The sequence below is a fragment of the Anabrus simplex genome, chromosome 5, assembly GCF_040414725.1.
Source record: "Anabrus simplex isolate iqAnaSimp1 chromosome 5, ASM4041472v1, whole genome shotgun sequence".
In the NCBI taxonomy this organism is placed as follows: Eukaryota; Metazoa; Arthropoda; class Insecta; order Orthoptera; family Tettigoniidae; genus Anabrus; species Anabrus simplex.
The window spans coordinates 23,473,389-23,598,621 of record NC_090269.1 but is presented as its reverse complement, the minus strand read 5'-3'; the positions used below and the strand labels follow the sequence as shown (position 1 = coordinate 23,598,621).

General features: G+C 39.4%; 1 protein-coding gene across 1 annotated transcript; it reads right to left on the bottom strand.

Moving 5' to 3' along the window:
• Positions 1–3,599: 3,599 nt before the first annotated feature.
• Positions 3,600–86,555, bottom strand: ArfGAP1 (ADP-ribosylation factor GTPase-activating protein 1). Its single transcript, XM_067146797.2, has 10 exons — positions 86,308–86,555; positions 86,020–86,187; positions 76,233–76,346; positions 69,126–69,403; positions 65,517–65,631; positions 55,963–56,085; positions 29,878–29,937; positions 29,644–29,780; positions 18,475–18,591; positions 3,600–4,289 (listed from the first exon to the last, which is right to left on the bottom strand). Exons 1-10 carry the CDS (start codon positions 86,365–86,367, stop codon positions 4,082–4,084), a joined length of 1,380 nt encoding a protein of 459 aa, XP_067002898.2. The 5' UTR covers positions 86,368–86,555; the 3' UTR covers positions 3,600–4,081.
• Between the last annotated feature and the right edge of the window lie 38,678 nt (positions 86,556–125,233).

The window sequence follows — 125,233 nt, the reverse complement described above, 5'->3', positions numbered from 1 at the left end:
AAACCTGGACTGGGACACAATGTTGGAGGAGGAGTGGTGGAAAGACCGAAGAAAGTGGAGAGGAACCATATTTGCCCCTACCCGGCTACAGCTGGATAAAGGGAAATGATGATGATGATGATGATGATGTATTTCGAATTAAATGATTTAAATAACATGCAAAACCGTACCTCATGCTTCTGGGAACGAGAGCTGCTTTGAATTAGGTGAGATTTTCAATGAACCAATTTCGAATTATCGAGGTTCTACTCTAATATCAATGAAGAGGAATCATCACAGAACACCTCTGGCCTGGTTTGCATCACAAGAAGTTACCCTTTTGACAACAATACTGAGGTATCCAGGTAGGTGTACATCCTGTCTACAGTTATTAACAAATTATACGGGTTATTCAGCTAAGAAGTTCACCTGAAAGAAATAACTTGTGAACAGTTTAAGATACTGACATTCTGTTATTTTTGTTAATAGTTCAACATGCAGTGCTTTCCTAGGCTTTTGACAAAATTTACCGTCACACGTTTCCATATGAGAACTACTGATAACTATCAAGCTTACACTCAGAATTACTGGAACGTCGAACAGCTCGCAGCACAGGAGAATCAGTCTCGAAAGCATTGCCCTTCACCCCAGTTGAAAGAATTGGAGGAAACTCGGGCATTTTAGATTACATGTTCCACTCGTGTAATGGTGGTTGCACATGTAGCAAAGCACATCTTTCCCCACCTCAAGTTTGAAAAATGCATGCCTCTAGTATCCAGGCAGGTGTACATCCTATCTACAGTTATTCACAAATTATGCAGGGTTATTCAGCTAAGATGTCCACCCCAAATAAGTCGTGAACAGTTTGAGATACTAACATTCTGGGCTGCATTCACAAAATACGACTCAGTAGAGTAAAATATCGTGGAGTAACTAGCAAGGTTAACTCTGAGTAACGGTATTTCATGAATGCTTGGAGTGAATAAAGAGTAACAGAACATGGCTAATTAATTAAGGAAGGTTATTTGCTTTACCATAATCTCATTTGCGAGGAATTTAATTACTAATTTTCAGGTGAGTTCCTTCATAGCAGTGTGCTGTATGAGTTGTTAGTACTCTCCTCACTGAGTTGTGCCTTAAAACAGTATCCGTTATTCTTTATCTTGTAGGAACAATCTGACCTACCAATATATCTGCTCTCCACTGGTGCATGATAAGCCATTTAGAATAACTGGATGTGTAGACTGTTGTGAACAACTACGACGAAATTTAATTTAACACGTTGGGTGCCACGTGCCGCCATATGGCGTCACGGTGGTCTACAAATTTGAGATGGCGTGACGCCATATGGCGGCACACCGTTCTTGAAATCAGAGTTGGCGTGACGCCATACGGCGGCACAGTTGAGTTTCAGGCGATGCGCCGTAGATAATCAGCTGTGACATCTATGCGCGTAAAATTGGTACTACGTGAAGGGCGAACTTCAGGGTCTATTCCAGCTATGTATTTTTACTGTATGCCACCATGTGGCGCCACAGTATTCTTCCGAAGCCACTGACTGGCCAGTGGTCTTTGTCACAGGTGAAAACGCGCCAGGCTTTGTTTATTCCTCGTTTACGTACGTATTATCACTCAGTTTATATAGTTGTGCAAAAATATAAAAATTTGGAAGATATTGGTAATAATCTTACGAGGGAACACATACATGTGTTAAACTCGGATTCGGTTGAAATTTGGTAGGAATATTCGTGGGAGGCAGTAGAATGCCAAGGTGAAAACTGCATGTACCCAGCGCAAGTTTAAACGCCAAAATTGAGCAAATAAATAGTCATAAAATTAGAAGTACCACGGGAGTATCGGGGTGTGGCGGAGAGGTAGGGAGGAGCGAAGCATCGGACGTGAACCAACCGGGCTGCGTCGAGCTGCGCCAGCAGCCAGGTAGCGTACAGTTAGCGCGTTTCCCTTAACTTCCCGATCAGATGTGCAAAACGTAAATATGAAAACAGCACATGAAACAAGTGTACAAAGGACGATGTTTGAACAACGATGCCAATAAGGTTTGAAAAATTACAACGAGTAACAAGAACTCGGACATGCCGCGACGCATATTTTCATTGTTTAGAGTTATCAGAAAACTGTTCACAACAATATGTAATGCAATATAAGTACTTGTTTTGCATTTTACTAGGTTTTCATAAATATTGCGTTAATTTGAATTAGGAAATAAATATCCCGTATTGGAAATTCGTATTGAACATTCCATGTCAAAAAATTCAGTGACACCATATGGCGTCACGCTAAATTTTATCTTTCCTAAAAATTGATGTGACACCATATGGCGTCACGCATGACCATGGTATGGTGAGATAAAATTTACTTAGTACATCATATAAATACATCAAAAGATTATATAAACAGTCTACAACGCGTACAATTGCTTTGGCACCAGCGGAATGCAATTCAAAAACATGCCTGGCACCAGTGGAATAGTGTGCTACAATCGGCTCGGCACTCAACGTGTTAATCAACATTTCCGACCGCCTAGATCAGGACTATCAGGCCCTAAACTTTCTAAATACAAATTCGGGGAACGAAGATAAATGCACTGCGTGGTATTTCTGATAATATAATTATCTTATTCAGAAGGCCGTCTAAAATAAAGTTACATATTATACATTTACCAAATAAATCTTAGGAATTTGAGGTTAATAAATCAGTCGCAATAAATTAGATGATCATTCATAACATGGGTATTCTTATAAAAAATCTATCATGTTATTTCTGTCGATTATCAAATTGGTACCTACTTTTCCTGTTTTGGACAGAAATATCTCCTTCATTCAATACATAACGTCCTTCTTTGTCGACAACTAGAAAATAGTTTGAATTCATTGCCATGTCAATATACCTGTACTTGTATTTTAATATTTTTCACCGCCACCAATGAATGCATTACTGCGCATGTCGAGTTAAATCTAAATCTACCTACCTATTTACGCGGAGTAAAGAGAGTATACTCTGAGTTAACTCTAATGAATTTTCTGAACACCTTGTAGAGTTAACTCTTTGCTTTTGTGAACGGATAGAATGAACTCTGAGCTGGAGAGTAGTATTTTGTGAACGCAACCCTGTTTTCACTTTCGTTAATGGTATTAAGGGGTTCATAGTTGAACATGCAGTACTTCTCAAGGCTTTTGACAAAATTTATTGGCTGTCACGTTTCCACATGAGAACGTTATTTTTACGTAATAACAGCACAGGAGAATCGTTCTTGAGATTCTCGCGAGAGCGTTGCCCATCACTACTGTAGAGATGATTGTGTACTTATGATCTAGAGCTACTTTTCATTGTGGCTATTGGCAAATATTATTACCCACGAGAATGTTTTCTTCACAGTACATAAAGTGAGCTCAGAGATATGATGTAACTTACTAATCAAAAACATTATCGAGGTTCATATTTATATGCATTGCATATTATGAGAAAAGTGAATAAAACTATAAAAATGGTAAAACTGGCAGCCCTGTATGTACATATCAGGAAGGATAAAAAATATTTAGTTCCCACCATAAAATATTTAATCTCGTATAGATGGACTAATAATTCTCAACTGAACAATATCAACATAAAAGATAAAATTATTATTAAAAATACAAAATAATAAAAAGAAAGATCATTTTTACAAATAACGGAATGTCAAAATGTTCCATTTTCTATCAAAATTGTAAAAGCATATCAGAGGGGAACACTTCATAAAAAACAAGTACAAATGAAGGAAAGCACATTTGTATTGTCACTTTTTTCACAGTTTGGTATGTAGCTCAGATAAATTCACAATATGAGAAACCTAGTCATAAAGTAAATACTAACAAAATATAACAAGGGAAAGCATTTTGTTGCGCTATAATATGAGTTATCTTTTTAACTTGTGCCCAACTTTGACAGAAAGTAATATACAGAAGACTGGAACAGTGGCTATCAGTATATATCTTTTGTATCAATGTGGTATTGTCTGCTTCAAGTACTAAGTGCAATGGAGGGAAGGTTTGCAACTTGAAACAAGGGCTGGTTTTACTCAGAATATGTGCTCAATTAATTCAAATTAATCTTTTTTATTTAACATTTCCCAAGCTTCATCATCCCACTTGGAATTCCAGTCTCCACTTTGGTCTTCATTAAGATCAACTAGTAAGCCCTCCTTTGCAAGTGCTTTCTTTTTGCTCTTACGAGTAGAGGAAGAGGAGTCTGAACTTCGGCTTGCATTCCAACTGTCCCATTCTCCAGTAGGCGACTTGGAACCACTACTGCTCCTAGAAAGAAAAAGTTTAAAAATAAATAATTAGGATCCTGTAATTTTGGACTGAATATATAAAAATGACAAATGAAAATTTAATGTCAGACATACTTAAATATCTGAGAAATGTTTTCTCAAATATTAATACAGTGAAACTCTGTTAAAAAGTTTTTCAAGGGACCACAAAAAAATAACTTCTTAAGCAGGAATCTTCTTAAAAGCGGTAATGCCCGAAAACTTATTCTGTACTTTGAAATACATGTGAAACACCCAGCCAACAGATTTCCTTGTTTGTGAACAATACCAAAATAGGCTGATATATAAGAGCTGCTAAAAGAAGAGATAAAGTAAAATAATTGAACATAGAAACCCTAATAAACTAATAAAACTGTAATTCAGGATCAGGGATCAAGCATAAATTTACGCTTTGGTTAATTTCTACTCAATGTGAATACATTTGTATCAACTATCAACCTAATAATTCGTCCATTCAGTTGGAGAAGATTTTACGCTTTGGACAATTTCTAGTCATTGTATCATAATTTTAATTGCTTCCCTGTCACAAATTCTGGGTTTTAATTAATGTACACATTGTAAATCTATGTAAATATCACCTAAAGCACAACTTTTTATAAAAGTTTTTTAAACAAAAGATCATAGTATTTAGTTTTAAGTTCTAATGTTTAATTGGTTTAAAGACTTGACCTTAAGATTGTTAGGCTGAAGATGCCCAAAACTAGGGTAAAACATGTTCCTAATTAGTATATGTAATTCATGTAGGATTTAATTACTACAGAATGTAATTGTATTGAATAGGTGGACACAGTAAATTTGATTCTTGAAAGAATTTTACTTATTGTTATCTTCAATACGGAACATATGAGATTAGTTACTTGTAAGCAGAATTTCGTTTCGCGTGTACAAGAAAAACAAACCGCATAAATACGGGATCAAATTTTACATGGTTGCTGATGCCAAATCCGGTTATGTAATAAACATAAAAATGTACTTGGGAAGGGCCGGAAACAAGGACAATTCCATCACAACATTGGTTTGTGAACTTTGCAGCAATCTATTAGGGCAAGGTCATGTCATCTATATGGACAGATTTTACACAAGCCCGGCATTATTTTATGAGCTATGGAAGGAAAAAACCCTTGCGGTGGGTACCGCAATGAAAAATAGAAGGGGACTTCCAAAAGATCTCATGAATTTCCCACTGAAGAAAGGAGAATTTTCATTTCGTAGAAGTGATCACTTGTTTTGTTTGAAGTGGAGGGATATGCGTGATGTGTACACGTTATCAACAGCACATAGTGTTTCGGCCTCGACAGTCAAGGTAAAATCTAGATTTGGTACAACGGAAAAAGTGAAGCCAGATGTTGGCTTTGATTACAATGAAAACAAACCTGGTGTGGACCACAATGACCAGCTACTAGCTTACTATCCATCTGGTAGAAAAATTATGAAGTGGTGGAAGAAAGTATTTTTTCATTTCTCCACTGTGGCAGTGGTCAATTCCTTCATTCTGTACAAGAAATCGAGAGATAACAATAAGATTTGTCATCTGACATGAAGGCTCTTTCAGCTGCATTTGCAGAGAAAGGAGGAGAGGAATTTCAGAAAGATCTGCCGTTGCCACCATCTTCTATCAACCGTCTGGCAGTTCGCCATTTTCCAACAAAAATACCATCAACAAACATAATGCAAGACCTACAAGAGTGTGTAAAGTGTGCTCAGAAACATCACCAAAAGAGACTGGAAAACGATCTAGGAAAGAGACGTGATGGTATTGTGAAAGCTGCAATATGCCTCTCTGTTTACTTAAATGTTTTGAACATTATCACACAAAGTCAAAATGTTGTTAATTGGGACAGTAAGAAAAGATTATATTGACAAATAACATCCTTTTTTCTCTCATATAAGCATAGTAATAATGTAAAAGTGTTAAATGTAAATATGAAAACATTATTACAAACATGAATTGAAATTTAAAAAGAAAAAAGTTTAAAAGACGTCAAATATTTTGGCCCCCTTTCATAGGTGCAAAAAATTAAAAATGAAATGAGTTCAGTGCTGAGACAGATAATTATAGTTTCAAATACTACAAGAATAATTCATTCATCTCAACAAGTGTTGAAATTATAAAGTCTCGAAGTATGGCTAAAATGCTCAGTATACAGCAGATAAAGGTTACAAATATGCCAGTGTTCAATATGTTAAGTACCAGGAGGTCATTAGAACATACCAGCTAGCAAGAAATATTGCATACTTCTGGGACAATAACAAAGTAATTATTTATGCTTGGTTTTCTGAGTTAAGGTGTATTTGAATTTCAGACTTGTACTTTACTTGCCAACATCAAAAGAATGAACACCGAGTCCATGAAGATAACGAACCCCTCAGGCAAGCACACACTATGAAAGTGATCAAAATATGGAATAAGGCCTTTTCCTCTGAAGCTAAAAAAGCTTATAAATCTTACTGATGAAAGAAGTTGACACAGAAATGCAACAAGTGTGGAAAAATATCAAGAGGGTTTGAACAGAATATAGTGTGTGCACAGCCAACATACCTGAGAAGGATAAAGCATCATTCTTCATATGTGACTGTATCAGCGAGGTTCAACCCATCAAATACATTGTGGAAAACCCGTGAAATGAGAGCTGATCATTATACGTTTATGTTGCAGAGATGGATCAGCAGCTTGGACATCAGTTTCTAGTCCACTTTATTTAGTGACATATAGGAGAGGCCTTCCCTAGTGTTAGTCCACACTACAAACATTTACTTCCGTGACATCTAGGGGAAAAGCGCAAACTCTGTGCTACCCCCATTAATCCTGATGATAGGCAACCCTTCGTACACTGACCTGAGAACCCCCTAGGAACCAATGCTTGAACATCTTTGGAGTCTGTAGACCTCATTTTCATAAGTAGTCACTAACCGTGCCCAATCAGCAGATCTTACAGGTTTCTCGTGGTAGAGTACAGACCTCTCTAGGGGATCGTGAATTATGTTTCCTAAATCTCCTTCCCCTTTGTGTTTCTGGCCTTTTCTAAATTTAAATTTCCGTTTTGATCTTGGATCTGATTTATTATGGCCTGTTTGTAGTATGATGATGATGCTTCTTGTTTTAAGAGGCCTAACACCGAAGGTCATCGGCCCATTTGTAGTATGAGCTCTGCTCTAGTTTATTTTCTGGGAATTTCTTTCCTATTTGGATGCCGAGTTGAATTTCCCTTTTGAAAGTATAATGACCAGGGAATGGATTTATATGTACTAATAATTATTGAAGTATGTACATATATATTTAGTTATTTTTACTGAAAAATGGAATTATATATGGACTTAAAATTACACATATAACATTAATTTCTATTTAATATCGAAGTTCAAAGAACTAAACAAAGTAGATCTACATGCAACATAATGTTGCACTTCTCATTTTAATATATTTGAAGAACAGACGATCTTTTATTCTCTGTTACCAAAACAATGGATTACAAAATGTTCTTTTAAGTGCTGGAAAGTGAATCTTCTATTATCTCTAAGGACAGATTTATACTGACTGAAAATGCGTTCAACATTGGAAGAGGTATTGGGGGCATCATTCAACTTCACAATATCTGCTGGGGTTCAATCCAATGTTAATTTTACACTTAAATCTCCACACAGAATTGCAGCAACCTTTATCATTTTTTCATATCCAGGGTTGTTTGAAAGGTACAGTGGCCATCTTTATGTCTGCTACATCTGCAACTTTACCTGTACCATGATTTAGTTGTTCCAGAGTTTTATTCACAATTTCACAACTTTCAGAAAGTGAGAGATGCGAGTTTTGGAGCCTTTTCAGTGTTTTTGTGATGCATGAAGAAGTATGCTGAATGTAACATAAGTCATTTCTCACACTTGTATCATAGACAACTGTTTTCGCGGCTTTAATTGAGGCTGCATCTTCAGAGTCCATGGCATGCAGAACGTTCTTAATACAGTCTATATATTCAATATAATATTCAACCGCTTGCAGCCACGAACCCCACCTAGTTAGAATCGGCTTAGGCGGCAATGAAATCTCTGGGTACATTTCTTTCAAAAGATGAACTCTTCTGTGGGCTTTGAGAAAAACTTTTTTCACTGAGGATATCAATAAATCTACTTTGGGGTAACTGCTTCTTACCACTTCTGCCACATGATGAAAGGCATGTGCTAAACATGTTAAATGGGTCATCTTAGGATATACAACACACAATGCTTCTCTGGCTTTTATCATATAATCGCTAATACAAAGTAACACTTTATTATACTTAACGCCCTGTGGCCAGAGGATACCCATAGCCTCATTGAACAGTTTTGCTATAGTTTTGTTATCGCACTTTTCTAGAACATCACAGTGTAAGAGAATCCGTTTACAATAATCTTCGCTTAACAAACCAATGATTACATTGCCAATTAGCTTGCCTTCTTTGTCTGTTGTCTCATCAATGGAAACCCAAATTGGACCGTCTGTAATCTCCTGCCTTATCTTCCGAACAGTTTCATCGTATATGGCTCATTGACTCATCCGGGGTGGATCGTTTAGTATATTTCTCGAGGAATTTCCCTGAAGCACTGATTATTCAGTTTGAAGAGAGGTATGTCAGCAGAGATGAGAGCACGCCAGAGATCAGTGTTGAACTCTGACGTTACACTGGAAGTTGCTGGTTGTGTCAGAAACAACTGTCTCTGCTTGGAATCTCGTTGTTTGTTAGCCTGGTGTTTACTGGTTGAAACGTGCTGTTGCACAAGGAACCTTTGAGTAGATGTCACTGTACAATGACACAAATTACAAAATAATATCTTACTGTTGATAAACCATCTTCTTTAAATTCTGATACGTAACTTTTCAATTTTAAACTGGTTGACTGAGCTACTTTAGGCACATTGTAACAATGTTAATGTCTTCAATGAATATCAATATACAACTGCACACACTGAACATACAAGAACACTATGATCCGTCTCACTGCTAATTCAAAGTGTGAAACACTGGTAGTGATCTAGATGGAGTTATGAAGCAATGAAAGGGAATGCCCAAATTACGAATTAATCCGGAAACCACTAGCACATCGTTGATGAATGAGATTTTCCTACTTACAAAATTATGGCACAGACACAGTCGATGTTATGTAATGCAGCTTATCAGTGCTGTAAGTGTAATTTAGATAGTCACGGTACTGACCGGCTGATCTCCACCACTTCCGGGCTCAATCTCTCTCTTTCTTCGCACTGCTTATCAGCTTATTTTATCAGCCCAGACGTGGACAGGCGTGATAATGACCTGCATACCAGTTAAAATATTAATATTTCGAATGTAGATTTTAAATGTATTTCTCCATTACTGAGAGGACTGCTAATTTAATATAATTTAATACTTCTTTGCTGAAATATGGACTATATTGATTTTAATGAAGAATATGGAACATATGTGCTAACTCCAAAATATGGAAAATGAATATACATTTTTCAACTCCATAAATTCATAAAGATAATGCAAAATATAATTAATTTTAGCTTCCTACAGAGATATGTATTTACATATAATCCGTTCCCTGGTAATGACCATAGACACCAATATTCCATTATTACCTTATCATATTAAGGCCTACTTGGTCTATTACAAAGCTGTTATTTCCTAGTACTGAGAGCACCACGTTGTTGAATTGCAGTGTATATACCGTATATATATATATTCAGTTTGTTCGAATTGTTATTAAACAAGGAAAAGAGAAAAGAAGGAAAAAAAGACACACACACACACCAAAAAAAAAGTTGTTCAATTTCTTATTCTTATCTAGGTTAGAGTGAATTTATTTATTGATTCTCTGTCCAGCCCTAAAGGCCCACTTGTTTCTTATACCCTACACCCTGACTACCACAACAATTTAAATATTTGATTTTCAAACTAAGCAAGTTCCTTTGCACTTCTTTCATACAAGTAATAAATACCACCAGCTAGCCAATCACCAAATTGTGTCAGTGATGAAACCTCCGAGTCTTTGAAGAAACTGAACTTCTCTACCATGCGAGTCTATACAAAATCAGTAATATTCAAAACAAACCTTCAACTTTTTCTCAGCTTCATCTCTCACATGGACTTTCTTCCCAAGAACACTAATTATTTTTTTGTGCCCACCAAATTTGAAGGATATCCTTATGCATTACACATCCTACCAATTCCCTAGTTCTTGCAGTGAATGTAACTTCTACAAGATATGCGATCTACATATATCCAGTACAGTAACATTCACCAATAACATCAAGTTTTACCTGAGAATTTTATGACTGCAGTTAAACCGATATTTATGAACTTCAGTACACACACAGCCAAGCCTTCTGCATTGGCCTGGAACAGTAACACTAATCAAAATGACTCTGCGGCCACTGCAGTACGAGTAAACCAGTGAAATTTTGATCTCCATTCCCATCCAGCAAAGAATGTTTATTTATAGTTTTACTGTCAAATTCCTGACATGTTTATCTGAGGAACTCTTGAGGATGGATATTAGCATACGTTGGAAGTTAATCAACTAGATAACCATTCCTATTCGCCTTTGTCTCTTCTCTTTTCCACCAAATCCAAAATTTTGAACTAATGTGGTACATTTTTATGTGCGTCATCTACAGTGCAACCTCAATTATTCGTTCCCGGAAATACATTTTCTTGGATTATTAATTCAAATTACGTGGTCCCACAAGCATCCTAATTAAATTATGTTTGAAAAATCCAGGGTTATCTATTTCTCCAAGAAACTATTTCCTGTATGAATCATCCAGAAATTTCAGTCCATTCATGCTAAATCCTTGATCAAGCATTTTTCAGGAAACAGTATCTCGCAAAAGGATGCCTATGACACAACATGGATCTTGGCATTAATGTCCCATCGTTGCGGTAATTAGAGCAAGTATTGTACTGAGAAAGCGATTGGTGGTGAAGTTGCATAAACGATCTTCGCGTCGCATTCTGCTGGTATTATTTAGGGAAACCTCGGAAATCATAAAGCGGAGTGGCCACAATTGGAAGCAGACAGAGCGCATTCCTACAGCTTTACTTGAAATGAGCTTTGTCAAATATTCGTACTTGTAAAAAATCTACATTATATACAGTGATAAAAGATTTATTTTTGGCATTTTTTAAACTTTATTTTTTTTACAATTGTATCGTTGAGCAGGTTTTTGGCATTTCCTTCAGGGCACTGTTTAGTCACTGGGGTTTCAGACTTGAATAAAATTTGCTCCTTTCTAACACAAGTCTAGTATTTAATATGATCAGATACCTAACTCGAGTCTTGAGAGTCTGCAATATGCTTGGGCGTTCTCTCATGCGTACTGCTGGAGTTGGCCGTGGCTCACATCCCAAGCAGAACTAAGTCTTTACAAAATGTGCCTTCTCAGAACTTTAAATTTTTTTTTTGGCATGTTATCTAATATGAACCCTTCACAGCTGCTGCAGCTTCCAATGATGCACTCAGATCTTCTAGACGAGGGCCATACTGAATGTCATGAGCAACATTTTGTTTCAAAAAATTTTGAAACGAAGGATAAATCATTTCAAAACTCTACACTCCTGTTTATTTTTAACACAATCTCCATTCCTTTGGACACATTTTTCCCACTGTTGTGAAGTTTGAAAATCCCTTGACAGTATGAGTCCATTCCACCATGCCGAAGACACTTACATACTGCTCTTTTCATGTCCTCCTGCATCTCATAGCGCTCCTACAAGTTGAGCTTCAGTGGAATAACCTTTCCTAAACCCAAACTGCCTTCTCTCGAACCTCTGCTCCTCCACAAAAACAAAAAGATGGTAGTTGGAGGGTGCTTAGTAAGGACTGCAGGGAGGATGCAGCATAAATTCCCATTCAAAATTTTTATTTTCGCTGGTGAAACGAGCACTGTGGGGGCAGGCATTATCGTTTTGCAGGATAATGTTCTTTCCAGGGCATTTATCACGCAATGCACGGCGAAGCTTGTGAAGCATCAACATAACTGGCAGCATTTATGGTTTGCTCAGGCTCAAGAAATACAGCCAAAATGACACCCTCTGCATCCCAGAATACTTTGCCCATAACTTTGCCAGTATTCACTGTCTTTGCTCTTTTCTCTGTTGACGAATTAAAATGGTACTATTCCATGCTTTGTGGTTTTGTTTCTGGTTCATAATGGTGGAACAAGCTTTCATCCCCCTTAACAATACACATCAAGATATCGTCATTTTCATTTCCATATCTCTGAAGAAGGTTCTGAGTGATGGTTTGCATCTGAATTTTGTGATCTGTGGTGAGTAAACATGGGACCCAGCAGGAACAAACTTTCTGATAGCCTAACACACACACATTTCCTGCATTACCCACCTTATCTTGCATGTTGCTCTTTTACATCTATTCTATTTCTTTGACTGTTACAGCTTTACTTTTAGCTTTTATATGGATACAGTACTTTGCATCCATCTCTTGGCACAGGCCAGAGTAAAGTGTAGCTTCCACCGAAGTCCCAGTCAACATCCATGGCTGTGACAATATGGAAGTTGCTGGGGTATGGATAGTGCTGAGTAATGACATTCAGAGCATGACTAGTGCATCTGAGTGTTATGAAAGGTGTTGCTCATAAGGGTCAGTGGTGCTGCAGTAGTACTTTCTGACCCAGTGAGGAAAGCAATGGCAAACTACCTCACTCCTCATCTTGCCTAGTACGCCTCATTTTGGTGCTAACATTGGTTTTTGGGGTTTCCTTATAACCGCATAACCTTTGGTGGTGCTATTTGAGGATCCAACCAGCCTCTGGGCTGATGACCTAACAGACAGACTTGTATTATACTACAAAGGCAGTCCCAGGAAGCAAGGTATCAAAAATATTAGTGGACAACAAATTATATCACTAATCACGGATACACTTACTTAAATCTACTCTTAACTTGCGGTTGAAATGAAAATCTGAACAATGAAGTCAAACATTTGTGGTTGCATATTTTATGGTGTATTTATTTATTTATTTATTTATATATTTATTAATTAATGCCTTTCTTACAGTGGCTAAGTTATGGCTCGAGGCCCTCTCTTCCACTTAACCACATACTTATGAAAATCTTAAATAAAATACTGAGATACTTAAAATAGTTAAAACCACAGAAAATAATAGATCTGAAAATGAATTTAAATAAATCACTAAGTTAATACTAAAACTGATTAATATTAAAAACTCATAATGACAAATCCTCAGACACGCACACATTCATACTTCAAACATCAGTCAGCTGTCCTCAGCAGGTAGTCTCGGCAGGTGACCTTAAATCTTTGTAAAAAGCTAGTTTCTCTGACCTGAGCTGGCAGGGAATTCCATAATCTGGCGCCGGTCACTACAAACTATTTTTATTTGTGCGGTGCACTGAAATAGAAAGAAAGGATCTGGAACGTGTATTTAAGTTGTGAAATGATGATAAAAAGGTAAATTTAGAAGAAATATGCAGTGGCTGACTTTCAGCTAACACTCTAAACACCATCGTTAAAATGTGTAGCTGCCGACGTTTATCAGGCTTCAGCAATGAGAGAGCCTGATAGTATGGGTGATATGAACATCATACCCGATACTGTAAATAAATCGCAGGCAGGAATTCAGTGCTCGTTGAAGTTTAAGTGTTTCTTCTCTCATCATATCAACTAAAACAACATCACAATAATCAAGAATAGGGAGAACCAGTGTCTATATTAGTTTGGCCTTTAGCTCAAATGGAAATACATCCCTCTGCCGTTTAAGAGGATGAAGTACTCCAAAAATCTTTTCACAGATTTTTTTAATGTGACCAGACCAATCAAGTGTTTCATTCATAATTACGTCCAGATTTTTAACTGTTTTACTGTAGGGAATTATGTTACCATTCAGTAGGATAATGGGATTGCAACCTTGTTTGAGCAGTTCAGTAATTTTTGTGATCCAATTATGATTGCCTGAGATTTTGTGGAGTTTAGTTTAAGAGAATTTCGTTGTGCATACATACTGAGTCGTTGAAGATCACTGTCAAGTCTGAAGTCTTGCAGTGTCAATAAATTTGAAGATCATCAGCATAGAGGTGGTGTGTGTTATTTCCTGTCACAGATGGTATGTCATTGATATAAATACAGAAAAGTAAGGGGGCCCTAGAATACTGCCCTGTGGGGCACCACTAAGTTTCAGTTTCCATTTAGAGGCCTTGTCATTTACTGTTACACGCTGTTGACGGTTACTCAAATAAGAACTAAAAATCTTAAGCACAGCCAGGTCGAAATTTAGCAGTTCCATTTTCTTTATCATAGTCTGAATTTCTATAGTGTCAAAGGCGCTACTGAAGTCAAGAAGGATAAATATAGTGAGCAGTCGTTTGTCCATAGCGTTTCTAATGTCTTCAATAACCTTCAAAAGTGCAGTCGCGGTACTGTGACCCTGCTTAAATCCAGATTGCAAAGGGTCCAAAAGAGCATTTTTATTTACGTACTCCAGAACTTGCTCGTATACTAAACGTTCAAAGGCTTTAGGAAGCGCGGGGAGTATGGACACAGGACAATAGTCAGAGGGTGATTGTGGGTCTAAGCTCTTAGGTACTGGTATAATATTGGCTGTTTTCCAGACAGTTGGGAAGGTTCCATTTAGTAAACAGTAGTTCAGTATGTGTGTCAGTGTAGGCAGGACAGCACCCATAATGTTATATATAAAAGTAATAGCAATATCGTCTACACCTGTGATTTTCTGTGACACTGTGAAATATGAATGGTGGATTGACTGGAGGGGAGGGCGGTGAGTCGGTGCAATTAATTGGGGTAGGTTGAATATTTATTCTACTAAAGTAATCATTCAGTTCGTCAAGTGGAATGTCAGGAGTTGTCTGTCCCGGCTGATGTTTTCCTATTCCCAGAGCTCTAAGTTCGTCTAAGAACTTATATTGTTAGCTATATTCCGGAAATATGTACATTTGTTATTTCTGATTAACTGCTTTGTGCGATTTCTTAAGATGTGGTAAGATTTGAAGTCTGCATCATCTAGGGTTTGTTTATAATGTTGAAATAATGAGTCACAGTGGGCCATCATTCTCTTGGTTTCATCATCTAGCTATGGACAAGAAGGGCAAGAAACCTTTATTTGACATTTAGGGGCATGTCTGTCACACAAGTTCTTTACCATCATATTAAACAAGCTAACTTTAGCGTCGGTATCATTCAGACTCCGTATATCGTACCACGGTAGTTGATAAGCGTCATAATTCAAGTAAGCCAAGTTTATGTCCTTTATATTTCTGACAGTTATGCACTTGGGTTTGTATTTAGGCACTTAGAGGGAGTAGGATAAATGGAAATGGATAGTACAGGGATTTTCCCATGGGTTATTACTTTATCTGGGTTGTTCGTTATAATGAGATCAATGAGTGTGTGTGATGAACGGTTTGTTACATACACGTGGTTCGTGGGTTGTACTGGGAGAATAGTCATGTTACAAGTAGTAAACAAATCTACTAAGCGATTACCGTCATGAGTCGATTAAGTAGGTTAAAGTTAAAGTCACCCATTACAATTGTGTGTTTATAAAGGCCTGGAAATCTAGTAAATACGTTTCAAATTTGGTCATAACTTATCTGTTACACCAGGCGGTCTGAATATGACAGAAAACATCACCTTTTGTCTGTTAATATTTACTTCAACGAACATGAATTCCGGCCGTGTTCATACACCCTGGGAAGATGTACATATCACTCGGCTCTTTCTACAGTAAATCGCTGTCCCACCTCCACACCATCCGACCGATCAAAACGTATTAGATTATATTGATCAACATAAACCATGGAGGACGGAATGCTAGGAGTCAGCCAGGTTTCAGAGATGCAAAGTATATGTAAATTATTTTCCGTTAGTATTGCTCAAAATTTGTTGTAAAGCACCAGAAGAGAAAGAACATTTACATGGCAACACTGCAGGCTGTGAGAAGAGGATGACAATGCTTGTTTCAACAGAGTACCTGCTGAGAAGGGAGAGCCCGGAAGGAAGGGATTATCGATACTGTCACTGCCGAGGTCAGGACCAGGAGCACAATAACTGTCCCAGATGAATACTAAGAATTCCAACAAGTAGATTATAAGATAACAATACATGCTATTTAAAAGAAGGAAACTCACCTCAACTTCCTGGAGAATGAAACAGCTATCACTTGCTGGCACTTGCACACACATTCACATATTCTTAAGAACACTATAATAATAACAACAATAATAACTACAAGAAACATAGTTGTTATCGTTTATCCCACTAAAACTTTAAAGATTTCAAATCTGCATTTGTGGTAATAATCTTCTTAGTGCCACCTGGAAGCAGAACTAAGATACGACCATCTAGTGTCCACACATTTCTCATGCCAAATCCGTCCTGTGCAGAATTTAAAACTGCCTTATGTGTCCTTGTCAGTGATTCACTGATCAAGATTTTTATGCCTTTGAGCTTGCGCTTAGCACCCCACACACATTCACGTTCCCAGTAGCGAGCGAACTTGACGATGATCGGCCGTTTACCCGCTGTTAGTACCTCAGCTGTAGTCCTCTGAGGCTTTCCAATTCGGCGGATTCTGTTGATCCCTTCCATGGGCACTTCCCAACTCTAGATGTTAGGAGAACATGTCCTTCACTTTTCTATAAACGTCTTTATTTGGCTCCTAGGCGATACCATGTATCAGCAAGCAGTTTCTTCTACTGTACTGCTCTGTCTCATCCAGTAGCTCGTCATGTTCCTCCAGTTTACATTCAAGACTGTTTAGTTCATCTCTAAGCAACCTAAGTTCACTGGTTAACGCGGAACTAAATTCCATGAATTCCTGCCTCAAGGAAGCTAGGGAGTTACCAGCAACGTTGGTTGTGCTGGAGGCTTGGGAGCCATCAACGAGTTCTAGGCATGCCTCGAACCTGTTTATAGTCGCTTCAAATTTATCCACTCTTTCGTGTACACCTTTGACTGAAGGCATCTTCCGATGTACACTAGTTACTACTTAACACCATTTTTCACACAGCGTACGGACTACATGTGCTGTTATAAATGCAATTAGCGTGGGATAAACACTGAGCTTACCCAAAGCGTCACCTCTAAGTCTGCCATTTTATGATGTATTAACAATATATTTGGAATAACCCTCCATCTTTGTCTACTCAGGCGTATAGATAATAACTTTAGAAAGACTATGTTACATGTGCATGCCATAAATACTGTTTCATATTATAATAACACGCAACATGCAGGACGTTTACGGGAAATTTGGCTACAGCAGTCTTCAAAGCTCCTTTTGAGCCTGTCGATGTTAGGAAGTCTCCTTCTGCAAACCTTTCTCTCAAGCACTGACCACTATTTATAATTTGAAGGATTGTGAAAACTTTTTCATCACTACTGCTTCAGTAGGGCCTGGCCTATGACCGGCCTCTTGTTCTTCAATTGTCTCCTTAGGAAGTGCCCAGTGTGCAACAATGTGCTTTCAGACCAAGACCACTTCTTAGTACTCTGGACATAGTTCACCTCAAAAAGTTAATCTCTCTCGCTATTAACCTTTGTTTTTGCATGCAAATTCTTTGTTTCAGGGGACCGATGAACTATGGGGTATTAGCAGATCTAGGGTGGTCAGACTTCCTCCGAGTCTCGCTGAAGCATTTCATTGTCTGCTAGATGAACGTTCTGCAGATGCCAAGCTTTTTAAAATATGAAAGATGGCTGTCTTCCTACCTTCGCCAGCGCTATTACAACAATTTTCACTCCATTCCATGTATAGGGCATTGGATGAATCAATCACTTTGAAGGTTAATGAGGATTGTTTACAGAAGAGGTTCTGCTACATGCCACTAAATAGTGCCACCGGAAAATGGTGGGGAGCTTGTGACAGTATTTATGGCCAGACTAGGTATATTGTCTACTGCACTTTCCTGCACACCTATGAAAATCTGACAACCTCCAAGCCATATGGATTCAATTCAAGACAGGGGAACCCTATAAAGTTTAGGTAAAAAAAGAATAATAATAACAATAACAACAACAACAATAATAATAATAATAATAATAATAATAATAATAATAATAATAATAATAATAATAATAATAATAATAATAATATATATTACTCAAAATTAAGTAACTTAAGATAGGTCATCTTGCAAGTTGTAATTAACTTACTTGGATATTGGCGTTTTATCATTACTCCACCCCCAGTCATCTCCTTCACCATGTTCAGGTGAACTACTTTGTTTCTCAGTTAATAATAGAGAACCAATCTGGTCCCGCATCTGATTTCTGAAATAAGAGAGGAATGAATTCATGTTTTATTACCAGTGATCCCTGACAGACATAACATACTAAAAGAAATAATTATCTATACTGGGATACACTGAAGGAGCCTCAGAGTCAGAGGCCAAAGAGTAATGGAATGAATCTGGTTCTAGAAAGACCACACAATCAGTTTTAAAGTATTGTATTAGAAAAAAACCAAACCACACCATCAAATATTTACTAATGAGTTGAAGTCCTATACTGTATCATCTGTATATAAGTCATCCAGTGACAACTTCATGTTTAGCAAACCCATTAATTTTAACAATCATAAGATCAAAGTTGTAACTGGAGACTGTTATAGCACCGAACAGGACTCTACTCGGTGTCAGCTGGAAAAGGGGAAATTATGATGGTATGATGGTACCAAACAGATGATAATGATAAAGAACTTAAAACTGGGCTGAACAAATTAGACTGAAGCTACCATCCTCATTTAATATTGGAAGGTGGAATTGTGGTTACAATCCAGATACTATATTTGTCAGGGATGTGATCTTTCAACAAGTCGTCAAGCATGTCGAAGATTGCTATTCCTAACATGCAACACAGACCCATTACCACTATACTCAGAATCAACTTAAGACCTAAGCGGTCCCTCCGATGTTAGACTTCTGGTCAGTGAAGAGGCTTCCGCAGCGGTGAATAGTTCCTAGGTTATTTGCTTGTTTCTGAAGTCTCTCAGTTTGGTCAGATATTCTGGTGAACTCAGTTGACCAATTAAACATTTTTACCCTGTTAAAGTATGGAAAATATTTCGCAAATTGTATGTTATTCGGGTTCGTTACCAACTCTTATCTTTCATATGCAGATGACTGAATAGTTTTTTTTTCTCGGTGGTATGTGCAACAAAATATATAATTTTATTTAACATGAGCTTGATATATTATTGCATTCTGTATTTACTATGCTTTGTTCAAGTTCATTCCATTGCTGTTTATTTCCTATAGTTTTTACGACACGAAGATGGATCCAAGAACAATGTTGACAATACTGGCTGTCAGTGGCGGCGCGTGACTTTCGTCACTGGGGGTTCAACAGAAGAAAAAAATTGCACCCCCCCTCCACCTCTCCCGTCGTGGGCCGTAACCTCCCAAAATAAGATGATAGAAGTATTGAAAATGTGATCGAATACGAGAGAAGCTGACAATACATGCCGATATTTACCACATGCAAAATTAGAAATGTTTCACAATCGACTTACCCTATGTAGACAGCTTATACAAAAAGTCCATCCTGCGCTCCTTGAGGGATGCAAATTTATCTATAACTGCTTCGTTGAAGTCCACAGAGTCTCGAACCAAGTCCTTTTCAATTGACAGCATAGCAAGAGCATTAAGTCTATCCTCGGTCATTGTGCTGCGCAAGAAAGTCTTCATTCTTTTCAGGGTTGAGAAGCACCTTTCTGCTTCAGATGTCATCATGGGAATAGTAATAACTATATTTAAAAGTTTTATGCTTTCACCAAAGACACTCTGCAACTTATTTTCTAAAAGAAACTGCAACAAAGTCGTAGCCCCAGAAACAGTTCGAAAATCATTTCTCATGTATAATATTTCAAGTTCGGTTCTCAGTTTCGGTTTGTCGAGAAATGGGTAGGCCTCACACGCTTTGTATAGAAGTGAGTGGGGAAACTGCTTCTCAAAGCTGCCGAAATTTTCAGCTTGAAACAAGTTTGCTGCAAGAAGGTGGTTTGTGAATTGAAACCGTTCCTTTGCTTGAAGAATGACTGTGTCACAAACTTCTTTTGCCGCAACTCGTTTCGAGGTACGCAGCGGCCCTCGTGATACCTTCCCTGGCGGGGGCAGTATATCATGTTTGTCAGCGATGTGGTCAATTTTATTTTCCCGAACCATTTTTATAGCAGCCTCGAAACCTGAAAGTGCGCCTTTGACTTCCAACGGATCTGAATTTCGCTTTCGTAGCTGACTGTATAAAATGTCCACATGAGGCATTATCTGATGGAAAACAGCCAACCAGAAGTGAAATAACGGGTGCTCCAATTTTAAACGCAAACCTCTTGCTTGCGATAGGTGTTAGGCTGTCGAGAGGTAGTTTCCAGTTGATCCAGGCATTCGATGAGGGCATCTCTGTTCTCGTAAACTACTTCAACGGTCCTTGATTTAAAATTCCACCTTGTGTTTGAAGCATGAGGTACTCTTCTACCAACTACTTCGGTCAATACACCTGATCGCTGCGGGGAGTTATTAAAGAAGCTGGGGATTTCACTTAAATCTGCAAAAAATATACGGACATCCGTATTCTGGCTTGTCGCTTGTGCCATGACTAAGTTCAAAGAATGGGCATAACAGTGAACATAATGTGCATGCTTAAAATCTTCCCTGATGAGAGCTTGCACTCCTGAATGGCGACCACTCATTACATTCGCCCCATCGTAACTTTGTGAAATTAACTTATCTGGGCTATCAACAACATCGCTCAAAGAAGATTTTAAACACTCTGCTATTGTCTTAGCATCATGACTAGCGGGTGAGAGGAAACCCCAAAATCTTTCAACTGGCTTACCGTTGGGAAGAACGTAGCGCAGTACAATAACTAATTGTGCTGTAGTTGATATATCGGTGGTCTCGTCTGCGATTACTGAAATGAAGGGCGCAGTTGTGATTTCTTTCTTTATTTTCTCGCGACAGATTTCAAACATGCACGAAAGCAGGTCATTCTGAATGTCTTTCGAGGTGCCTTTGAAAACAGTAGCTTTGGACAGATGGTCCTTTAATGCAACGTCAATTTCAGAACTAAAATTAACGAGGCCTCGGAATATGCCAGGATTCGACGATTCACTTGTTTCGTCATGCCCGCGCAATGCCAACTCAAACGGCGCCACAGAACTTTACACAGTCGATAATTTTTGACAGCACATAACGATTTTTCCATACTTGATCGTTGTGTCTTTCGACAGACTGCCTGTAAGCACAATCAAGTTGCTGCCGGATATCGTGTTTTCCCAGAAGATCGAATTCTAACTGGGCAAGCATATGATATTTAGAACTTTCGTGTTTCTTTATTTTTTGGGGACAAATGTCCTAAATCTACCACTCCGACTTTGGTCCAAGTCCCTTCGCTTTCATCACTCACGAAGCATAAACACGGAAAACAAAACAACCTGTTAGTAACTTCGCACCCACAGATCCACTCGGTTCTTTTGTATATATCCATTCTGAATTTACGCACGATTTCTTTACTTTTACTTTTAGTCTGCCTCGTTATAACAAGATCAGGCATTGGGCGCCCGGCATTCTTAATCTCAAGTTTTCGCTCAAGAGAGAGACAAGAAAAGTTTGTCTTCTTAAGTATCTGGACACTGTTCAAACTCATTATGTAGCTCCTTACCTTTCCGGGGCACAAAGATTGTGGACGTAACTACAACGCACAAAAACACACACACACGCACACGGACAAAAGATTGTAACTTCTTTATATCCTAAAAATTAAGTTTCAGTACAAACGTTTACAAACACTAGTTTCACACTTGAAAAACACGAGGAAACTATAGGAATGAATGTTCGCACTTTTCACAATGTTGGTAACTTAATTTTAAGAACTAGTGTGAGCTGGTCAATTAGCGTTTTCATTGGTATTACCTTCCCGCTACTCTTTGGCTCAATTATTTTTAAGCTATGTTTCTCTCCAAAAAAGTAATTATTCCAAAGAAGGCAAATGAATAGATGTTTAGTAAGTATTGATATATTTGGGACAAGGTATCAATTGGAATTTGGCAATTTAATATGACTTTTGGTAGTAATGATGCTGTTCAACACTAGCGCTAATTATGTGCAATATTCTCTGCTGCCTGGTTAAATTCCTGTAAGGGCAACAGATAGCAGGCACATACTATTACAGTTTTCTTACCCCAACAACACGACTTGCGACAGACTTGAGAGAGTGGCATACTGCGCATGCCTACACCACGGATATTCTTTTCTGCGATATCCAGGTCTTGCCTTAATGCTGACAGACTTCCCCCCGCACCTCACTGGTCCCTTCGCCTAAGTACGGACGGAGATGCCGCCTTGTATGGGGGTTCATTCCAGACGAGTCTCCAGCCACAGACTATGCGCAGCTCACATGAATTAAAAGCCAGTACGAGTATATTACGGACAGATGGGCTTAGCACGAGCTTTGAGAATGACAAGGGAATCGTGAAAATTAAGTAGCTGAGTACAATTTGATATAAACTGGAGGTGCATTGCTCCATTGCGCTATACCAGAAACCGCCACCGCTGGCTGTAATAGTATGCTTAGGCCTATCTGTGTTGGTGCGACGTAAAGCCAATTGTAAAAAAAAAATAGCATGCTTAGTATTCATAATGACTGTCAGCTGTGAGCAACATGTGGATGGTGTTGTGACCCTTGAGTCACCAATGAAATACTTTAAAGCTAATAAAAGTGGGGAGAAATTAACTAAGAAGTCTAAACAAATTGTTCTGAACGTTTATAATAGCCTACGAGATGAGAATCCGCTGTGGACTGTGGGAGAAGTGGTAAAAAAAAAACCCGCACAGCTGGCAGGCATTCCTACGTACAGTGTTTACAGTGCTTGCGTAGAATTTAAAGGAATTCATATGATTTCTTGTGGTACTATATCGTATATATTGTTCTGTGCTTGCTTATATATGCCGCGAGTGTTTTTGATGACAAGTTTCCCTAAAGTCACTGAAAATTTAGTTTTAGTTTTAAGAAAGTGTCTGAATCAAGTCGATAAGGAAAGTGAAACAAAACCTAACTCAACTAAGCTGCAAGCCAGATTTATGTGACAGAAAACGTTTGTTCGTTTGGCTGTTACCGCCCTTCTACCACCTTGAAAAAAGATAAGAAAAACAACTCCTCTCTTTCTATCTTTACCTTCAACGAACAAATCTACCAAGTCACCAACATCTTTAAAAAGCACGATGTAAAAGTAGCTTTCAAAACTAAGAATAGGAATGCACAAATCTTACATAATGCCACATCCATAAACAAGTTCAATAGTTATTCAAAATCAGGAGTATACAGGATCACTTGCAACAGTTGTAATTCTTCTTACGTTGGACAGACCGGGAGAAATTTTAATATAAGGTACTCAGAACACGTCAATGCCCTGAAATACAATAAATTTTCAGCTGGAGGACAGCATATGCATGACTATAAGCACAAATTCACAGACATAAAACAAGATATGGAAATTCTCAAAATCATCAATAAAGGACCCCTCCTTAACATTACCGAAAGCTGCTTCATACATTTAGATCAATATTTCAACCCAAATCATAATCTTAATGAAATTTCAGAAAAACCTAATATCCTTTTTGACCTTCTAATTCCCATTTTCAGCAATGTCAAACCAACAGTCATAATTCAGTTTTTCATAATATTCACAGCACATTTCCTCAACAGCCATCCTTTTTTCCACATCCTTCAGCCCCACCTTAATCTCCCCCTCCCCAACCCCCTCTCCTTCTGACCTTCCCCTCCCCTCTCCTTCCTTTTCATTTGAATCTCACAACAGTTAGTCTGAAGCACACTCAACAATAGACCACACACCTCATGAGAGGTAAGTCTCATATAACCTATGCAATCTAACTAACACATTCTCTCATTCAATTCATTAATTTAATTTTATCTAATTTATCAGGTTAACTTCATGGGCACCGCAATGAATCGCAAAAATTTTATACCAGACACAATGTATTTGTGTTAACCACATCTTCATGTGCTGTCCTGACAATGTCCAACAACATTTTCAGCAAGATTTAACAAGCACCATGAGAGCATCTCATTTATTATTTTGATTGAGGATGAAACAACATCTAACAGTTCCCCGTCAGCTAGTGGTTATTTACAACAGTGTCCAATGGATTACATATAGCTAACACCACACAAATAGATTTGATGACAAATGAAATTTTCAGATTTATTCATAATTCCATCCCAGTTTGTAATGTCACTTTGTATACATTTGTTTTCATTTGTTTTATGTCAATTGTGTGTATGTACATTTGTTTAGTTATTAGGTGTTTTACATTAAGGCTGAATGGTAATCACTTAGGCATAATGATATTTTGAGGCACATCTAAAATGTATTAATTAAATACAGTGTGGGTGACTGCGCACAATACTGGAATGACACAAGATCTTCACGAATTAATGATACTATATATTTGAGAACCATGTCACAAAATGGAATGTGTGATCTTCATTTATATATGTGAGTAGATTAATTTTTCTTGCTAGCTGAATTTCTTCTTATAAACTATTGAGTTGCCGCTTAGAACTGATGTAGTTTTTACAAGTTGATTTCATGGAGGACACCAGAGCTGCAGAGTCATCGTAGTTTTGAAACCATTGTAGTTGATGATGATCATGTTTTCAAATGTCCATTATTTAGGTGCAGATGCCGATGGAGCTCAGAAGAAATCAATTTAATTTCCTATTTGTTCCGTGTTATTATTTGAAGAATTACGATGTTGTCTTATGTTATTCGATCATTTTCTTGACCTAAGCGATAACGATGAGCAGAGGTTACCGGTGCGTTCAAGTTGTTAAATAGATTTTTGACAAAATAAGCGATGATCTAAACATAATAACGGGATATTGAGACATTTATTTGAGTCGGTGAATAAGTGTGCTAAGCCAACAAGAATCAATGATTTTAAACCATCAGTTTGAAGATGAATGTGGTGAATGATGGACTTATTTTAAATTTTAAGCCTTCAGCATTGTGATATTGACTTTACTTTGATTTTTCTGATTAACTTGAAGTTGTCATTGACGTGAATGAAATATTGACAAGAGTCAGAAGTTAAGATTGTTAACGTAATGTTCAATCATTTACAACATCCATTTGTGTTGCCTTTTATTTTCCTTAGCATTGCAGCTGATATTTTAAGCATTTTTTTTTTGTCATTAAATGGAAAATCCTTCCATGAAAAATTATATTTTCGGTGTTATTTGATAGTGTAAGGTACGTCAAGATGATAGCCTAGATTAAGATATTAATTAGCAATAGTCTTCTCACGTCAGTCAAATCAACTTAAATCCAACCATTCGATTCTGTGACCCAACTCAATGAACCTTCATGTCCCTTGAGTGGAACCTTTTGTATCTCCGCGAGACACCGGCCGAGGCGTAACTTTAACATCAAGAACCCTGAACTTAGAGATGCGTGAAAGGTCACAATACTAATGCTAGTGATAATAGTAATTGTGTGGCTTTAATTACTGGGTGAAGGCATTATGACTCGTTGCTATCAAGACTGTCTACATGTCAATTTTGACGTTCCACTTTACCAGATGGCAAATGGATTTCCGTTGTGCCATCTGTTGCCAATTTATAACCAATATTGTCTGGTTACATGCCAAAGCCTAACAACATGAAATGTCAAGACACTTTTCTGCGCTTCAAAAATCGGACTACCTCTGAAATCTTGGGATCTCTTCCACTGACCCACAAAAGGAGCTAAAAGCCACTTGAAATTATGATTGGGTTAGATGTTTCTTACAGCGGGAAAATAACTCTTACAAATGATTTCCCGTAAATCCATGTCTATACACTTGTTACTAGAATATCAGCACAGCATTCGAAGGTATATCCAATTCGTGGTAAAAATAATATACTGTATTTATGCGAATAATCCCCACATATTTTTTAAAAAATGTTGAGGCACGAAATTGGGGTGCAGGTTTTATTTGCGTCAAGGTTGCCAACATACTCCTGGCTCAGCTAGTTTTTGATGCTGAGTGCACAGTTATGCTTTGTGCAACTGTAGATGAAAGAAAACTGTCCCCGTATGTCATATTTAAACGGAAAACAATTCAGACTTTTAATTCTAAACTGACTTTACATTTAAAAAAAATAGTACCGTATTTTACAGAGTAATTTAAATTCAAAATTTCTCCACATCACGACAGAACGCATCTTCCGGAACGTGCAGGTGTAGCTTTCTGCACTTTCACTCGCTTTTGTGTGTCTATAGTGATATAGATGTTGATTCCCATAGGGAATCTGAAATATTTGTCCTGAATGAGTAAATTTATAATACCAATATAAATGGTCCGTTATTGGACATTATAAATTTTCCAGCTCACTCATTCCTGGTTGCCAGCATTTCGCCCCAACCTAGCACATGGGGACGGCACGCTGGCAACCAGGAATGAGTTAGCTGGAAAATTTATAATGTCCAATAACGGACTATTTATATTGGTGTCTATAGTGTGTTTCATAGTTGAAAATAGAGTGAAATCGCAATTCTTTTGTATTCAGCATTTTAAGGAATGCCACAATATCACATAGCAGGCAGTATGCAGAAAAGCAGAATCCGTGAAAACTGGCGAGGGTTGGCATTTCTGAATTAAAAAATGGCTGTTAATTCGAAATCACGTAATTGGAAGATCAATTTCTGTATTACAAAGACTTCGAATTAACAAGGTTTTACTGTATTGCAAAACTACCATCAGATTTTGCTGGTGTGTGTATTTCAAGTGTTTACATTGCACAAAAAGAATTATCCACCACCGGTTGTGTTACTGTCCAGTAAAAAGAGACCACGTGTGAGAAGTGTTTTAGACGTGGAGTGTGACGAATTTGTAACTAACTTAGGAGAGGATTCTAGTGATGCAAGAGACAACAAATCTTCCCATCTACAGGGAATCGAGCCTATTGCAAGTTCAGATTAATGAAATACCTGTCACGTAACTAGGCCTACTTGCTCATTTTCATGGAAAATATATTTCATAGCAGTGATAATGTATTTTTATCATCTCAGGCAAAGCAGCTATATCTGTAAATTTACATGTTCATATTTGTGTAAAGACCACGTGGACCTTGCGGAGTGATACGAAATGTTTGTTTATGCCTGTGTTACTCTTTCGATGGAAGGAATTTTAGTTCATTTAATTTTTTGACGGCAGAGATTATTCGGGTAAATACGGTACTAGAAGGCATAATACAGAGATGATATTTACAGTAGTAATTATGTTCAGTTAATTTATTGTGGTTTCAATTTTGAGGTATGCTACTTTTGAATTTTAATTTTTGTCGGGTGAAGAACAATCAATCACTACAGATCTGCATTTAGGGGAGTCGCCTAGGTGGCAGATTCCCTATCTGTTATTTTCCTAGAATTTTCTTAAATTATTGCAAAGAAATTGGAGATTTATTGAAAATCTCTCTTGGTAGTTATTCCAATCCCTAACTCCCCTTCCTATAAACAAATATCTGCCCCAATTTGTCCTCTTGTATTCTAACTTTGTGATCTTTCCTACTTTTAAAGACACCACTCAAACTTATTCGTCTACTAATGTCATTCCACGCCCTCTCTCCACCGACAGCTTGGAACATAGGCCTACCACTTAGTCGAGCAGCTAGTCTCTTTTCTCCCTAAACTCCCCAGCCCAAACTTCGCAACATTTTTGTAACACTACTCTTTTGTTGGAAATCACACAGAACAAATTGAGCTATTTTTCTTTGGAATTTTTCCAGTTCTTGAATCTAGTAATCCTGATGAGGGTCCCATACACTGGAACCATACTCTAGTTGGGGTCTTACCAGAGACATATATGCCCTCTCCTTTACATCCTTACTACAACCCCTAAATACCCTCATAACCATGAGCAGAGCTCTGTATCCTTTATTTACAATCCCATTTATGTGATTACTCCAATGAAGATCTTTCCTTATATTAATACCTAGGAACTTACAATGATCCCCAAAAGGAAGTTTCACCCCATCAATGCAGTACTTAAAACTGAGAGAACTTTTCCTATTTGTGAAACTCACAACCTGACTTTTAATCCCATTTATCATCATACCACTGCCTACTGTCCATCTCACAACATTTTGCAGTTGCTCACAATCTTGTAACTTATTTATTACTCTATATAGAATTACATCATCCACAAAAAGCTTTATCTCTGATTTCACTTCTTTACTCATATCATTTATATATATAAGAAAACAAAGGTCCAATAATACTGCCTTGAGGAATTCCCCTCTTAATTATTACAGGGTCAGATAAAGCTTCACCTAATCTAATTTTCTGAGTTCTATTTTCTAGAAATATAGCCACCCATTCAGTCACTCTATTGTCTAGTCCAATAGCCTTCATTTTTGCCAGTAGTCTCCCACGATTTACCCTATCAAATACCTTAGGTAGGTCAATTGCTATAGAGTCCATTTGAACTCCTGAATCCAAGATATCTGCTATATCTTGTGACCGATGACCTTAGATGTTAGGCTCCTTCAAACAACAAACAAGCATGCCATATCTTGCTGGAATCCTAAAAGTTGAGCTTCAGTGGAATAACCTTTTCTAAACCCGAACTGCCTTCTATCAAACCAGTTATTAATTTTGCAAACTTGTATAATATAAACAGAGAGAATGCTTTCTTAAAGCTTACATGCAATGCATGTCATTAACTGACTGGCCTCTAATTTTCAGCTTTATGTCTATCATCCTTTCCTTTATACACAGGGGCTTCTTTATTCATTAGTCCTATGTACTTGTGACTGTATGAACTGTCTGATAAGAAGTCTGACATGGGAACTATGGGCTACAATTGAGGAGGTTGCCTTAGAGCTTAAAATGAGGTACTATCCAAATTGCTAAAGAACATGTGAAATGAAGTTTTGCATATAAATTAGTTTCAAAAAGTGTAATATGGATGGACATAGGTAGGTTATCCAAGAAACTAAGTGATTCTGCTGAAAACAATAAGAGACTGAGTTAGACCCAGGAGTTAATTAAGCTATACATTTCAGGATCTAAGTACGGAAGCATAAGAAGTTACACTGCCATTCGTGAATAAAGGTTCATGGAGCTGCTTAGTAAATATGTTTTAAATTTACAAAGTACTATATTTAACCTTCCTGTGTTTGCTCTTTTCCAAGGGAGCATAATATCTCGCATCTCACATTATTCGAGATTTCAAACACAATCTGCTTCACCAAAAACCGTATACTATTTAATCTGGGGTTTTATGAGCCAACAAGTTACAATACCTAACCAGTAAGATCATGTACCTTTGTGCATTATTTCCTTCAAGAAGTAACGATGACTTCTCATTAGAGGGTCCCTCAGTTCCTTCACTTCTTTCTTCCTTGTTGGGTACTGTTGATCCAGATATATCTCGCCACCCTCTCCTTCCCAGATCACCAACCTGCGAAAGGCTAATATTAATAACAGATATGATGTAATTAAACAGTATTAATACATTTTCCATTTACCACTTTTCTCTTAAATATTCTATCACATACCTTCGTAGTGATGTTGGACACCTGTGAGCTCAAATCTTCTAACAGCTTGCCATCTTTAACCTAACAAAACAAGGCCAAATAATGAAACATGCAAGGGAAAATGCAGGAATATATAAAGCATTCTAACTGAAGCTTACAAACTATCACAACTAAACCATGCAGCCAGAGACTAAGGTTGAAGTGAATTCTCATAACTCTGCATGTGTAAACAAGAAACTGACATAAGAAATTAACTTTTCTACAAATTCATAATACTTGAAGGTAAGAGCAGTTCTGGAATAAACCATTAACTTGCAAATTTTGAATTCCTTCACAAGTCAGTCAAAACATTCAGTAGGGCCAAGGCCTTGACAGTTGTCAGCTGTCGAGTTAGGGTCCGTCTGCAGTCACATGTTACTCTCATCTTCAGCGAAATTTGCGTAGACTCAGCAGCCTGGCTTTTCTAATTCTTCATATTTCTGCTCTGATATTTTCTCTACAGTTTCCTTGAGAGATATCCCTGCAGATTTAAATTTTTTACAAGTTCCCTAGTGGTAATACTCTGGCGGAAAAAAAGTATCCAAACACCAGGAAATAGAGAATTAAGACTAGGGAAATTTTGGTAATATATTTGTCAAAGTATTTTATTTAATTGATTAAAGGTAAAAAACTACACGAGGAAAGTCATCACAAATATGCCATGCTGGTCCATTAATAACCGGTGTAATTGCCTGACTGTTGAATGCAGGCCCGCAAACTTGCATGCATTGTGTCATACAAGTGCCAGATATCAGCTTGCGGGATGAAGTTCCGTGGCTGTTGCACCTGGTCGGTCAATAAAGGGATGGTTAATGCCGGTTGTGGGATGACGCTGGAGTTGCCATCCAATGTCTGATACGTGCTCGATTGGGGATAGATCGGGGGATCGAGCAGGCGAAGGTAACATGTTGACACTCTGTAGGGCACTTTGGGTTACAACAGTGGCATGGGGGCATGCATTATCCTGTTGGGAAACACCCCCGGGAATGCTGTTAAATGGCAGCACTACAGGTCGAGTCACCAGACGGACGGTCACATCTGCAGTCAGGGTGCGTGGGATAACCACGAAAGTGCTCCTACTGTCATAAGAAATTGCTCCCCAGACCAGAACTCCCGGTGTAAGTCCAGTGTGCCGACGCTGCAGACAGGTGAAATGCAAGCAGGATTAAACTAGCGGGCTGAAATATCTTCTGGGAGTTATTCTTGTTCGCCAAATGATCTTGCAAACAGATAGATTGAATAACCTAGATTTCATTATGGAGTTTTTTTTAGGAACTCTGACAAATGGAAGGAACCTAGCCATCCTAGATTCTGACAAAGGATTAGTGCTGTTGTTGTATGCAGCTGAGGCACTTGGACCTACTGTACTTCACAGGCAAAGGGTTATAAATCCCAATTTTAAATAAATTTTAAAGGCAACTTTAGCAATTGAAATATATATTTCATACAAAATGAAATTCGCCAATTATTTTACTATAGTCTGAAAATTAAACGAACTGACAATTTTAATTTTTTTAAAAATAATTACCTAGATATGTACAAAAATATTAACATTCTTTGCATAATATGTAATATTACAAATAACTTGTAAAAACATAAAATGAAACAAGTATAACCATATCAGAGCCACAACTTGCCAACATTTTTCACTTTCAGTTGTCTACAAGAAAAGGAATGGAATATGTAATTACATAAGAATCTGGGCCCTAGTAATTATATTTCTTCACAAAAATGTCCTCATTATTTCTTAACATCTCTAAGTTCCAGAATGATACTTATTTGGAGGGAAAAAAAAAGATTTCAGGAGAAAGTGTAAAGTAGAAAGTTGAATAGACACTAAATAAACGGTAAACAACATGACAAGGAACATGCATATTTATGCACTACAGTTGAGATGGTTTATACGTAACTCAGTTCTGTGTAATTCTGCTTTATGAGTAAATTCCCTGTTGAAAGAGGTGTTGAACAAGGTGATCCAATCCCTCCAACGCTGTTCTCAGCTATTTTGGAGATGGCAATGTCGAAGTTAAATTGGGAAGGAAAGGGTATACGGATCTGTTGTATGTCCGGCGCTCCCTTCTCGCTCCGCCAGCCAGCTGCACGCGCGCCTGTGTATTATTCTGCTAGCTTCGACGCGCAGCCCTCAGTGCGCGTGCCTGACCATCGAGTGTACTATAAATAGGAGCTCCCGGCCTGCTCACTTGCCCCGGTGTCCAGCTCCAGAATACACCCTACGTCGAGCACGGAGGCTACTCCTCTTGAAAATGTGCTTCGACCAGGTGGACTGAATTTCTGGCAGTACGAGGTTTCACCTCTGGTCACCGCTCCCTTACCTGTTTCCGCTGCCTATGTTCCGTAATTCTCTTACAAGCCATTTTCATTCCCTAATTTATGCAAGCTCCCTTAGTTTCGCTAGGTGGAATTTCTTCAATCAATTGAACTTGCTTTTTAGGAATTCAGGCACTTCGACAAACAAGGACTCTCATGAACATTTATGTTAGTGTGCCAGATAGTTCTCGACTATCAACGTGTCAATTCACAAAGACTATCTTTTCAAGATAGAAGTGTACATAAAGACTGCAAACCTGTACATATTGTATAAAGACAGACTTTTCTCAAGATTCAATATTCCTTTTTGCTTCAAAATAAATTTCAGTTATTTGTGTAAATATTATAAAGTGAAGCAAATAAAGTTGTGTTCTGTAAACTTCCACCTTGGTTACAACACAACTCTATGGCGACGAGGTAAAAAAGCGACCCTACAATTCATCGGCCCCAGTCGCCAACTCTATGGCGACGAGGTAAAACAGCGACCCTACACTTCATCGGCCCCAGTCGCCAACTCTATGGCGACGAGGTAAACAAGCAACAAACTACAATTCTTCGGTCCCAGTTGCCAACTCTATAGCGACGAGGTACACACGAAACCAACACTACAATTCAACGGGCCCAGTTGTCAACTCTACGGCGACGTGCTAAACAACAACGACACTCCAACCAGTTCTGACACACAGCTTACCTTACTCTTTCTTGCACGCATCTCGCAATGGCTACTGCGGAACAACTAGCTACGGTCTTCCAAGCCTTACAGCAGCAACAACAACAGTTTATGCAACAACAACAGGCAGCATTAATTCAGGCTATTCAAGCTATTTCTGTCTCTACACAGCCATCAGCTATTCCTCCGTTCTCTGCTTTTGATCCAGCTAAGGAAGAATGGTCAGTTTATTTAGCCCGCTTGCAACAGCATTTCATCTGCCATTCTGTCACAGATGATCAACGCCGCCGCGCACTATTTCTTAGTTCGGTTGGCAATGCTACGTGTGAATTACTACGTAAATTAAGTCCAGAAGAACACTTATCTGAGATACCCTTCACGCAGCTCTTAGCCCGTCTCACGGAACACTATGCCAAAGCTCCTCACATAGTGGCTGCTCGCTATAAATTTTTTCAGAGCAGAAAGCAACCCCATCAGACACATACTGAATGGATAACTGAATTGCGTGGTCTAGCTAAACCCTGCCAGTTCATCTGCTCCAAGGACGGTTGTGGTTCATCCTACACTGATTCTCTCATTCGGGACATGATAATTTTACATACTCCTGAAGACAAAATACGTTTTGACGCTGTCAAGCAGAGTAACCCTTCTTTAGAAGACGTCCAGCGTATTGCTACAGTTTATGAGCTTACTACCAAGACTGCCGCAGCCATAGCTTCTCCACACGAAGTTGCACAAGTCTCGCCTCAGGCCCGCAAGTCCTCTGCTACAGTGAACCGTACGGATAAGGCGCTCTCCACCAAGCATTCTCGCCAGGTTCCCTCTCGTCATGCTACACGGAAGCCCAATTCTAAAAACACCTCGAAACTCCTGCCTTCCTGCCGAGGTTGTTTCAAGCATCATGAACGTCGTGACTGTCGTTTTTTCAAAGCTACTTGTGAACGATGTAATAAACTTGGACACATTCAGACTGTCTGTCAAAGTTCGCTCCGCCCTGCTAAGACTACTGCAGCGCGCCGGAAGCATATACAGCCCCGCCAAGACATGGAAGTTGATCAGATCAACCTTATTCTTCCCACAAAGGATTCTCACAAAATCATCATTCCTCTCTCATTCTCTGATCGATCTGTCGATTTTCAATTAGACACTGGATCACCTGTCTCTATTATTAACCTGACTACCTACCACGACTTAGGTTCACCTTCATGCTCTCCAGCTGACATCCAGCTCGTGACATTTAACAAGAAGAAAATTGACATCAAAGGTCAAATTAAGCTTCAGGCTAGTTATAAAGGAATTCAGAAGGCCATTCCTCTTCTCGTAGTTAACAACTACACTGCATCAAACATTATGGGCATGGATCTATTTAACTTATTTGGTTTCCAGATACATGACAACATTAACGTCGTATCTACATTGCATCCTACTTCTGACGTTACCGCTCTCCTAGCGCAGTTTCCTGAAGTCTTCGACTCTCAGCTCGGAACAGCAAAAGACTATACAGCTCACATACAGCTGAAATCCGGAGCTAAGCCTCGCTTCCTCAAAGCACGTCCAGTACCCCTAGCACTTCAAGACCAGGTCACGAAAGAATTAGAAAGATGGATACAAACTGGAATTGTCGTCCCAGTTACTTCTAGTCAATGGGCTACTCCACTCGTGATAATCAAGAAACCTGATGGTAATGTTCGACTTTGTGGCGATTTTCGGTCTACAGTCAACGCACAACTCGAAACCGATATCTTTCCTATTCCACGTCCAGAAGACTTATTCCGTCGTCTCTCTGGTGGACAATTCTTCTCTCGAGTTGATCTTAAAGAAGCATATCTCCAGCTACTTTTAGACGAAGAATCTAAGAAATTTCTCACACTCAACACTCCTCTCGGACTGCTCCAGCTCCAGCGGCTCCCATTCGGTGTTTCATCCTCAGCGGCTATTTTTCAGCGCTATTTGGCTCAACTCACCGCCTCAATTCCCGGTTGTGCTAACTACCTGGATGATATTATTGTTACTGGAAAAGATCATCAGGAACATCTAACCAATCTCCGCCTTCTTCTCCAGAAATTGAAAGACAATGGCCTACGAGCGAATCTCGCTAAATGTACCTTCTTTCAGCCTCAAGTTCACTACCTCGGACATATACTTGATAAGAATGGAATTCGTCCTAGTATGCAGAATGTCTCCGCGATAGTAAACATGCCAGCACCTCAGAACCTCAAGCAGCTTCAGTCCTTCATAGGCAAAGCGAACTATTATAATAAGTTCATTCCACGCTTCGCTACAGTAGCAGCTCCATTAAACGCTCTACGTAAAAAAGGTGTTAAGTTTCAGTGGACTCCGCAATGCCAACAGGCATGGAAAACAATCACCAACGCCTTAATTCAAGCTATACAACTCACTCATTTTCAGCCCGACAAGATCATCACGCTAGCTACTGACGCTTCAGACTACGGTGTCGGTGCCGTTCTCTCCCAGAAGGATCGTCATGGACAAGAACGCCCCATCGCCTTCGCTTCGAAAACACTTAATGACCATCAACGTCGATACTCCCAGATAGAGAAAGAAGCTTTAGCCATCATCTTTGGTATTCGCCGTTTCAATGCATATCTCTATGGCAACCATTTCCTGATCATTACCGATCATAAGCCTCTCGTACACTTATTCCATCCTGGTAATAAGATCCCAGAGAATTCCCTCAGAAAGCTTCAAAGATGGTCCATGTTCCTTTCTGATTATTCCTATCAGATTGTATATCGAGCCACATCCCAGCATTGTAATGCTGATGCCCTCTCCCGCTTACCCGTTGGTCCTGATACTGCCTTCGATTCTCAAGAATCTGAATGTCTTCAGTTGGACATAGAACTTGAAGATACTGTATCCAGTTTTCCTATTGATGCTACCTGCATAGCTAAAGCTACGGATAAGGACAGTACACTTGCTACTGTACGTACTTACATCCGCAACGGTTGGCCTCTTCAGAGCACACTTCCTGCCCACCTGGCACCTTATCATCGTATGCAGCATCGTCTCACGACTCGTGCCGGAGTTGTACTACTAGAAGCAGGCACCATCTTCCGAGTGGTTATCCCACTTAGCCTACGGAAACAAGTTCTCGAATTCTTACACCAAAGCCATTGGGGTATCTCCAGAACAAAGCAACTCGCTCGTCAACACTGCTACTGGCCCGGTATTGATGCCGCCATCGAAAAGCTAATACGTCATTGTGAGCAATGTCAAACGAATCAGAACGCCCCGTCTTCTGATCTTGCTTCATGGCCTCCTGCTACTACTCCATGGGAACGAGTTCACATCGATTTCGCAGGTCCTTTCCTCAATTCCATGTGGTTAATCGTCATCGATTCACTGTCAAACTTTCCATATGTAGTGGATATGCATTCGACTACTACAACCGCAGCTACCATTCGTGCTCTCCAGAAAATCTTTACTACAGAAGGTTTACCGCAAGTACTCATTTCAGACAACGGACCTCAGTTTACAGCTACTGCTTTTCAGAACTTTTGTACACATAATGGCATTCGTCATATCCTAGCACCACCTTTTCACCCTCAATCTAATGGTGAAGCTGAACGCTTCGTACAAACATTTAAAAGAAGTATGAAGAAAGCTGTCTCTTCAGGCTTAACTAAAGACCAAGCCTTGCTCCAACTCTTAAACACCTACAGAACTCTACCCGGAGCTGATAATATCACTCCTGCACAGAAGCTCCATGGACGACCTCACAGAACTTTACTTTCTCTGTTACAGCCTCTTCCGGCCCAGCATAAGACCTCACCAACGAAGTTCTCCCTCAACGACAAGGTCTACACCAGGACATTCAAATCCAACCCACTCTGGATACCTGGAGTCATCTGCAGATCTTTGGGTCATCGTCTCTACGAGATACAGACTACGGAGAAACGTATCTGCCGCCATCAAGATCAGATACGTCTGCGTTACCGCCCCTGTCCAGCTATTGATGCTATTGCTAAACCTGATAAATCTATTGCTGAACGCGCTTTAGATCATTTAATAACAATGGGTTCCTTTCAGGACGAGACAGCGCCACTCTGCCCAGTTCCAGCTCCGGACAATACAACAGAGATATCAGCAGCTCCGCCCCAGCATCGCAGTCGCCGCCAGCGCCACCGCCGTTTCACGCCGTACCGGCGCATTTAGGAGGGGAGGGTGTTGTATGTCCGGCGCTCCCTTCTCGCTCCGCCAGCCAGCTGCACGCGCGCCTGTGTATTATTCTGCTAGCTTCGACGCGCAGCCCTCAGTGCGCGTGCCTGACCATCGAGTGTACTATAAATAGGAGCTCCCGGCCTGCTCACTTGCCCACTTGCCCCGGTGTCCAGCTCCAGAATACACCCTACGTCGAGCACGGAGGCTACTCCTCTTGAAAATGTGCTTCGACCAGGTGGACTGAATTTCTGGCAGTACGAGGTTTCACCTCTGGTCACCGCTCCCTTACCTGTTTCCGCTGCCTATGTTCCGTAATTCTCTTACAAGCCATTTTCATTCCCTAATTTATGCAAGCTCCCTTAGTTTCGCTAGGTGGAATTTCTTCAATCAATTGAACTTGCTTTTTAGGAATTCAGGCACTTCGACAAACAAGGACTCTCATGAACATTTATGTTAGTGTGCCAGATAGTTCTCGACTATCAACGTGTCAATTCACAAAGACTATCTTTTCAAGATAGAAGTGTACATAAAGACTGCAAACCTGTACATATTGTATAAAGACAGACTTTTCTCAAGATTCAATATTCCTTTTTGCTTCAAAATAAATTTCAGTTATTTGTGTAAATATTATAAAGTGAAGCAAATAAAGTTGTGTTCTGTAAACTTCCACCTTGGTTACAACAGGATCAATGGCAGAAGGCTCAACAGCTTGAGATTTGCTGATGACATTGCATTACTGGCAAACGACAATGACAAACTCCAGACATTAGTTGCTGATCTTGCCATGGAATGCGAGTCAGTTGGCTTGAAGATGAACCTTTCCAAAACAGACGTCATGTCTAACAAGTGGGTCACAGCAGGAAATGTGAACATCATCAATGAATATATCTACCTGAGCCAGGTGATGAATATGAAAGGTGATATAAGACTAGAAATTTTTCGATGCATTAAGCTAGGATGGCAGGCGTATGGAAGAAACTGTCTTCAGATCAAATAAGCCAGTAAATCTGAAGAAAATAGTTTATGATCAGTGTATTCTAACTGTGCTGACTTATGGCTGAGACCTGGATACTGAACAAATTTACAAAAGGGAAACTTAGGACAGAGCAGAGAGGCATGGAGAGGTCAATGCTGGGTTTTACAAGGAAAGATAAGAAGAGAGCAGATGACATCAGATAAGTCATTAAAGTTAATAATATTCTTGAGAGAAAAGCCACCTTAAAATAGCCATGGGCTGGACATATTGCTCAAATGGAAGATGACAGATGGACGAAGCTACTGTTAGAATGGACTCCAAGAGATCATCAGAGGCCTAGAGGAAGACTGCTGGACAGATGGGACAAAAACATCAAGATAGCAGAGAACTGCTCAAGAACGTTCCAATTGGAGAATTCTGCTAAAGACTTACTTGAGTTCACGACTTAAAGAGGCCACATCATGCAATGATAGAATTTGCTGATGACGAGCAAATTTCTGTAGTTACTGGCAAAATATAAATTAAAAACATGTACTGAACCTCATTTGTATGTAACCTATGTAACCCATGTACATGTAATTCGGTGTTATATTAATTTTCATTAAAATGAATTTCATTTGTATGTAACAAATTAAAACTACAGTACATCACTTACGTATGAATTTTCTCTGATCAAAACACAGGTGAGGTAGAAATGTAATACATTAAGAGTCGACACTGTTGGCAGCAGAACTTTATATCTGAGGGGTGCAATACAGCAGTGTAACAAAGGTCATTGTAAGTGACTGCAAGTCATTTAACCAAAAGAGGGATTATGGGACAGCTGATTTGCATGCAACAGAGTTAAGGTAATGTAAAATTCCGTTGTTACCGAAATACAGGTGAATTAGAAATGTGATGCATTAGAGTCGGCACTGTTGGCAGCAAGACTGCAGCTGCAGATGTTGGAGGGGTGCAGGTGCCTAAAGCTAAAGTAGATAGTTAACAAGTGTTCAGAACATAGGACACGATCTTGTTTTAATTGTAAGCAGGATATAAAAACGAGACGCAATAAAATGATGCCGAGAGCTGACATATGCCGTATTAACCCATAAAAACTATGGTTCTATCAGCAGTAATTTATTGTATGTTGCTGTTAGTCAGTCACTGAGAATGGAAAGAGAAAAGTTACATACTGGACGAGAGAGTAAAATTTATGAGAAATGGACAATAATCTTTATAAAACTAAAATTGAAATAGCTGGAGATTTAGAAATTGCTTATACCTCACTTCGCACAGTCGTTGGTAAAAGAAACTCTATTTTAAACAAATTTTTAAAAATAGAGTGGAAATTCAACAATGTTGACTAATAATGTTGCAAACGTGATATATTAAAAGAATCGTAAGTACAAATTATATTGTTAATTTATATCTCTGAAGTAACCTGTCTCTAAACTTATTCCTGAAAACAGAGAAAATTGTTTTAATAATTATGACAATATTTAAACCTGATTTGTAAGCAATTCTTAGTTATAAGTAAAATCTACTGTTACAACTTTATATAGGTATAACTCAACTAGATATCAATACATGACATTTAATGAACAGATGGTTATTACTGAAAGAAAGAACAAAGAAAACAAACAGCTAATTATTTAATGAATATGTCAGGCTCTTGCTGGCATAATTTCCAGAAAATTAAGCCATTTCTTGACAGAGAGAAATACCACATAGCAATGCAATGAAATAATTTTCAGATATACATAAATGTACAACAGTACCAAAATGTTTATTTCGGTTAGGATATTCTTTTTCCTCTTCTATAACACATTAGTTCCAGAACATAATGAATTTCCAGGAAAATAAATACAATAGTTACAATTTTAGTATATACTGTACGCACACAGGGAAAGCAGAATCTGGTATTTGATGCTGTGATACCTAGCCAACCTCCACATTATTCATACATTTCGTGGAGTTTTGAAATTTCAAAATATGTGCTGGGGAACAAGGAAAATTTCCACAATTATCCAAATACAAGAGCCTTATCCAAACCAGGATGTTTGTGACCTAGTCAATACCCCCAGTCCGGCTCCATGGCTAAATGGTTAGTGTGCTGGCCTTTGGTCACAGGGGTCTCGGGTTTGATTCCCGGCAGGGTCGGGAATTTTAACCTTAATTGGTTAATTTCGCTGGCACGGGGGCTGGGTGTATGTGTCGCCTTCATCATCATTTCATCCTCATCATGACGCGCAGGTCGCCTACGGGAGTCAAATCAAAAGACCTGCATCTGGCGAGCCGAACTTGTCCTCGGACACTCCCGACACTAAAAGCCATACGCCATTTCATTTTTTTTAAAACCCTCACCTAGGCCAATTTGTAAGTGAAGTGGAGTTTATTTGCAGTACGGGGGCTCCTCCTATAGCCAACAACACGTGGGTTACCTATCCAAGTGGTGACAACACCCAATGTTGCTTACCTCAAGGGATCCGGTGTTTTAACATAGCTACACCACTGGCCCATAATATCAGGCTTCCTCAAAATGGTCCTGAAAGTACTGCAATTGTATGATGCACAGTTAACATAACTGATTATTATTTACTTATCACATGGCTTTTAGTGTCGGGTATTTCTGAGGACATGTTCAGCTCTTCTGGTGCAGATATTTCTATTGACTCCCATGGGTGTCGTGCATCTGGATATGAGATTATGATAATGAGGTAAGGAGAGGGTGAAACCTGTGTCGGCACACAATTTACTCCTGCCTGAATAACACCAAGGGGTCTGCTCAAGATTTAACGTCCCCATCTGAAGGGCGAATCACCATCAACAGTGTTAAATGCCTGCACACCGTATGTACACTGTGGAGAGGTTTGGAACTGAATCCAGGCTTTTGGCATGCTACCTAGCAATTAGAAATTGTATGCCATCACCTCTCCTACTCTGGCAGCCAACATTCTGATTGTTAATTTTTTTTCCAACCAAAGCGACTTGAACTGGTTAGCCACGGTTTCAAACCATAAGTACTTTATAAACATGGCCACCAGGCAGGCAACATAACTGATGTATGGAATATATGAAACAAAGTAAAATACAACTGTGAGAACTACTACTGTATATTACCAACTGATTAATTCAGATAAAAGTGTAAATTCTTCGAATTCGGCAAAATACCTAATGAAAATAGGTGAAAGTTTTTAAATGCTGCAGAGAAATTTACCCCTTATTTCTATGTTAACCTCCCTATTCCTCTGAGTGGCAACATCATATTTCCCATTCGTTACATTAAAAACTATGAAGGCTATTAAAACAAGACAGTACATTGTTGGATGTGCTTGTGAACGGTTGGCTGTTGAGAGAGCTCTTGCATTATTGTAGTGAAAAAGTAGTTAAAACCTATTGAAATTATTTAAATTTTGTGTGTGCACGTTCCATTTAGTGCTATTTGTATATTGGTGTTTAGTGCTTGTTGGTAGAAATTGGGAGTAGTGTTATTTATTTGAATTTTATAACAAGTAATTCATTTGGTGTTCAGTAGATTACGTTTTCAAGGTTAAGTAGGCTAGCTAGGTGTACTTTGTTTCGAATTTAAGTTTAGGAAATACTTTAGGTAATAATATTAACTTTTAAAACAATATTTTTAAATATCTGTAGGTTCGTTGGTTACAAAGGCAGATTATCATAAGGAGTTGTAACTCATTGTAATATCCGCTGCTACTTTTCCGATATTTCGTACAGATATCCATTCAAACTATCAAGAAGGTAATAATTTATTACATTAAATAACACAATAAGCCTGTAAATATCGATTTAAAGAGAAGTTAAAGAGAATTCACGGTAATTTCACTGGATAATTACGGTACTTAACAGTATTTTGGATTGTTGACGATTGTTGCTACATGCACATGATAATAGTGTAAATAAATACAAAGTCAGCGGATTCATTATTCCGATAATTTGTAGTCTTAGTTCCCTGCATACTTTGTACTTTCCACCTTCGTTTATTCATCGAGTAAAAGTTAATAATCAAATTCCTATATCCCAATAATATTGCACTTCAAGCCCCCGGCGTGGTTTTGACAGAAATTATAGTAGACAACCCCTTATTCTCAGCATTTAAGGACACTTTTATTCTCCGTTCCACGTAGTAGGGAAAATAATACTAATCCACCAGCGGTAAAAGTTCATATAACCACACTTCAGCTGAAAATTGTAGTGCAGATACATTGTGGTGTAGATACAGTATATTTAGATAGTGCCATATCTTGCCTGCTATATTCGTGTGTTATCTTACATGTGTATCTATTAGAGCGTAGTACTAATAATTTGTCTAAGCATTTAGCTTTGTTGGTAATCTTTGAGTACAGTAGTTCTTGCAAATTTCATTTCTGTTTGTGCTTAGTAGTGACATACGGTACCGGTATCGTAATTAGGATACGTCTGAAAGTAGTTTAAAAATTACTGTAGTGTACTGTACAGTAGTATAAGAGTAATATCCTGTTAGAATTTAGTGTGCTTATTTTATTATTGTAAAATATTTGTGTAGTATTGGTGTAGCAGAGGTATCCGTAGAAACTCTTACTAAAATTCTGTTGTTGTAATTAGGATAGGCTTAATTGCAGTTTGGAATTGTGTAGTTCTTGTGTATTACTTTCGATATTCAGTAATTAACAGCAGTTTTTATCCTGTTAGCGGTTGTAGGATAAAAAATAGAGTACGACTAAGTAATATTGTAGTGTAGTCGTATATTAATTACCTTATTGTTGTGTGATCTTTGAGTATTATCCCAGTCAATATATCCCTCCATTTATTTTTTGCAAATAAGTTATTTTATTTTTATTTTCATTTTTTCCCTAAAGAATGGCTAAGGAACGCGAGTGTACGAACTGTAGGTGTGGCGAGGCATTGAGGGGTATGAGGGAGGAGTTGGAGAGTTTGAGGGAGATAATTAGGATTCTCACAGAAGATAGGAAGGAAGATAGGACTCCTTCAAACAATGTACAGGTTATAGCAGGTGTACAAGAGGGAGGGGAAGGAAAGGGGGAGCTGTAGAAGACAGGTGGTCTAATGTTCTAAGGGGAAGAAGATTGCAGGCTAAGGGCTCTATTCAGGATCAGAATTCAGGACAGGTGTCTGTGTGAAATCGGTACGAATCACTCCAGGTAGAACAACCGAGGGAAGATGAGAGACAGGGAACTGTTGCTGAGATGTGTGGAAGTAGGAGGAAGGGAAAAGGTAGGAACGGGAAATGTAGAGTAGAGGATACGAAAATACAGGTGGAACAGGGTCATGGGAAGGAGAAAAGGGAGGAGGAAGTAGCTTCTGCAGCTATCAGGAAAGATAGGGCTGACCAGGAGGGGAGGGGATCAAATGAGGTGGGTAGGGTTGAGGCTCTGGTCATGGGGGATTCCATCGTTAGACACGTGGGGAAAGTGTGTGGAGGAAAGGGAACCAGGGTAGAATGTTATCCAGGAATTAGGTAGAGGCAGATGTTGAGGAAAGTAGAAGAGAGGGAGGAAGGGAAGGAGAAGGTGGTAGTGTTTCACGTTGGTACCAACAACGTAAGGCAAGCTGATATAAGTACCAACATAGTTGGAGATGTGTGGGATCTGGTAAATGCAGCACGGGTGAAGTTTAAGAAAGCGGAGATTGTTATTAGTGGAATACTGTGTAGGAGGGATACTGACTGGAGGGTGATTGGGGATTTAAATGAGACTATGGAGTTGGTATGTGGGAAACTGGGAGTGAAATTTCTAGATCCTAATGGGTGGGTAGGAGATAGGGATCTGCGATCAGATGGCCTTCACTTAAACCGCAGTGGTACGTGTAAGTTAGGAAATTTGTTTGGAAGGGTAATAGGGAGGTACGTTCAGGGAAACGGGGTGGCCTAGGGAGCGGTGATAAGGGAACAGAGAACTGGAAATCAAGTAGGGATGACAAAATTGTTAGTGTTGAACTGTAGTAGTATTGTAAAGAAAGGAATAGAATTAAGTAATTTAATAGATATATATTTACCAGATATTGTAATAGGAGTTGAATTATGGCTGAGAAATGATATAATGGATGCAGAAATTTTCTCACGGCACTGGAGTGTGTGTCTCAAGTATTATTACAATATTATAAGTCCACCTGTTCAATACAATACAATATGATCCACTATTTCATATGGTCAAATATTTTTTTATACATAATACATAAAAGTCAAAGGAACATGTTTCACCCTCCTTACGGGCACCATCAGCCTATATCAATCTTAAAAATAATACATATACTTATAAATTATAGGTTAAATGTTGAAAAATGATTTTGTAAAACATTATACAATAACTAAAACAACGATAATGCACCAAAGTATGTTAAAAGAGAGTGAATTAACAGTTTTGAAGATTAAAACGTGATTAAACATGAAATTTTGAGAGTTTAAAACTAAAATGGATCCATATTTTTATAATATCATTAAGGCTGTGATGGCCTTGAGTGTAAACACAATCATCAAAGGGGGATGTTTCTTCAATTCTCAAGTTGAATCCAAGGTGGTAAAATCACTGTCTCCTTATTATAATAGAGAAATAAAGAGACTAAGAAGGAGGTGCAGACTGGAAAGAAATAGAGTTAGAAATGGCTGTGGAAGTAAGGAGAAATTGAAGGAACTTACTACAAAATTGAATCTAGCAAAGAAGGCAGCTAAGGATAACAATGATGGCAAGCATAATTGGCAGTCATACAAATTTTAGTGAAAAATGGAAGGGTATGTATAGGTATTTTAAAGCAGAAACAGGTTCCAAGAAGGACATTCCAGGAATAATTAATGAACAAGGGGAGTGTGTATGTGAGGATCTTCAAAAGGCAGAAGTATTCAGTCAGCAGTATGTAAAGATTGTTTGTTACAAGGATAATGTTGTGATAGAGGAGGAGACTAAGGCTAAAGAAGTATTAAAATTTACATATGATAACAATGAAATTTACAATAAGATACAAAAGTTGAAAACTAGAAAAGCAGCTGGAATTGATCAGATTTCTGGGGATATACTAAAGACAATGGGTTGCGCTATAGTACCATATCGGAAGTACTTATTTGATTATTGTTTGGTCGGAGGAGCTATACCAGATGAATGGAGAGTTGCCATAGTAAGCCCTGTGTATAAAGGAAAGGGTGATAGACAAAGCTGAAAATTACAGGCCAGTAAGTTTGATGTGCATTGTATGTAAGCTTTGGGAAGGCATTCTTTCTGATTATATTAGACATGTTTGTGAAATTAATAACTGGTTCGACAGAAGGCATTTCAGTTTTAGGAAAGGTTATTCCACTGAAGCTCAACTTGTAGGATTCCAGCAAGATATAGCAGATATCTTGGATTCTGGAGGTCAAATGGACTGTATTGCGATTGACCTGTCTAAAGCATTTGATAGGGTGGATCATGGGAGACTACTGGCAAAAATGAGTGCAATTGGACTAGACAAAAGAGTGACAGAATGGGTTGCTATATTTCTAGAAAATAGATCTCAGAGAATTAGAGTAGGTAAAGTTTTATCTGAGGGGTGCCTGGCCGAGGCGGTAAAGGCGTGCTCGGTTTGCCCAGAAGGACGTGGGTTCGAATCCCCGTCAGGAAGTCGTAAAATTTAAGAAACGAGATTTCCACTTCCGGAGGTGCATATGGCCCTGAGGTTCACTCAGCCTACACCAAAAATGAGTACCAGGTTAATTCCTGGGGGCAAAGGCGGCCGGGTGTAGAGCTAACCACTCTACCCCATCATGTGCCGCGGTTAACAATGGTGGAAGCCTTTACCTTCCACTCCTCCAAGAGCCTCCATGGCCTGTACGGAAGTGTCTTTGTCTTTGAAGCTTTAACTGACCCTGTAATAATTAAGAGGAGAATTCCTCAAGGCAGTATTATCGGACCTTTATGTTTTCGCTACAGTGAACAAATTCATTAATGAAAGTGGGCAAATTAAAACATCTCACAGACGTCTTAGATCAACATAAGATACTGATAACTGCTCTTCAAGAATTGCGTAATACGGATCAAGACCCCCTCGAGTCAGGGGGATATCGCCTATACAAGGGTCCCCCAGGTGAAAGAGTACTAAAGAGTGTTCCTCAGTTTGGAGTCGGCTTTTTGGTTCATACTAGTATCTTAGATTCAATTGAAGATTTTTCTTCCACCTCCCCCTGAACGGCATTGATGACAATCAAAGTAGAGAATAAAACATGCACATTGATAAACATCCATGCTCCAACGAATGAAAAAAACAGGACCAACAGGGAAGGCACAGACAAATTTTGGGAAGAACTAGACCAACTATTATCATCCATTTCCAATAACCATATTAAAATCATGCTTGGCGATTTCAATGCTAAAATAGGCCGTGAGAAAAAGTTTCATAATGTTGTAGGTAAGTGGCCAGCTCATCATCTAACTAACAGGAATGGTCAGAGATTGATCGATCTTTGTATTGATCATGGGCTACTTTTGGAAACCACAGGATTCAAACGATGACCACATAAACTGATGACTTGGAAGTGCCCTAATGTTAAATTAGGGGAGTTCCAAATTGATCATGTAGCTATGGATAAGAACTATCATAAGGAAATTTACAATGTGAGGGTCCTCCGTGGAGTGGACATAGATTCAGATCATTATTTGTCCAAAATTAAAATAAAATTAACTCCAAAAAAGAAACGCATTCTCTCCAAATGTAATAGGAAGAAAACATATGACCCTAGCTATCTCATTAATAATAAATTATATTATGAACAATCTAAAACCTATCTAAGTGATGATTTGGGAACGGTAATTAACAAGCTAAAAACCATTGCTGAGGAAAACGCTCCCATTAAAAAGAGGAAAAAACATGCTGGTGGAATGAGGAGTGCGATGCAGCGATTCAACACCGACACAAGGTATGGTTGATTGATCAACAATGGAAAACAGAACAGTCACGCAAAGAACTTGTTACTGCTAGATGACATACGGCTAAAATCATCCGAAGGGTTAAGAGAAATTATCACACGGAGATGTTACACTCTATTGACGAAGCATTTACTCAACATAAGACAAGAGATTACTATAAAACATTTCGGCAATACCAAACAAATTATACTCCCCCAACACTCCTAATGAGAGATACTAATGGAAAACAGGCACATACTAATCAAGATAATGCAAAAATTTTAGCTAGATACTTTGAGAACTTACTTAACAGTGAGGAACCTTCAGAATATCTGCAATATGACACACATCCAAAAAATGGGATACCTTTAGAAAAGGTTACACCGCCCGTTTATAATGAAGTACGAGCAGCAATTGATTCCCTTAAAAATTATAAAGCACCGGGAGAGAACCAAATCGTCGCAGAGGTATGGAAGAATGCTAATGACCAAACCGTTCAGAATCTACATAAACATCTTATAGATATTTGGAATACTGCTACAATGCCTGAAGAGTGGAATATGGCAATAATTCAACCATTGCATAAAAAGGGCGATAGATCTGATCCAAATAATTATCGGTGAGTATCATTATTGGATATTACATGTAAGATTTTATCTAAGATTATCTATAACAGAATACAGGGTCATCTTGACTGTGAACTAGGGGAATATCAAGGTGGATTTCGTCCAGGAAGAAGCTGCCCTGACCAAATCATCAGTTTAAAATGGATTATGAAACATCATAGATCTAGAAACAAAAATTTAGTTATTACGTTTGTTGATTTTCAAAAGGCGTATGATAGTATACATCGTGAATCACTGTTGAATGTCCTTCAGGAATTTGGTCTACATTCCAAACTTATTAGCCTGATTGGTATGACTCTTAAGAATACTCAATCTAAAGTTAGATTCAGAAGTGAGTTATCTAAACCATTTGCAATTACAACAGGCCTCCGCCAGGGAGATGGACTTTCGCCATTATTGTTCAATTGTGTATTGGAAAAGGTCATGCGAGAGTGGACTAAGGTATGTCCTCCAAAAGTCAAAATTGGAAAAAATATCAAACTAAATTGCTTGGCATTCGTGGATGATCTTGCGATACTGGCAAATGGTTTCGAAGAGGCTAAAGTTCAATTGGAAGAACTTGCAAATGTAGCGAAAAAAGTTGGATTGTCAGAACTTTAAATTCAGAGCTATTATTAAATAATAATAAACGAATTGAAATTGTAAGTACATTTAAATATTTGGGTGAAAATCTCACTTGGAATTGCAATGAAAAACCATCAATAGAGAGCAGAATATATAAACTGAAGCAGGCACAATGGATAACTTGGCCTACATACAAAAAGAAATGTCTTTCGATTAATGCTAAATTTAGGCATTATAACTCTGTTATTAAACCAGAAGCAACTTATGCTTGTGAAACATTATTTAAACTCAATACTAGATCAACAACAGAACGCTTACGAGTTGATCGAAGGCTACTCAGGACGATCATAAACAAGAAACATCAGGTGGATGGACAGTGGAGATTGTTGCCGAATGAGGTTATCTATCGGGAAAGTGAGTCCATCACAAACACGATGAGAAAAAGAATTGCCTTTTTTTGTCATATATTTCGACTAAGCGATAACAGAGTTTTAAAACAATTATTTAATTACTTTTGGAATAGTAAATCAAAAAACAATTGGTTTAAGGCCTTTCCTATCCCATCGTCGCCATAAGACCTATCTGTGTCGGCGCGACGTAAAGCCCCTAGCAAAAAAAAAAAAAAAAGTTCAAAGTGATTTGGAGGAGTTGAATATTACCATGCAAACCATAGAAAACAGAGGCGAGAAAAGTATTTTGAAGAATAAATGCATCAGGCTTCCTCTGACCACTGTACAAAGGAAACAATATGTTATAACAGATGCGGAGATGGCAACCAGGTCAACCAGACTCAAGACTTTTTGGGAGAAGAAAAGGAAGACAAATTTGTTGTAGTCTGATTTAAGTGCTCCAATGTGGAAGTAAACTCTGTAAATAAATAAATAAATAAATAAATAAATAAATAAATAAATTAAAAAAAAATAGATACGAGTAAAGGAGTGGAATCGGAGGTAAGGCTTTTTGCGGATGATGTTATTCTCTATAGAGTGATAAATAAGTTACAAGATTGTGAGCAACTGCAGCGTGACCTCGAAAATGTTATGAGATGGACAGCAGACAATGGTATGTTGATAAACGGGCTTAAAGGCAGGTTGTGAATTTCACAAATAGGAAAAGTCCTCTCAGTTTTAATTACTGCGTTGATGGGGTGAAAGTTCATTTTGGGGATCATTGTAAGTATCTAGGTGTTAATATAAGGAAAGATCTTCATTGGGGTAATCACATAAATGGGATTGTAAATAAAGGGTACAGATCTCTGCACATGGTTATGAGGGTGTTTAGGGGTTGTAGTAAGGATGTAAGGGAGAGGGCATATAAGTCTCTGGTAAGACCCCTACTAGAGTATGGTTCCAGTGTATGGGACCCTCACCAGGATTACCTGATTCAAGAACTGGAAAAAATCCAAAGAAAAGCAGCTCGATTTGTTCTGGGTGATTTCGGACAAAAGAGTAGCGTTACAAAAATGTTGCAAAGTTTGGGTTGGGAGGAAATGAGAGAAAGAAGACGAGCTGCTCGACTAAGTGGTATGTTCAGAGCTGTCAGCGGAGAGATGGCGTGGAATGACATTAGTAGACGAATAAGTTTGTTTGAGTGGCGTTTATGAAAGTAGGAAAGATCACAATATGAAGATAAAGTTGGAATTCAAGAGGACAAACTGGGGCAAATATTCATTTATAGGAAGGGGAGTTAGGGATTGGAATAACTTACCAAGGAAGACGTTCAATAAATTTCCAATTTCTTTGAAATCATTTAGGAAAAGGCTAGGAAAACAACAGATAGGGAATCTGCCACCTGGGTGACCGCTCTAAATGCAGATCAGTAATGATTGATTGATTGATACATAACAAAATTATTTTATCACTAAAAGTTTAGGTAGTTGCATACTTATTTTTCCACATAATCGCCAAAATGGTTTAGGCATTTGTCGCATTGCGACACCAGCTTTCCGATGCCCTCTACAAGTAAGTCTGCCACCAGCGAGTTAATGTGCATCTGGACAGCTTCCTGAAGTTCTGTCTGCCACAAATGGAGGTTTATGATCAGTGAACATTCTACAGCAAGCCCAGACATTTCAAGGTCTTTTCTGCACACAATTGTGACTCGACACTTAGGATACTGGAAACTTTGTTCACGTTGGATCCCAACAATTTTGACTGAAGATCACAAAACTTGGTGAATGACATCAGCCATAATGTTCCTCACGTTATAGTGACGGGGAAGAGTTTCTGAAGTGTATCATTACTGGCAATGAAACTTGAGACCTGTATGACCCTCCAGAAACCAAAGAACAGTCCAAGCAGTGGATGTATCCTTCTCCAAACAAGACAAAAAAGTTTAAACTGACACTGAGCAACAGGAAAACAATGGCTACTGTTTTTTGGGACCATAAAGGTGTCTTGTTGGACTTTATGGAGCAGGAGGCTGTCCAGACGAACATTACCTCACTAGCGGCAGACTTCTTTGCAGAGGGCATCAGAAAGCTGGTGTCATGATATGACAAAACCTTGAATTGTTTTGGCGATTATGTGGAAAAATGAGTATGAAACCATTAAACTTTTGTGACAGCAGACAATTTTTGTAGGGATTCTAATTTTTCTTTTTCTTTCATGAACTTAACAAAATTTAAAAGGATTAGTTACTTGGTTTCACAAGCTAAAACTCAAGATCTACATTCCAGTCTCTGATGTAACAAAAGTAATTTTAAAAACAATTGTAAATTATGGTTAGGAAAGACAGGAATTACAAGGAGACCTTAGCAACATGTCCTCACTAATGTGATCCATTCTCAATATAATTACAGGCTATGACAAGAACTTTCACTTACTCAAATTACACAAGGTGCAACTCCTAACCAATTCTAAGAAATGGATTTTGAGTATTTCAAAAGAGTGCTTCACAAGACTAGCATGTGACACATTCCAACAACGAACACGCAGTGCAACAAGCAAGCTCTCAGATTCAAAAGCTCATGATCCGCGGATCAAATCTCGCTCTCATAGTGTTACTGTTCTTCCATGTGATGAACAATTTTTTTTTTTACATCAGTATTTATGTAAATACTCAAATCAATAATTCAAAAGAGTCCACTCTTTTAAAATTCCAGATACTGTATTATCTTTAAAAGAAATATATTTTTCAACTAATTTATATTAAAAGTACATGTTTCATCCCTTACTGGAGACATCTTTAGCTTGAAGAAGACGCATATATCAAAATACAAAGCAGCTGCATTAGATTTCTAATTAGTAGCTCACAAACTTCTTTGTGATGAGTGAATGATGAAAGCATTCACAATGGCGATGTTCAGCTTATGGAAAAATAGTGTCTTAGCTCACTTCCATGTTTGGTGGGAAATACCATAACTACTGGCCATATGATCACTCTTGTCAGCATAGCCGTACGGATACTGTAGCTCTCATTGAGTGCTTTATGTTTTAGCGGGAAAGGAAATCTCCACATTCTTTCCCATGATGCATCGACGAATCTATCAGTAACAGAACGAGCAGATCCTTTTCATAAGCCAAAATTCACGGTGAACAACACTCATCATCATCAATGTCCAACTCCAGTTGCCCGGGTGTGGTTTGAACAACACACTGCTCATACTCGCAGATCACCTAACCTACTGGTTGATGTATCAACCAATAGTCCGATAAAGGTTAACAAAATATTCATATCGTCAATACGTAGCATCCAATTTCCAGTAGAGTAGCAGATGCATCTGCACATTACTCAAACAATATTGTTAAACACATATTATTGCGCATATCTTGAATGCTTGTAATGTAAATAGCAATAGTTAAAGCAACCCATAAAAACACCTGATCTGTGAATCACAAGATTGTGAAGCGGGCAGCTTTGTTGTTGCATTGTAGGTTCGTTGTGAAGCACCCTCAAAATATTAAAATCCCATTTTCTTGGAATAATGTGAGAGTTGTGTCTTGCAATTTGAACCTGTAAAAATTCTCACCCTGACCTGCAGGTGTACTGAAAATGTATTAAATCAGTGGGGACACGTTCAAAAGGTTTCCTCGTCAGTATGGTGTTTGAGTTGTGAATTACAAGAATTTCATTCATTCTATTTTTGTCTTTGGCATGACTGAGTTGATAAAGTCTGTGTATTGACAGAACCCTAAGGTTAGCTCCACAGGAAATCTGACAGCAGGGTATGAAGGTTATGGTATTTCAATTGTTTACTTATCTCTGTGCATTAAAAGAAATATCATTCCTTGATAGAAAATTCATACAATATTTATCATCTTTTCAGTAGGGATATGGTTTTTCAAAGTTATTCAATGAATGTTATGAGAATTTGTTTCAAAGATAAATGCAAAAGACTCACCTACATAGAGTTGTGGACTTGCCCCTGACTAAAAAGTCTGAAAATTTTACCTCATCAGTTACAGTTTGTGCGTTTGGGACCCACTTGAAAAATCATTAAATACCATATTTACGCGAATAATCCCCGCATATTTAAAAAAAAATTGAGGCATGAAATTTGATTGCGGGTTTTATTTGCGTCGATGTTTGCATTTACTTTTTTCAAAATGAGCCTTCCTAAAATTAGGATGCAGGGATTATTCGCGTAAATATGGTAATTTATCAACTACTTATCAACAATTATATCTGCGACTAAGCTGAGTCATAAGTATTTAGCATGCAAATACAAGGTCAGGAAAATAAACTTGGAGACCATAATCTTATCTTAAGCACTGCAGTCCACTTCTTTTCTTGTTTCTTTGTATTTCTTTAGCTACTCCGTAAAGAAGCAAGGATTCATCTTAAAGGCGGAGTGCGAATAGCCTAGTTCAATGTAAGAAGTTTAAGAAATCTTGCCACTTGCCTTATTGTATGGGAGTAATGGTTAAGAAAAAGTGCCCAGAATGAAAAGCTAAGGATACCATGTTGGGAAATTTACTGACTGACCAAAGAGAGTTAAGGAACAATGTATGAATATAGAAAGCAGAACTGGAGATAAAACAAAATAACATGGGATGTGCAGGCTCAAGGAGATAATTTAAAATTATAAAGAGCTATAGACAACTCCAGTATGTCTTTTTCTGCTCTCAAGCTGTAGCCATGTGGGCTCTATCACAGTGCTGTATATCTATGAGTGTGTTGTAGGTAGAGCAACATGGAAGATGCCAAAGGTGTAATGAACAATACCGGGTGGTTCACCAGCCCCTTGCAATTTAGTTTTATGCATCCCACTACAATTCTGAAATAAATTGGTCTTTCTCCCTAAACAGTGGATGTGTGGTTCTGGGCTAAAACCCAGCAGGAATTGCGACGCCACTATTAATTCATTGTGAGTACCCCAAATAAACCTGTAATACCACCACAACATGAAGAATCAATCACTACTGATCCGTATTTAGGGCAGTTGCCCAAGTGGCAGATTCTGTATCTGTTGTTTTCCTAGTCTTTTCTTAAATGATTTCAAAGAAATTGGAAATTTATTGAACATCTCCCTTGGTAAGTTATTCCAATCCCTAACTCCCCTTCCTATAAATGAATATTTGCCCCAGTTTGTCCTCTTGAATTCCAACTTTATCTTCATATTGTGATCTTTCTTACTTTTATAAACGCCACTCAAACTTATTCGTCTACTAATGTCATTCCACCCCATCTCTCCACTGACAGCTCGAAATATAGGCCTATCACTTAGTCGGGCAGCTCGTCTCCTTTCCCCAAAGTCTTCCCAGCCCAAACTTTGCAACATTTTTGTAACGCTACTCTTTTGTCAGAAATCACCCAGAACAAACTGAGCTACTTTTCTTTGGATTTTTGCCGGTTCTTGAATCAAGTAATCCTGGTGAGGGTCCCATACACTGGAACCATACTCTAGTAGGGGTCTTACCAGAGACTTATATGCCCTCTCCTTTACATTGTTACTAGAACCCCTAAACACCCTCATAACCATGTGTAGAGATCTGTACCCTTTATTTAGAATCCCATTTATGTGATTACCCCAATGAAGATCTTTCCTTATATAAACACCTAGGTACTTACAATGATTCCCATAAGGAATTTTCACCCCTTCAATGCAGTAATTAAAACAGTGAGGACTTTTTCTATTTATGAAACTCACAACCGGACTTTTAACCCCGTTTACCATCATACCATTGCATACTGTCCATCTCACAACATTGTCGAGGTCTTCTTGCAGTTGCTCATAATCTTGTAACTTATTTATTACTCTATACAGAATAACATCACAGAGCGCAGTGGGAGTTGTGATCCCCCATCATGTCTGGATGAAAAAATGAATGAACACGTTCTGCTAAAATTCTCACCACTGAAAACTGATCCCTACCAGACAAGAAGATGTAGAGTTTGTCTGATGAAAAAAAAAAAAGTATCTGATACAAGATGGTACTGCAGGAAGTGTGGCATACTTCTGCACCCTGGAGCATGTGACACCAGATAACACACCTTAAAATTATACTAGAATTCCTTCCCCAGGTATGTTCTATTTTTCACATTATTTCAAAGTGTAATATAGGAGTAGCAAATATTTTTGTTCCACAGTGCAGAAGGTAGGACTGACAGATAGGGAATCTTTAAAAATGGCTGGAATTGAGATTTATATGCCTTGGCAACTTCCTGGTAGTAAAAGTGTTAACACCTAGGTACTTACAGTGATCCCCGTAAGGAACTTTCACCCCATTAATGCAGTAATTAACACAGAGGACTTTTCCTATTAGCGAAACTCTCACCCTGACTTTTAATCCCATTTATCATCATACCATTGCTTGCTGTCCATCTCACAACATTGTCGAGGTCTTCTTGCAATTGCTCATAATCTTGTACCTCATTTATTACTCTACACAGTGTAACATCATCCGCAAAAAGCCTTATCTCTAATTCCAGTTCTTTACTCATATCATTTACTCAAACACTGTAACAAATCACTCTATTCCTGATGTAACCTACAACAGTTAAACCACTTTCCGTCCAAGTATCATAGAGGCATTTTGCCTTATAAAATGCATATGGTGGGAGGACTGTGCTGCCTGCAGCGAAGGCTACCGATCTGGACTTAGAATGATCCACTATCCTTTCAGAATATCTTGTACCTTGCTGCAGTGTAACTTTTCCAAAATCAACATACCATATTTACGCGAATAATACTCGCATATTTTTTTTTTAAATTGAGGCACGAAATTGGGGTGCGGGTTTTATTTGAGTCAATGTTGGCTTTTTCAAATTAAAACCAGCCTTCCTAAAGTTAGAAAACTTTCGAGCAGTAGTGTATGTCAGCCATTTAAAAAAGAGCTTCCTAATTAAGAATCATATTAAAGAGCAAAGCTGAAATTCAACATCGAGTGAATTTCACACCAAAACACATAGTCAGCAAGTAAAAGAATTGTCATATGATGACCTATTCAGTGCAAGTATCAGATTGGTTATAGAGTATAGTTTTACCTAGGCCTGAAGATATCCAATTGTTGAACAGAACATGTAATTTCTTTCAGTTTCCTTTTTTAAGTCCAAGGGACAAAAAGTTTTCTCTGAAATGGTTTCTTTTCAAATCACGTAAATCTAACACTCTTATACTGAAGCACCTCTAAATATCAATCAACTGTGCAACGATTTATTCTGCGGTCTAAAGCACAGCGACCAAGCACTAACAGAGGTACAAAATGAGCTAAAACTTATTTGCCTAACCTTGTAAGTAACTAGCAATGATCAAGAGCAACATGCCATGGGGTGGCAATATACTAAATTATACACTCAGGGGCAAATATATGTTTTAAAATACATGAAAATAAACTATTTGCAAATAAGGGATGTGCAACAAAACTGAGAAAATAAAGATAAATTTCTATTTCTACACCTAGTACTTACCTTATCTCCAACAGTTACACTAATTTCAGCTACCTTCTGAGATGCTATTCCTCCTATTTTGATTGCTCCCTCTGTTGCTTTGCTTGCTATCTTGGTGGCAGAAGAAGAAAAAACTGACCAACCCTACAAACAAAATAATTCAAAGGTAAGATATAATGTAAAATGACTGCAGAATAAGAACTACTTCACAACGCAGAGGCACAGTAGACATTAACCCTCGAAGTGCTATCATCTCGTTACGAGACAATTCGGATTCCGGCTCAAGTACTATAGTCTCTCGGTGAGACGATTCGTAAAATCGGTATAACAATCGATTTTACAAATATTCTCGCTGCGTATTGAAATTCTCTATCTGGTAGGCAGTGCAAGTTGGTCTTTGGTTGGGGAATGAAAGCAGTGCGCGGCGATCTTGTCAGCTGTGAACTGGTCCTTGTTTACGTCTGCTCAAACTGCGCTGTTGCTTTGCGCGTTTGAAGGTTATTGTTTGCTAGCTGATTTGTGATTGTGTGGCTGATTTACTCTATTTGAATTGGGTTATTTTAGTTTAGTGATTATTATAAACATGAGTGAACTAAGTGGTTCAAGTGCAATTAGAGAAGCATTGGAGGAGCTTGGGAGTGATGAAAGTGAAGACTACATTGGTAATGTAGAAGATTTTCCTGATGATCTATCATCAGACGACTTTTCTTCTGGAAGTGGGGAAGAATATGACCCTAATTTAGATACCCATGACTAAAGTGATGCGTCAAGTAGTGATGTAGACAATCCAAACGTGCTAACCCTACCAGGCACATCTAGACCTAATGGCCCACCACAACAGACACTCTCTGAGTCTGATGATGACTCTCAACCAGCTCCTAATCAACCCCGTAGGCCTAATAATGACAAAGGACATTGGGTGAGGGTTTATCCTCCTGAACCAGCATTTGATGGAACTAACAATTTCCAAGTAAGAAATGCTGGAGTAAGAAACTTGCCTGACAGAAACAGTTCACCAGTAGTGTACTTTTATCTCTTTTACAGATCTTGTGTGGTCCCTACTTGTTAGGGAAACAAATGCTTATGCCCATGAGCAAATAGATAAAAGAATAACAGCAGGTACCCTAAGTTCCTACAGTAGACTTCGAAGATGGGTTAATGTCACAAAAAAAAAAAAAGTTTATCGCAGTTATAATCAATATGGGCCTTTCTTACAAGAAAAACTATAAACATTATTGGACATCTGCTGAATCACAGAGAATCCTCTATTTGAAGAGAATATGTCCCTAAATACATTTCAAGCACTTCGGGCAAATTTCCACATCAGCCCACAAAAAAGAGAACCCAAAGACCAGCCTGGTTATGACCCCTGGTATAAAGTCAGACCCTTTTACAATATGATGAATGAAGCCTTCAAGAAATTTTTCGTACCCTTTCAAAACATACCCATAGATGAATCTATGACTGGTATGAAGAATCGGTGTGCATTCATAAAATATTTACCCAACAAGACACATGCTCGTTTCAGTATTAAAAAGTTCGAGCTGTGAGATAGCCAGTCGAGTTATGTTCTACACTCTGAGCTATACAGTGGCAAAGATTTTTTACGGGATGGGGTAGATGAAGCTTTTACTCAAAAGGTGGTTTTTCATTTACTAAATAAGTGTCAACTCCTGAATAAGTATTACCACATGTACACTGATAATTGGTACACTAAACTTCCCTTGGCAGAAAAACTACACAACAATCTAACATATATAACTGGCACAGTGAAAATAATTCGAAAGACCTGTCAGAGTTATTGGAAGTAAATTGGGATCAAAAGAAACAGTATATTTTTGGAAACAAAAAGTGTTACTTGTGGGATGTAAAGAAAACCGGTGTACCTCATTTCAACAGCTTTTCCTGCAGATGACCGAGTCATCCGTAGCCGCAAAAGTGATATTGAAGCAATAAAACCCGCCCTAATAAATGAATATAACTTACATATGGGGGCAGTGGATGTAAAAGATAAATCCGTGTACCATCTTACCTGCACCAGCGTAGGAAATATTGAAGAAAGATTTTTGAGAATTTCTTGGATATGGCACTATTGAATGCCTACATATTGTATAAATTAAATACAACAAATCCAGAAAGCAAATACAGCTTTACTGTGAGTGTTGTAGAAGCTCTAGCATATGGTGAGCAAGACGAAGACAACCTGCAACCTGAACCAACTCCAGGACCAGCTGGAGACATGAAGCACACACTAACGAAGCTACCTTGCACTTGAATGTTCTTCTCCACAAATGACCAAAAGAAGCCGCTATTGGTGCCCAGGGTGCAAGTTAGGAGTACATCCTACCTGCTACAACCAATTGAAACACTTTTGGAGGGCAATGAAAGGGGAGAAAAGGAAAGCAACCTGCGAAGAAGCCGATTCAGATATGGTACGCTAGTAATTCATATAGACTTTTTACCAGTGTCTTTTTATTATTAACTGGAATTTTTATTATTATATATCATTGTGCTTGTAATGAAATTTGGCACATTTTGTATATCTTGGAATTTAATTTCAGGTAATGTTGTGCTTGTGACCAACCTTGAAATTTGGAATATCATTTTTTTTAAAATATGACTAATTATCCACTATATTTTTAATGGATACTTGTAAGTAAAACGTCCTACTCTTATCTTATTCTCTAATTCTTCCTGAACAAACTGATGTATAAAATGCCATATGTAGTTACAAATTTGTATTTATCATAATATTTTAAAAATGTATCTGCAATGCTGCCTTAAGAATGCTTAGTACTTAAAGAGTGAAATGATCAGCACTTGGAGGGTTAAAATAATGAATCAGAATTCATTATTGTGAATGCATGTTTCTACCACTGCTCTTTAATAACCCGATTTTCACTGAAACCACTTGAATTCCAGTAGCAACAGTTTCCCAGTTGGCTTCATACAAGGCAAGCTTGCTAGTTTAATGGATATCTTTTACAATCTTGCAACCACTCTATATCTGTGAGATACACCTGCACTGCGTATGTTATTAATATTCACTACCCCTTTCATTTCCAACTTCCCTCATAGTTTTTTCTTTTGCTAGTAGCTTTACGTCGCACCGACACAGATAGGTCTTATGGCGATGATGGGACAGGGAAGGGCTAGGAGTGGGAAGGAAGCGGCCGTAGCCTACATTGAGGTACAGCCCCAGTATTTGCCTGGTGTGAAAATGGGATACCACGGAAAACCATCTTCAGGGCTGCCGACAGTGGGGTTCGAACTTACTATCTCCTGAATACTTAAGCGACTGCAGCTATCGAGCTCGGTCCCTCATAGTTTCAAGCAAAATGTGATAACTAAGAGCCATCCTGAACATTCAATGTCTAAAAAATGGTCCATTAATTCCTACTGTTTGAAAAAAAAAATGCATTTAATGAACCCACTGTTAAAATTACATCTAATCAATCCACACTTGTACGCAGACGGTTGAATTACCGTATTTTCTCGCATAATTAACGCACTTTTTTTTACTAAAAAGACAAGCGAAAACTTCAGGTGCATAAATTATTAGAGGAATTCAGATATTAAAAAAATTATTTACAATTAATTAACATTTAAAAGATACATCAAATATAATATTCTCACAATTGGTTCAACTCATTTTCGGTTATCATATTTTAGTGTAAAATTCCGGAGTGAGATTTTTTCTGAAAAGTCAAAAAGGGTACATCAGGTAAGTTGGACACGTGGGTTGGAAGTACAAACACTGGGAAATATTCTTCCCATTACGAGCAGGCAATATGACCTAAGTGAAATAAACATGAACTAATAAAAGTACAATTCATGTAAGTGCATAATGACATACTGGCAAGAAAGAAAACTGTCCAATATGAGAAGGGCCGAGCATCAGAGGAGGCACCCTGCTAAATTTCCCCAGACATTTTGCATCCAATCTTGTATGATGACGTGTCCATCCACCCTTTTTCTTGGATAAGAACGTGGATCCCTCGCAGAAATTTTACTTTAGGCATTGTTTTTCATTTTAGAACAACGTAAGGTGCAAGCTTTCTGCCATCACCTGTTACAGCAAGCATTGCAGTACATATACTCCGCACGGCTTTACTTCTAAATTGAAGTTTTGCAAAACAAATGAGCATCACCTTTCCTCTGTTGTCAGCGCTTTACGCCCACGAGAATAGCTGATGCCGAACGACCGTGGTAAACAGCCCTTTTAAAATGTAATAACCATACTCAGAGAAACTAATGAATATGGATTGAAAAAAAATTCTCAAAAACTACACTTACTAACAACATCTGGCACTAATAAGAGAATATATTATTGAGAATAAAAGAGAATGAGGAAAAAACATACTAATGGCTGGCACAGGAAGGAGGTTATGCCCTACAAAGGGAACACTCCATTGATCTCAGAGTCACTAAAACCCCCAACAATATGAAAAACACACTAATTACTGAAGGAAAATGCAAAAGATCGCGAACTGTACCGAATACCACACACGCTGCGGTAGATAGGTTAACCACGTGGTGAATGCAACTATTAGGGTGGCGTGCACCATCTTAGAGTAAATTACTCCGGAAGTAGCGTCTACTAAAGAAGTCCATACTACAGAAGTAAACTACTACGGTAGTTATTTACTCCGGAAGTAACGTCGGTGAGCTGAAGTACAATTTACTCTTTTAGTTACTACTACAGAAGTAGCGCTCGTTACTCGCGGAGTAGTGTTGTGTTCTTTAAAGAAATAAAAATGGATAAGGTTATGTGCGATAGGAAACGGGGGAAAAACGTAAGCGAAAAAGATAAATGCTTGCTAGTAGAGATAATGAGGATGTATGCGAAGGATGTAGAGTGTAAGAAACACGATGTAAAGATGCTGGATAAAAAAAGAAATGCATGGAAAGCCGTGACAGAAGAATTCAATGCTTCGAGTGACGGTAAACGCACTGAAGAACAAATTAAAATTCTGTGGAAGGACCTAAAAGCGAAGGCTAAGAAGCAGAAAGCCACGCACACTCGGGAAAAAATTAAAACTGGTGGTGGTCCACAAATAACGCACGTTGATGATATATCAAAAATAATTATTGAAATAATGCCACAGGTTTTCGGTGGTATTAATTCAGTTCATGATGATGATGATGATGATGCGATAGCAGGTAATCACATGGAAGACGACAACAACAATAATAATAATAATAATAACAAGCCTATACACGGAGCTGATGACACTTACGCTGATAATATGTATAATGATAAAGAAGTGGGCCCAAGTCTAGACATTCCGGTGGATCATGACGTTGAAATTTCTATCACTGATACTGCTGGAAGTCCGAAAGTTGGTAAGTGTAAAATTAACTCTTATTCGATAAGAAAATATTGTTGAAATTGTTCATAAACCTCTTAAGTGTACGTGCTGACATTTTTATGGCTATGCTGTGGTAAAGACAAATACCGTATTTTGTTGTATTACAGATCTTGGAAGTACTGAAAGAATTAGAAGACGCCCTAGCAGACAGGACAGTGAGATACATAAGCGGCACGAAGAGCTGCATAAGATGCGTCTGGACTTCCTTCGCATAGAACACGAAGAGAAGATGTCAATAATGCAGAGAGAGAGAGAAATGCAAGAAGAAGTACACAAAATGAAAATAGACGTTTTAGAAGTATTAAAGAACAAAATATGGTCAATGCCCGCAGAAAACTCAGTCAACTTTGTGACTTACTTAGATCACGCGAGTGAAGTGTGTGAAGTTGTATCTGAAACGGCGGATTGAAATTTCGAGCAATGTGTAAATATTTTCACCCTATATTGTTTACCAGTTTTGTCAGTAATTTCATATAAAGTATGTTTATTTACAGTTTAAATATTATTATATTATTTAGTTCACATTTTATTTAGTTTAATTTAGAGCAAAATGTTCTCATAATACTGTCTTTATTTACAAGGGAACATGGAAAAATGCACTAGGCCTAACTGGTTTTCACATTCATGAAAAGTAATCATTTATAATAGCTCGCCGAATGGCATTTCCTGCTATATTTTCTCCGTGATTCACAAATTGAATGTTTTCGTTGTTATTGAAGAAGTCTCTTTCTTCATACATATCGCCTACATCCAGAGCGAAATTGTGGAGGACTGCCGTAGCTACTATTGCGTTGCCGCATGCTGTAGGCGTGAAGCGCATTTCCTTTTCAAGGATTTGGAATCTTTTTTTCCACACTCCAAAAGTGCGTTCCACAACATTGCGGGTTTTTCCATGAGCAGTGTTGTACCGGTGTTCAGCGGGTGTATTTGGTTGTAGGAGTGGTGTCATGAGGAATTTCGTATAGGCATAACCCTTATCTCCCACTAACATTCCATTATATAAACCATTCTCAAAGTTCGCTGCAACAGCACTATTGTCCCATATTCGTGCATCGTGCGTAGAACCAGGCCATCGGCAAACAATATTCATGATCTTCATACTTGCATCACAAATAACTTGTGTGTTTATAGAAAAATACCCCTTCCGATTTCTGAAAAGTTCGCCGTTGTCACCGGGAGGGCACAAAATGGGAACATGCGTACAATCAATTGCACCCACGATGTGTGGGAAACCTGCCAACGTGAAGAATTTCCTTTTATTTTCAGAACATTCATCGTCATTTGCAGGCATATGTATGTACCTCCCTCTTAACCTCACTATTGCTCTAACCACGCGATGAAATATACGGCCAGCAGTCGTGCGGTGAACGTTTATTAGATCACCGGCAACTAACTGAAATGTTCCAGTACGAAACACTCGCAGGGCACACAACAACTGTAATTTGGGAGATACAGCTGAATTTCTGTCTGAATTTTGTTGTAAATTATCTACAAGTAGATTTAGAAGGAAGGTAAAGGATTCCTTCCTAAGGCCAAAACGTTCCTTAAACTCTCTCTCCGTGTACATATCATACGGATCTCGCCTTTCACGCACTGTACGCACTATTATATTCCCGTCGTTTTCTTCGTTGAGATCGTCAATATAATCCAAGTAATCCATAACCAAGTTTGAAACTTCTTCCTCTCGTATACGATACTTAGTCAACAAGTCTGATCCTAGCTTACTCCACGCACGACGTGAGAGTAAATTCTAACCTATATTCGTGCGTTATTTACTTCTTTAGTAATATACTACAAGATGGTGCTCTTCAACATTTTACTCTTGTAGTAATTTACTCCAGGAGTATCTGAAAGGACTAAAATACTTCGGAAGTAATTTACTCTCGTATGGAAGTCGCCGAATGCTGACTTCAGGAGTATTTTACTACAGAAGTAGAACTTACTCTTGGTTGGTGCACGCCACCCTTAGAGTTGGTAACTAGGTTTCAAGATCGTGCTGTGCCGATATAAATTGATATGAATAACAACTTGGGATTGGTTGGATGTCTATGCTTCAGCGCATAACCACCGGGCAGAGCCAAAATCTGCCGAAACGTCAATTTAGAAGTAGAGCCGTGTGGAGTATAGTTGTTTTTTGCTTCCGGCAGTACGTACGATAACACTCCATGTCCCTTTCTTATTGATTGTTTGACTTTGTGGCATATGGAAACTGACTGGTGTCTGACCTGAGGTTCCTATTCAGGAGAGCAAATATTCCTTCACTTTATGCTTTTAAATAACAAAGCGATGAAAATCAATTACTTTTTGGTTGAAATCATTCGGTAATGCTGTTCTTCATTGAAGAGAAAGTCCTCGGCTAACCTTCAAATCCGACGCATTGATTCCATGTGCAGCAGCTACTTCTCGTCCTTTAAATACAGCATTTTGTGAGACTGCATATCCAACATTGCAGAATGAAATAATATTTAAGCAGATCCTCATCTACTTTCAGAAATTTGCTGCTTTTTGGTCCACGAAATGCTTTGCAAGACTTGTCAGTTGCTTGAAATGCACTTCTCTGTTACCGCGGTAGTGCACATTGCATTCGGACACAATACTTGCAGCTCTCTGTCCTATGCCCAACGGCGTAACGGACCATCGCGAGTTTATGTGATGCAGTATTACTCTAATTCTTGCTCATTGTGGACTAACAAACAATTTTGAGATAACAGAAAACAAAAGTCTCGTACCCGAAACACTCATAAAAACTTTGTACCAGACTGGTTGTTGGGACGCAAAAATCGGACTTCGAATTACGTGATTTCGAATTAACTGCCAACACGTAATTCGGAAATGCCATCCCTTGCGGAGTAACAATATATTCTAAGACCCATTAATGCATGCAATCACCTTGATTCTCACTTTAAACTTTTCAATTGCCAAGGAAAACACTATTTCAGAAATGTATCCAACAAGGTGCATTTACATTATTCAAATAATACACTTGGATAAAACAATGGCAAACATAACTTCACACAATGAAAGGAAAAGAAAAAAAACAAGATTCAAAGATGAGGACAAATTATGCTGGCTCCCCTCTGCAAATGCTTTATCTCTTGCATTGCTGTACCGTTTGCATTTTCAGATGCCTTGTACTTGCACAGAAAGTGCCTGATGCCCTTAAAACATAGTGGCTTTTTGAACTTTCCTACGACAGGGGAAGGAAGTCTCTTGCTTCCGTGTGCACTGCATAGCAACACAGTACATTTTCCGGCTGGCAATTCTCTCCTTTAAAACCTTAAGTTCGTTTGGCCTCAGCATTTAAAAAAAATAAAACAAACAATGCAGTTTCATCGGCATTGACAATACTGTTTGGTGCGTAAGAATTTATTATATAAGCCACGCGTTTTTGCCAACTGTCGGCATCGCCAGTGTTCGCGGATTCTACCTCTCCGCATATTGCCTGCAACGTGATATTGTGGCGTTCCTTTTAAAATGCTGAATACAAAATAATTAACATTCCACTTGAACTTACCAGATATGAAGCACACTGTAGGCACGCCGAAGTGGGTGAAAGTGCGGAAAGTTAGCCCTGCATGTTTCGGAAGATTCATCCTTTCATGATGCGGACAAATTTTAAATTTAAATTACTCTGTAAAATACTAATTTTTCAAAAATGTAAAGGCAATTTCGAATTAAAAGTCTGAATTTCGGCAATGGGACCGACACTGTACTTCGAATTACGAATTATCCATATTTCGAATTGAACAATTTAAATAACATGCAAAACCGTACCTCATGTTTCCGGGAACGAGAGCTGCATCGAATTAGGCGAGATTTTGAATTAACCGATTTTGAATGATTGAGGTTCTACTGTATTTAGAATGCCCGGTTTTGCAATAGGAAGGCTGCTACCTGAGTAGCTGAAATTTCAAAATGCATCCGGAGCTGCGTGATGGATGATCGAAGGAGTAGGTGCGTCAAATACATGAACATTCCTTTTCCTCCATTTTGGGCCCAAAAGTATTGGAATGCATAAATTATGCAAGGACGTTAATTATGCGAGAAAATATGGCAGTATCCTCAATTTTTCCCACATGTTGTTTTATACATGGGTTATGAACGTTGTTTTATTTCTTCAATCATTCACTAACCAAAAAGAATGTATGTACTAATAATTTCAACCACTGTATATATAAAAATGTGGAAGTAATTTTAACTTACACTAGCTAAGGATGATACAGCAGTATCAAAGAATTCTTGTGAACTGCTACGCGGAGGAGCTTCCATTGTGTAACCAAAACCAGCATACCGTCCTCCTTGGTTAGGTGGAACATCACTGGTAGAAAAGAGAAAGCATTAAGTGGATTATAGATTGCAAAAACAATGGTAAAAATCACTCTTAGGCCAAACTGCCTGATATGTAAAAAAAAGTAATGGAATCATCCACCAACAGGATTTAACATTTCAACAACTGTTATAGATAGAGCGATATGGGAACTAGGATTTTGACCCTCAGATGTTCTTATACATGTTTATCAACACAAGGTTGTTATATTTAAACATTAAATGTCATTGACCAGAAATGGAATTAAATCTATATTGAGCACTGTTATAGCTTATACTCTCCTTTTAATCAATCATGTCAATCAAGTGAACCCCAATGTTCAAGATACCAGCCCTGAGCCACATTCTACCAATCCCTTTGTCAGGGAATACAAGACTATCATCGTAAAGCATCAGGTACTAATCCATGAGGACATTACTGGAAATGAAAGCAACAGGACATCCTCCACTGAAAACAGCTATCACGCTGGTAAAACATAACTTCAACCTTGATCAGGGCTAGTAAAAGAACTGTGTAATAGCACTTCACAACACCTCCATAGCTTTTTATATTTGGAAGTCTGTGATGAAAGTGATAATGAATGTGTTGAACACATTTCTCATGTAGATGGCCTATGCGCAATCAAGCCACTCTAGCCTCCACAGGATAAGAGGAATCCACGGCGCACGATTTGCTTTGACTGAGGCACAACATAGTGGCTAAAAAGAGAGGTAACAAGTGGCACACACAACATACAGAACTTCCTAGCAAAGAAAATTTCATTTTATTTTGAAATCGTTATTAAGACCAACTCTGTTAAGTAATGTGCATACAATTTATATTTTTTATAAGACAAGTTAAATTAATTAAATATCTGCATTACGTAAGAAGTAACAACTTAGTCATTTTCACCGAACACCACGATTTGCTACAGGTTCTAATTTGAGTTTAATGTTACTTGAGGTGCCCTTGGTCTAAATTACCTCAGATACCGTCTACACTGGAGTTAAGATACAGAAAGAAAAGACAATGACTTATGAGAAAAGCACTAACCCAGTGTTTACACAGAATTGGAATAAGGAAACCACAGAAAATCCTTTCAAGAAACAGTTTTGAGTACACTTAGTATGTGCACTGAGCTGTTCTGGTTACTTCTTTCAAAACTCTTAACCCATTCGGTGGGCGATGCGGCGAGATCAGCGGCTACAAGTCGCTTGCTCGGTGGGGAACGCGGATATATCCACCAATTCAAATTTTTTTTTTTTTCTCAGTTGACTGCCTGCAGAGCTTTATTTTCTTTTCAGCAGCGTATTCTGTATGATTCTGCCCTCTGATTTGAATTTTTTCAACTATGTTCTCCCAATACCAATGTGTCATCCACGAGTTGCAACATAAAGAACGCAGCTGAGTCCGGGCAAGAACGACCTAAGGCCTAATAGGTCCGCGCTGAAGCTTTAGCTCATCGCCTAATCGTCCCTGGGATGTAATAATATTGCTGTAGAAGGGATTTCTAGAGATTATGACACTGAACAGACCTCTCTGATGACATTTTAGAACTGTGACCTGATTTATTATCCCCAATCTTGAGTTCTTCCTTCACGACTGGAGTGTGTGTTTATCGCGGGTTACACAACATTTTTTTTATCGTACACATCCGTAATACAGTCATATTTCATGTTTTCCGTCCAAACTGCTGAGACTAGGGTTCTATTTGATCCTTTTTCTTACATTTTTTCCCGCTAAAATATCTATAACGAATTACCGGCCCCCACTGTTAGAGGAAGATGATTTACGGGTCATGATAAACGAAATGTTGGAATTTAGTGGGGAGAATTGTGATATTAGTGAAGTAAGTTCTGCCGACGGAGAATTGGTGACAAGAAAATACCTGGAATAAGTACTGCAGGCTCGAATATACAGGGTTTGGGCGTAGCTGATGTGAATGTTCAGCAGTCGCAAAAGAGATAACACATGTTCGATTCCAGTTCAAGTAGCGATCATGACAGTAGCAGTTGTGACGATAATACTGATTACAATCCAACCATTGCAAGTTCTTCGTCAACTTATACTGAAAATGGACAAAGAAATTCCCGCTCTGATACAAATTTCCATCGTGATGTAAAGAGAGTGTTTTTAGGGAAAATAAAACTGAGCGAAATATTTTAATTACTTTTTATGACAAGATATGTCGGAACATAGCTGAACAGACAAAAGATGCCGAGCAGGAAATCGCACCTAAAAACCAGTTTAGTAAGACGAAAGGAAGGAATCGAGGAATCGAGATCAAGACCGTGTCCGGACAAATAAGGACGAAATAAAGCTTCTTATGGCCATACTGTTGCCGCAGGGGATTGCACAGAAACCTAAATTAGGATACTATTTCTCGCAAGCACTTGTTCACTACGCCTATTTTCTATGAGCTGGCTCAGACCGGTGGTATTTGAAGGTGCTCAAATATGTCGACCTCTTGTCAGTAGATTTACTGGCATGCAAAAGAACCCCTGCGGGACTAAATTCCGGCATCTCAGTGTCTCTGAAAACCCTAAGTAGTTAGTGGGACACGAAGCCAATATTATTATTATTATTATTATTATTAGATTTTCCTCCACAGCTTTTTCATTATCTCCGACAATGGGGTGAATAATGCATAACTTCCTTCCAAAATATACAAGATAAATCCAGTATTAGACCACCTGTTAGCAAAATTTTTGGAAGCGTATACCCCTGATGGAAAAATGTCAATTGATGAGAACCTGTTGCTATGGAAAGGGTGGCTAGGGTGGAAATTTTACATAACAAGAAAACGATCGCGTTTCGAAACGGAATTATATAAATTATGCGAAGGCGAGACATGTTATATAACATGACCTGCTTCCGTGTGTATCATAATGAACAGCTGTAAAAGACATAACACTGTAAAGACGGTAAATACTGTATTACCTGTACTGTAGTGTAATATAGTCCGTTTATGTCACTTATGAATTGTAGGGAGGCTATATAAACTTGAGCCCTCAAAAGCGCTAACCAACATAACAGAAAATTTCATGAGTATTATAATTTATTCCATTGTACATCTTTTAAGTACATGTAAACTTTGTAAATCTACAGTTTACATATACAGAAACATTTATTTACAGGCAGAGATTGATAGTAAACTGTCTAAAATATTCAGGTGAAAGTTACTATATAAACAAAAACCAGAGCTTTGCTGTTAGGAAGAAGCAATCTCGATTTCACAGTGTGAAAGCACTTAGTACGTTTTTGCACAAAGTATTGAAAAATTAAAGTAATCAAATTTTTCAACAATGAAATACATTATACTCAAGTAAATATTTCTCTTTTGGCCCTTCAATAGTTCATTTTAGTGTAAGATTGTTTTTAATCAAGTAATTAAATATTTTCTTCAATCAGGGAAATCGCTCCCCACCTGAGAGTGAGCTAATGTGTACCGAGCTCCCTGCTTAAGGGGTTAATTCACATTATTACAGCAAGTTTCTGGAACTTACTCTGGCCTCATAGAATTCTCTTGTTGTTTACGAGCAAAGAACTGTTCCTTTTGATCCTTATTGCTCTGCTGATATTCCAGACTTTGGTAACCTCCGCCTCCTGACTGGTAACCACTGATGTCACCATTCTCCCTACTACCATGATAGCTTCCTCCATCAGAGGAACCTCTTGCTGACGAGGGAGATACAGAAGAGTTACTCATAATTCTACTGCTGGAATAATTCTGGGCAGGTGATGTGGAAACACTCCAATCTCGACCTTGAGCTAGAGCAGAAATCTGAAAAAGCATGGAAGAAGAATTTGAACTGATGGATTTTAATTTATACATCAACCTAAACCCTTTGTTAGGATTTGATACACTCCCTAAAATTCTATTGACTATGATTTTTTATGATAAAGTATAGTCTGTTAGTCTTAATGGTTACACTTCACTAGCTCGTTCGCATTCCTAGTAAGGTGAAAATCATGTAAAAATGGAGTGACGTGATACCTGAAGTAGAAAAGAGGAGAAATCTTGCCTTCATATTGCCAGAGACCTACCATCGTGCCCCAGAAATATTTTCATACAGAAAATGTAAAACTGACACTACATTAATCTCTGAAATGTGGCCATTTCCTGTGTTCCTCTTGCCTGCAGGCCTGTACCTACTGCCTCGGATAGAGCTTGCATCACATGTAGCACAATGCTACCACATTCCATGAAAATAATGAAAGTGCAGTTTGAAAGTAACACGTCATGGCGTGTGCTGGTTGTAGTTGCAGTATCTGCAATGTAAACTATCCAATGGTCTTTTCCCAGCTAATACTGTCATGGGATACTAGAGGCCTATGGGCTGCTTTGCGGCTCTAACCTGGGAGCTAACGCCCCCTTTTGCTTGCCCCTCCAGACAATGGTCTGATCAACAGCCATATATAACCAATCCAGCCCACTGGTCTTTTTTGTCACTAACCAGACCTAACCAATCCCGGTCAATGATCTTGTCACTAGCCATACCTAACCTTTTTAAAATACAGATATATGTATATTTCTTTTTACGATTTGATGATTTGCTTTACATTGCACCAACACAGATAGGTCTTATGACGACGATGAGATAGGAAATGGCTAGGAATGGGAAGGAACCGGCTATGGCCTTAGTTAAGGTACAGCCCCAGCATTTACCTGGCGTGAAAATGGGAAACCACAGAAAGCCATCTTCAGGGCTGCTGAAAGTGAGGTTCGAACCCATTACCTTCTGGATGCAAGCTCACAGCTGTGTGCCCCTAACCGCACAGCCAACTCGCCCGATCCAGACCTAACCAATCCAGATCAGTGGTCTTGCCACTAGCCAGACCTAACCAATCCAGACCAATGCTGTTGTCACTAGCCTGACACAAGTTCCTAAGTTGGTAGCCTTGTATAGCATGCTGTGGTGTCATGTGAACTGCACCATGTTGGATTTTTAACCTCTCTTTTGCGAACTAGTTAGTAAAGTTTTAACCTTAACATCAATATAGCTCTAAACAAAAGCATACGTAAAGCAAATGGCAGAAACTGAGCCAATTGGCTAATGTTCTTACTGAGTGAGATGGCCGTGCAGTTAGGAGCGCGCAACTGTGAACTTTCCTTCGGGTGATTGTGGGTGGTTTTCGGTGATTTCCCATTTACACACAAAGCAAATGCTGGGGCTGTACCATAGTTAAACCACGGCTGCTTCCTTCCCACTCCTAGCCTTTTCCTACCCCACTGTAGCCATAAGACCTATCTGTGTCAGTGCGACATTAGGCAACTTGTAAAAATTTAGTGTTCTTTGTCGTCTTTGTGCACTTTGACAATATACAGTTCTATAGTTCACCGAACATTTGCTTTCAGCATTCCAAATAATTAACAATATTAGGTTTCTAGAGGGTATGCGAAGTACTTCACTTAACGGAATGTGTAGTTATATTAAACGATAATACGTTAAAGCATTAAGTGTACCAAGCTCAATGATGGTACAGCATCCCGTCTTTCAGTTATTTTTGTTTGTGTTGTGAGCTGAGTTAAAGAGAGTGTAACATAAGCTACAGTAGTTCAAGAACTATTTCTAAACATAAACATGGTAAATAGAATACAGAGAAGGCAAGTTTACCAGCATATCTAGATTAGCTGTCTAGAACACGTGGAAAGAACGGGATACAGCAGGGAAGCTTACAACATCAGGAAAGAAGAGTTAGAAAAAAACTGATGAGTTTGTGAATAATAAATGTAGGAAAGTACACAATTTTCTTTCCAACAGCAAGTCTTGCCTCCAACTCTATGTAAACTTTCGTATGGCATTTTTAGCAATAACAAATTGTCCAATTAAAAAAAGATTCAGTTTATATCTGTTTCTGAAAGAAATTGAATTTGGGTTCATAAGCTGAAACAAGAAGAGATTTGCTGCTGACATACGAGATACTATAGTGTGCAGAGGCATTATTTACAGGAAATTAGACCATTCAGGAAAGATCACTAAGGTCTGAATGTTTTTGTTTTGTTTTTAGTATGCTATTTTCAATACAGTAAAAAAAAGTGTGATGTAACCAAGAACAAACCATAAACACTAACTCCAGCTTGGAAATGAAACTACACCAGTCATTTAACAGAAATAAAAAAAAGTCTTGTTGATAAAATATTATTTGAAGTGAAAACAAGATATTGAGTACTATAATTTGTTATTGAAAATCATGAGCTGTTATTGTTCATAAATAGCTTTTTGGGAGTGGTACCCATTATAAAATGCAGAGTGGTATTTATATTTTTACCTAGCATATCAAACTGACTAAAGGAGATTTCACTGCCAATTTTGAAAATGGAACTGATATTGTATAAAGCTGTATTTTTTAAAAGTTTATGCTAGTCTCCTAACACAAATTATCTCTGCACCATCATAAATACAAGAACATTAATCTGAGAAACTCAATACAGACATAAATGTCAACTGTTAATCACACTACATTTTTATGCAGCATAATTCTGAATTCCACGTCATTAGTAGAGCTGGGAATTTTGGTGCAAAATTCAGGTTAAAAAGGTGCAAAACATTAGTTTTAAAAGGTGCAAGTTTAATATGTAAATATTCATTACAAACTGTACCAAAATGATAACATATATCAGGTCACAAATTCACACATGTATTGAAAAAGGCTGCTAAAAACAGTCCCAAAGCACAATTTATTTATTTACAATTTGCTTTGTCACACTGACACACATACGTCTTATGGCAACGGTGGGATAGGAAAAGGCTAGAAGCGTGAAGAAAGTGTCCACGGTCTTAATTAAGGAACAACCCCAGCATTTGACAGGTGTGCAAATAGGAATGGCTGTCGAACCTACTATCTCCCAAATGCAAGCCGACAGTTATCTATGGACCCAAACCGCGCAGCTAGTCGCTTGGTTACAATGTTATTAAAGTCGCTCGTCCAGAATCTGCCAATTTTTCTTTCTCAATGAAGCTGCACCTCCGATCACTGTGTAAGTACTTGTATACTGAAAAGGAACATCAGCCGATAAAAGTGATGCATATTTTGTTTGTAGTCAATAATGTTGTATATTGCAACTTGCAAAATCTTCAATGTTTATGGCTAAGCTCTGCTCCAGCTTCTGCTTTCCAGTACCCTCCAGTTCTTCTTTAACATCCATTAGAACAGCCCATTGCACATCTTTCTGAGGACACTGTTCCTCCAATTTTGTAATGGCAGTTGACCATGCACAGTAAAATGTTCATCTTGCAATTCCTGTTTAGGTGTTACTTCTCCGTCCTTTGTCACAACTGAGGAATCATTTATTAATGCATCTAAGAAACTACAGAACAGATCATCTGCTAATTAAAAGCTAAAAAGCAAAAATGGTTACACCTATCCAATACTTGATTGGTACAAGCTATGTAATATGATCATGTGATTCTGTACTAAATGTTGCAAACCACAAGCCTAAGACGATGAAATTTTATCCAACGTTTTAGCAGAACTGCAATATAATTTTAATTCGACAATGTTTAGCAAGCAAGACTGAATTTAATCTTTTTTGTTGTATAACAGAACTTGATTTTAATATTCATCCACTTTAAGTTTTCATGTGATGACTTGTCAATTTTTATAAACATTTTTGGCTGAAGATGACCACATGAGGTCAAAACTACCATATAATCCCGAACATCACCCGCCACCGAATAAGACCCGCACCCTAAATTTGAGACTGCAAAATACGGAAAAATATAAAAAATCAAATAACTTGCATACCTATTTAATTTTCCTCAAATATACCACAAATCTAAATTCAAACAGCTTACAATTAATAAAATTATCACAAAAATCGTAAATAAAATCGGTCCAATACTCAGATCATTCACAATTCTGTCATCATCTGAAGTTTCACCATAGGAACTTTCATCACTGGTGTCTTTTCACAAATAGTCGTCCTCACTCCTGTCCACTGAATTTGAAATTCCACAGTTCTTAAAGCTTTTAGACACTAGATCATTGGGAATGCGCACCCATGTGGTCTTGATCCAGCTGCATATTAGTCCCACTTCAGGCCTCTTCACTTGTCCGGTTGGTGTTAATGCGTGATCACCATCAGACATCCATTCGGTGTACAACTGTTTCACTGCAGTTTTGAAAGGCGGGTACATGCACACATCCAATGGCTGTAGAATAGAAGCGAGTCCTCCGGGAATTATTGCAAGATCGGTTTTTCCTTTCCTCATCATCTCTTTTACGGAGTCAGTTGTACGTCCTCGGTAATTGTCCAACACAAGCATGTTTCGTTTTTGTAACAAAGCTCCCGGGCGACGTTGACAAACGCACTTCACCCAGTCCTCAACTAACACGCTGTCCATCCAGCCGGACTCGTGTTCTAACAATAACACCGGATGACAAGTTTCCTTTCGGAAGTGTTTTCCTTTTCAGAACCATATATGTGTAATTTCTGCCTGGGAGACTGATTATCTCAGATTGACTAGGGGTATTTCAGTCACCTTGACAAAGAATACTGCAATGTATTCAAAACGTCGGCAAACTGTACGTGATGTGCAGACAAGTACAACACGGTTCAACCCGGAAATTAAATAATTAAATAATATATGGAAGGAGTTTGGTTCCATACGCTAATACGCACAACATTACCGTGCATCGTTGCTTTTCGTTACCATCTGTTCTGATGTTTACACTTTTAGAACCCTTTGTATCCACTGTATTTTCCAATGACATTTCAAAATAGACAGGTGTCGGTCAGCATTCCCAATTTGCGACAGCAAATAAGAATTTTGCTTCCTGAAATGAATAATATGACACTGAAAGGCCATTAATTTTTCTTCATATGCCCCAGGGAGACGTTGTGAAATAGACTTACATCTCCGAATGCACAATCCCTTTCTCCGATAAAAGTTTCGGATCCATCCGCGGCTTGCAGTAAAACCCTGTGTTTTGAGATCTTTTGAGATCTCTAGTGCTTTCAACTGACACATTTCACTAGAAATACCATATCCTAACTCACGTTTTTCTATCACAACTTTGTGGGGTCGTTCTTCAATTTCCGAAAACACTGCATTCCGCCTGTGGAATGCTCTGCGATCGCCGTTATTTTTTAGAAGTTTTTTCTTCTTCCACCAATCACGAATGCATGATTCATCAATATCGTACTTTCTGCCAATGGCACGATTTCCATATATTTTAGCTTTGCCTACAACTTTAAGTTTCTCACGCAAATTAAATGACCTCAGACGCCGTTTTGAATCCATCGCTTACTATCGAGACAGCACTTTCATGGGACAGATACGGAACTCTAATGTGAGCGAGGTAGACTTCCGTAACCAACAGTCTCGACTTTTGCAAAGTACGATATCCCGCAAGGTCAGCTATTCGCGCACCCAGCATACCAGCAACACTTGTGAAACAAATGACGATCGAGCATCCGCAGCAGCGGCTTTCATATTTACCGCATAATTACCCATATTCTTTGATTTACCATATTCCATTACCTTACATTTAGCGTTTACATGCTACTGTAACCATATTGAGAAAAAATCAATATTGTTTTCTAGAACGCAACTAAAACACAGTAAGACCTGAATGCCCATTTACATGTGGTATATTGAGTACAGTAACCGTATTCAAATCTATTTCAATACTCCATGTAAACATAGTAAATATTTACGAGAATGCACGGCTTGAATACGACCCGCACCCAAGATTTAGAACCAATATTTCGGGGAAAAAAGTGCGGGTGGTATTCAGGATTATACGGTAGTCCAAAAATAATTTAGCTCTTATACTGCAAATAAAATATTGAATAGGTAGAACAATTTTTAGCTTTTTAATTTGTAATTGTATTTCAATACGGATCACTATGAAATTTATTGCTTATGATGCACTAAACTGCTTATCATCATCATCATGCATTTTCCTAGCATTCACTGTTTTGACATGCTGAATACTGGCTATTACAAAGGCGCCATCCACTAGCCAAAGTGTACTCGACTGAAAAATTACAAAAGTTTAATTAGTTTCCGACCACAGCAGTGATACTGATTGATGGGATTGCTAACTGGTCAATTTGACTTCACTTTCCGCTTTTCTTCCTGTTCGAAAGCTTCCGCTTAACTGTACTGCAATAAAGCGCAAACTGACCTGTGGACCTTTTGCCTAATGGGAGTTCACTGAGGCTGAAACTAATCTGAAAGCTTTTGCCTAGCATGACTGCGCTGAAGCAAAAATGTGATACCAACCTGAAAACCGTAAATTCTAACAAAACCACACAGAAAGTAGGAAAATTGTCCATTTATAAAACAGTAAATGGGAGAAAAGGAAATTAAGATGTTTGGTTTCCTTCGTTAGATTTTTATGGAACTACAATGCAGCAAAAACATGAGGTAGGAGAGAATGGTAAAAGGTGCTGACATTGAGTTAAGATGCAAAAATGTGCTGGCATTGAAAACAGGTGCAAATAGGTGCAACCAAAACAGAATTAAGATTGTTTATCTCATGTTTTCCTTGGAAGACAAGTCAATTTGAATGTTTTAATAGTTTTACTTTAAGAAAGTTAAATGTTAATACTGGATTATAACATTAATGGCAGCCATAACAGAGCAGATATAAATTCTCACCTTATCACGGTATAGGGCTGCTGCTTTAGTATTGTAACGCTGCTGAATAGACATTGAATCATCCCAGTCAGGTTGTGATTCCAAGAATTCTCGAGCTTTTCTGTTGCCTCCAACCTAGGACATTCAATTGCATTTGAATGAGCAATTTACAAATGTAACATACTGCAGATACAAAGAATTTCAAAAGTGATACACGAGAACTGGACACATTATTCAAGTGGTTTTCTTTATCCGTACCCCAGCACATCATTTATAGTAAAACAACACAGCGGGAAAAAATGAATATCAGAAACAAATACAGTTCGTATCAGATGTTCTCCACATTCAGAAATTGGTTTAGTAATTTATGTGTAACCAATGGACACAATCTCTAATGACAGATGGCTTTTACAAACTACGCTGACAAAAAATAACATAAAAATAAGAAAAGAATATGAATATTCCATATAAACGAGATGTACAAAGTGGATGGAACAGTACTCCATCTACAGAACTCCATTATCACAATTCTTTAAGATATCTGGTGAAGACATGTAATATTACACAAATAGATTAATTTGACAACTACAAAGCTTTTAATATATTTGTCACACCCATAAGAAAAGTAAAGATTTATATGATATTTATTAATGAAATTATTGTATGTTACAATGGTTCATGGTGTGGGTTACTGTAGTCACGTCCTAGTTCGTGAACCATGGACAACGGCTAAGTGGCCTAGTAAGTGGTCTTGAAGAGTCGGGATACCAGTTGCAATGGAATGGAAATGGGCATCTCGGACAAAGGAGCACTGCATACATTCAAGCATGGCCCTCCTTGTGCTCAGGCGGCTAGGACTATACAATTCACCGGTGGTCCCTAACCCGTTAGAGGAGAGATTCTTACTTGAACTGTGCGTAAGTAGGGTAGCATCCTGCTTCATTAATTTACTGAGCTCAGAACAATTTTTTTTTTTGCTAGTTGTTTTATGTCGCACCGACACAGATGGGTCTTACGGCGACGATGGGCCAGGAAAGGGCTAGGAGTGGGAAGGAACCGGCCGTGGTCTTAATTAAGGTACAGCCTGGTGTGAAAATGGGAAACCACAGAAAACCATTTTCAGGGCTGCCGATAGTGGGGTTCGAACCTACTATTTCCCGAATACTGGATACTTGGCCGCACTTAAGCGACTGCAGCTATCGAGCTCGGTCAGAACATTTTAAGCAAGCCTCAGACCTATGGGAGTAATGGAGTCCCACTCCCATTTGTAAGGCGAGGGACTCCTTGGAAACAACTTGGCAAAAGAAATGGCATTCGATGGGGAGCCATCAATATTAATGGGGCTTATGGAAGAAAGTAGAACTGGCTGAGTCAGCAAAGAGGATGCATATGGATGTGCTAGGAGTAAGTGATATTCGGGTAAGGGGAGATAATGAGAACGAGATAGATTATAAAGTGTACTTGACAGGTGTATAAAAGGGAAGGGCAAAGTGTGGAGTAGGACTGTTTATCAGGAATACTATTTATTTGCCTTAGGTAATTTACATGCATGCATCCTCTCTAAAGCGAATGATGTGGGTAGATTTGGCAGTTGGAGGAATTAGGATGATAATTGTCTCAGTGTATTCACCATGTGAGGGTGCACATTAGGATGAATTTGACAAGTTTTATGAAGCATTGAGTGACATCATAGTCAGGGTCAACAGCAAGGATAGGATAGTGCTAATGGGCGATTTCAATATGACAGTTGGAAATAGAACTGAGGGATACGAAAGGGTGATTGGTAAATGTCAGGAAGATATGGAAGCTAATGGGAATGGAAAGCATCTGCTGGACTTCTGAGCTAGTATGGGTTTAGCAGTTAAGAATACATTCTTCAAGCATAAGGCTATTCACCGCTACACATGAGAGGCTAGTGGTACCAGATCCATAATACACTATATCTTAACCGACTTCGAATTCAGGAAGTCTGTTAGGTATGTATGGTTTTTTTGGAGATTTTTCAATGATACAGACCACTGTCTGATCTGTAGTGAACTAAGTATCTCTAGGTCTACGATAGAGAAAGTGAAATCTGTCTGCAAACTAATAAGGGTAGAAAAAAATTGGACATACTTTCTCCATATTTCTTATTTTTGAAAAAGTTTGGGTTTTCACCACAATGTTATATAAAGCTCATAAAGGGAAACCCAACACATCCAAACATGTCTTCAATAGGCATGGAGGTATTCAGTTTACACTAAGAATATATATATATTCCTTTCATCTTGTTCTAAACATAACAATTAACATATAATTCAGATGAATAAGAAATATAAGTTGGTGGAGGTTTCAAATAAATAGATAAATAGATAAGCTTTAGCGATTATATTATATTTTCTAACTCTCCTTCAATTACTTCATATTACCCAAGTTTTCCAGAGGACCTAGTTTCTTTTTTTAAGCTATATTCTCTCAACTCGAGATTGTGCTCTTCAGTTATTTTGTAATGCCTATCTTTCAACTTTTGGGTTGACCCTTGTGAAGTAGCTGTCTATCCCATTATTTGCGAGTTTATGCAGAAATATTTGTTCAATTATCTCTTGTCTGTTCAGTTGTGATGTGTAGTTAAATTCATTCAGAAGTTCTAGTTAAAGGGTGGTGCTTATGGGGACAAATCTCTGATACAGTTTCTAAAGAAATAATATTGAAGACATATTCAATTTTAGATCTTATATTTGGGCATTATACGGTATAATAAGCTGAGCCTGGAGAGCAGAGGATTTGGATCAGAGTTTTGAGGACAGTCATATTAGAACATTATTTGCCTTAGGTAATTTACATGCATGCATCCTCCATTACAGACTATTATGCCTTTCAGCATTCAGTCTGCAAGTCTCTGAAAATTACCCAATCGTCTCCACAATCCCCTATTTTCAACAAGATCTGTGACCTCCTTTAGTTCGACACACATTTTTAAATCACTGAACATTGAGCCTAACTATCAATTTTGGTCTCCCTTTACTTCTCGCCCTATATGGCAGAGTCCATTATTCTCATACGCTGGTTTATACGCACAACCTGGTCTATATCTCCTCATTCTGATTATCTTCCTGTCATTGTTCCCACCTATTGACACCATCAATTATTCTTGCTAGTTTCAACTTACAAATAAGGTATACTTATTTCACCCAGCTTTCACTCCTGTACAGCAAAGTTTGACATAAAACAGATTGATGTAACAAAGTTTTGTCCGAGAGGTAACTCTAAGAACGTTACCAATCGCAACTGTGAGCTCACTGTGCTAGCTTTGTTAAACCTTGATTCAATTTCACTTAGTAAACTACCATCCTGTAATGTGTTAAGGTAAAACAAGAATCGAAGGGTATGAAAAAGCATCAACAATCCAGAAAGGAGTGAGGCAAGGCTTCAGTTTGTCCCCTCTCCTTTTCAATGTTTACGTAGAACAGGTGATAAAGGAAATGAATGAGGAATTTGGAAAAGTAATCACAATCCAAGGAAGGGAAATCAAAACTCTGAGATTTGCAGATGATGTTGTTCTATCTGAGTCCGCAGAAGATCTGGAGAAAATGCTGAATGGTATTGGCACACAGTCTTGGAGGAGTACAAGATGAAAATAAATAAGTCCAAAACAAGGGTAAAGGAATGGAGTCAAATGAAGTCTGGTGATGCAGGAAATATTAGATTAGGAAATGAAATCTTAAATGAAGTAGATGAATATTGTTACTTGTGTAGTAGAATAACTAATGATGGCAGAAGTAAGGAGGACATAAAATGCAGACTAGCACAAGCAAGGAAGGCATTTCTTAGGAAAAGAAATTGCTCACTTCGAACATTGGCATAGGAATTCAAGACTTTTTGAAGATTTTTGTCTGGAGCGTGGTATCGTATGGGAAGTGGAAGATGGACAATAACTATCTCAGAAAGAGAATAGAAACTTTTGAAATGTAGTGTTACAGAAGAATGGTGAAGGTGAGATGGGTAGATTGAATCACAAATGTAGAGATACTGAATCGAATTGGCAAGAGGAGAACGATTGGGCACATCTTAAGACACTCAGGTCTTGTTCAGTTAGTTTTTGATGGAAGTGTAGGTGGTAAAAATGGCAGGGGTAGACCAAGGTACAATTTTTTTTTTTTTTTTTTTTTTTGCTATTTGCTTTACATCACACCAACACACATAGGTCTTATGGCGACGAAGGGATAGGAAAGGCCTAGGAATGAGAAGGAAGCGGCCATGGCCTTAAGGTACAGCCCCAGCATTTGCCTGGTATGAAAATGGGAAACCACGGAAAACCATCTTCAGGGCTGCCAACAGTGGGGTTCAAACCCACTATTTCCCGATCACTGGATACTGTTTATTACAGGTAACTAATCTCATTATTAGATCCGTATTGAACTATGCTATGATATACTAACAATTTGTTGGTTATTTTGATCAAAATAACCAACAAATTGTTAGTATATCACTGGATACTGGCCGCACTTAAGCGACTGCAGCTATCGAGCTCGGTAGGTGCAAATCTAACACAGATTAGAATAGATGTAGGATGGAGCAGTAACGTAGAAATGAAAAGATTAACACAGGATAGGGTGGCACGGACGGCTGCATCAAACCAGTCTATGGACTGATTGCTCAAACAAGGACAACTCCCAGTACACCATAGCTTCTATCCTTAATTTACAATAGTACCAGATCCATTTCTGATGAGATACAGTGTACACAATGCACTGTATCTTCAGGTATGGGCTAGAAAAATTTGTTACTTTCATTTTTCTGCTCAGTCATTGTTGGCTTTGACAATATGAAACTGACTGAGGTATGAGTATTGTAACACCATTTCCAGCACAGGCAGTCCCTGTGATGAATTTTGCAGTAGCCTATTTCTGATTTAATCAAAATAATATTTTAACAATTCAGTTAAACAAATTGATGATTTAATGAAAGACCAGCTAGATTTCTAGAAAGAAATATACTAACAGTATTGCAGTTCATCTGTTGGCTAGTGAGAATAGTAAACTGTTCACTCTGATTTCAGAAAGTATTATCATGAAGTTGTTTTGCGAATTAAACTAGACAATAAATAGAATGTTAACTAGGACATATCTCATACAGTACTCATCGAAAAGGATTTAATTACTGTCCTCATATTTAATACTGTCAATTAGATGTAAATAATGTACAAAGTTAGCACAGTTAATAGAGAGACTGCCAATCTGGGGGGCTAGTACTGTGACATCTATGGTATGAATTGTAATTGTTGGTAATTGTTGCAGAGCAATTGAAAATATTTTAAAGGAGATTTTCTCTCCCTACAGGCAAATATGACAATTACAGTGAGTTTCATCTGCCTCCCCCCCAGTTCACTTATCACTTCCCATTACACAGCACAGGGACAGCACGGGAATGCCTGCACTTCACAGTTCAGGTCCATGCTTAGAACATGTATTAAGTGTTGATCTGTCACTCTAACCTTTCTTGAGTTGTGAAGTGTTACTGTGGGATATAATTCTCATAATGCCTCCCCACATGTGTACATAGTAGAGGAAAGGGTATTTATATACGATAATTATGTGAAAACAGTCTTGCAGGGAAGTCGTTAGGCAATTTGTAACACAATTTCTAGGTGTATGCGCTCCACACAGAGACCGTGCGAAAACTCTTAAATTGAGAGGAACTGGTTCCTTACTCGATAAGAAGTGAAGTGTTAAAAAACATGTACTTAACAAGGAAAAAGTAAATGAAATTTCAGAAAGATTAGAACATATGCCTACAAAAGCCCGAAGACAACTTGGACAAGAAGCCAGGGTTTTGAAAAGCTCAGCATGGCGGGGTACAAAAATGTTAAAATTGAAATGTGTGGATGCAGGAGGAGAACATTTCCAACATCTCCTGTCATAAGGTACAAGCTTATTTTCCTCATTCTTAACCCTGACAGTAACACGTCTAAAAATATCGCTTTAGTTACACCACACGTTTCGAAGACGTGTCACTCAAAGCCTATTATTTAAAGTTACATTAAAGTTACCAGATGGAATGAACAAGGAATAGAGATGGTGGAGGGGGAGAACTCTCCCCTCCTTAAGAGGAATAGATGGCATTCATTCGCACAACACGCCAGAAAAACATATGGTGTTACTGTCAGGGTTAATTACTAATTTTTTAAATTCTTAATGTCAATTGTTATCTCATGTCATGCATGGATCAAGTGAGCCAACTGCTGTCCTTGCTGCTATGCCGCGGAGTGGAGAATGATGAGTCAATGGGAGGCAGATAAGCTGTGCGCGCCTGCCGGCCAACCGATGTGAGAAACACTCTGTGTATCACGCATGAAGTACCTCTTCCATTTCTAGCCTCAACAGCAAATCTACACAATTCACTGTACATAATCTTACACATTCAACATACAAATGGTGCAGTAAATATTGTGCTCTGATCTACAATAAATTAGCTTAGGACACATGATAAAAGATGCTGCTGATCTGTTTCAAGGAGCAAGGTGCAATGTGACTGTTTTTAAGTCACAAGATTTTTGTTATGGGGTAGAAGCATCAGAAATAAAATACAGAACACACCTTAAAATGTATAAAAGCATGGAAACAGAAAATGTACTCATTTTCATATAGCTTAAACTGTTGGTGTTGAACTGCATAGCACCGTTCTTCTAACTATACACATAATAGAATAACTTCAGCTTCTAGATAAATAGAGACTTTATGTGATCAGATAAAAGGAAAAAGTCAAATGTTTATGAAATGATGCAGAGAGTGCAAAGTAGCCAACATTTGTTTGTTGCAACATAAGTATAAGGGATAGGGCAGAGGTAGACAGAGGAGTTGAAATGTCAAATAATTTTAGTCAGAGATAAAATAAAAATACTTCAATTATTAGTAAATAAAATGATTTTTCAAATGACAAGCCAAAAGTAGGACAGCAGTTATAGGCAAGTAAATTTCTTGGGAATTGTTTGGCTAGTAGGCATGATGCAAGATTTTCTTGGGATATAATACCAACTCATACTGTCACATTTATTTATTTATTCATTTATTTATTTTGACTTTCCCTGACTGCAGATTGCCTCTGAAGACAAAGTATACAGTAAAACAAGAGAAATTTAAAGAATAATTGTGACGAGTTGATTACGTGTGGGTTGTTGAGTGTACTGTATTTTGACATGCAGTTAAGTTCTTCAGGATTTGAATTGAATATTTCACGGCAGTCTTTTTAACTTCTCATATTAATGCCTGATCAAGGGTAAATGATTTTCCGAACTTGATAAACTAGGGAAGAATGGTTCCTGTTGTGGCGACCATTAATCCAATGACTTGGATATTATCGAACTGGTACTCTTTTGGATAGAATGGGATGGTTGGGTCATATGTTGCTCTCTTTTCCTCATGAACCTCATTGGGTTGTTTTGGATGTTTCGAATCTGATCGTAGGATCTGTTATTGAGCCCATTCAATAGTCTTTGGGTAAAAGAGACCATGAACCTCCTCAAAGACTGTAAAGTCAGAGTTCCTTAATGCTTGAGAAATGGCAGATCATATTTTATGATGCCTTTTATTTCACAGAGCTTCGCCTTGAAAGCAGTAACCATGGATGTGACCAAGTGTTTCTATCTCATTATGGCAGCGCCAATAACGGTTATGGTCCTGCCTGAAGTAGCTTGTACAGTTGCTGTGTTGCCTGGCATTTTCAAGGTACCATACCATTCGCTACAAGATAATAATATGCACCCACTGATTGGCTGGAGTGTCTTGATGAAAAAGGATAGCTCCTTTCAATTACAACCTGTTTTCCATGAACTGTTTGACAAATACAAGGGCTCTGAGCATTAATTGAATTTAAAAAGGGGAGTTTACTGACTGACATACAAGTGCGAAGTTAATTTTAAGTCAAAACTGAATAAAACTCCATGTTATTTTTATTCCCAAGAAATTCTTTCACATTACCTAGCTATGACAAAGAAAAGTTGCTATCAAGTCCACATTTCCCTCTTCAGATATGTTCTGTAAAATACCAGACACAAATATTGTGAGGAGGATTTACATATGCACTTCAGAATTAACTCAACGAACCCCCTAAGGGCCTAATATTATCGGCACACTTTATCTTGGTGCATTTGTGTACGGGGTGAGGAGTAAGGAGGGAGCTGTCCCGGTTCTGGTAGTGCTGCCAACTGAATGAAAATGAAATCTGAATTGAATTGAGAATATGATCGATCGATATGAAGTTTCTAAACCGTTATTATCTTAAGCCAATAACTGTGTCACATACACATTATATAACATTTCTCGATGCGAATCTTGTTCCTAGCATGAATTCTATAGTTGGCTTTGCTGTGTAAACAACAACAGTACTTGTAGGCTACGTAAAGTGTACGCCAGATGTCGCACAACGATGCTTAAGCGATTCATAGTTTGTGTTTCAAAGGTTGCCAGTACGAATCTCGAAGATTGCCGAGGTCGACCGATTCAGCACTAGGTTGTAAATGCACCAAGATAGAATGTGCCGATAATACTTGGTAAGTTGTGTGTGAACCCATGTTGAGTTTTATATGTCCACTCCACTTACGTGACCTCCTGTTCTGCACCAATCTTGACAATGTTAAGATATTTAGGTCATATATTTTTGTACAATGACGGCACCTGGTGACAATCCTCACATTCTACAAGGAACCAGACTGATTACTTTCTAGATGAGAAATGCTTCAAACATAATTTGAAAGAGTCTGTGCATGTCCTGGTACCGATACATCATCAGATCACAATCCATTTGCAGCAAGTCTGGAAATTAACCTTAAGAAAATCGCAACGAAATCTGGGAAAAGACCATCCTATCAGTTCATCTGTGCAATATTAACCAGTCAATGTGAATGAAACATGAAATGTCACAACTCAAATGATTATAATTTATGAATTCAATTAAATGCATTATGGATTGCATTTAAGAAAAATTTTTGAGTTGATTTTTAAGGTGTAAATTATTTATGTTTATACAAAAGTATAACAAAAGACAGTCTTTTAGTCCATATTTGTAAATGCAACAGAAACTTCAATGCCACATCTTTTCGATGAAAAGTTGAACAATGCTTCTTGCTTGATTTAGATTTTGGCAAATAGCATAGAAGTCATCTCCTTACAGGCTAAAAAAAGGACTTTGGAAGAGTGGAAGTCAAAAACTTCCACTATCCACAACCTAGGGACTAAGTGAGATGGAGAGGTCAATCTTTGGTCCTAGAATTTTACCCAACACTCATTTCTAGTGAGGCTGAGTGAACCACGGACAGCTCAAAAATCCAATTAAGTGCTAATGATGGCCAATGTTGGACAAGAACTTCTAGCAACTATAACATACAGGAAATTGGCATACCTAGGATATATACTGAGGGGTTATCAGTTCCAACACCTAAAGTTAATCCTACAAGGGTAAAGAGAAAGTCACAGAGGTGTTGAAGGATCATGAGTGTCCTGGCTGGGGAACATTCAAGACTGGATGGGTATACAAAACTCTCGGAAGCTATTCAACCTTGCAGAAAATGGTGACAAATACACCAACCTCAAGGGGACTTTAAACGGCACATTCAAGAAGAAAGTGTACAACTGATCTTAATAAGCAACCTTATAAATAAAGATTACAATGCTTCTTAAAATTGAAATGAAATAAAAAAATATTCTGAATATATATATATAGGTATATTGCTAACCGAAATGCGCTTTAACAAACTCAAAACAAAAAGGAATTACACTGTGATGGCAAACATGCTGCATTCTACTCATAACCTCTAAATGAACTTCAAACTTACTTTCATTTTTTCCAGTTCAATATCTTTCCACTTATCCATACTAATGGATCGCACGAAGGACAAATGAACACCAAGTCCTCGATGTTTACCCGAACATTCAAGACATATCCATATGCCATACGTGACAGATGCCCATTGCGGATTGTGTGTTCCACACTCGAAGCATTTCTGGAAGAATTGTAGTAGCAACATATAACACTGAATTTAAAATATATTCGTAAACCCATACAATACAGGACTGAATGCAATGTGTAATGTATGATCATTCCTTTTTGAAAAATTACTTACTGAGTTTTCATCTGTCGGCTTCAATTCTGAAAGGACACGACGAGTTCTAGGACTTGCCATATTTTATTGGTTGCAGAGAACGTCGTAAGGAAAAAAAATGATGTAATTTAAATTAAAACTAAATTCCCTTTGCCTCTGCAAACCACTGAATTTCAGCAGCACATCCAAAGGTCTCCCCTAACACCATATTCATCCATATTTCCCATTCATCGGGCTGCCATTCCTGATCACTTGACGTGTTCGTGATACCGTAAATGACATCTGGCGGATTACAGCTGTACTTGGATTTCATCAATGTATGCAGGGCAGACAACATATATTCTCTAAACTGAAGAATTTATTTGTGGAATAAGGATGACAGATGTAGTATTTAGCATGGTACGACTGTTGGATTTTACAGCTGGTTTCTATCCTACTTGTCAATGGCAAAAACACGCTGGGGAGAATCTTCGACGCGGCTTCACCCTTACCGTACGGGCGTGACTTAATTTCTTTGCATCAAACAATGGACATAGTCACGGATAGAACAATAAATAGAAATTTAGGCAGTGTATATACAAATAATCTGAAAACGTGACAGTGATGATGAAGACAGCGATTTCTATCTCGATGAGATGACACGGTTATGTCGTTCAACTTGAAGTGAGATTGCAGAAACAGTTATGCAGAATAAACGCTCGACCAAGAGTCTATAACCGAGCAAGTGGCTGAGCGGTTCAGGTCACGTAGCTATCAGCTTGCATTCGGGAGATAGTGGGTCGAGCCCTGAAGATGGTTTTCCGTGGTTTCTCATTCCCATACCAGGAACATGCTGGGACTGTACCTTAATTAAGGCCACGATCGCTTCCTTCCCGCTGTTAGCCATTTCCTCTCCCATCGTCGCCATGAGACCTATCTATGTCGGTGCGACGTGAAAGCACGTTATAAAAGAAAGGACGAAATATAGGAGAGTCTACAACCGAGCGAATTGTCACTTTTTTTTTTTTTTTAACACAAAGTAACACACCATATGAAAAGTGTAAGAGAGTTCAATGTGCGTCAGGTGTTCAGGTTTTCCGACTAATTCAACCATTGGTCTGAAATAATTTGGTCAGCACAAGAAAACACCTCCTCTGCGGACACGGATGAAGCAGGTATGCTAAGGTAATCAAGGGCGAGTTCACTTAATGGGATTTAAATGATTGCTGGACCAATGGCGAGCCGGATCCATGGTACCTGGCAGCGGATGCATTTCTAGAAATTATCTTCTTATGATTGCAGCATCTGATTGCATCGTCGAAGTTTGCTTCACTTGCGCCACCTTTACCGTCATGAACCCTAGGAGGTCATTTGCAGCCTCTTCCAAATCTGAAGACACCGCGTTCTTAAGTTACCAGGAGCGAGAGCGTAGCCCGTGGGACTCTGACGTCACAGGTTTTACTCCAGACAGAAAACAGATACTCAGTCCTAGTGGTGGGCTATAGGGTTGGGCACTATGTCCCTGTTTCGGCACAAGGTGCCGGTGCACAGTTATGTTCCGTTGTTCCAGAACACCGAGTGTCAATTGTTCCGAAACATTCTCAAGCGAGCCGGAGACACTGACTCGCTGTCCCATCAGAAGCGCCACTATGCACTGCCCTTCGCTTACTAGCTGAACTGTGCAGCGGGCGCACGGGACGCGGGACTGTAACTGCGCAGTGTAGAGAGAACTTCGAGAAGCAACATTACATGCTCCGCGCCAGTGGGAATGTGCCTGTACGGAACGTGCTGTGTGGTGTGTGCCTGTGTGTAGTTATTCCCATGGTCCAGCATAAAGCTGCAGGGAACGTGAACGAACAGTCGGAACACTGAAATTCGCACCCAATAATCACGTTAAAGGCTTCGTTTAGGTTAAGATTTTTCCGGTCAATATAAAATACACATAATACGGTTACAATGGCAGTGCAGGTGTTTAAAAGTAACCAAGTCAAGAATATTTTCACCAGTTCAATGTATTGGCCTGTATTGTGAGTAATTAGTGAGTAATTAATATCTCGAAAATTTCCCTCAACACCTTCTCGGGGATTGACGTTAAACATTAATTTGGACTTTAAGGAAACTTTTAAGCCCAAGAAAAATATGGGTCGTCGTTTTGGAATTAAAAATATAACTGGATGAATACGTTGTTATACTTTCGTGCTGTTAGACCGGGCGCACATTGAGAAGCAGTTGACCGCAGAGCAGGGAAGAGCAGAGCAGAACAGCGCGAAGCTTACTAAACTGCGAAGTGGATGCGAGCGTACATTGCCACGCAGGGTCTCGTCGGTTTTCAGAAATAACATGTTTTCTTTAGACTCTGTGATACTGGGGCATCCAGTATAAAGAGGCTCTTTTTTCTTTTTCTTCAAGCATTCGCGATTTTTCTCATCTTCACAATTTCCCTTGTGCTAATGGCAACGCGGTTATTCAGCTTAAGACAATCGCAATAAAAACAACTACCTTCGCCAGTTTACAAGACTGAACAATATTTCTATGTTACCGATGTTCGGTGTTCATATGGACTAAGCAAAGAATTTAATTCATGATTACTTTTTATATTTTTTACGTCGCACCGACACAGATAGGTCTTATGGCAACGATGGAATAGGAAAGGGCTAGGAATGGGAAAGAAGCGACCGAGGCCTTAATTAAGGTACAGCCCCCAGCATTAGCCTGGTGTGAAAATGGGAAACCACGGAAAACTATCTTCACGGTTGCCGACAGTGGGGTTCGAACCCCTTATCTCCCGAATGCAAGCTCATAGCAAGGCGATCCTAACCGCACGACCAACTTGCATGGTAAATTCATTAATAGGATCACAGTGGGGGAGAGGGAAAAATATGTATTTACAAATGTACTGCTAGATTTTCATCTAGTTGTCACAAGATACAAGATACTTAAATCAATCAACATTGACAATCTGTTGTGGACGCGTTTGCATTTATATTTGATAAGACACGATAAATGATTTTCCGTATTTATATCTTCACATAAATGTGATGATGGATGACGGCGACGGAGTCGGCGATGATGCTCTCCATAATCAGCATTAGATCTTTGTCTTAAATTCTATATGTTGCGAGAACTTGGGTCACGGATTGTTTCATAGATATATGAGGATTACATTCTTTTGTTTGCTGTTTGTTTAACGTCGCACTAACATATCGAAGGTTTTCGGCGACGGAAGGGTGGAAGATTGGGAAGGTAGCGGGCGTGGCCTTAATTAAGGTACAGCCCCAGCATTTGCCTAGTGTGAAAATAGGAAACCACGGAAAACCATCTTCAGGGCTGCCGACAGTGGGGTTCGAACCCACTATCTCCCGAATGCAAGCTCACAGTTGTGCGACCCTAACCGTACGGCCACTTGCTCGGTGGATTACATTTGAGGCCTTTCTCTAAACTACCTTTTTACCCAGCGTGAATAAAATGATTTATAGCCTAGACTGTAGTGCCTTCTTCACCGAATTTACATACCGATTTTCATTAAATTCTGTTCAGCCATTTTCTCACGAACATACATACATGCATACATACATACATATATACGTACATACTGCATTGCAGTATACATGATTCACATAGTACCTACAAAACATGGCAAGACTGAATGGCTGTGGTAATTTTCTCCTCCATTTCTTAACTAACTGCGTGACACGTGCGCAGGAAACTGTGTTTCGAAGACTGCGCGTGGTAGGCGGAAGTAGGTGCAGAACCGGCCTGCTCTGCTCTGTCCTGCCCTGTCTGTCAACTTGCGATGGTGCAATGATTTATGTGGATTACAAAAATCTGCTCTGCGCTGCACTGCTTTAGCTGCTTCGCCTGCGTCCCAATGTGCGTGCCTTATGCTCTCTGCACTTCGAATTCCTTCCCTCTCAACTTCCATTTACTTTCTTCAATATCTCGAAAATTTCCCTCAACACTTTCTCGGGGATTGACTTTAAAAATTAATTTGGACTTTAAGGAAACTTTTAAGCCCAAGAAAAATATGGGTCGTCGCTTTGGAATTAAAAATATAACTGGATGAAAACATTGATGTACTTTGGTGCTGCTATGCTCTCTGCACTTCGAATTCCTTCCCTCTCAACTTCCACTTACTTTCTTCAATATCTCGAAAATTTTCCTCAACACTTTCTCGGGGATTGATGTTAAAAATTAGTTTGGACTTTAAGGAAACTTTTAAGCCCAAGAAAAATATGGGTCATCGCTTTGGAATTAAAGATATAACTGGATGAAAAAATGTTGACACTCCAACACAGGGCGGCACACAGCCGGTATCGACAGGCAGGCACAGCCAAGGCCAACTAATCTATCTAGTGTGGCCTTGGCACAGCACGTTCGGTTCAGGCACATTCCAGCTGAAGCGGAGCATGTCCTGTTGCCTCTCGAAATTCTCTCTAGGACTCAGTTACAGTCCTGTGTCCTGTGTCCCGTGTTTCGGCACTCTGTACCGAAACACTCCGCCTCAAGTTCCTAATGTTGCGGAACAAGTGAATGTTCCGGTCTGTCCGACCCTAGTGGGCTAAACTGTTATTTTCCAATAACATGTTCCAACATTCCGGTTCCAACTGAGATAACATGTTCCATTAAGATGTTATAAAAATAACATGTTCCAAAACTAACAAAGCATAATGTTACTGAACGAAGATTTTGCTAGAAGGCGCCAGGTATTTTGATAGGTGAATCAATCTGCGCAGTCTGTCGAAAGGGTGGGATTTCTCGAGAAACAATCATGTGCAGTCTATCGCCATGCGCCTCTGACCACACAGCCACGTGTAGCTGTATAAACAGGGTGTGGAAAAGACCGGAAATGCCTCCACTGATAGCCGCGACGTGACGGTTTCGATTAATTACTACAGACAAAAGCGTATCGTACAGAAATAGGACAAAACTGAATCTAGGAGACATTTTATATGTGCTCGTGGTTCTCCCTTTTCGCTAGACCTATATTTTTGTGCTGAATTGTAGTAAATAAAAAATAAAAATGCAGTAGATTCAAAAAGACAAAATGTAGACGTATACAAACAATGATAGGCTTTGAACGTAGCTGTGTGTTTGCATTCGAAAGATCGTGGGTTCGAACTCCACCGTTGACAACCCGGAAGAAGGTCTTCCGTGGTTTCCCACTTCTACATCAGGAAAATGGCGGGACAGTAGGCCCATCTTAATTAAGGCCATAACAATTTCCTTCCCACTCCTAGCCCTTTCCTATGCAATAATCAAAATAAAATCAGTGAACATAAAATGCATATGGCATAGATAACAAATTGTTATAAGTACCTTTTATCGGGAAGATCAGGTCTCGAAATTATACGCAAAACAAATAAGTAGAAACAATTAACGAACTTACCGCACAATATGCGTAACCAACGTCTACTATTTCACTAGACAACTGTACATTAAAATCAAATTCGGTTATCAGTAAGCCTAAATAAGGAAAGAGAGGGCAACACAAAATATCACACACTGGAACGAGACCATATATTTTAGGAAAACATTTTTCAATATGAATGTTACAATCAAAAACGGATATCTGTTTCCCTGTGATAGGCGGTGATTGAGATGTCTTGGTTTCGCCTGTGGGTGTATTGGGCTGTAAGTGATGTAGAGTTATCTTCGTTTAAATAGTGGCGGTGATGAGGGGGTGGGGGGCAGTCGCCCCACACTTTGCGGAGAAAACATTGCATTTTATTCCGTTTTAGCCGCCTGAAACTAAGAATTATATTTAAAAAAAGCAATTTGTATAAGACCTCTTGTCTTATCGGCTAATTCGTTGCTTTATTTTTTAAATTATTAACAAACCCGGGTACGTGTTCTTGTCTGTAATTGTTTTGGCTCCCCTCTCCCCCTCTCCCACTTCTAATTCCCAATCGCCACTACTATTCGTTATATTGTGAGTACCGGTAGATATTGAAGAGGCTGAGTTTGAATGGGCCCTCGTAGATTGGAATTTTTGAAATTAGTGAGTCTGATCACAAATATCATACGAAGTGAATTTATTCACTGAAAAATATTTCTTTATATACGCTAACCTGTGTTCGATCGTTTTATTCATTATGAATCTGAACCAGTGGCGTATACTGAGGGCTACCAAGGCCCAAATCTCAATTGAGAACGATGGAAGACTAAAGCACATTATAATGTAAGCATCTATCCGACTCGTTGGTTGAACGGTCAGCGCACTGGCCTTCGGTTCAGAGAGTCCCGGGTTCGATTCTCGGCCTGGTTGGGGATTTTAACCTCAATTGGTTAATTCCAATGGCCTGGGGGCTGGGTGTTTGTGTTGTCCCCAACATCCCTGCAACTCACACACCACACATAACACTATCCTCCACCACAATAACACGCAGTTACCTACACATGACAGATGCCGCCCACCCTCATCGGAAGGTCTGCCTTACAAGAGCTGCACTCAGCTAGAAATAGCCACACGATATTAAATTATGTAAGCATCTGACACATTGTTCCATTTTCAAAACTTGAAAGCAGTGACCACGTATTTCTGAGAGCTAAGCATCGGAGACAGATATCGCAGCCCAGACTCTCGCCCCCCTCACCCTCTACTAGCCCGTAACGGCTTGTTGCTGTATATCGGTTAGGAGCGGGGTCTGGGGGGGGGGGGGGGGGTGATAGGTGTGCTAATATCAACCATGCGTTACTCATCGTATATAATTCCTCATCTTATACTTCTGACTTAATCATATAGATAACAGAGTGCTGGTAGGAAGACATTGCAGGCCTGCTGTTTTAGGAGCAATATAGTTTTATTTTTATAGGTACAACCAGGGTGCGAAATCAGAAAAAAACGGTATGGGAGGGGGGGAGGGGAAGGATCATGGGGCTTAACTACTAGTGTTCATTTCAGGCAAGCATTCTACACATTTAGCCACAAAGTCAGACTTTAATTTGCTAAACCTTGGCAGCAGCTTGTGAAACAGATTTCACAACACAACAGGCTTCTCCGTTGGCTACTGGCTGCAGTTCAAAACGCCGAAGGCTTGACGTTCAGTAAACCTGCCAACGAAAAGGGGTAACCTAAGGGTGGGTTTCCATTTGAGACTAATTGGGAGAGTAACTCTGGATATCCGCTCTCAGGTCGTTGTCCATTTGAGAGTTAATTTTGGCCGGAATAACTATCGAGAGTACCCGGCGAGTCCCTCGCCGAGAGAGCTTTCACGAGTTCTTGTCACACCCTGTCTACTTGTCCACCTGTAGGGAGTGGAGAGCAGTCGAAATGCCATCGCATAACTACAAACAAATCACAGCAGCTGTGAATATTCTCTGTTAAAAAAAAACTAAAGGAAAAGGTGCTGGGATAAGCCATGGATTGAAAGGAGAAGTGCTCTAGGTGCCGGTCATATGATAATTCGGGAATTACAAATTGAAGACGCACAGCAGTTTCGAAATTTTTATAGATTAACGAGCTCTGAAGTTGAGTTTATTAGAGAATCTGTGGGTCCGGTAAAAAATGAAATAGCGTATGGCTTTTAGTGCCGGGAGTGTCCGAGGACATGTTCGGCTCGCCAGGTGCAGGTCTTTTGATTTGACACCCGTAGGCGACCTGCACATCGTGATGAAGATGCAAATAATGATGATGAAGACGACACATACATCCAGCTCCCGTGCCAGCGAAATTAACCTATGATGGTTAAAATTCCCGACCCTGCCAGGAATCGAACCCGGGACCCCTGTGACCAAAGGCCAGCACGCCAACCATTTAGCCATGGAGCCGGGCTGTGGGACCGGTAATCTTCAAGAAGGAACACCAAAATGAGAAAAGCTAAATCAGTGCGTGATCGAGCGATGGTTACTCTAAGATTTTTTGCCACAGATAAGTTTATTTGAATTATTTGTATTTATAGTAAGGTGTATTCTATTCGCGCTATTTGTTTACTGTATACAATACAATTCTTTTCAGGTGATTCGTTTAGCAGTCTTCACTATCTTTTCCGTATCCTGTATGTACGATAGGAAGAATAGTAAAAGAAGTTGCTCCTGCTACTGTATCTACAATGCCCTCAAAGGAAAATACTTACAAGTAAAGAAATCATTTGTAAAATAATATCTTTATTTCATCTTATTTATTCGTGAAAGTAATTACACGAGTTCTAGTAAAGCAAAGTGATAATTCAAGGTAACGAAACTGAAAAGTACAATTTTAGGCATTTTCTACATACGTTTTCACTTCGTACGGGAAGGAAAGAAATATAGTGTACGTAATTTTGCATTACAGATCTGCCAAAATAAAAGTATTAATAAAATGTCTTCCCGAATTCGGTTCAGAAGTCTGTGGTAGTGCAGGAGGAGATGAGAGAAAATCATTCTATCCTGGTGAAGTGCTGTCGCTGGCACTCACTGAAGAGAGTGAACACGTAGCTTCTTCGTCCTCATCTGCCGCATGAACTATGGCTTTTCTTATTTCATTTTTCAACTTCCCTCTAACATACTCATTTCAAAGAGTGCATAGTTCTAAAGCAACATATTCCCCAAATTAATCATATTCGTCTGGTGTTTTAAGGCAGTTTTGATCGCAATGTCATCTTCTTGCTCACTTATCCTTTTAGGCGACTTCAAAGTTTATGATACTGGAATAATCCCAGAGGACTGGTTGCAATCGACATTCATCGCAATACCTAAAAAGTCTCATCCAAAGAAATACAGTGACTACCGTCTCATAAGTCTGATGAGTCATATGCTAAAAGCATTCTTACGTATAATACACGCACGCATTAGAACAAAGTGCGAAATAGACTTGGATGACAACCAAATGGGTTTCAGAAATGCCTTTGGCACACGAGATGCCTTATTCAGCGTCAATGTCCTGCACCAAAAATGCCGCCAACTACACAAAGATGTATTTGCATGTTTCATTGACTATGAGAAAGCTTTTGATAGAGTAAAACATGAAAAACTGATAGAGATTCTCCAACGAAAACATCTCGATGGAAAAGACATACGCATCATACAGAATCTCTACTGGGGGCAACAAGCAACAGTCAAAATCAACCAAACCAAAACATCAGATGTGAAAATCAGAAGAGGGGTACGCCAAGGTTGTATTCAATCAATCAATCAATCAATCAATCAATCAATCAATCAATCAATCAATCAATCAATCAATCAATCAATCAATCAATCAATCAATCAATCAATCAATCAATCAATCAATCAATCAATCAATCAATCAATCAATCAATACTGATCTGCATTTACAGCAGTCGCCCAGGTGGCAGATTCCCTATCAGTTGTTATCTTAGCCTTTTCTTAAATGATCGCAAAGAAATTGGAAAATTATTGAACATTTCCCTTGGTAAGTTATTCCAAGTTATTCCAATCCCTAACTCCCCTTCCTATAAACGAATATTTGCCCCAATTTGTCCTCTTGAATTCCAACTTTATCTTCATATTGTGATCTTTTCTTCATTTAAAGACACCACTCAAACTTATTCGTTCTTCCGTTCCAGCTCACGAAAGCAACGACTGTTTCTGAGATTAATGTCAAATAGACGGGGATTTTGGGAAGGAAATTGAATTAGATTGTAATTTTCTATTTACTTATTGTTTACGTGAAATCTTATTTTTCTTTTCCCCTTCTTTCAGTGCCATCTTCTACTTGAGGTCGGCGGTCAACACAGTTGTTAGATTTCGGGAATTTTGTACAATTTTGCTTTACGTCAGACCGACACAGATTGGTCTTATGGCGACGATGGGACAGGAAAGGGCTAGGAAGTGGCCGTGGCCCTAATTACGGTACAGACTCGGCAAATGCCTGGTGTGAAAATGGCAAACAACGGAAAACATCTTCAGGTCTGCCGACAGTGGGGTTCGAACCCACTATCTCCAGAGTGCAAGCTCACAGCTACGCGACCCTAACCGCACGGCCAACTCGCTCGGTGCTTTCTGGAATGAGCTGCACTAATGCGAGATGACGAAATCGTGACCTTAGACTACCGAGCCATGATGTTAATCGCCGGCCAAGGCTATGTTTACCCTCTCTTTTTTTCATAATCGCTTAAGGAATGCAGTATGTGATTTCACACAATAGAGCGAAATATTCCATCTTCTTACGATTAACTATTTTACTGAAAATTTGCAGTTTAATTTAATGATGCTATTGGTTTTGACGACCCACTAACTACTTCTACGGTTTTCAGAGATGCCGAGGTGCCGGAATTTTGCCCCGTAAGAGTTCTTTTGCGTCTCAGTAAATATACTGACACGAAGCTGACGTATTTGAGCACTTTCAAATACCACCGGAGTGAACCAGGATCGAACCTGCCAATCTGGGGTCGGAAGATCAGTGCCTCAATTATCTGAGCCACTCAGCCCGTCAAGATTAATTTCATCTATCCCGAGAACGTCTTCGAAATCAAATAAATCTGGACATGCAACAGTTTTCACCAGACCATCTCGAATGTGGAAAAAATATTCTTCCTCGATACATCGGTGAACAGTAATGAAAAAAAATCAATGAAACAGGTTATCAGAGGTTTCAGTAGGAGAGAAATTTAAGAGGTCTGAATGTCAGATCGGGAATACGAAACTGAAACATGGTAAATTTGACGTATTTGGGACGTGAAGCCTATTCTCTTAGGATTGTAGTATACAAAGTGAAATATTGAATCAAGGTGCAGAAAGGGTAATTCAGTGATCAACGGTATTCTGTAAGGAAGAAGCGAGCACTCGGATGAAACTGTCTTTACATCAGTCTATTTTCAGATCACCTTTGATGTGCGGGAATGAAGGCTGGGTGGACTCAGGATATTTTATTCATAAATTACAAGTAACAGGTACATAAAAGTAGCGAGAATGATTGCTGGCATGATAAATATATTACCGGGCGAGTTGGTCGTGCGGTTAGGAGCGCGCAGCTGTGAGCTCGCATCCGGGAGATAGTGGGTTCGAACCCCACTGTCGGCAGCCCTGAAGATGGTTTTCCGTGGTTTCCCATTTTCACACCAGGCAAATGCTGGGGCTGTACTTTAATTAAGGCCACGGCCGCTTCCTTCCCATTCCCAGGCCTTTCCTGTGCCATCGTCGCCATAAGACCTATCTGTGTCGGCGCGACGTGAAGAAAAAAAAAAAAGAAAGATAAATATGTTGTCTGAAGTTCTCATTCCTTTCCTGAACCCGGACTAATATACGGATAGTATAGAGTAATTCTCCGCCCATTTCGTCTTCTTTCTTTCTTTCCTTCTTTCCTTCCTAATCAGTTTACCCTCCAGGGTTGGTTTTTCCCTCGGACTCAGCGAGGGATCCCACCTGTACCACCTCAAGGGCAGTGTCCTGGAGCTTGAGACTTTGGGTCGGGAGATAAAACTGGGTAGGAGGACCAGTACCTCACCCAGGCGGCCTCACCTGCTATAGTGAACAGCGGCCTTGTGGGGAGGGATGTGAAGACTGGAGGGGATAGACAAGGAAGACGGAAGGAAGTGGCCATGGTCTTAAGTTAGGTACCATCCCGACATTTGCCTGGAGGAGAAGTGGAAAACGACGGAAAACCACTTCGAGGATATCTTGGATTCAAGAGGTCAAATGAATTGTATCGCGATTGTAGATTGACCTATCTAAGGCATTTGATAGGGTGGATCATGGGAGACTACTGGCAAAAATGAGTGCAATAGGACTAGACAAAAGAGTGACTGAATTTCGCTTTAATCCTCTCCTAAAGTTATTAATGAAAAGCTTAATTCGTGAGATTCGTGACTTGTTTGTGTTAATAAATTAATGTTTGCCGTACGTCCCACTAACTACTTTTACGGTTTTCGGAGACTCCGATGTGCCGGAATTTAGTCCCCCAGGAGTTCTTTTACGTGCCAGTAAATCTACCGACGCGAGGCTGACGTATTTGAGCACCTTCAAATACCACCGGACTGAGCCAGGATCGAACCTACCAAGTTGGGGTTCAGAAGGCCAGCGCTTCAACCGTCTGAGCCACTCAGCCCGGTGAATTATTTATGTGAAAGATAGATAAATAAAGAGAAGCAATGTTGATAATCTTTCATTATTCCTTATGTAATTTTAATTAGACTTATAATACAGCCCTAATCAAGATTACATAACGAATTCCTCTTTCACCCCATATGGCCACACATTAAGGTATTTTATAGAATATTAATACGAAGAGATACTTCTGTCGAAATGATAAATCCCTATTCTGTCTGCTGTTTCTCTTCACACACATGATATTGGAATACAATTTCAAGGTCGTTATTTTTAATGGATTTCGCTGCATTTTCGAAGTTATCGCAAAATAAGTACATTTCGCTTCAAAGTGGCCTTGCCGCTTTCATTCGCTGTAATTCTCAAGGAAGAAAACAACAACAACAACACTAATTTATTAACCAGAATCACATGATTCGCTAAGATATTTCAAAATCGCTTCAAAATATTTTTTGTTGCGTTTATCGTTAATGCGAAAAAGTCATGCCTCTAAACATATATTATGTTGGGTCTCGTCTTTGGACACTCGAGAAAAAATAAAAGGATTTTTTCCTCAACTTCCGGGCCCTAGTTATCAGTATGGCCAACCATCTAACGTCCATATGCCCGGTTCACATTGTATATTGCGGAATACAAGTGAGTAGGCATCCGCTCCATGGGATACACTTTAGCAAGACGAGGTTAGGAAAAAGAGTACCTTGGCGGACTTTTATGTGAAAGCCAGTGGGGAAGAAGGAAGCGTAAGAACTTGGAGTGTTAATTAGGAAACCTGAATGGCGCTGTGTTAGAAGGCGGAAGAGACAAGAATTAAGATGCATAATAGATAAAAAGTTCATTCACTGAGATGTTGAAAAGAATTCAATGACAAGAAAAGGGAAAGATATTGTAATTCCAAGAATACAAACAAAAGAATAATGAAGACGAGGGAAAAAAAGCACATGAAGTAAAGACGTCGGGGGTACAGTGGCAGATGTGCTTCGAGAATTACTGAGTGCCAAGTGCTCTGGGTGAAGGAACGAGCTCACTCCGTGATAGAACTAGACTAGTGAATAATAACGTTTGACAAGCAGGAATATTACGCTATTTTCAGCAACATTTCCGTAAATGGTAAATGAAATGGCGTATGGCTTTTAGTGCCGAGAGTGTCCGAGGACATGTTCGGCTCGCCAGGTGCAGGTCTTTTGATTTGACGCCCGTAGACTACCTGCGCGTCGTGATGAGGATGAAATGGTGATGAAGACAACACATACACCCAGCCCCCGTGCCAGCGAAATTAACCAATGATGGTTAACATTTCCGATCCTGCCGGGAATAGAACCCGGGACCCCTGTGACCAAAGGCCAGCACGCTAACCATTTAGCCATGGAGCCGGACGCCATAAATGGTGAACGTAAGTTGTAGACTAGGTGTTAGAGCGTGGCATCTTTCAGGAATTTTACACTCAGAATCTTGTGTGCAGACGTATTATCCATAATACGCAAATGTGCATCGGCCCCGTGGTGTAGGTGTAGAGTGTCTGGCTCTTACCCGAAGGTCTCGGGTTGATTCCCGGCCAGGTTCGAGGTCCACTCAGCCTACGTGATTACAGCGGAGGAACTAATAATGGCGTGTGGCCTCCGGAAAGGCCTGATGCAGGTCTTTTGAGTTGATGCCGTATAGTTGACCTATGCTTCTGTGAGGATAAGGCTCTACCTTGGATGATTTGTAATGATGGAGGCGGCACAAACACCCAACCCCCGACCCAGAAGAGTTAACTGATGAAAGTTAAAATCCCCGACCCTGCCGGGAATCGAACCCGGGGCACCCCTTGAACCAAAGGTCAGCATGCTAACTGTTTAGCCATGGAGCCGGACAACGGAGAAGCTATCTGACGGTGAGACAGCGGCTCAGGTCTAGAAAGGCAAGAATAACGGTGTGCTGACCACACGACACCTCGTAATCCGTACGCCTTTGGGTTGAGCAGCGGTCGCTAAGTGAGTCTTCGGGTTTGTTGAACCATGGCATTTGGAATACGAAAATGTTGTGAGCTCATAGTTGCAGTTTGTAATAAAGAAGTAAGTTCTCGGATTAAATTTTCACTTGTTTTCAGACGGACGTTTCTATGTGGGAGTGGGAGTAGAATGGACTCATAAGATCTTATTCATAAGTGAAAGTAACAGGCAACCCCCTGTGGATGGGAGCGGTAGAATTACACCCACACTATCCCCTACCTGTCGTAAGTGGCGACTACAAGGCCCCCGCAGGGGCTCCTAACTTGGAAACTTGGGTTAGGCGACCACGGGACCCTTAGATCAGTCCTGGCATTGCTTCCAGTAACTTGTGCCAGAGTCCTCACTTTTGTCTATCCTATCTGACCTCCCTTGGTCAACTCTTGTTCTTTTCTGACCCCGGCGGTGATACATTTGGAGGCCTAGGGGTTCTTTCATTTTCACGCCCCTCGTGGCCCTTGTCTTTCTTTGGCCGATACCTTCATTTTTGAAGTGTTGGATCCCTTCCTTTTTCTCTTTTATTAGTATTATATAGAGGATGGTTGCCTAGTTGTACTTTCTCTTACAACAATAATCACCACAACCACCACCGCCACTTCGATTCCCGGTCGGATTTTGGGATTTTATTCGTGAACGATTAATTTCCATGACGGTCGGCGACTGAGTGCTTGTTCTTCCCCAACATTTCTACAACTTACCCACCACGCATAACACTACCCTTCACCATGCTAACAAGCAGTTTACTACACGGCGTACGTTTTCCTCAGACTTGCTTCACATTTTATTTCCCTGCACGGAACCTTTAAGGTACAATGTGATAGTAAATAGCCTATATGTTAATCGAAGGCTGCAGATATATGCTTGCCAAATTTGAGCACGGTCCGTCTAGTAGTTTTTAACGTGAAAGAAACCAAGGCAAAGAAACCAAGCATAAAGCATGCATCAATCCAAAGAAAAACAATTTTTTCTCGAAAACTATTAGAGAGAAAAAGCATGCACCAATCCAAAGAAAAAAATTCTCGAAAACTATTAGAGAGAAAAAGCATGTACCAATCTAAAGAAAAACATTTTTTTTTCAAAATCGGAGATACGAAGAAAATTCACAGTAATTTTTTCTGGGAAATCGAATTTCAAGTACACCTGGTGCGCTCCATTGCTCAATAGGGTTCCATTCCCGGTTCTGCCATGAAATCTTGAAAGTGGTACGAGGGCTGGAACGGGGTCCACTTAGCCTCGGGAGGTCAACTGAGTAGAAGGGGGTTCGTTTCCCACCTAAGCTATCCTCGAAATGGTTTTCCGTGGTTTCGCACTTCTTCTCCAGGCAAATGCCGGGATGGTACCTAACTTAAGGCCAGGGTCGCTTCCTTCCCTATTCCTTGTCTTCCATTCCAATCGTCCAATCCCCCACGAGGCCTCTGTTCTGCATAGCATGTCAGACTGCCTGGTCCAGTCACTGGTCCTCCTCCACAATTGTATACCTAACCCAAATTCTCCCGCTCCAGGACACTGCCCTTGAAACGGTAGAGGTGGATCTCTCGCTGAGTCTGAGGGAAAAATCAACCCTGGAGAGTAAAGGGATTAAGAAAGAAAGAAAGAAAGAAAGAAAGAAAGAAAGAAAGAAAATAAATAATTCTGTGGGCAACCACGTTGTTGAGTACCTTGTTTGCCGCGTTATCCTGCTTACGCTGAAAGCGTATTTTCATTTGTTAATAATGTATCGTCTGAATAAAGGTAAAATGGTGAAATTCCCAGTGAAAGGTCTAATAATCTGTAAATCAAACATTGAATTTAGCTATAGAAAAATCAAGAACTACAAACCGTTTCTAAACAAGGTCTATGAGATTAACAGGTACAAACGGCCTCACTCGCACTCAAAACGGTTTCTGCATTAAGTTTATTTTATTCTGTAGTAAAATATGTTCCAATTTTGTAATTGTATGAGATAATACTTAAAATTCCATGATATTAATTTATATAAATGGATGGGTGTGTCTTTATGGAGCGATTTCAACCAAACTTGATAAGTATGTGTTATTATCTGGACACAAGTACTGTGGGGGTGGGGAGGGATGACATATAAAAAGTGATCTAAAATCGTGTGGAATCCATAGTTTTCTGGGCTGCTGAGATGTTCAGTGACACTCCAGATGCCGTTTAAGTTCATGTTCAGCCCCATCGGCATAGGGTTTGAGAAGGGGTGAAAAGGAATGTCTAAAATGACTGAGATTATGGACGTATGAGTATATGTTTCAGCGTACTCTCAATCAAACTTGGTCGCATATCTGGAACAATATTGTGGGAGTGAGGAAGGGTGCATGTAATAATAATCGGAAACGACGATTATTAGTGTCGAATCCATAGTTTTCGGAGTCGCTGAGGTTATCAGATGCACCCGGGAGATAGTGGGTTCAAACCCTACTGTCGGCAGCCCTGAAGATGGTTTTCCGTGGTTTCCCGTTTTCATACCAGGCAAATGCTGGGGCTGTACCATAATTAAGGCCAAGGCCGCTTCCTTCAAACCCCTAGCCATTTCATATCCCATCGTCGCCATAAGACCTATCTGTGTCGGTGCGACGTAAAGCCAATTGTAAAAAAAGAAAAAGAAAAAAGGTTAATAGTGACACTCCAGAAGCCGTCTGAGCCCACGTGCAGCTCCCAGTCAAAATACTTAGCCCCCAGGCAAGATATATTTACCAGATGCTGCTAAAAATGTGAGTCCGTCTAGGAATCGAACCCAGGTTCTCCGAATCGAAAGCCACTATACTGACGATTCAGCGAACGAGCCGAACAATGATGGATACAGGATTAGAAGTGTTAATGTAACAATATCCGTCCCTAAGAAAGAAATCGAAATCTCTCTTACCGTAAGGTGTTATCGGGTGGTGGTGTGATTTTGGTTTTAAGAGGAAATACAACTGGGCAATCATTCTCTGATGCTATCGTGAAATAAATGTTCGAAGCATACCTGTCCAATAAAGTCTGGCATAATAATAACCGTCCGCCTCTGTGGTGTAGTGGTTAGTGTGATTTGTTGACACCTCCCGGGTTCAATTCCCGGCTCTGTCAACAAATTTCAAAAAAATTATGAGGGCTGGAACGGGTTCCACTCAGTTCGGGACGTCAACTGAGTAGAGGGTTTCGATTCCCACATCAGCCATCCTGGAAGTGGTTTTCCGTGGTTTCCCACTTCTCCAGGCAAATGCCGGGATGGTATCTAACTTAGGCCACGCCCGCTTCCTTCCCTCTTCCTTGTCTATTCTTTCCAATCATCCCACCTGGGCGAGGTACTGGTCCTCTTTCCGAGTTGTATCCCTCCGATCCAAAGTCTCACGCTCCAGGACACTGCCCTTGAGGCGGTAGAGGTGGAATCCCTCGTTGAGTCCGAGGGAAAAACCAACCCTGCAAGGGTTAAGAAATAATAATAATAATAATAATAATAATAATAATAATAATAATAATAATAATAATAATAACCTTTTTCAGCCCTAAAAGTCCTTACCGTGCTGAATTCAGGTGAGCGCCTGTACAGCGAACTAGCTCACGAAGCTCAAGAATTAAAATGTAATTTTAATGTTCTGTACTAGCAGCTCTAGTTCACTGGGTAGAGAAGTCTTAAGCCCCACAAGACTAGTTATACATGTAATTAGCAAACAAGCAGAGAATAGCAGTAATTAAAGTCTTACAAGACAGGCTTTGCAGTGTAATTGCCACATAATAGCAGGCACTTAAAGCTATTTTAAATACACACCACGAATTGACTAGCAGCACGATGCGATATTAAAATTGTATTGCAATGTCCGTAATACAGTGAAATGCAGGACACGCTTACCAGAATCACGCACTTCCCGAGCAGTTGTTCGATGCACATTATATAGTCATGCATTCTCTTTTAGTATTATGAATACGTAGTTGCTTTAATTATCGTTTGTGATCACGCCACAATTGCCAATCGTAATGTATTGGAATAAGGTGTAATTAACCCTGTGCTCAAATTCATGATTGTACCAATTGCTATAAGCCCATTTGAACAAAACGGGGTGATTCAAAATATTCCAAATGTGACTGGTTTGGTTTTGAAATAGGCGAAGTGGAGGATTTCATGAAATAAAAAGGACGAACATATGTTATGTGTTACAATTTACCATCATTCTATCTCATAATATTCGTCGTTTGAAACACAAGAATGTATCACTTTACCTAAACATTCCAAAACGTTTGCATGATTCAAATATCGCTTTAGAAATGCTACGAAATAGTATTATTTATTCTTCCTCAAATGTTTGAGGTTGACAAACAGACAAAGAATATCACACAATATAAATTTAGTAGTCCGTCTCTGTTGTGTAGTAGTTAAGTGTGATTAGCTGCAACTTCCGGAGCCTCGGGTTCGATTCCCGGCTCTGCCACGAAATTTTAAAAGTGGTACGGGGGCTGGAAAGGGGTCTTCTCAGCTTCGGGAGGTCAACTGAGTAGAGCGGCGGGGGGGATGGTTCGATTCCCACCTCATCCGTTCTCGAAGGGGTTTTCCGCGGTTTCCCACTTCTCCAGTCAAATGCCAGGATGGTACCTCACTTTAGGCCACGGCCGCTTCCTTCCGTCTTCCTTGTCTATCTATTTTTAATCTCCCCCCCCCCATGAAAGGCCCCTGTTCATCATAGCAGGTGAGGCCGCCTAGTCGAGGTACTGGTCCTCTTCCAAAGTTGTATCCCCCGTCGTCTCACGCTCCTGGACACTGGTCTTGAGGCGGTAGAGGTGGGATCCTTGCTGAGTCCGAGGGAAAAACCAACCCGAAAGGTAAGCGGATTAAGAAAGAAAGAAAGAAAGAAGGAAGGAAGGAAATAAAGAAATAAAAAAAGAAAGAATAAATTAAGTAATCAAGTTATAAAACAGAATAAAAGATAAACAATAATTCTAATGATAATGTACATAAAACAATCCTTAGTGACAAAGAAGCAAATAAAAGACGTTATTTGGTTTAATTGAGTGGTTACAGCTTAGAGGTGATGCCTCAAGTTCGATATAGAGGCTTGCAATGTATGTATCCCCAGCTCACAATGGTTTCATTCGCCACACCAAAGCGTCGTAAGTAGGTGACCAGTAGTTTAGGAATTATGCCCATTGCACCCTGCATGAGCCCTATGACCTCGATGTTGGCTGTACTTATTGAGGTAATAGGGAAGGTTGGTGAATATAACCACTTTTTCTTCATCGACTTCGGCGGACTGTTATGCATGTGATTCAAATGTAATTGTCCGATCGAGAATGAAACCTTTGACAAACTTCAGAAATTGGAAGAAGGAATAATTTAAAATGAAGTATGCTATGCCATTTAGCGAAATTAGTAGAGCTTCCTTAAAAACACATACAAACACAGCATACAAAGTGTTTGGGACAACTCTTTCTTATCGTTCCCTCAGTTCTGAGAATCATGTTCTCCCAGGAGGCTAATGGCCAGTTGCCTCCATTTCTTGCGGTCCTTGGCCAGACGTGCTGCACAAGAGGTGTTCAATCCAGTAAAAATTTTGATAATGTTCGACCATCAAGTGGGAAGTCGTCCACGATCTTTCTTGCTGCGAGCACTCCCAAGAATGATCCGTTTTTCTCTGCTGTCATTCCCACGTCGCACAGTGTGTCCAAAGAATTGTAAAACTCCTTGTTTGCATGTTGATGATAATCTGATTCTGAGGTTGAGCTGGTTTGTAATGGAATCATTGGTGCGTGCTGCCCAAGGTATGCGTAACATTCTTCACCAGAACCACATTTCAAAAGAATTGATTTTATTCAGGTTTGTAGCAAGAAGACCATGTCTCGGCTCCATAGAGGAAACCTGAAAATCCCCGACTGGATACTACTCTCATTATCAGCGGCAAAGAGTTATTGCGCAAATAATAACGCAAATAATATTAATAGTAATACATACACTGGAACCATACTGTAATTAGGGTCTTACCACTCCACTGTTTATAACATATAGGGCGTTTCAAAATCAATATCGGGGTTTTAAGGCTATGCAGTACTTATTACATTGAACTTACAATTATAAATAATTCATCAAATGAAGGAGCATCTCAAACAGTTTATTCTACAAGCGTTTGTTCCTGTGCGCATGCACTGGTTCCTGTGTCTATTAGCGCTAGTAGCAAAGATGGCGACCGGAGAACAGAAAGCTTTTTTGTGTTTTCCAGTTTGCAAGGACTGAATCTGTAGTTACAGTGCAACGTGCGTTTCATGTTAAGTTCAACTGTAATCCTCCAAATGATTATAATATCCGTAGATGGTATCACAAGTTTGAAGACACTGGCTATTGTTGCAAAGAGAAGACCAACAAAGGAAGCACGTGTTGAACGAGTGAGGGAGTCCTTCACGTGTAGCCCCAAGAAATCAGTTCAGAGGGCTAGTTGTGAATTAGCAATTCCGGTGAAGTCAGTGTGGAGAGTTTAAGGAGGCGTGTTGTATGTCCGGCGCTCCCTTTCTCGCTCCGCCTGCCAGCTGCACGCGCGCCTGTGTATCATTCTGCTAGCTTCGACGCGCAGCCCTCAGTGCGCGTGCCTGACCATCGAGTGTACTATAAATAGGAGCTCCCTGCCTGCTCAATTGCCCACTTGCCCTGGTGTCCAGCTCCAGAATACACCCTACGTCGAGCACGGAGGCTACTCCTCTTGAAAATGTGCTTCGACCAGGTGGACTGAATTTCTGGCAGTACGAGGTTTCACCTCTGGTCACCGCTCCCTTACCTGTTTCCGCTGCCTATGTTCCGTAATTCTTTTACAAGCCATTTTCATTCCCTAATTTATGCAAGCTCCCTTAGTTTCGCTAGGTGGAATTTCTTCAATCAATTGAACTTGCTTTTTAGGAATTCAGGCACTTCAACAAACAAGGACTCTCAAAGACATTTATGTTAGTGTGCCAGATAGTTCTCGACTATCAACGTGTCAATTCACGAAGACTATCTTTTCAAGATAGAAGTGTATATAAAGACTGTAAACCTGTACATATTGTATAAAGACAGACTTTTCTCAAGATTCAATATTCCTTTTTGCTTCAAAATAATTTTCAGTTATATGTGTAAATATCATAAAGTGAAGCAATAAAAGTTGTGTTTTGTAAATTTCAACCTTGGTTACAACAAGGCGATTACAGTTGGTACAAGCTCTAAGGCATACAGATTACGGTTTACGAGCCAAATTTGCAAAGGATATGTTACTGCGTAACGATGAATATTTTCTGGATCGGGTCGTGTTCAGTGATTAATTGACATTTCATCTAAATGGACATGTGAACACTCATAATGTGCGCATCTGGGGGTCAACAAATCCCCACGAGATGGTACAATTGCAACGTGACTCCCTAAATTGAACGTTTCTTGTGACATTTCCCGGTGGAAAATTTATGGCCTTTCATTTACCCCGAAGCAACTGTAACTGCTGTTTCTTATTTTGATGTTCTTGAACTATGGCTCTTCCTCAGTTACAAGAAGCGGAACCAGAAAACTTTATTTGGCAGAAAGATGGTACGCCACCTCATTGGCATAACTCAGTACGCGATTGGTTAAACGACCTTGTAGCCGACCGCTGGATTGGCTGCAAGGGGCCGGATGACAGAGCTTGTTTCGCATGGTCTCCACATTCACCCGACCTGACGCCATGTGATTTTTACCATTGGGGATTCGTCAAGGATCGTGTGTTTGTACTTCCGCTGCCAGTTGACCTAACCAATTTAAGAAACAGGATTGAAGCAGCTTTTGCAACAATTACTCCAGACCCACTGAGCAAGGTGTGGGATGAACTCGGCTATCGACTCGATATGTGCCGTGTGACGAATGGTACTCAAATTGAACACTTGTAGGACAAATTGTTTGAGTTGCTCTTTCACTCGATGTATAATTTACAAATGTAAGTTTAATGTAATAAATACTACAGAGCCTTAAAACCCAGATATTTATTTTGAAATACCCTGTACTTTTACATTTGTTCTGGAGGTACGAGGGCCATCCAGAAATTAAGTTTCCCTATTTAAAAAAGAAAGACAACATAGTTACATGAAAACATTTATTGACACCCGATACAGTAATGTTGGGGCTATTTTTCGACATAATCACCACCAGAATTGCGACACTTGTCGTATCGTGGTATCAACTTTTGTATGCCGGTATCTTAGAAGTCTGCCGCCTGGGAAGGGAACCAGCGTGTACACAATTGTCCTCACCTCTTCGTCCGTCTGAAAATGCTGACAGGAGGAATGGAATTTATTGAGGTACAAGAAAAGATGAATATCACTGGGAGCAAGATCAGGACTGTACTGTGGATTATAAAACACCTCCCAGCTGAACTCCTGCAGAATAGTTGCTGAGCGCCGAGCCGTATGTTGGCGAGCATTGGCATGGATCAGCACAACACCTGCACTGAGCATTCCACGCCTCTTGTTTTGAACGGCCCATCGCAAGGTCCGTAGAAATTTTATTAGAGACCGAACCTCGCATGGCGCACAGTACGTCGACCAATGGGCAATAATAAAAGTAATAACAATGGCATCTTAAGTGTGCATATCACGAAAGAATTACAATTTATTGCTAAGATAGAAAACCCACTTCGCAAACAGAGAAAACTCCCACAGTGAACAGTGAGCTGTCCAAGCGACATTCTTCGACCAACCTGAGTCTTTATGTCCCCACATGCCATTTAACTCACCCAGCGTGTGTGTCGGTGTTTGAGACCACAGTGAAGTCTGAGACTTCTTGTTATCAGTGGACAGTTACTGTACAGGTACGTGCTTTCCTTTATGACGAGCGTTTGGTAAACATGTTTCTCTGATATATCAGAGATATCTTAGAAGAACCAAAACATGTCTCGAGATCTCTGCAGTAATATCTTTTTCTAGTATTTCTCTTTAGGCTTATCAATACTTTGTGTGCATTTATCCACAAGTTTGACTTTTATGACGTATTTTTTCAGGAGAATGCACCATGAAACACCAATACACTTTTGAAAGGTGGATATCAACCATAGATCCTAGTTGAAGGCGGAAATTCTGAAGGCTATTTGTAGCGCTTATAAAATTGAAAACTGCACAGAAGATGTGTATAGCAGCTTACGTAAATTTAGTGAATTTCTGCTCGTGGATTTAAGCCAAAAAATGCGGATGTCTCACAGGGTTCGGTCAGTGTTTCCAACTAAACATGCAGAGTGACTCGATCGTCCGTGTACGCTCCCGGACTATGTAACAACATTATAAAAAAAAATAAAGTGAAGACCGATGGAACTTCCTCTGCTCGTGGTAGGCCCTGTACTCAGTTCGAGGACTGTTCGCGAAAAACAAGGAAAAAGGGTATAGTACCTACCTCAAAGTGATGTATTACTTTTCGGAAAGATCGAGATCTGCAAATAAAAAGCAAAGAAAAGCTCTTCCTCTGCAGAGTTAGTTGCTAGAAGAGGTTCCGTAGGACTGTTTTCGGAAGAGACTTTAGAAGCCCTCCACAAAGACTTCAGCCACACTAGGTTAAAGCATAAATGGAAAACTTCTCGCAAACTGCGATGGTGATGACTGATTGGAAGAAAATCCAGACATGTTGAAGTCATGTAATTAATTATCATTATATTTTCAGTGTTATTACTTACGTTTGCAAGTGCCTTGTAAAGTCTGATACGGGACTCTCGGACGGGATCAACGAGCTAGAATAACATAGAGGGGCTGTATGCCCGACATCAGCGCTCCCTGCGGAAGCAAGTTGATAAACGGCAGCCATGTTAACGGTTGTCAAAACAAAGCGAGTTGGCGCGAGAACATATGTTCAGGGGACAGGGAAATTGTGCACGGCAAATTAATTGCGTAAGTTTTGAAGAAGTGAAAAGATAAATTCTCGCTTTCAAGAATGCCAGTCGTATGCTCAGTGTACGGTTGTACTAATCGGAGTAATAAAACCAAGGATATATCGTACTTTAAGTGAGTATTACTGAATAATAGCCGAAATATTTTTTGTAATTTCTGTTTGTAATTGAATCCATGTTAATGCTTACACAGCGGAAGTACTGACAGCCACGGTAATTATTTATCGGAATGGAAAATGGAGTGCCCAACGCCAAGGAAACGTAAGCACGAAAAGTTACCTATTTCGGTCAAATGTACACCAAGCATGGTAAATACAGCATTTTACTGCTATTTGTGAAATTCATGCAGCCTTTATTGCAGATGTCAGTTGCACTGGTATTTAAAACTAGGACCGGACAACTTTCAAGGTTAGCTTTCAGCTAGTAATCCCAGTATGATATGGTAATCGAAAAAAAAAAAAAAAAAGGTATGCTCCCTATACTGTAATAAATAATTACGTTAAAAATTATAGTGTTACAGTACTCATGGGCCGCCTCTATGGTGACAGCGTGAGTAGCTGCCACCCCCGGAGGCCCGGGTTCGATTCCCGGCTCTGCCACGAAATTTGAAAAGTGGTACGAAGGCTGGAACGGGCTCCACTCAGCTTCGGGAGGTCAACTGAGTAGAGATGGGTACGACTCCCATGTCAGCCGTCCTCGAAATGGTTTTCCGTGGTTTACCACTTCTCATCCAGGCAAATGCCGGGATGGTACCTAACTTACGCCACGGCCGCTTCCATAACCTCTTCCTTGTCTATCCCTTCCAAACTTGCCATCCTCCCACAAGGCCCCTGTTCAGCATAGCAGGTGCGACCGCCTGGCCGAGTTAGTGGTCGTCCCCCCTAGTTGTATCCCCCGACCCAAAGTCCCACGCTCCAGGTCACTGTAGAAGTGGGATCCCTCGCTGAGTCCGAGGGAAAAACCAACCATGGAGGTTAAATAAATAAATAAATAAATAAATAAATAAATAAATAAATAAATAAATAAATAAATAAATAAATAAATAAATAAATAAATAAATAAATAAATACAGTACTCGTGGGGAAGCAGTGCCTTTAAAACATGATTATCAGAATGAGGTTGTAACCTATTGTAGGTCTCTTTCATTTTAAGGATTTCTGTCATAAATATTTATGTACACGGTTTTTATTGTAATTTATGCTTAACCACAACAACCAAGCAGGGTAACGCTCTTGTTTCGATTTCGAGGCCTATTCGTAAGTCAATGTGCAACGATTTCGAACTACCCTATAATAAGCTGATCGTGATGTTGGCCTCGTGCCGCAACGTGATGAAGTGGCGGTATTCGCAGTCTATGGTTTTTAATGCTTTAAAGCTTTCGGCTAACGCTATTTAATTCAGCCCAAAATATTCTAAAATGCGTATTTTCTACATTTTTCTCCATTCAAGAGCCATGCTCTCTTGCTTGTGCGACCACAGGAAACATGGCGGACGTTCGTTCTATTAGCTTCACCCAGGCAGCGCTTCCGCCTCTCTATGTTATTCTAGCTCGTTGGACGGGATAGTATTTTCTATAAATTTACAGTTGTAAAGTTCAACGATGGCAAACTTGTTTGTTTAGGTCTAACTGGCCAGTGAGCGCCTTCACAGACAATAAACACGTGAGGAAAACTTTATTTTGATTTTTTGTCCACTATTCCCGAATGATTGCCGCACTGTGAGACAGCGGGCTAAATACGTTTACTTTACAAGAAAAGAAATAGAGAAACTAAATTTCTGGATAGCCTTCGTACATGTTCTTCCTATATACCAGCAGTTCGGCCCTGTTGATTTGCGAAATTATTAGAATAATGCTAGTTACGGAAGAACTTAAATACAACAGAACGGAAAAGGGTGATCTATTTCTAGAAAGCAGGCGACCCTAATTTATTTAAATAGACCACGTTTTGGCTGTACTTGCGTGTGTAGGCCTACTCCTGGAGATGCACATGGCTCTGAGATTCATTCAGCCTACAATGGAAAGAGTATTAGGTTAATTCTTTCGAGCGAAGGCGGTGGGGCATAGAGCCCACTTTCCCACTTGAAGCTTACTTTATGGATAGGGGAAAACTTTACTTTTTATTCCTCCAGGACTCTTTCTGCCATGTTCAGTGATATATATACTATGTTTAGAAATCTCCAGGATCTCACAAGTTACGAAACAAGGGCTGGGGTTCGTGTGACCCCAGCTGAGTTTGGCATTGCTTCTCTTCCGATCCTAATGGTGCAGTATCACATTTGCGAGGTCTGCGAATTCAGCCGTGCAGAATGACGGAGAGAAGAGTGCTGGCTTTTTGCTGGTGGGTTCGATCCCAGCTCAAGCCGATGGTATTAGTAGGTAGTTAAATACAGTAAGCCAGTCTCGTGTCGGTAGATTTACCAACTCGTAAACGAGTTCTAGTGAGACAAAATTCCGGTGCCTCGATGCCTCTAAAGACCGCAAACACAGTAAGATATAAAGGCACTAACATTATTATTATTATTATTATTATTATTATTATTATTATTATTATTATTATTATTATTATTATTATTATTATTATTATTATTATTTCTTAATCCATTTACACACCAGGGTCGGTTTTTCCCTCGGACTCAGCGAGGGATCCCACATCTACCGCCTCAAGGACAGTGTCCTGGAGCATAGTACTTTGGGTCGGGGGACACAACTGGGAAGGAGTGCCAGTACCTCGCCCAGGCGGCCTCACCTGCCATGCTGAACAGGGGTCTTGTGGAGGGATGGGAAGATCGGAAGGGATACTCAAGGAAGAGAGAAGGAAGTGGCCATGGCCTTAACTTAGGTACCATCCCGGCATTTGCCTGGAGGAGAAGTGGGAAACCACGGGAATCCACTTGTACGATGGCTGAGATTTCAAATTTCGTGGCAGAGCCGGAAATCGAACGTGGGCTTCGGGGATGGCAGTTAATCTAATCACACTAACCACTACACCACAGAGGCAGACTATTATTATTATTATTATTATTATTATTATTATTATTATTATTATTATTATTATTATTATCTACGAGGTCATTTTCTGGTCTTTCTTGGCCCATTTTTCGTTAACTGATACCCTTTTAACGTTTCTCCTTGGATTGGTGTTAAAAAAAAGACCAAACCTGTGGATCATACAGGCCTTTTAAGGGGGTATGCAGGTACTTATGTTGCATAAGGACAATGTTACGACCGTCAGGTTACGATTAAAATCTATGTCGAACAACAGAGTGTAGCTCCTCAAAGGTAAGGGCGAAAAACATATATAGTTACTCTCAAAATAATCACTGTTTCGCTCCTTAATATGGGAGAGGAGTTTTGAAACTGCAACTCACATCCACTATTACGAGCAATGACATGGAATTCCCCGATGGTCAGCAATAAATAACAAGGCCTGTGTGTCGTCCCGCTTACTTCTGAAAGTAACCAGCTGTGTTCTCGGAGGGACCAAGGCCGTCATCTCTATCATTCTCACAACCTTACAGTGAATCCATCTGTCCCGTTAGCCTGTTTTATTTGAGGGTCATCAACGGACTATCAATCTTGGTACTTTGATTATATATTAAAAGTTAACTCAAATGAGATTCATATACCGGGAATATAATCTATAAAGAACGTGATCGGTCCGCCTCTGTGGTGTAGTGGTTAGTGTGATGAGCTGGCACCCCCTGGAGGCCTGGGTTCGATTACCGGCTCTGCCACGAAATTTGAAACGTGGTGCGGGGACTGGAATGGGGTCCACTAAGCCTCGGGATGTCAGCTGAATAGAGGGGGTTCGATTCCTACACCAGCCATCCAAGAAGTGGTTTTCCGACGTTTCCCACTTCTCCTTCAGGCAAATGCCGGGTCGCTTCTTTCCCTCTTCCTTGTCTATACCCCCAGTCTTCCCAATCCCTCATAAGCCCCCTGTTCAGCATAGCAGGTGAGGCCACCTGGGCGAGGTACTGGTTCTCTTCCCCTGTTTCATCCCCCTCGACCCGAAATCTAACGCTCCAGGACACTGCCTTTGAGGTGGTAGAGATGGGATCCCTCGCAGAGTCCGAGGGAAAGGCCAATCTTGGATTGGAAACTGATCAAGAAAGAGAGAAAGAACCTGACCTAAATATTCTAGGATGGGAGTTTTGTCATTCCATTTTCCGTTCCTCCTATTATTATCTTTACGTTTACTGGAGACAACGAGGTGCTGGAAATTTGTCCCGCAGGATATCTTTTACTTCTTCTTCTTCTTCTTAATCCAGGGTATGTTTTTCCCTCCGACTCAGCGAGGGATACGCCATGTACCGCCTCAAGGGCATTGTCCTGGAGCGTGGGACTCTGGGTCGGGGATACAACTGGAGAGGATGACCAGTACCTCCCCCAGGTGGCCTCACCTGCTATGCTGAACAGGGGCCTTGCCTGGAGGAGAATTGGGAAACCACGGAAAACCACTTCGAGGATGGCTGAGCTGGGAATCGAATTCCCCTCTACTCAGTTGACCTCCCGAGGTTGAGTGGACCCCGTTCCAGCCCTCGTACCACTTTTCAATTTCGTGGCAGAGCCGGGAATCGAACCCGGGTCTCCGGGGGTGGTAGCTAATCACACTAACCACTACACCACGGAGGTGGACAGGGTATCTTTTACGCGCCCATAAATCTACCGACATGAGGCTAGTAAATTGGAGCACTTTCCAATGAGACCAGGGTGAGCCGGGATCGGGCTCATAAAGCTAGCGTAGTGTCGTCTGAGCCACTCAGCCAGGCTCGGATGTGATTTCAGCTGAGTCTGTCATTGCTTCCCCTCACTGGTTTCGAACCCATGCGTATGGGAAAAGAACTACCTCCACGGTATCCTCTGAGTGTTGTAAAAGGTGATGAAAAATTGTTAATCACTCGAAGAATGGAGGTTTCACGTAAAGAAACAAAAAGGCCTGCTCGACGTACAACGACATATTCATAAGCCTAGAATAGTTATTTATGTGACGAACGCCAAAGGTGAGTTTTGTGTATGAGCTCGTTTTGGGTATTGTCGAAACTAATACGTGAAACATTTTCACCCTATAACGTACATCATTTTACTTGATCTATGTTGATTTATTGTTATCTAAATAATATTAAGATGACCGAGCGAGTTGGCCGTGCGGTTACGGGTGCGCAGCTGTGAGCTTTCATTCGAGAGATAGTGGATTCGAACCTCACTGTCGGTAGTCCTGAAGATGGTTTTCCGTTGTTTCTCATTTTGATACCAGCCAAATGCTGGGGCTGTATCTTAATTAAGAGCACGGCCACTTCCTTTCTACTCCTAGCCCTTTCCTATCTCTTCGTCGCCATAAGACCTATCTGTGTCCATGCGACGTAAAGCAACTTGCAAAACAGAATCATTTTTTCTTTCTTAATCTGTTTATCCGCCAGGGTTGGTTTATCCCTCGGACTCATCGAAGGATCCCACCTCTACCGCCTCAAGGGCAGTGTCCTTGAGCGTGAGACTTTGGGTCGGCAGATACAACTGGGGAGGATGGCCAGTATCTCGCCCAAGCGGCCTCACCTTCTATGCTGAACAGGGGCCTTGGTGGGGGATGGGAAGATTGGAAAGGATAGGCAAGGAAGACGGAAGGAAGCGGTCGTGGCCTTAGGTAACATCCCGGCATTTGCCTGGAGGAGAAGTGGGAAACCACGGAAAACCACTTCCAGGAGGGCTGAGGTGGGAATCGAACCCATCTATACTCAGTTGACCTCCTGAGACTGAGTTGACCCTGTTCCAGCCCTCATACCTTCTTCTTCTTCTTTATCTGTCTACCCACCAGGGTCGGTTTTTCCCTCGGACTCAGCGAGGGATCCCACCTCTACCGCCTCAAAGGCAGTGTCCTGGAGCTTCAGACTCTGGGTCGGGGGATACAACTGGGGAGCACAGTTGATGGTTGGCCACTGAGAGTGGGCAGCGAGACTGGACAGAACTGTGTGCAGCTGTGGTGACAGTCCTAGGTCACTGGCGCAAGTACATCTAAGGTTTCACCATTGTCCTGCGGACTGACCACAAAGCACTAACTTTTATGCTAAGAGCCAACAAATGCTCTTACGACCGTGCGAGGATCCACCGCACCTTCTCCGTTCCGAGATATGAACACCGGTCTTCCAGGGCCGTAGTGCGTCCGCGTCTAAGACTAACTAACTTATAATCTAACTTACAGGCGTAAGTGAACGGAGGAAAACTAGGATGCATTTTCTTGGCAAATGGTAAGCATAAAAGCTTTTAAAGAAATTTAATGACTTTTGTTAAAATCACATAATCAAATGCATGAATAACCCTGGATATTAAAAATATAATTAACCATGAAAAACGATTTCCATTAAATAAAGTCTTGGAGATCGATCTTCCTTGGTAAATCTTGAAGAAAGTTGATCACATTTTGAGCAAATATTAATCATAAATGTCCTCGGGTTGGTTTTCGATTTGACCAACTCTTATAGCTATTACTTGACGTTAAGTGCACGATTCCCCATCCATGAACACTAATTTGAATGACACATCGTTTAATACACTATTCAATATTTTGCAAATGCGAAGGTATTCCTATTGGTTTTCCATTTCTATTTGAAATGGAGCACAACACTTTAAATAAACTGGAATTCGCTGTAGAGTGGTCACCTAATTAAAATCTTAGCCTATCAAATTGCAAACCAACACGAGGAAGAGGAATTTTATAACACTACCCGTATAATTATGACACAACAATCCCATTAGCAGATATCGGGTTTGGGAGCGAACCCTCATCTCCTCGAATACGAGAACCTACAGCAATACAACTGCAGGGACAGAACCCTCTTCGTTCAAATCAACAACAAGAAAAGAAACTCATGAAATCATATTCAAAGTAGACACAATATTTCCATATCAAACCTCATTCAAATCTTTAAAAATCCATGAAAGAAAAGGCATATAACACAAATAACTGGCTGTATTCTTGGAGCAGACAAGTTCGTGTGTGACAGGAGATCCATCATGTGCCCTGGGACTCGAACTGGTGGCCTCAATTGGACCATCAACAGGGGACCCTGCAAATCCCTATCTGAGTTTTCTTTAGGATGAATAACTCCTAAACATGACATCATTTATGCAAATCTTTATTGTAGCAAATTAGGAAACGATTATCAGTGCCTCTTCTAATATGAGCTGTCTTTATGTGACCACCCGGCATTTATATCCGACATGGAGAGCCTCGTCAAGCACGGCCATCCCTTTAAAAAGAAACCACGTTCTTTGCCGCTTCCTTGAAAGCCATAAATCTTCAGACAGGGTCTCGCCTCTCGTCAAGTGGAAAACCTCGTCTTAAGCAAAATCTCACAACAAGGAAGCATAGTCTTAAGAAACATGGGCGGCTATTATTCAATTCGACCGCACCATTGTATCATTCTCAGTGCTCAAATTAAGTAGTGCGTTATCTGCACACTTCAGTCATATTTACACATCACGCCGTCTCATTTCATTACATCTCTTACTCACAAAAGGCTCGGGTTCACACACGGCTCATTGCATAGAAGAACCCTACGGTTTTCCTCACACTCGAAAAACATTACTCAACATTCAAAGATATTTAAACATACCGGTAAGGGAAAATGACTTTAATACAATAAAAGCAATCAAACTCAACTAGTTAAAAAGAACGGTACCCTATCTACGTGGAGGTGGATGGTACTTCAAGTCCAGGCACGGCGCATTTTCACACACAGATATACAGCCATCACTATCTCTATTCATGCAAACTAAACTACAAAGAAATTTAACTTTACAGACAGAGTGCATTGCTACTCCCACAATTAGTACATTACAACAAGTAATTGTGAGGACCCCGTCATCATGCTAACATAAAATATAAGTGAATATTTGAATCTGAAGAAAATTTACTTCGTTGGGTTATCAACAACATTAACATTTTTCCCTCTATCTAAAGCACTCTCAAAGCTCATTTACAATTTTACCCCATGCACATGCATTAATATAAATGAAGTTAGGGTGCTTGACATCATATCTACTTCTCTAGTCTCCATTTCTAAACTAAGCTAACCTGATTTAAATAACATCCTATTGACTACTCCAAGCTATTCCCTATTTAAAAATATAAATTCAACATATTCCTATTGTTACGGAGATATCCGTGGAGCAGAAAGAGGTGAAAGAAGGTGCGGGTTTTGAATGGGCCTAACTACGATATCAGAAATTGAATTAAAACTTTAAATAAAGGTTATATTTCTTTCAGAATTTCAAACATAACAAATTTTTTCACTGAGTGAACATAACAACACGACAGGTACAAATAGCAATCTTGAAACAAGAATTGGAAACTCCAACAATCGGTAATTTAGAACTTTTTGAGCTTCTGGCTCCAAATGTACAAGTTTTGAGCTTCAGGCTCCAAATGTACAATTTCCGCAGACAAGGAGAGATATCTCCCAGTACACAGTGTTCACGAGCACTAGGCTCCAACAGTAACAATTTACGGCGTTCCCAAGGCACCTCTCAATATTATGGAGAACTTTGAGAAGAGCTTACATGCTCTCTAACATTAACAGATTTTTAACAGAACGCTTAATGAAACATTACACAAAATCTTACGATTTCTGGCCTCTCTAGGCACAATTTACAATTTAAATTCTTTTACAAAGGGGTATCTATTACGCAACCTACTGGGCATTCATGGTAAAAGAACAGGTTAGATTGCTGGCCCGAACACAAAGTGAATGGAGGCGTACACTTGCAATCGTAGAACTTTTAAAACCCTAATTGTGCTCTCGGCCCGATGATGCAGGGGCTAGTCCAAAACTACGGAGGTGACTAGAGTGAAGGTTAACTTTAACACTTTACCAAAAGAGAGAAAGTTACAAAATCATAGTCACCTCAAATTAAATTGAAGGGGAGCTCGAGGGGGTAAACGACTCTCTATCCCCGATTTACAGTTTTAAGACTTTATGAAACTTTACATTAGCCGGAAGAAAATTTACATTTTAGAAAAAGGAGGTTACATAGTTAGAAATCTGAACCTTCCCCTCGTGTAAGTCTACGGAGATAGCTACAGAAAAATAAGCCTGGTGGACATTACCTTGGCTGCTGGACTGCCTGGCGAGGAATGAGGCGCCCCGTCTCCTATATTAACACACACACTCAGAAAGACGACGATCAATGAGACAATGTAGCCAGAAAAGCCTCAGTTACTGTATATACCCGAGGGGATTGTTCGAGAGGATTCTGGACTAATCAGGACACACCCTTTCAATTTTATTGGCAAATTCAAAAGTTACACCCAAAGAACCAAAAAGAAGCCTGTGATAGGCTGGAAAATAATTACAGAAAATTCCAATTGGCCAGATTCAAAACTGGCGGAACGAGAAGGAAGTGTTACAAACCTTGTAATATATAAAGAAAAGAAATGAAAGTTAATTTATCTGAGAAAACCCATAAACCCAAAATTTCTTTCAATAACAACTTCTTTACCTTGCACCAGAGTGCATGACAACAGTTTTTTGTAATGACATCTATGGAGGAAGGTTTAAACTTCTTGAAGTACATCAAAACCGAACAAAATAAATCCAATCAGTTTAGGAAACTTAGAAATGACAAACTTCTCAATTATTCAGTAGTGACATCTTCTGATTACTGTCCCAACTTCCTGCAGCAACAGTTTCCCGTTTTGTTGGATAGATAGAGTTCATTAAGGCGCTTCTTTTGAAAGCGCGGAGTTGAGGTGTACCTCCCGGTACACCTATAATTCTATTCTAACATTACCTAGATATTTACATCAAGGAAAGTACCCCGCATTCACAAATATTTCAAATTAATGTACTTGACGTCATGGTGGGTTGTTCATCGTTTGAACCTCGAGAGGCTCCTGGGCGTTGTTTACTCCATGTTGATGTTGGTGCAGACTGTTGGTGCAGACTGTTGGTTCACAATCTCTTGCGTCCATTCTGAATGTCTTCATGATCCTTGGTTCGTAAGCACTGGAAACAGACTAAGCAACACCACGCTCAATATTAATCGGTCTTCTTTCGTCACAGTTAATTGCGCGTCACTTCTAACAGTTTTAGAAACTGCAATATCCGTTTCAAAGATTACGGATTGTTCCTTCACGGTAAGTTATTTATACTTTCACTAGCACAGCTTCTGCATTACTCGTATATGAAACATCAGTCCTCTGAATTCTACAGATAATTCCACCTCTCGGTTTTTACGTGCAAAGTTACTTTAAGGCAGACTATGATATGTTTACTGCTACAGTTTATGCGGCACAAACATATAGTGGATTCCTACGTTCGAGTCTCCGTCGCAGTTTCTGTATTTTTTCAGACAGAAAATTATCTCGACACTCTGACACGAACACAGTTTATACACTTCTTGTGTAGTTTACAGTAATATAATTTTACATGGGACTTATTACCTCTCAATTCGCGTGTCCTTCAACACTATTTCAACCAGCTTGTTCGCGATCACCACCACGGTCTTCGTCTTTAATACACGGCACTTTCTGGATGACTGTTTCTCGCTCCCGAACCACGGCGCGTTCTCACGTCTCGATCTCGCGGCATGAGTCGACGACACAGTCTCATGATATTTTCAGTACGTCGCGATCGTCCCGTGAATCGAACTTCCACGACCGTCTACAATGTTTCCACACTTATCTATGCACTTTATAGAGTCTTTACCACCAAATTACCGATACTTGCACATTACACGCCCGAACAAAGGCTAAGTCAGAACACTCGCCGGCCGTGTGTCTGCCTCGAAAAGTTTCGCGTCAAGTGTCCTTCCCCCCTCACTGGGTTCTTTTATAATTCTTCCCTGGTTCGGAGATTAGTTAGGGAGTCGTCCCCACTCCAATATCTATTTCTCACGTTCCACAAGTCCTACAGTATTGGCGATGCGATTGATTGTGTGGCCCATCGATCAATACCAATCGATGTGATGTGGAAACCAAATCGATCGGTAGATTAATTATTATCCACGGTCAAAGGTCTTCCCCGCCCCTGGGATTCCCCATTGGGAATTTGAGTTCTGTGCTAGCGTGGGCACGCTTCTAGCGATTACATCATCCTTGGCGCCGTAATTTCACTTACAGTGCTGTATTAAGCTCACTCATTATTTTGTTGAAGATCTAATATTCACAATTTTGACATGACATCCTTTCTTTATATAATTTAGGCGATGTTATACGAATACATCATACAAAATCATACTCTCACGTTGGAATTATTGTGATCCGGCATTTGTTTTGGGGGCGGAGTTATCCACATATATCTTCCTTCCTTGTCCTTCCTTGTCCTTCCTTGGCTTAAGCTCTCACTTCCATACAGACAAAGAAGCTTGCAAAAATGTCTTCTTCCATTACATTAATTTACAAATAAATATCCACATAGCTGATACGGTTACAGCATAGTTGCATGACTCCAGTTTACTCTTTTACCAATTTCTCGGTGTGATTTCTCTCTCTTATGAAGAAAAGTCATCAGCCCTCTTTCTCTTTCACGCCCCGTGATAGCACCAGAACTTGTCTGTACTTCACAACTCTCCACAGCAAACTGAATGTGGTGTCGAAACACAAACACACAGTATTTATACTGCTCTCTTACCAGCCCATTTAAAAAAAAAGAAATAATTCCTCTCATGCAGAGGCTGCCTTGCGGCAAAGTATACTTTTACATTTATTTTTGAAGAGAAGTACGTATACTTGAGAAATTTTGATGGCAACTTAATTGTAACAATGATTTCTTAGAATTATCAGTGAACCCCTTAAGGCTATGATGGCAATCTCCCATAACGTTGTAACTGGCAGAGACATCTGTTTCCAGAAATTGGTGGCAAAAGCGGGAATTGTTCCCCTCGCTACAGTCATCAGACCCACTATGTCGATTTCAGCTCCTGTGTAGGTTGAACAATTATTTCATTTGAAAAGTTAACTCCCAGATAGCTGATTTTTCTCCATGTTGCAAACTTGATAATCATAGCTCTTAAATTCAGCTGGGTCTTCGATTGACTTCTCGCGTTCGATGCAGATTGCCGTAGTTTTCATTGGGTTGATATAAAGCCCTATTTCATGAAATCTCCGTCTGACCATTTTCGAGAGCTCAAGTGCTGCTGTTCGACTATTGCCTATGACAACCAAGTCATCAGCGAAACCCATGATCGTTAAAGGTGGATGATGTGTTACTAAAGAATATCCATAGTGGCTTGCGAGAGTCTTCGTTTAGTTTGTTTAAAATATGATCTGTCGCTAGATTGTAGAGACAGGGAGAAGGAGGCGAGCCCTGCATAACACCCCTTTTTAGGCTTAAGGTGGTCGTCTTTCCAGTTACAATTCCTATTTTTGTAGTGCTTCCTATCTGGAGCTTAACTTTTAATTCCTTTAATTTCTCAGACATCCCTAATGTCCTCAAGGTCTCGTGTAAATAATGGTGCCCAATGTTATCAAACTGTATGAGTCTCATTTTGACGAGCCCCAGCAACATTTTTATTTTATTATTATTATTAACAAATACATCGCAATTCGGAAATATCCCTGTGGCAACGGTCACTTGCGGTAGTGTGATAATAAAGTCAAAACATAATTACCCAACAACAACAAGAACAACAAGAACTACTACTACTACTATAACAGCAAGAGTACAACAAGCAATCCATGGAAAGAAAATATTACATGAAATACTACTAAGTTTAACATTCTAAGTTCGGCATCATCATATACAAGTTCACACACAGCTTAAGTATTTCCCGTGCTCAACACTACATCTTACAATACTGTAGGTTGAGCTTACTGCTAGCTTAACATTACAAGTGATAATAAAGTTAACTTACAAACATAATTGCCCAACAACAAAAACAACTATAACAACAAGAGTACAAAAAGAAGTTCCATGGAAAGAAAATATTACAATACTAGGCCTACCATTTTAACATTCTAAATCCAGCAGAAAATCACAAATTCAATGTCTGTCATTTACAATGTTTTACAACATTCCGACAAAGAATCTGTTATATCTTGGTAAGTTTAGGGATACGCTAACTAGCCTGTGGTGACATAATACTTCAAGAAATGCCTTTATTGTTGCACAGATAACATGCGAACATATGTTATTGTTGTTATTGTCCATATTTCTCTTCATAAACATATACTAGTTATAGTGATGTATGAGTTTCACTTTTGACTCACTATATATGGCCCAAGTATGCTATATTTCTGCTTTTTATAGTAAGCAATAGTTCTCTTTTACTATGTTCTCCTTGTAAAACCTGTTCGCTGCTTACATTTTGAACCCAGGAGACTTTTAACCTTCTTCTGTGTAGCCACATTTGGAAGGCTTCCACGAAGGGTCCACGTCTCGACACCATAGAGCAGGCTGGATCACTCATACATTTGACCCCGCGCTTTCGGAGTTTTAAATTGAGACCATCATTACATAACAAAGATTAAATTCTGTTAAATGTGGTTCAATTTGACTGCAGTGGCTGCGATTGGGAATTAGAGTTGGGAAGGGGAGGTGGAGGGAGCATAAATATGTATGTTACCGGGTCTGATGGAGGGGGATGGATATCAACATTTAAAAATAAACTACAAGAAGGTTTTTAATGCTCTCTGAACGAATTTTGGCAAAAAGAATAAAGGCTGACAGTCTACCAACTTAAGTGCGGTAATAATATTTTTCTGAGGATTTCAGATATTGATTCCGTGTCGTTGAATATTATACAATACAACGTTCACCAAAGGAACAATTACAATTATATTTCAGTGACATGGAAGTACGAGTTATTATACAATCAAAAAGTAATTTATTATTTGACTACACGCTAATTAAGTAACAGACACTAAATAGATCATACCTGTGTCCATGACCTTGCCAAAAATATATCCCTGCTACCGTTCCTCACAGCACATGCTACACGCTACTGCGTGAGTCACCACTACTTGCTGTGACACTGTTAGCAGCGACGAATAATATTTCCGTTAATTACTTTTTAATAATAAAAGAAATTAAAGGAAATCAATAGATCCTATGGCGGCAGGGTTTGTATAAATTGCTTTTAAAAATCCTAGTTTCAGGTTGCTAAAATCGAATGAAAATTTAATTTTTTCTTCACAATGAAGATGGCAATAAAGAAGGGACGAAGATTCACCACGAACTGCGGCTAATCCACCTGCCGAATAATAGAAGCGCTTTTGTAGACTAACCACCAGCTTCCAGGGGACCCGATACAGTACGCAAAGAAGAGGAGGAAGAAGAAGAAGAAGAATGAGAAGAATAATAATAATAAGAAGAAATGGATCGTAAAATACTTCTCTTGTCTAGTCTAGAAACTTTAAATAATAACGGTTATAAATAATTCTTAATTTCGGTTTAGTTATATCTGTTATCAAGAATATCGATAATTCAATGATATTTTGAAAAATGACTTGGAAATAATAATTTTACAAAATCGTGTTGCAAAGTACGTTGGAGAGAAATTACAAAAATCATTCCTTGCACTGAAAATAATCCTGCAGTTTCTGATAGCATGACATTTTGAGAAATTTTGGAATTATTTAGAAACAATAATTTTATAAAATTAGATTGCATAATACATTAGAGAGAACTTACAAAAGTCATTCCTTCCACTGGCAAAATATATTTAGTCCCTGGTGGTATAATATTTTAAAAAATTTGAAAGTTTGAATAAATCGATTTTTTAGAAACAATAACAATTTTACAAAATTACATTGCATAATAAGTTAGAGAGAACTTAATGGCCATTCCTTGCACTTGAAAACGATTCTGTAGTCTTTGACGGAGAGATCTTTTTAAAAATGTTGAAATTTTGGAAAAAATAAAAACAATAATTTTCAAAATTACACCGCATAATATGTTAGAGAAAACTTGTTTCCTTGCAATGGAAGGGCATGGAAGCATGTACACAGTAGATGTGATGTTACTAGCCTTGGTGCTGCACAGAGTGAGAGATTGAAGTAGACTTTTACCATAACTGATTATAGGATTACTGTAATTTTGTTCCCATTGCAATGTTTGATGATTGCATATAATAGCTTCGTATCTTTCATTTATGGGAATATATTATCCATATTGGCTGACAGTTACAATTTGTAACAAACTGTAGTTTCTATATAACATATCACAAAAGGAGTTGAAATA

Coding starts and splice junctions, on each gene's coding strand:
- ArfGAP1 (XM_067146797.2), bottom strand. CDS start 86,367: ATGGCAAGTCCTAGAACTCGTCGTGTCCTTTCAGAATTGAAGCCGACA. Junction 76,347..86,019: donor TTGAACTGGAAAAAATGAAA/GTAAGTTTGAAG, acceptor TGAATGTCCTAG/GTTGGAGGCAACAGAAAAGC. Junction 4,290..18,474: donor GATAAAACGCCAATATCCAA/GTAAGTTAATTA, acceptor TTTTCTTTCTAG/GAGCAGTAGTGGTTCCAAGT.